The sequence below is a fragment of the Mchenga conophoros genome, linkage group LG3 (genome assembly GCF_057382185.1).
Source record: "Mchenga conophoros isolate Kocher_MC1m ecotype Shallow Benthic linkage group LG3, M_conophoros_male_GT1.1, whole genome shotgun sequence".
NCBI classification, from domain to species: domain Eukaryota; kingdom Metazoa; phylum Chordata; class Actinopteri; order Cichliformes; family Cichlidae; genus Mchenga; species Mchenga conophoros.
In genome coordinates, this window is record NC_140528.1 from 8446974 (window position 1) to 8591152 (window position 144179).

The 144179-nt window shown below is 42.1% G+C and overlaps 2 protein-coding genes, 7 long non-coding RNA genes and 1 pseudogene across 10 annotated transcripts; 4 read left to right on the forward strand and 6 right to left on the reverse strand.

Annotated features, from left to right (window-relative positions):
• Positions 1-7145: 7145 nt before the first annotated feature.
• LOC146577158 (uncharacterized) lies at positions 7146-15900 on the reverse strand. Of its 2 annotated transcripts, XM_085251888.1 has the most exons (4): positions 15813-15900; positions 13435-13540; positions 8600-9532; positions 7146-8274 (listed from the first exon to the last, which is right to left on the reverse strand). In XM_085251888.1, the coding sequence occupies exons 2-4, from the start codon at positions 13450-13452 to the stop codon at positions 7582-7584; spliced, it is 1644 nt and encodes a 547-aa protein (XP_085108014.1). In that variant the 5' UTR covers positions 13453-13540; positions 15813-15900; the 3' UTR covers positions 7146-7581. The 2 variants fall into 2 exon arrangements, with proteins under 2 accessions (XP_085108014.1, XP_085108005.1); XM_085251879.1 differs by lacking the exon at positions 15813-15900 and having other exon boundaries at positions 13435-13695.
• Positions 15901-44200: 28300 nt separating this feature from the next.
• LOC146577159 (uncharacterized) lies at positions 44201-61791 on the forward strand. The gene is made up of 4 exons (XR_014891366.1): positions 44201-44272; positions 51308-51413; positions 60491-60584; positions 60926-61791. It is a non-coding gene; the product is annotated as an uncharacterized LOC146577159 (long non-coding RNA).
• On the reverse strand, positions 47153-48352 carry LOC146577160 (uncharacterized). Its single transcript, XR_014891627.1, has 2 exons — positions 48041-48352; positions 47153-47642 (listed from the first exon to the last, which is right to left on the reverse strand). It is a non-coding gene; the product is annotated as an uncharacterized LOC146577160 (long non-coding RNA).
• On the forward strand, positions 54719-55267 carry LOC146577161 (uncharacterized). The gene is made up of 2 exons (XR_014891628.1): positions 54719-54838; positions 55164-55267. It is a non-coding gene; the product is annotated as an uncharacterized LOC146577161 (long non-coding RNA).
• Positions 61792-65900: 4109 nt separating the features above from the next.
• On the reverse strand, positions 65901-85608 carry LOC146577162 (protein NLRC3-like). Its single transcript, XM_085268142.1, has 9 exons — positions 85240-85608; positions 85054-85155; positions 82622-82700; positions 74850-75045; positions 70694-72488; positions 69597-69770; positions 69147-69320; positions 66802-66848; positions 65901-66653 (listed from the first exon to the last, which is right to left on the reverse strand). The coding sequence occupies exons 1-9, from the start codon at positions 85326-85328 to the stop codon at positions 66115-66117; spliced, it is 3195 nt and encodes a 1064-aa protein (XP_085124268.1). The 5' UTR covers positions 85329-85608; the 3' UTR covers positions 65901-66114.
• A 12115-nt stretch (positions 85609-97723) lies between these two features.
• Positions 97724-98571, reverse strand: LOC146577163 (uncharacterized). Its single transcript, XR_014891629.1, has 4 exons — positions 98482-98571; positions 98330-98390; positions 98106-98219; positions 97724-97845 (listed from the first exon to the last, which is right to left on the reverse strand). It is a non-coding gene; the product is annotated as an uncharacterized LOC146577163 (long non-coding RNA).
• An 8479-nt stretch (positions 98572-107050) lies between these two features.
• On the reverse strand, positions 107051-107551 carry LOC146577164 (uncharacterized). Its single transcript, XR_014889170.1, has 2 exons — positions 107480-107551; positions 107051-107154 (listed from the first exon to the last, which is right to left on the reverse strand). It is a non-coding gene; the product is annotated as an uncharacterized LOC146577164 (long non-coding RNA).
• A 756-nt stretch (positions 107552-108307) lies between these two features.
• Positions 108308-116678, reverse strand: LOC146577165 (uncharacterized). The gene is made up of 3 exons (XR_014889169.1): positions 116544-116678; positions 114478-114583; positions 108308-108664 (listed from the first exon to the last, which is right to left on the reverse strand). It is a non-coding gene; the product is annotated as an uncharacterized LOC146577165 (long non-coding RNA).
• LOC146577166 (uncharacterized) lies at positions 110009-113984 on the forward strand (annotated as a pseudogene).
• Positions 116679-128491: 11813 nt separating the features above from the next.
• LOC146577167 (uncharacterized) lies at positions 128492-132074 on the forward strand. Its single transcript, XR_014889172.1, has 8 exons — positions 128492-128627; positions 129343-129382; positions 129529-129575; positions 129888-129932; positions 130771-130800; positions 131254-131322; positions 131529-131603; positions 131999-132074. It is a non-coding gene; the product is annotated as an uncharacterized LOC146577167 (long non-coding RNA).
• The last annotated feature ends 12105 nt before the right edge of the window (positions 132075-144179 follow it).

A 144179-nucleotide genomic window follows, 5' to 3' on the forward strand; every position in this document is an offset into this window, starting at 1 on the left:
ATCAATTTTAAATCATGCTTTTTATTTGTTTTTGTTTCTAATGTCTCTGTAAAGCACTTTGAATCAGCTTGTTGTTGAATTGTGCTATACAAATAAACTTGCCTTGCCATCAGTAGGGCTCAAACCTCCTGCTGTTTCTACTGGACCATAAATTCTACTTTATGATCATCTTCAAAGATAAAAACGTGAGTTTATTTGTGAACTCTGTGAAATGTGTCTGATGTTTAGTTTGAACCAATCCTGTGTCAGCTGCAGCCACATCATTGCCACACATACAAATGGGTGCGTTCCTGTTTAGACCTGCTGGCTGTCAGTGGGCTTCATTCCATTTCAGACTGCCGGTGGTCGGCTGTGATCTAAACTCAACATGGCTCCTGTGTTAGAAGAGCCTCTGATTTTAAACTTTGCACATTTAATAGTTTCTTTCCAACACTGTGGAGCTACCAGCCCAGTATATGTAGCCACAGTAGATGGAGTTATCAAGCTGACTGACAAACATCAGGATTCATGTGATCCCTACATGTGGACCTTTCACAGATGGATCCAAGTGCAGATTCAACTCTGCATCACATTTGACTTCAGCTGTTACACACTTTCTAGCTGTGTCACTTCCTGCTTTTTGGATCAGATAGTTTATTCATGTCCACAAATGTTTGGCTGCATGTTTTTATCATCTATATTTCCAGTCTTCATACAGCCGATATTTCATGTGAACTCCAACCTGCCAGCTGCCATGTTTTCAGGGTTCATTCAGTGTTGAAATGTAGGACAAACAGCAGCACATGTTCTCTAAATGTTTGCAGTCATTTTAAATGAAGCTGATACTACATGAGACATTTTCCACATTTACTGTCTTTGAACAGAGAATAATAAAGCCATCAAACATATACAGGCTGTGCAAATACAAACTTCTGTGGTGCATTTGATGACCTGCAGAGGAGAACAAGTCGGGCTTTTCAGCCCTAACACAACCTCTTTGTTCTCAATACTACAAAACCTTCAAAGGCTGATATGCAAGTTTGCATGAATCACCAACACAGTTGTGTTTGTTTCTAGTATAATTATAAATAAACTGATCAAATATCTGCTGACTGATTAGATCCTGTATCTGTTACAGATGAACTGGATATCACAGCATGTTGTTAATCCGTCATATCAAACTAAACCGTGTTGCTGGTGTAAATATCCTCCAATAAAGTCAGATGAGGGCTGCTGTTGCCAGGTAACGATGATGTCACACTGGATCTTCTGATCTTTAGCATCGTAGCGCTTGGTGTCTGATGTTGGCTCATGTGTTGTTAAACACCAACATGACGTTCTACTAGTCAAGGCCTCACCTTAACCCACTGATGCTGATCACACAGACCCACTAATAGAATTGTTTTATCAGGGTTTGATGCAGCGTCAGCATTAATGTCACATTTAATCAGACCACATTTACATTACAAGCCCACTACAACCATATGGAACTCCAAAGTGTTCAAAATTAAATAAATAAATAAGTCATGATGAAATAAATAACTATGTGAATAAATAAGACACAGATATGTAAGGTGAGAATGATATTGTGAAATAATTGAACACATTTTGAAAAAAAAGCTCATTATTGTGAAATATATTGCATTCTGCTATATAAATTTACTTATTATTGTGAAATATTATTTCATGATCATTATTTTTCACAATAACAGAGATTATTCCTGAGGCATTTTATTTATTCCCAGCCGTTTTTAATCCAAAATGTCCTTTTTTTCAAAGTCAGTCTTTATTTCAAAATCCCGTTTTTCACAATGGCCTATTTATTTCATTATTATTACACATTATTTGACCACGAGCAATCTTTTCTGGTTTGACGCCGTCTTTGTAGCCAGAAACCAGCTCTCTCCTCGGCTTCCTCCACTACACGCTTCCCCCACGCCAGTCTCCTCCGTCACTATAAAGGGGAGAGTCATGAGCTCCATCACCCTCACCTGTGCCGTCCAACGTCCCGCCACCAGCCTCCACTGCAGCAGGCCAGAGACCACACCCCTGCCACAATAAGTAAAAGTATATCCTTGCTGTACCCTTAATGCTAAATGTGCTAAATTAACCGCTGCCTTTGCCCCTTTGGGATTATTCTTAGTAGTCAGGTTTATTACTCTGTATCACACATGAGTGCCCGAGGGAGGCGGGGCTGACTGGGGAGACACAGGAAACAGAGAGACAGGGCTGACTCGACATTAAACGATGAAACGTGGGACACGGGAACAGAAACTAAACACAGGCTGAAATGAACACTGAGGGAGGGAGAACTAAGATTACTGAGAGCCTGATAAATAAGAAGAACAAAAACCAAGAAAAACAAGAGTCAAAGAAAACCAAAAACACAAAGCATTGGGCCAGGACCCACTGCTGTGACATTTATATGTGATAAAAACATTAAAAACTGCTCAGATGTTGAAATCTTTCTACGTATACTTTAGGTTCAGCTCTCCAGCCTGGCATTTGGTTAAGCATGATTCAAACATTTGATTTTGTTTAACTGGTTTTAATTATAGTTACTTTTTGTGAACATTTGTTGCAGCATTTAAAAATACATCATTTATTTTCAAACTTTTATTTGATTTAGAGCATCATATTTGACCAACGTAAATGTTTTAATTTCATATAAAATAACTGAAGCAGTGAACTAAATATCTGAAATCTTTCCTTCCTTAAAAGTTATAATCCTACTTAAGTTATAGTGCAAACGCTTAAGCAACAAATATACTTGATGCTAATTAATTAATATTTCCCTTTGATGTTGCAACTATGCGGTCACTTCTGTCTTTGAACAAAATAATATTTTCCAGTTACAGAAATCATAAAGTCCAAACTAAAGTGCTACTGTTGCTATATGCATTTTATATAAATCATGGATGATGGTCCTGACATGAAGGAAGAGAAAGTTACAGGTTGCATCCTTTGACTTTGTCTCCGTGCCTTTGGGCGATTTTCAGAAGGACAGATGTTTCTGTTCAATTCTTAAATCAATTTTTTCAAACACAAACACTATTTTAAAGCTTCTAGAGAGTAAAATATTAATGATAATTATAATAACAATAATAAAAACAAAAGCTCTCAGATCCATCAAACCAAGCAGCAGAAAGAACAATAACTGAAGAGAAAACTTTAACCTTGTAGACTTCATTATGTTCCAGCTGCTCTACAGACGCTGTGACCTCAAACTTAAGCAGGTCGTAAAGTATGTGCAGCTCAATAACTTCATAATCAGACCCTGTGGTATTTAGGCAGCAGAACAACTAAGAATAACAACTACAAATAATGTTTTTAGGTTTCTGTTGTACTGCAAGGTTCTGTACAGGAGAACCAAACCAAGAGCAAATATTACATCTCATTTACACCTGAGCACGAAGAGCCATCAACATTTAGCAAATTGAATCATCTTTGTTTAGATGCAAGAAGAATCATATAGAAATGAAAAAGTAGAAATAGAAATCCAGAGCAAAGATATCCTCTAATTCAGCGTAGCACATGTGCAGCTGCTGCGATTCACGTAAGCTAGAGGTCTGCGCGGGAATGTTTTTTTAGTCCCGCTCCCGCCCGCTCCCGCAAGGTTTTGTACCGCACCCGACCGCTCCCGCTGTATATTCAGTCTTTGTTCACCTGCTGCCCGCTTAGAATAATTTTCTACCCGACCCGACCGTTCCCGCTAAATTTAGATCTGGTTTCCAAAATCTCACATTTAAATGGGGTACCACCAAAAAATAGAGATAACAGATAAAACTGCAGGTTGTGCAATGATTGTATTTATTTTTCTTAAACAAGATGCATTTATCTGTCAACATGCAACATTTATCTTTTAACATGGAAAACGTGTTGCAAAAATAAAATAAATAAAAACGAATACAGCATTGTGGCCTACTTGTTATTTTTATGTAAAATACAAACGTAACATTTTTCTGTCAACACAGTAGGGAAAGTGTCACGAAAAAAAAAAAAAGTCACTTAAAATTGTAAACAAAAGAACAAAATAGTTGGCCACTGCGAAATTAAATGGTTGTTTAAACTATCAGTTTAACGAAAAAATGTCCCAATGTCGAATTCAAGGTCTCTCCTACAAAAGAAAATATGCATATATAAATACAACAATAAACGACATCTCAAAATTATAAACTATTAATCAAATGAACGAAACTTACTTAAAAAATCCAAATTATTTTAAATTTCCATGCAGGAAAAGAATGTCACTGACTGATGAGGGTTTCAGTACTGAACGTCTCTCCTCCAAAATCCGACCACAAAGGCTGAATGCTCTCTCGGAAGGTGCACTCGTTGCCGGGATGCAGAGGACAAATCTTGCAAGGTTGCTCAGGGCAGGGAACTGGGAACTGTTGGAATTCCACCACTGCAAAATGTTTTGTTGACTTGATAATTCAAGTTTCATGGTCCTGTACTCCTGAATCTGAACATCTAGTGATTTTGATCCACATGATTCTTCCTCTTCCTCCCAATCTGAAAATTTATGAAGAACAGTAGGCCTTTTGGCAGGTGTTGATTCAACATCCTCATCATGTGCATGATCAAACTTTAAATCTTCGATCATCTCCTTGACTCCCTGTATCACATTCTGTCGCCCTCTTTCATCTAACATTCTCAGACCTCGCAGATTTGGTGTCAGAAAGGTTGCTATTTTATAAAGCATGTGAACAGAATGGGATGAAGTGCTGTCTGCTGACAGTAATTCTTTCAGCCGTGTTACACAGACGGTTGCAATTAATCAATTAATCGCACAGACCACGGAAGAACAAGTGAGGCACTGGGAGCTGTGTTATCAGTTTCCAAGTCGTCAGTTGCCTCTTTGAAGGGTTTTAGGAATGATACTAGTAACTTAAGAGTACTGATGCTAATGCGTCCGATCTTGTCATAATTATTGCTCTCAGTCAGCACAGATGCAATGTCTTCGTACTGTTCCAAGACAGAATTTAACATGTCAAAGTTAGAGTTCCATCGTGTCTCTATGGATTGTTTCAGTGACTTTTTAAGCTTGCCCTGCTGTCCTGAGTGTTTGAAATATGTAACCAACTTTTTAACATCAGTCAGAAGGCTAGCGATCTCTGGAGACTTTTCGATTATGGCAGTACCAAACGCACTGGAGAGAGTCACGTTTAGTATGTGCGCTGTGCAGTTTAGCCTCGTGTATTCTCGTAAGGCACTGATCATGTTGGCTCCACGATCTGTGACAAAAATAATCTTTTTGCCCATGTCTGTCGCATCAATGCCAAACACTCTGAGATTCTGCAGCAGGTGCCTTCGAATGTTTTCACCTGTCTTTGAGGTGCTTGGGTCAAAAGGGGCAGCAAAAAGCACTCTTGAATGTAGCTCAGATTGCTCATTAACGTAATGGATGGTTGCAGACAAAAAGGACGTTTTTCGATATGTTTCTGTCCATATGTCTGCTGTAACAGCGCATCCAAACTTCGATATTGTTGCAGTGATTTCCTCCACAACATGTTTACATAGACTCTGAGCCCTCATTTCAACATTTCTTGACACCGTTGTGGGGTGTGGTAGTATCTCACAGACATCGAATTTTCCTATTCTTGCTGCTGTGTCGACCAAATGTTGGGCCAGCTGTGTGAAGCCTTTTCCAGAGATGGTATCATACGGTCGAATGTCTTGGCAAACAAACTGAACACATTTGTCTCTGGTTTCTTTTTTAAACTTCTCTGGCACCAGCAAAGATTTAGTAAATGCCAGTTTTGTTTGCCCCTTTGTGATGGGACATGAGTGCCGCCTTAAACCTGAGGTTCCAGTCTTGTGACTGCAAAAGGGTAAAACTTTGAGGCATTTATCGCATTGTACAAAGGGTAATTTTTTTCCATTTGCGTCTATGACGCATGAAAAAGACTCCCATACATCAGACTTGCCTGATGTGGGTTTCCTTAAAGTAAACTGACCGTTGTCTAATCCCAGCTGAACGTCCTTCAAGGAAATTGCATCTTCAGTTTGCTCTGCCATGTTGGTAAAGCGCGCTCTGATGCAGGTGATGCGCGCACAGAGTCACAGACTGTGCAAGTAAAATGCACGTGCAAAAAGCACTGATCCATGCGCTCAGTGCGTGTAACAGGCGTGAGCACTGGCTGTACCAGTGCTCAATTAGAATGAGGAAATCACAGATATGCTGTTCCGAAAAAATGTCGGGCACGCTATATTTTCAGACCGCCCGCTCCCGTTCAAATTACACCAGAGTTACCGACCGCTACCGCATTTTATTTGGAAATTTATTCCCGCGCCGCAAGAAATCTGGTCGGGTCCCGTGGCTCCCGCGGGACAGCCGCGGGAATGCAGACCTCTAACGTAAGCATTCGGCTCGTCGCTGTTGCAGATTTTTCTCTCGCTGTTCTGGCTCACAGCGCTGCAAACACAAAAATAAATATCCCCAAAGGTGTGAAAGGGAGCTAATTAGTAAGAGTATTGTTACTCTCCGCAGGAGTAGTCCAGCAGTAGAAATCAGTCCAATAACAAGGTGTGTAACATCTAGCAGGGTGACAGAAAAACCCAGGGTAACTTCTAAGGACCTCAACGTCTCTCTCACATTGTGTTTTTTAAACATGCTTCCATTTGTCACTTCAGTCTTTACTCTGAAATACAGGAAGAGAAATCATGGCTGAAACAATTTCTCATGAAACCAGGGGTGTGGTCCAACAGTCAGTTTGGTGAGGAAGGTTCCTAACTGAGAGAAGTGACCCAGAAGTATCTGTGTAGCAGCCACAATGAATCCAGATCATGAGCTTTATTAACTGATCAAAGTCTCTTCTTTCATCTTCTGTATCATTCAGTTTGCATTGGTAATGCCCATTATTGTAATGCTTTTTTAAGACCAGCAAAACTTTATTTGACTTTGGGTTAGCTGGGATAAGTGATGGATGGAGGGAATTTTACTTCGGCCACAGAAATCCTAAACAGGAAGGAGGAGCAGAGTTACAGTGGATCACTATCCAGCAGGGAAACAAGGTTTATTTCAATTTCTTGGCCATGAGTGAGATTTACTGAGTGGGCAAATTAGGGAGACGACACCATCAGATCCCGAGCCCTCCATGTGTTAATCAAGAGACGGCTGCTGTGCTACATCCATAAATAATGAATAAATTAGGAGCTAAAGCTGAAAGGACAGTTTATTTGTACCATCTTCACGTGAACACATTCAAGAACATCACAGATGAAGAAACATTAAAAACTTCCACACTACATAAAGCAAGAAAAATAGTTTTTCTTTCAGGTGGTTTCAGAAAAACAGAAACATCAAACATCTCCAAGACTCTCTTTGAAAGAACTAAAAACCTTTGTTCTCATGGTCCAATCATGAGTGAACTCCCCGATGAAGCCTTGTGTGCTAAAACATGTCAGAGTTTTAAAGGTTAAACATGAGTTTCCAAAACGTTTTGCTGGAGAACAATGAACTATTGGACTGAGTTTCAATCATTTACAGACGAGCAAAACCAGGACAGAGAAAAAAGGACAAAACTGACTCAGTAAAACAACAGAAAAGAAGATCCCATGTAGATCTGTATTATGTAGAAGTTCAGCCCAGCAACCAGTTCAGTTCAACACAAGTTTAAATGATTCTATCTGAACTCTGTGGAGCCTGATCTCAAGCTTTTTGAGTCTGACACAGAAACCAGAGGATCTTTCTGTGTCTTCAGATTCACTGTGATCCAGTGATGGGAGTGATTTCAGCCCTGAGTGATCGCGCTGATGTTTGCACAGAGCAGACAATGAGGTGAATGTTTGGGCACATTGGTAACAGTGAAACAGTTTATTAGTAACGTGGGATAGTTTGTGTGCAGAGTATGAACTGAGATTCCTGAAGCTCTTGTCACACTGGTCACAGCTGTAGTTTCCTTCCATGTGTGCACGTTCATGCCTGTTACAAGTACTTGAATGTGAGAAGCTTCTGTCACAGTGTCTGCACTTGTGTGGTTTCTCTCCTGTGTGGACTCCTTTGTGTGATTTAAGCTGACCTGCAGTGGTGAAGGATGACCCACACTGATCACAGAGGTGCTTTTTAACCCCACTGTGAATCAGTTCATGTTGTTTTAAATCACTTGATGTGGTGAAGCTTCTCCCACATTCTTTGCAGTATTTCAGTTTGTCTCCAGTGTGTCTACGTTGATGTACTTTTAGGGTCTTTTGCTGACTGAAAGTTTTTCCACAGAGGTCACAATGAAAGTCTTTCCCACCACCACAGTGATGACAGGGTTGAGAACTGGATCCATCTGTGTTGCTCTGCTTCTAAACAAAGACACAAAGACAGTGTAAGTCAGTCCTTCAACATTTGTATCCTGAACGTCGCCTGAAATAAAGAGCATCTCTGCAGATGTCCAACTACATTTGACTGTTTCAGTTAACACACTCAGTTTACTGGGCTGCAATAACTACAATACTACCACCATAATACTACAGTAATACTAAAATCATAACTGAAAGGAAAATCTGAATAATCACTCAGAGCTGCTTTTCCATGCAGTAGAATTGCTAACATGCTAACACAGTTTAATGAGCAGAGTTGTTCCAAACAGTCAGGCTAAAATGACAAGATAACAATATAAATACATACCTCACAGTAGCTGCACTTGTAGAGTCTCTTTCTGGTGTGGATCTGTTTGTGTTCTCTCAGGTGATGTGGAGCTTTAAAAGTCTTCTCACACAGGTCACATTGATAAGGTCTCTCCTCAGTGTGGGTAAACATGTGTCGTTGTAACTGTGCGTCTGTTGTAAAGTATTTGCCACACTGTTCACAGCAGTACACATCATGTCTGGTGTGAATGCGTAGGTGTTCATTTCGGTGCCCTCTTTGGCTGAAAGTTTTTCCACAGATGTCACAGCTGTATGCCTTAATTCCAGAGTGGGTAACTAGATGCTTCTGTAAGTGGCTACTGTGAGTAAAAGCTCTGCCACACTGATCACAGCTGTACGCTTTAACTCCACTGTGGATGAGCTGGTGTTTTATTAGGGAACCCTTCAAGGAAAAAGACTTTCCACACAAGTCACAGCTCAACGGTCTCTCTCCAGTGTGGATGACCTGATGCCGTTTTAGTGAAGCTTTCAGAGTAAAACCCTTCCCACACAAGTCACAGCTGTATGGCTTAATTCCAGAGTGGGTAACTAGATGACTCTGTAAGCTGCTACTTTGAGTAAAAGCTCTGCCACACTGATCACAGCTGTACGCTTTAACTCCACTGTGGATGAGTTGGTGTTGTTTTAGGTAACCCTTCAAGGAAAAAGACTTTCCACACAAGTCACAGCTGAACGGTCTCTCTCCAGTGTGGATGACCTGATGCTGTTTTAGTGAAGCCCTCACAGTAAAACCCTTCCCACACAAGTCACAGCTGAACGGTCTCTCTCCAGTGTGGATGACCTGATGCCGTTTTAGTGAAGCCCTCACAGTAAAACCCTCCCCACACTCGTCACAGGTGTGTTTTTTCTCTCCCTTTCTTCTGTGAGGTTTGTCGGCCTCCTGAGAGCGCTGACTTCTGGCTCTATGTTGGTCCTGCAGTGACAGAGATACAAACAGAGGCAGTGAGTGAAATGCAGTCGTGGAACAAACTCAACCTTCAAACTCCATTAACACTAGTTTTAAACCTGAAGGTGGAGCGTGGCACCAAACACCTTAAAGGTCTCTTATCCCCACCTGCTGGTAGTTCTAACACATTACATCCAACCTGCTGTTAAAGATAATTCATGACTGTTCAAACACTAAACTCATGCACACACACACACACACACACACACACACACACTATTTTATAATTTAGATTATTTTGTTGTTTCCTATTACATATTTCTATAATTTGTATAGATTTATACATAATTATTCAGTGATAATAAATCCTATGTTTGTTTATTCTAAAGGAACCCCGTTAGCTTCCACAACAGATGTTGCTCGTCTTCCGTCAAATACTCACATAAAATATTACACAATGAAGTGGATTCAAGATATCCACATAATTTCACTCTTACATCCACAGTGAGGTTTCACAATTGTTCAAATATAAGCAATCAATAATAATAATAATAATATTTCTCTGTCAGCCTTCTCGGTTACGAATCGTCTTCTGCTCCTCTGTCATGCGGCGTCCCACAGGGCTCAATTTTAGGGCCACTGGGTTCTATACTTAGAAGGCATGGGATCTCATTTCATTGTTATGCCGATGACTGCCAACTTTATTTGACACTAAAACACATGGATGGCATCTCCATAAAACCTCTCTTGACTTGTCTAGATGACATTAAAGCTTGGTTGGCTCTAAACTTTTTAAATTTTAATGAAAAGAAAACAGAGCTGTTGGTGTTTGGACCCAGTGGTCCCTGTGAGTCCTCCCCTGTTGTTTTAGGATCCCTGGAAGTCTATTTTAAATCTGTGGTTACTGACCTTGGTTTTAAGTTGGACAGTGATTTTAAATTGGACAACCAAATCAGAGCAGTGGTGAAGTCCAGTTTTTATCATTTAAGGCGACTGGCAAGAGTAAAATCTTTTCTTTCGAGGCAGCACCTTGAAACAGTGATCCATGCTTTTATTTCTTCCCGCCTGGACGACTGTAACTCACTTTATGTGGGGGTCAGTGAGTCGTTGCTCTCACGTCTGCAGCTGGTTCAAAATGCGGCTGCACGACTCCTAACAGGGACTCAAAAAAGAGAGCATATAACCCCCGTGCTAGCCTCTCTGCACTGGCTGCCTGTGTCTTTTAGAGTTAATTTTAAAATTCTTATGTTTGTTTTTAAATGCCTTCACAGTCTTGCCCCGCCTTACCTCTCTGAGCTTCTTCATCTCCACACACCCTGTCGGTCTTACAGGTCAGCTGACCAGCTGCTCCTGGAGGTACCGAGATCCAGAAGGAAGCTCAGAGGGGCGGGGCCTTCTCTATTGTGGCTCCAAAGTTATGGAATGATTTGCCCATGCACGTTAGAGAGGCCCCTTCACTGTCCACTTTTAAAACCCACTTTTATTCCTTGGCTTTTAACCTCAGTGAGACTTAGTTTCTTTTTTAATTGAAGTAGTTATTTAATGATTTCACTCTTCTTTTATTTGTGTTTCATTTATATCTCATGTGATTTTATTTTACAGTTCCAATGTACAGCACTTTGTGTCAGCTGTGGTTGTTTTAAAGTGCTTTATAAATAAAGTTCATAATGTTGATGATAAATATCAATAACATTGAGGCACATTACACAAATTTCAAAAACAAATCATGTCTTACAATATTTACAACAACTAAAAGCTCTGTAAATCGGCTTTTAAGTGTTCATTGAAGTTTTGAATAATTCTCTAATTTTTTAAGGCAACTTATTCCACTTAAAAGTTGCTCTAAATGTAACAGTTTTACAAAACGTTACTTTTAACTCGAGCATTTACTAAATTGCAGCTTGTTGAAAACTGTGTAATATGATGATGTATTTCATCTGGATACTGCAGCTGAGCAGAATAAATGTGGTGTGTTTAACAGAATTGCTTTCTTTAGAACTACAAGTAAGCCATAGAATATTTTAGCCTGTACAGGAAGCCAAGAAAGGTTATTATGCATTTGATCAATATTAGTATAGTATGAACATCTTCACACTAATCTGGACGCCTTATTCTGGACTAACTGAAGTCTGTTAAGATCTGTCTTATTAGCTGCTGACCAAATGATTGAACAATACTCCAGATGAGACATTACTAGTGCATTAATGACATCTTTCATAATGAAGAAGTGATACACAAAGAGCATTTCATAGCCATAGCTATGCCTTGTCGGCAGAGTTATGTGACATTAGTGATGTTTGTACTTTCAGCGTTAACTTGGTTTTAAAGCCTTTAAAATATACGCCGTTCAATAGTCGACCTTAATCTGACAGAGAATGTGATGATTTTGTGGATAATTAAAGTCAGTCATATATCCACAAACACAACAAGCTGAAAGTCAGTGATGCTGCTCGGTTTGCAGTCCTGAACATCATGGCACAAGCAGGATTCAGTGCACTGTTAATGTTAATGTTAGCTGTGTTATATTGCTGCCTCTGTTCGGTGGTGTCGAGCCAAACGCACTTTAACGTGTGTTTGAACGAGCTGACGGTTCACTTGTTAAGCTGAAAGAAAGATGCTTTAATCACAGCAGTCACACATGTGTCCACTGCACCATCTGGAACTCTTCTTGTTTACACTCGTAATAACACAAACACTAAATCCTGCTTCTCTGGTGCTGTTGTGTAGCAGTGTGTACACCTGAGACTGTCACCTGTCTGTCTGTCCTGCATTCTCTCTCTGTTTCTTTCTCTCTGATTGTGGAATAAAAGTATGAACATGTGTTTATAAGTTACACTTGTGTTTGAATCCTGCAGCTTATCACACATTTGATTTCCATGTGTGACGACTGCAAGTGTCCAGAGTGAGGACAGACTGAGGGAGCCACTGCTGCACATCATCTGTGAGGCTTTGCACCCCTGATGATCCACCAGGACAAACTCAGCAGTGTGTGAGGAAGAGGAGGAGGAAGAGCCAGCAGCACAGAAATGAAGCCCAACAATCATGTTTCACAGTCCTGTGGTCTCAGCCTCAGATACTCATCAAATCACACAGAGCTCATGTAGAAACAAATGAACTAAATATGTTCTCCTTCATTTCTGTCAAACAAAGCTGTATGAAACGTTTCCAGCTGTTAGTATCATGGTTGCTAGGCAACCTGGGCAGCGCGACGGAGGCTAGACATCCCATTTCACGAGCCTACGAGCCTCGCACTTCGGCCTTAGCGGTCTTTGAGTACGCGGCCCTTGAGGACTTTAAAGCTGCAGAACCTGAATCGGGATACAGCCATGATGATCTCCAGCCTCGTGCTCGCCAACATTCTCACCTGAGTTAAGAAGACGATCACTGAAATGGTCTCAGCAGGTCCTTTGATGACAGCAATGAAATGCAGTGGTAAGGCTTTTTGGGGATTAAGTTCGTTTTCATGGCAAAGAAGGACGATGCAGTTCATCTGATCACTCCTCATAACATTCTGGAGTGCAGGCAAAATGCTATTATAAAAACTTAAGCAGCAACTTCTCCAGGTTCCAATATTTATGCAATTCTCAAACCTTTTGGCCACGACTGTATAACCTCTTCTGAAGTTTAGTGGATATTATACATGGTTATGCTCAGGATGTGTCGGCCAGTTTCCACTGGAAACGCCTTTTGGTTAAACTGTCAGCGAGGAATTTGCATTTGCACTGTTACATTTTTATATAACTTTAATGCACATAAACAACAGCTGCTTGTTTCAGTGAAAATACATTGATGGGTTTTTAATAAAGTTGTGCAGCTGTAAAGTATTTTGTCTGGTGTCAATTCTATCGTCAGCTACATCGTTATGGCAAATGTTCAAATGTATATGGTGATAAATATCTTTGGTCATATGGTCCTGCTCTGTCTGTCACCTTCTGTGTTGAGCTCATTGTTTCCTCTGTAGTGGCTGAGCTGAGTCCAAGTAGCTGAAAATGTTCCTCTGCTGCTCCGTCAGACTCTCCTCCTCCTGCTGATCAGCTGGGACACAAAACAGATCTTTGTTAGGCTCCACACTGCACTGAAGAGTCAAAGTGTCTCATATGTTCATCTGACAAGTAAAAGAACACATTTTTGTTTCCCGAGGTGGGCAACTTGTTGGAAACAAACACAAAAGGTTTGAGCACTGATACCTGCCATTGCTGCCATTGAAAGATGCAACGCCAGCAATGTGGATTGTCAAGACTCAAACCAATCATCAAGCAAAGACAACAGGGATCATTTGTTTCTCTTTATTTAGCATTCACAGCATTTGTAGTTGCCTTCTGTGCAGGGGAAGTCCACGCACACTGTGTGGTACCGCCATCCGCAGAAGGTGCATTCAACCTCTGTAGGAGAAACGAGATTGTCTGAGACTGAAATGATATTCACTAAAGAAGTGGTGATTTGTAAAACTTCACATTTTGATCCGGGACGTACTCTGCATGAAAACAAGCGCTCACTCTTCCTGCTCAACAAATGATAAGGGCGGAGCCTTATACCACGTGATACAGAAGCTGTGCCGTGTGATGCTAAAATTAGTAGGGAAAAAACAACGGAGAGCACGTCAGGGATGACGAGAAAGTGACAGGAGAAAATCCGTCCCGGTCAACCACCCAAACATCAATAACGGGAACCTTATACAGCGCTTCCCTATACACGTCGAACTCCCGCAGGCACAAAGACATCACGGAGGCTATCACTTATCACCTGACCAAAGATATGGCTCCATCAACACTGTGCAAAACGAGGGATTTAGGAAAACGATCAACACCCTAGACAAACGCTACACAGTGCCGTCCCGCAACTATTTTTCTATTGTTGCACTACCTGCTCTGTACACGCAGCGTCGAGCAACGGTGGAGACGGAATTTCAAGCAGGACAACATTTTGCTGCAACAACAAAACGTGAGACATTTGTTGTTTTATGTTTATTTATTGTTATGAGAGAATCATGATCTCAATTCTAAGCCAAAAAATCGTGATTCTCATTTTATGCAAAATCGTGCAGCCCTAACATTAACACAAAACTATTGTTTCACCAGAGAAACACACATGAAGAGAGAGAGACAATAACAGCTACCAAACAGTCGTCATAATTCGTCACACAATGAGAAAAGGACAAATCAACAAGTAACAATGACTAATTAATATTAAAATCTGTAACATAATGTATTGTTTGGAGTTTAGTCTGATTGGTTCAGGATGAGCTGCCATTATCCAATCACACGTCTGCTTACCTGCATCTTTTCTCTTTTTTCTAACCTGAGCACCTGATGGCTTTGAACTTTTGTTGTCCATCTTCCATTGGTTTGAATTTTGCGCTCCAGTACAAACACAAATCCCCCAACCCGAGGATCAGCACAATTAACCTAACAGACCTACACCTTAGTTCACAGATTCACTTTGTCTAAGGTTGATTTCTGGGATTTCACACAACCCAGGATTCAGATCGTGAATCCATGATGGGCTTGGATTTACATCATTATAAATGAAATGTGCTCTACTTGGAAGCAGCCGGCCCCGCCCCTTTTGATGGGTTGTGTGAGACTTTAAATCATCAAACTGTAAATTATAAATTAAATTGTTATTGATCCTTTACCCCGAGTCCTAAAGTGTAGATTTATTTTCTTACTCTTCTTATATTTATTGTTTGTTTACTTGCACCGCTGTAACTGCAGCCTCGTCGTCTCGTCTCTCTATATGCTGGACTGTCTGTAGCGGAGATGACAATAAAGTTTACTTTGACTTCAGCAGCGCGCAGGCGCACCGAGGGCTCTCGCGCTCACGTTATAGAATTTAGAAAAAACATCGGTGCAGATTATAAGTCTGTATCATAATATCTGTTTGTTGTGTTGTTTTTATTTTGTTTTGCGAGTTGGTTATTAGATGCCGCTCCAGCCAGCCAGAGACTCCCCGCCGCCCCGCCCTCTCCTCCCTGTGCCGCCAGCAGCAGGCGCACCTCGCAAACGGAGGGCGCCCTTACTCCCAGCAAATGGCTGATAGAAAACCGATCGGTGCCTACGAATTTCCCAATATGCGCTGGCATGACGTCGGGGAAGCATGGGTACGACCGATTATTTTATTTTTTTCTTGCCCGTGATGCCCCCCCCCACCACGATGCATTCTATTGGTTTGCACACTTACACACACCCAGCTGTGGTTTCCTGTTTTGCTGGACTCTGGAGAGCCCCGCCTTTAACGCTCTTCTCTCACAGAGAGCAACAGAAAACTTGGAAAAACTCCAGATTGACTGAACTCAGTTCAAAGTTACCTTGACACCTTTAGATGTGAGACGTAGTGATGGTCCGCTTGAAGCTGACGCTCCGGTGCGTGTGTCAGAAAGATCAACGCGCTGCTTCAGAAGCACCGTGTCGAGGCTTGATTCGTTTGGCCAGAGTCACGTGATCAGTGACGTCTGAAGCTTCGTTTAGAACGTACCTTTTTTTAAATCGAACTTTATTGAAACACAATGAGTATACAACATACAAACAGATGAAGTTTACAAAAGAACAGAACATGAACATACAGAACCAGGAGTAAAAAAAATTATGATATGAGTAGGCGAATAAAATCAACATATTGTAACGTGCAGTGGAGATGAAGCCAGCCGCGGAGGTGTGCAGGTGGATAGCGAATGAGCAACAGCTTCTGACTTTCCAAAAAGTACTCATTTATTTACAATATCAAAAATAAAAGTGCTACCTCTACCACACATTACTAAAGAGCACACTAGTCTGCGTACACACGGGAGCATCCATTACAGGAGGAGTGCGAAGAAGAACAAAAAGGGGGTGACACCAGTCGTGAGACAGGAGGCGCCGCCATGTGGTGATACACTGCATTACAATAGCAACTGTTACAATATAAATATTGTTCTGAGAGGCTTTTTGTTGGTTGAGTCTGAAATTGATTGTATGTACAATTCATATCCTTATAAAAAGGCAGAAATATGGTGTTTTATTAATAAACTTACATTTATGGATATAAAATAGCTAAAAGTATTAACAAATATTTTATAAAAAACATTTATCATTCTTCCTGGGGAACTTAAAGAAAAAGAATAAAACATTTTCCATCGTAAAGAAAACTCCCTTAAAATATGGACAATAACAAAACTGCTAAATTCTTCCAGAATCTCTGTGTAGAGGAACCAAAAGAGATGTGCCACAGTTTCTGGATGATCCCCACAGAAAGTTCAATTAGTATTTATGTCTCTTTTAAATGTTACCATATAGTGACTGGCTGGGTCACATTTATGAAGAATTTTATATGAGATTTCCTTCACCTTGTTCACAATTAGATATTTATGGGATCATCCAGACTGTCTTCCAGGTGATATCTGGAACATGTCGGTTCCAGTAAGATATTCTATATATGGGAGAGACATGATATCTTCTTGGAATAAACTACGTATTCTCTTATTGCTGTTACCAAGTTCCTGTGAAAAGCAGATTTTTCCCACTGCTGACTCAGCTGGATCAGGGAGAGTGACTGAGGCAGATATTGAGCTGTCAGTGTTTTTATATAACATTAAAGTCCCTGAGGGTATGGCACCAAGCACCATTGAGAATTCCCCAACACTGTTTGACAAGTTTGACGAGCATCTTGACTTTTGGTCTTTGGATATCAACAGTCCTGGGTATGTGACTTCTTGTTTAACAGAAATGTTACAGAGAGCATTTGCAGTGCAGCCTTTAATTGCTAGTAATTCACATTTTTTTAGATTTCGACATAAAGCAGATGCCTCAGAGAAATCACTAATAACACTAAGGGCTGGACGGATTTGATTTGCATTCTTCAAGAAGAGTGTGGTGTCATCAGCTAGCTGGCTGATGATGAGCTCCTTATCAGCTGTGCTGATTCCTTGTATAACAGGTCAAATCTCGGGGTGGAGTCTTAATCATTTTAATTGAGCTATTGCCATTCGTGTACAAGGTTTTGATAGCTTTACAGAAAAATGCCAAATTTTTCCAAAGAGTGGAAAATAAATTGATGTTCAATTGTATCAAAAGCCTTTTAAAAATCCAGGAAGAGAATGAAGCTATAGTCAGATACCAAATCAGAGTAATCAAGTAGATCTAAAACCAGTCTCATGTTCTTAGAAAGGTGTCTGTTTCTCATAAAGCCTGATTGTGTCTCATCGATAATTGTGTCCAAGAACTCTTTCATTCTGTTAGCAAGTACTAAAGCCATAATCTCATAGTCATCATTGAGCAGACAGATGGGTCTCCAATTATCAATAAGAAGTAAGTCTTTGTTTGGTTTTGGAATAAGTGTTATGAGACCCTGAGTAAGAGTAGGAGGGAGGATGTTATTCTCTACACTTCCTATGAAAAGCTGCAGTAAGAACGGAGCCAGGAGATTAGAAAATGATTCTTAAAACTCTGCAGTTAAACCATCTGTGCCGGGAGATTTGTTGGCCTTAAGTGCAGAAATAGGATTACAAACGTCCTCCACAGTCAGAGGGCTGTCACAGTGACTTCTATCTTCCACAACAATAGTTTTTAGGTTTTTAATATTATTGAGAAACAGCATTGAGACATATATATATATATATTCTACTTTTCTAAATGATTGACTATTTCAATGGAGAACCTAAATGACACGGACCCGTGTTTGTTATTACATATCTCTATTTTGAATGTGACAAGTCTATCATTGCCTGTTATTCATAGGTATTAACAGAGTTTTTGGCCTTTTTTCCTCTATAACAGTTAATTGACTCTTTACAGTGGCCTGCTATGGTTAATAATAACATGTTCAGTCATGAGTGAAATCAAAGCTTTTCTTCACTTTAGCATTTAACATTCCCAACAATATAATGTGATACCTTAATTAAAACACAGCTAATAAAACACAATTTTCTTAATGCAAACATCAGTGACTCAACATTAGCAACCAAAGGGTTCAGTCTGCAGCTCACACTCATGTGAAGCTACAGCCTCCCCCTTTAGTCTCTGTCATCCTTCTGCTCCTGCACAAACAAAGCAAGACAAAACCTCCACCCTTCTTCTACAGGCTGGGTGAATTGTTGTGGACATTCACTAATCCTAAAGTCGGCACCGTTTTTGTCTCAGTATCAAGTCAGTTAAACTTTTAGTCGTCAGTCCGTCACAGTCCAGTCACATGCATACATCCACACACATTCATACCAGATATTGCTGATAATGGAGTCTCACGCGCAGCCTATTCGAGCCTCCATCACCAGCAAGATGACGTCATCATTTTAAAGGAAAACAGCTCCTTGTTTTTGGACTGGATTGACTCGCTGCAATCCTTTTAGGCTCAGGACTTCTCATGTGATCAATGTCCCATATAAGTGAATTTCTCCCAAGCCCATTATAATCATGGAGAAAAACACTTTGCCACTGTTTCCAGTAAGAATATTTTATAGCGCTTTAAAGTTCAATCTCTCAGGTCTGGATTAAAGAGCTGATTTGTTAAATCAGGAACTCACAAAATACCAAAATATCACCACCGGTGGATCACACCTCTCAGATGATCTTATCTCAGTGCACTGTAACAAAAGCACAAACAAACGTAATCGAGAGCCTTTATAATTAAGTGCTTAAGCTACAGAGATCGAGAAGGCATTATGAAAGCCGCTAGGACAATAAAGGAATTGTCGTATAAGGACAACAAGATAGCCTTCCTGCCGGACCTACCTGCAGAGACATATAGACAACAGCGCCAGTATGATGGTGTGAGGAAGAAGCTGCGGGAGATTGGATTATGGAAACACAGGATCATTTACCCGGCGAGGTTGCTTTTGACCAACGAGGAACGTACGCAGGTATTCGATACTCCAGCGGACGTGGACGTCTACATTAAGAGCCTTGAACAAGCACAAAATGCTTGATAAGGCATATGATGGTAGATCAATAACTCTGCTCTAACTATATTTACGCACTCTAATGAAAAGAACAATTTACTATATTGCCAAAGGATTACTACATAATGCTGGGCTAGACATTGGCTATTTTGTTTTCTTAATAAGAGTTACTAGTAGTTTCACTTACTGTGTTAAATATGGGAGAGTTAAAACTTGATAAGGTGGATTTATTTCTATTGTTAATATGTATATATATATATTTTTCTTTTTTTTCTCTTCTTCTCTTTTTTTTTTCTTTTTTTTCTATTTTTAATGTAACAACTGTTGCTAAACGCGGGTAATTAGTTCCTCGGCCTAGAGTGGTCATGTTTCAAGAAGAGAACGGAAGTATTTTTGGGGTTAAGGGATACCTGTATGTTCGTATTCAGGCTGGGGTGTGGGAAGGGTTGCTCTCTCAAATTGATAAATGCTCAACATGGTATAATATCTTTCTTTTTTTTTTTCTGTGTATATATATATGTGTGTATTTAGTTAATAGTATAGGTTAATAGAAGTGAATATACATGACAGAAGTCTTGATTGACTGTGCTTCTTGGAATTGTAGAGGTTTGCGCACGTTAGTAAAAATAAAACAAGTCACTAGTAGGATTAAGAATTTAAAGGCCAAAATAGTGTTTCTACAAGAAACTCATATGCTAGATAGTGAGACAAATAGAATGAAACGTAGATGGCCAGGTCAAATATTTTCAGCGCCCTACTCCTCCAATTCCAGGGGCGTCATGATAATGATTCATAAATCTATACCTTTTCAAGTTGAGCACGTGCTTAAGGATAGTAATGGACGTTTTCTAATAATACAAGGAAATCTACTCTCCACTAGACTAAATTTAATTAATATTTATGGCCCAAATGAAGATAATCCAAACTTTTATAGCAATTTATTTCTTAAAATCTCAGACTTGCAAGGTAAATGTATAATTGCTGGGGACTTAAATTGTGCTCTGAATCCACAGAAGGATAAATCCTCAGGCATGAATAATACTCACAATAGAACACGAAAGGTGATCAAACAATTCATGAAGGAGTTAAATTTAAGTGATATATGGCGAGATCAAAATCCAACCAAGTTACAATATTCTTGCTGGTATTAGATTATTCTGTTATTATATGTTACCTTATATATGTAATCAAAGTAGTTGAATTAGAATACTGCTGTAGATCACATTATACCCTTTAATATAGAGTGTGTGAGCTGTATGTAGTGTAGTTCTCGTTATACTTTTGAGTTAACAGAACATATTCACATATTAGTTCATTAGATAAATGTGCATCACTCTGTATCCTTGATCTGCTGGGAATGTGTTACACTGTTTTCTTGACATGCTTAATTGTTGAATCATGAAGAGAAGGTTGTAAGCAGGAGACTCTGTCTAAAGACAGGGGAGATAGATAGACCACATTCCACACCCCCACCTTACAGAAAGCAGAGAAACAACTGCCGAGGTCATAACTTAGGCGCTGTAACAGAGAAAAAAATGTGATGTTTTGGCTTTTACGACTAGCTGGGGGCCACTAGAGACTATAAAAAGCTGAGCAACCCGTCACCATTTTGAGACATGTGCCTGACCCTCTGGTAGCATCTCTCCCGTCCGGACGTTGTAATGCTCTGACTGTTGAATTGTATGGAAATAAATGATTGTTGATTGAGCATTTATACACCGAGTATTGTCCCTCCTTCAGCCCAAAGATTCAAAGAATTGGGAGATTTCAACAACTTGGTGCCGTGTGACCCGGATCTTTGGTGTGCTGAGGAGGTGTAGATTTGGCCTTTGGTGAGATCGTGGGGCAAAGTGAACAGAAGGCCGGCCTAAAACAGAAAGGTAAGCACAGCCTGTTGTATTATAAATACCAAATGTGCATATTGGGCTTTCCAAATTAATCTGTTCGCTGAGTCACATGTATTTTCACAGTAAATTTGTCGGTGTCTGGTTTTTGGCGCAAGATACTAACAACATAAGTTGAGGCTGAATTCCAGTGTGTTAAATAAACTGCTTCTACCGAGATACTAATAACATACTACGTTGGACTAGTTGCAGTAAACTGCTTCTACCGAGATACTAATAACACTACGTTGGACTAGTTGCAGCCACTTTACCTTCCACATTTAATTTTGTCTAATACTGGCTTCTGTAGCAATAATACGTTAGAATTTCTTCTGAAGACGCGGCCATTAGTCCAGTACATTGAAGTCGAGGTTTGTTTATTTTGTTTATGGTGTCAGTGACGTCCTGGCTTTTGCCGGCTATGAAATAGAAGTGGATTTAAGGAAAAGCAGATGCTGGCTTCACGGTGCAGTTGAACGCTGGCAACGCGAGAGCGAAACACGTCCGTAGGTTTGGTTTATGATACGGCGTGTTCCGGTGGTGCGGCCGTGAAGTGCAGTAGTGGTTGGTGCTAGTTTTAGTACATTGGATAGAGGTTGGACGGTGGTTTGTGGCGTCAGTCGAGTTTTAAGGGCTGCGGTCATAATACAAAGTAAAATTTTAAGTACATAGCAATACCTGGTTTATGATGTCAGGTATAACTTCGGGGATGCAAGCATCACTTTTATGATGCGACTTTGCCCCGTTGTGGCGGTCATAAGCGCAGAGAAAGGGGTATTTTGGTCTATGGTGCAGTGTGCTTTAAGAAGATCTAATAGTTGAGCTCAGAGGTTTCTGTGCAAATTTCTGCTGATGAGAGGCGCTCTCTGTGTGTCACACTGATGGTGTAACGCGCTGTGTGTGTAAGGCGCGCTCTGGCCGTGGGTGAGGCGCGCTGAGTGTGCTTTTTGTGTGTGTGAAGTCTGAACACAGTGACAGTGACGGTTGATGTGTTTGATTAGGAGGACATTAGAGCAAATACACATTTTAGGATCAAAGGTTGATGCCTAGTGTACCTGTGGAACATTTTGCCCTAGGAGTGGCGACCCTCCTGTCCGTGGACGCGTGGCCAGGACCGGCGTCGTCCGGGTGCCGAGGTGGTGACTTGGGGAGGTGAGGGCCCCCGCATAGCTACGGAAATAACACTGGAACGGCCGTGTAATCACGGGTTCACATTTATTCCGGACTAGAACAAGACACATTTTGCGAACAAAGGTTGAGTCTAGATTAGTAAAGAAATATAAAAAGGTTGAATTCCTCGTTTCAGTGGTTGAAATTGTTGTGTGCCTGTCCCCTGACGAGTGTGAAATTAAAATAAAGAGGGAATTTGGAGCCACATAGAGATAGACGGGCATAATTGGGTGTATTACTCTGTGGTGTAATAAAAATAAAAAGGAGAGATAGTAAGAGGTGTGCAGTGGAGAATTATGGAGAAGTAGAGAGAGGAATGTGTTGGGAGACTGGCGTACAGTTTACGCTGTCAAGGTAGGCGTGTTGCCTGCTTATCTGTTTAACAGTGATGAAAATGAAATTAAATAAATCTCTTAGTGTGTTAATACAGGAAGCTGCGGACCCGGACCAACTGCCCCCACAAGCACAGCAGCCGAAGCAAAATTATAGGTAATGGGAACCACACCCAGCACGAATCAGCAGCTGTGAAAAAGACAGCAGCGAGGAGAGAATTAGAGGAGGAATTAAGAGAAGTTTTAACAAATAAAATTGGGGCCAACGGACTTGTGGAGGTTGGGAAGGCGTCCGGAGCATCACAACAAAAAGGTGAAACAAAAACACACACAAGCAGAGAAATCTGAGAGAAAGGCTCCTTTTAAGGTAACGCCTAGTTTGAGAAAAGATAAAATTAACCTGCTTTTATACAAATGCACATACACGCAATGAAGAAACAGCTTACACTCATGAACACGTGAAGATTTTCCAGCAAGGTTAAAGAAAAATTAACATACTTAAATGATGAAGTCTATACATTACTGACAAAGAAACCCTCTGGGTTGCAGGACAACAATTTAACTAAAAAAAAAAAAAGGAACACTGGTCTAACCAACCAGGCAAGACACAACAAATTTAGTGGTTAAAAGATTCAAATTGTGACATGTTTTCTGTTGATTGATTAATAAAAGTGATTACTGAATGAAAGAAAATTCCTTTTTTGGGCTTTTAAACATGATCTTAAGAATTTTAACATGTACCTGTGTTGTCCTGTCAACTTGGTGGGTTAGGAGTTGATTATATCGGGAGAGAAAAAACAAAAAAAGGGGGAGAGAAGGCTGACACAGGGCCTGGCCCCGTTGTCTCCCCTCTGAATAACACAGCCAACACAATATCATTTTCCTGTTCGTTTGTTTTTGTTTTTCGTTTGTTTTTGTTTTGTTTTGTTTTTGTTTTTTCTATACATATTTAATTACAGGCTGCTTTGCCGGCCCTGAAAGCCGAGGCTGACTGGACTCCTGCTCTCCCCCATACGTGACACTGACCAAATGCTGCAACAGCTGGACCCACAACAACGACCTGAGAATGTCAACAGACCTGCAGGAATGTGATCTCATGCAGCCGAGACGGAGAGCACTAAACCTAAGGCCCGTTTCACTACACGGGGGAAAATTCCCAGACTGCGTCAGCTGACAGAGCTGTGACGAGACGCCCGCCAAGTCCGAATGAAAAGTAAGGCCGAGCGAAAGAATGCTGACCTTGATAACTTTGCATTCACACTGTGCAGGACAGTGATGGACCAACACGGATGATCGGGTGGCGAAAAAGGGCGTGACCGAGACAAGAGGAGTAACTGAGGACAGAAGGCACCTCAGAATGGACAAAAACACAGAAGAAGATGCAGGTTTCACCTGCGGTGAACCTCGACACTGGAGAAAGGACTGCCCCAATTGGGGTCAGAACCAGGACGGACTGAATTTTGAGCAGCAGCAGCAGCAATGGTTGCAAACAAACTGAAAAGGAGGGGGGCAGGACCCCAGGGCATGCTTCAGGCCGTGGTTTACCCAGAACACCAGAACAGGAAAGTGATGAACACAAACACCCACACAAACACACACATCTACATGCACTGACTCAGAATGAAGAGAAACAAACACACACACACACACACACACACACACACACACGTCTCCAAACACACAGATTCAGAATGAAGTGAAATACACACATGAACACGTGCACTCGTTGAGTGAGAAATGACACACACACATACACACACACACACACACACATTGGAATGCTGATTCACTGAGAAGTGATGCACACATACACATGCACACGCTTGTGCAATGAAGAGTGATCCACACGCACACACACATACACGCTGATGCAATGAAGAATGCTTTGCTTATGCTGATATGCAAAATGCTGCACACAAACATCCCAATGCATAATTTTTATGAGGAGCCATTAAATACTTAGAATGTGTTATATGTCACCCAGAGGGCATTTATGTAGATTTTAGGAATAAGGTCTAAAACGGTTTGGTTATGAAAACAATGTCTGTGCGTGATGTCTGTTTATGGCTCAAGGCCTTGACTGAATTCTTTGCTGTGCTTCACACAGCCCTGATGAGGAACAGTGGCACAGAGTGAAATTGATGAATTAATAGTGTAAGTTTAGGTTGGAGTACGGCATTTTCTGTGATTGAGTTTTAATTCAAGGAGGAACAAAAGGTGTTACGGCACCTGAGGTTCTCATTCCCACACAATATTGTCCCGGCAGGAAGCAAAATGTTTCTGTGAATTTCTGGTTGATTGTTTGGTTTTGTTTAGCGCTAGCTTGATGTTATCAGTGAGCTTTGGCTTGTGTTCTTTCTCGTAAGCGAGAGAGGGATAGTTTTATGCTTGGACATGTCTGCAACGGGCCCTAGTTTGTGTTATTTTAGTAGTATTTTGTTGGTTATGTCTGTTTTCGTTTTTGTTACAGTGCACTGGAGAAAAAACATCTGAGAGGTGTGATCCACCGGTGGTGATATGTTGATATTTTGTGAGTTCATGATTTAACAATCAGCTCTTTAAACCAGGCCTGAAAGATTGAAATTTAAAGCGCTATGAAATATTCTTACAAAAACAGTTGCAAAGTGTGCTTCTCCATGATTGTAATTGGCTTGGGAGAAATTCACTTATAGGGAACACTGAGAAGTTCTGATTCTAAAAGGATTGCACCGAGTCAATCCGGCCCAAAAAACAACAAGGAATTGTTTTCCTTTAAAATGATGACGTCATCTTGCTGGTGATGGATGCTCGAATAGGTTGCGCGTGAGACTCCATTATCAGCAACATCTGGTATGAATGTGTATGGAGGTATGCATGTGAATGGACTGTGATGGACTGACGACTAAAAGTTTTGACTGACTTGATACTGAGACAATGACTGCACCAACTTTAGGATTAGTAAATGCCAATAAACAATTCATAAACAATTCACCCAGCCGACAAGAGAAGGGTGGATGCTTCGCTTTGTTTTGTTTTGTTTTTTCAGGAGCAGGAGGATAAGAGAGACTGGAGGAGGAGACTCTAGCTTCACATAAGTATGAACTGCAGACTTAACACTGTGGTTGCTGATTTTGAGTTACCGATGTTTGCATTAAGAAAACTGTGCTATATTAGCTGTGTTTTGAGTAAGGTATCATGTTATATTATTGGGAATGCCAAATGCTACAGTGGAGAAGACTTTTGATACCACTCATGACTGGAATATGTTATTATTAACCATAGCAGGCCACTGTAAAAAGTCAAGTAAATTTTATAGAGGAAAATCGCCAAAATTTAACAATACCTATGAATGACTGGCCACATTCAGAATAGAGATATGCAATAATAAACATTGGTCCACGTGATTTAGGTTCTCACTTGAAATAGTAAGTTATTAAATGTAGAATATAATCGACAGGGACATTTGATAGGATGTGGTACTGAAAAAGAACAAGAGCAAAGTAAATAAAGAAAATATTGTGTTTAGTTTGGATAAATTCAAATTAAAATGTACCATTACACTCAGAGGATCAATATGAAATAAAACATATGCAAAATTTGTATGAAGTACATGACTGATAACTGTTCTGTCCTGAGCGTTTGTTTCTAGAGCACCCACTTGACCACACCAACAGTTTCTCGCCACGGAGGAGGGGTACTTGCAAAAAGAATAAAATAAAAATCTGAGTTTAACAAAACATTTTAAATGTAAATATCAAGCTTACCTTTCTTTTTCCATGAAATGTGCTTGTGGGCACGCCAGCCATTTTGAAAAGGTGGGCAAAACAATTGGCAAGGCCACACCCCCACACGTGTGATATAATTTTAAAGGTACTGTTGCCCTCTCTAAGAAACATCAGGACTTAGAGGAGTGGCAAGTAGAGTATGCGAGCTACAAGCAAAATAAATAACTAAACTAGCAAACAATTGGTAAAAACTGATTAAAACTGATGAAAATTGCAAAACTATTACAACCCTGGTCCAGACTAAGATGGTGTTGGACATCTTCAGGGCAGAAAAGGGTTGGTGTGACCAAGGTGTGGTTTGGCTTGTTGTATGTACATTTCAAAATGTTACAGCTCTGGATGGACCAGTTACCAGGGCATGGAAGGATGACAGACTTTATTACATGAGGAGAAGGGACATTTTCGGGATCGAAGATCCTCAGGGATGACAAGGCTGGAGCAACGGTACTCGAGAGAAGAATTTCTGATACTTTCTGAGATATGATGTCACCAACCTTCTCTTTTAATTGTCTAGCTCCAATGAATTGACACATGGGAGTGTGTCAAAAAGGGGGAAGTTGAGTCCGAACATCAAACAATGGTTTTATGAACATCTTATGACGTTATTTCTGTGTTTAATAATTTAGCTATGGTAAAACTTAAGCTTATAATGTGTTAGACTTAGAAAGGGTTCACTAATTTTTGATTTCTTTTACACACACATAGATTATGATTAGAATAGGTCCTGAACATAATATTTTAAACCAAATTTGAATTATTAAAAGAACAATGGATAACAATATTAGATTATCAGGGCTAGGGAGAGAGGTGTTTTGGTTTTCTGTCTCTTGCAGAGAAAGGAAGAGACACCAGACGGGGACACGGAGATGTGAGGACCCTTCACAGCAGAGACAGATGTAGGGACAGCCGAGACAGCAACTGGGGTCAAGTGTCATGACGTTTGGGCTCCTGGAGAAGATGGATCCCACAAACACAGCAATAACCATGAAGGGGTTGGCGAAAACCAGGAACACCAGACCAACGAGGTTCGAGAGGCTCTTGGCAAAAAGGGGGACACGCCGGTGAACCCAAAACACACAGATCCTTGTTTGAAATCGGGGCAGAATAATCCCCAGAACTGTGCAATGACTAAAGGGTGGTCTAACCCCGGAGGTCGAAGAAAGAAGCTGAGAATCACCCAACTGGAAGACACTGGTAGCTGCAGCAATAAAAATAAAGGTTAAAAGCTCCTTAGACAGAGGTTCTAGTCTAAGTACATTTGAAAGGTATAAGGTGGCATTAAAATGGGAGTGGAAAACTGGAGCACCGAAATAAAGCTGTGGGAGAATTGGGGAGTGATGGGAGAGTCATCTGTAACTGCTGTTATGGTTGTAAATCTAACTTTGCTTGCATCTGAACTGCGTGAACACAGAGGTCATCCCACAGATGGTCAACCCGTTAAAGGGGACAGAGGGCCTCAGGATCAAGAAAACCTGGACCTTGCAAATGCTGGAGTGCATGTTGTAAGTGATCTCTTTCAGAGATCAAAAGGGGGAATTATTAGATTATTCTGTTATTATATGTTACCTTATATATGTAATCAAAGTAGTTGAATTAGAATACTGCTGTAGATCACATTATACCCTTTAATATAGAGTGTGTGAGCTGTATGTAGTGTAGTTCTCATTATACTTTTGAGTTAACAGAACATATTCACATATTAGTTCATTAGATAAATGTGCATCACTCTGTATCCTTGATCTGCTGGGAATGTGTTACACTGTTTTCTTGACATGCTTAATTGTTGAATCATGAAGAGAAGGTTGTAAATAGGAGACTCTGTGTCTAAAGACAGGGGAGATAGATAGACCACATTCCACACCCCCACCTTACAGAAAGCAGAGAAACAACTGCCGAGGTCATAACTTAGGCGCTGTAACAGAGAAAAAATGTGATGTTTTGGCTTTTACGACTAGCTGGGGGCCACTAGAGACTATAAAAAGCTGAGCAACCCGTCACCATTTTGAGACATGTGCCTGACCCTCTGGTAGCATCTCTCCCGTCCGGACGTTGTAATGCTCTGACTGTTGAATTGTATGGAAATAAATGATTGTTGATTGAGCATTGATACACCGAGTATTGTCCCTCCTTCAGCCCAAAGATTCAAAGAATTGGGAGATTTCAACACTGGTCAGGTACACATAAAGCGTACTCTAGAATAGATTACTTCTTGGTATCAAATGAGTTGGTTCATTTTATAAAAGATTGCCAGTATAAGGAAATAGTAATTTCGGACCATGCAGTCGTTACTTTGACTCTCATAGAACCAAAACTGATCAAGACTCGATTTGAATGGAGGTTTCAACTGAAGTGGATGCAGGATAAACAGTTTCTTGAGTTTTTAGGCAAGCAAATTAATGAATACTTTGAACATAACTCAGATCAAACATCGGCAAGTGTAAGATGGGAAGCCTTTAAAGCATACTTAAGAGGGCAAATTATAAGCTATACTAGTAATAAAACAAGAGAAAGAAATCAAAGGATAAAATATCTGGAAGTAAGAATAAAAAAGTTAGAAGAGATTAGCTTTCAATCAGGTCAAAACAATGAGTATATTGTAAAAGAATTATTACTATTGAGAACGCAATATAATGAAATGACAAGTGAAAAAGCAGCTGTTAATTTATTGAGATTAAAGCAACAATTCTATGACCAAGGTGAAAAACCCAGCAAACTCCTGGCATGGCGTATAAAAAAGATGGAATCTGAAAAGGCAATTACAAAATTAGAAAATTCAAATGGTAATACTATAGTAGACCCATTAGAGATAAATAATGCATTTAAAAGATTTTATGAAACGCTATATAACTCTGAACTCAATAATGTAACTAGAATGCAATCTTTATTTCTAGATAAACTTGAAATACCAAAAATTTCAGAAAAAGACAGTAAATGTTGATAGGCAAATTAGTATACATGAAATTATAGATGCAATAAACTCCTTAAATGCTGGCAAAACAGCTGGTCCAGATGGATTGCCAATTGACCTTTACAAATATTTTAAAGATAAATTAGCACAGCCCCTCTTAGATATGTATATAGAATGTTTTAATAATGGCAATCTTACTGACTCATTAAGGAAGTCCCTGATAATACTGCTTCCTAAACCTGGAAAACTAAATAATAAGTGTGAAAATATGCGTCCTATAAGCTTAATCAATACAGACACTAAAATTATTTGTAAAATTTTTGCTAAAAGATTAGAAAGTATTCTTCCAGTTATTATAGGGGATGATCAAAATGGATTTGTTAAACATAGACAGGGTTTTCATAATGTAAGACGAGTTTTAAACATTCTTCATAATCAAAGTGAGCAGGACGATACAGCCATTCTTTCGCTTGACGCGGAGAAGGCTTTTGATAGAATTGAGCGGTCATATCTTTTTGATGTCATTGTTAGATTTGGGTTTGGAAAGGTATTTCTGCAGTGGATCAAGCTATTACATTGTCACTCTGTGGCTCAGGTTAAGACAAATGAGATAATCTCTGAACAATTTGATATTAAAAGAGGGTGCCCGCAGGGTTCACCCTTATCTCCACTTTTATTCCTTTTAGCTATTGAACCTCTGGCAATAGCTGTTAGAAACAGCGGACAGATACAAGGTGTTAGGATTGGTAGAAAGGAACATAGAATTGCTTTATTTGCTGATGATATCATAATATTTTTAAAGCAATTAAAAATTCTGTGCCCGCTGTAAAGGATTTATTAGATCAGTTTGGGGTTTTCTCAGGGTATAAAGTTAATGTAACAAAATCATCATTAATGTTACTTAATCAAGGGTACAATCAAAACGTAAATCAGAATGTATCTGGCTTTACTGTTAACTCTGAATTCATCTATCTAGGTATTAAAATAGTTCCTTCATTAAAAGATGTGGTGGTACTTAACTATAATATAATACTACAGAAAATTTCCAAAGATTTGGAGCGTTGGATAAGTCTACCACTATCTATTATTGGAAGGATAAGTGTTCTTAAAATGAATGTATTACCTAGACTGTTGTATATGTTTCAAAATGTCCCACTGGCTCCTCCTGCTGGATTATTTACTAAATTAACATCACTAATCAGAGAGTTTATCTGGAACAAGAAGCAGCCTCGTATTCGTTTGTCTTTGTTGTACCTTCCCTTTGATACAGGGGGGTTGAAATGCCCCAACTTTTACTGGTACTATTTGGCTATTCAATTAAGGACAATAAGATTTTATTTTTCATCCCAAAATACCCCGTCATGGGTGGGGATGGAAGCAAATGCTCTTAAAATGCCATTAAATTTGTACTTATATTCTGCAAAATCCAAACAGTTAAAGAAAGAAACAAATAATCCTATAGTTCAAAACATGATTGAAGTCTGGTTTACAATAAAAGAAATGATGAATATTAAGAACAATCTCTCTCAGTTTAGCCCCATCTGGGGAAATGCCTTATTTGTACCAGGAAAGTTGGATGCAGGGTTTCAGGATTGGGCAGTAAAAGGTGTTAAGAAAGTGGGTGATCTCTTTTGTGATGGAGTAATGGTCTCATTTGAGGATTTAGTCTCAAAATTTCAAATCCCCCAAAAACACTTTTTTAAGTATTTACAAATTAGAAGCTTTATTTCATCTATGCAAAATAAATCCCTTAATTTTCCCCAGTTAAGTAAGCTAGAGGAGTTTATGGTGAAAAAAGGTGGTAATAAAGGCTTAATTTCAACATTTTATAATTGGATTGTTTCTGCCTCTTCAGAAACATCAGTTTCTAAGTTGGAAGCTTGGAGAAAGGACCTAAATATTAATATTTCTGAGGAGACATGGAAGTTAATTTGCTTAAAAGCTCAAAAACAATGGATTAACAGTAACTTAAAATTACTACAATACAATTGGATCATGCAAACATATGTAACACCGGTGAAACTGAATAAATATAATAATAGAATACCAGATACATGTTTTAAATGTGGAGAAGCCCGTGGAACATTTTTTCATTGTATATGGGAATGTAGAATTGTTTGTGCCTTTTGGCAGGAGGTGATGAACAAAATAAACCAAATTTTAAATAAAAAGATCACTTTGGATGTAGAAATGATGCTACTACAAGTGTATCCTAAAAATATTAAATTAACAACCTATCAAATTAAGTTTATGGATTATTGTACATTACAGGCAAAACGTATGATTGCAATAAATTGGAAAACATCAATTCCTCCTGCTATTGGCGCTTGGATAAACTCCTTGACACAGTGTATGGAAATGGAAAAGATTACGTACTTTCTGAAAAATAAGTTAATATATTTTGATGAAATTTGGAAGCCATTTAAAAAAATTTTAAAAGTAGTAAATATAGAACAACTTATGTAGGAGAGTGGAGTAGGAGGAAATTGTTTAGCATGTGCATGCTATTTTTTATTGTTTATTCCTATTGATTATATTTTCTTATTTCTTTTGTTTTTTTGTTTTTTTTTTTCTTGAATTATGTATAAATGCCACATATGGTACAATTGTATATATATTTCATGTGAGCTTGTTCTTTTTTTTCTTTGTTCGGAAGAGAGCAGAGTGGGAGGTGAGGGTGGGGGAAAAGGGTTTCTATTACAACAGCATATTATTGGAAACTACCTTTGTATGTTGTTGGAAAAGTAATAAAAATATTAAAAAAAAAACAAACAAAACAAACGTAATCAATAAAATACTAATAAAGTAACAAATACTGGGGCCCATTGCAAACATGTCCAAGCATAAAACCATCTTTCTCTCTCTTAGAGAAAGAAAACAATCCAAACCTCACTGATAAAATCAACCTAGTGTCAAGCAAAACACAAAAATCAACCAAAACTTCACCAGAAAGTTTTCCTCCCTCCCGGGACAATATTGTGCAGGAGTACAGGCACCGTAACTCCTTTTGCACTGACAAAAACATGTTGGATTTACTTGATTCAATAGTGGACACTGGTTGCACACAAAGGTTTTGCTTTGGCAGAAACTTAAACAACTGAGTTAAATCAACACAACCTTTTCATATTCAGTAAACCTGCATGTTGTGTTCATAAAACACGATTGAAACATGTTCAGATGGAGTAAGTTGAGCTCCTGGAACATTTTAATCCTTCAATTGAAATTGAATGGGTCTACAACAACTACCATCCTCCTATCTCTATCCTGGTTGCAGCAGGGCTGGGAAATAACCCTGAAGTGATAGGTTACCAGGCAGGGTACACCCTGGACAGCTCACCAGTCTATCAGATAGAAACACACAGCCGTTTACATTCATGGATAATTTAGCCCAGGACCTTCTTACTGTGGAGCAACAGCACTAACCAGCATGCCAACAATGGAGGAAATACAGGAAAGCTATGATTTCCTGTATTTGAGGCAGAATTATTTTGTTCTTTCCCTTGACAGGTTAATCCACAATAAATAGCAACAGCATGCATGTGGTGTGTGTGTCGTTGTCTGCCTCTTATAACTCCAGTGATTTTCCTGTAGTTTGAAATCTTATGCGGTGTTGACACAATAATTTGTTGTAAACCAGGAAATTCCCAACTGTGGTAGAAAGCACAGCTTAGCCTTAGCAAATGTTCAAAGAAAAGTCGTCACTTCCTGATTTCTGCTTCACTGATAAATATTGTCACACTGGGGTTTTTGCAAATGATATCAGTGAGCACTGTGTGGCAGCTGGAGTCAGACAACTGAAGCTCCCACAATCAAGACCACAAACAGCTTTCAAAGGAGATTTGAAGCTTTTCTGGCAGCAAGCTTCATGATTTATGGGACTGGAACTGGAACAGAAACTACCTGATCACCAATGGTGAGCTGGCATGGAATTATTTTTATGACATTTTATCAAAGTTATAAATAAGCGTGCCCATTAACACATAGTGAGTGAGCATGTTGTCTTCCCACGCAGTGAACAGCGGATGCTAATGTTTTTGTCACTTTTTACAGAGTCAAACTCAAAGTAAGGTCAGTGCTTCCACGCTTTAAACGCTGCACGCTCACACTCTCTCCACACTCGATAGATTATCCATTGTTCATCTGCACACAGCTGCGGTTTTAGTAACGCAGTAACGCAGCGTGCTTACGGGAAAGTAACAGTAATCTAATTACCTTTTTTGCAATAGTAATCCCTCACTTTACTCGTTTCTTGAAAAAAGTAATCGGATTACTGCCCATCTCTGGTTGGAGCTGTGCACTTGTGGGTTCCACCTTGTGTACACGTTTATCTTTGCTGTGTGTACTTGTACCTCTGAGTGGAAGCTGAACTCTTGAGTTCGAGTATCGAAGCATCAGCTGTGACGTTAAAGTCCAAACAGCTCGTTCATTTGACGTGCAAATGAACGAAGGTAACGCCGTTTTCATGTGGATGTGTCACTGAGACACTTTCCACATCCACAGCTCACAAAATGGGAAAACTATAGAAGTATAACAATGAAGAAGTTACTATGTTACGGGTCCCAAGGATGAAGACCTCGATGACAAATATGTTACCTGTAAAAGCAGGTGAAGAGCAGAGTAAGGAAGACACGATGCGTCTCTGCTTTCCTCCAGAACGTGTCTGAGTCTGATTTATTTCACACAAATAAATGCTATAAAACACTAAACATGAGCTTTCAATATACTGTTCAGCTGGTTCCTCATTCACATCAATTACATTTACTTATTTCACAACATCAGTGAAATATACTCTTTTTAACTGGTTCAGTTTCTCAAGTTCACACTTCTTTCCATAACAGCTACATCCTTTTATCATATCAATAAACACATCACATTGTCTTCTGCAGTGTCTTACTGGCTAAACAGTTCTATTCAATAACAGCATTGGTAAATACATTACATTTGTTCCCTCCAGTAATTTACTGGCAAAATCACTATTTAGTGCATCATGAAACACAGCTTGTTGAATCAACCCATGAATGCCTCTGTTAGCTACACAGAGTTGCTCAGAGTGCTTGTGTTACACTAGCTAATCTACTCAGTCACTTTAACAGAACTATTAACATTCACATCTCACAGAACTGATTTGATTGGAGCATTACAACACGTTTGCACAGAGCATAGGAGCGCACTGACTCTGCTTCACGAGCGCTCCACCTAACGAGCGGGCTCGCGGTGCGGTCGCGCGGGACACTCCTCTGGTTTTCTCCCGTGTTTACATATAAATAACTTTGGCGGACCGCCTTAACTCTCCCATTCACATTAACGTGGGTAACCATGGTGACAATAAACAACATTTTCGGTGCGAGCACCGTGTACCGACCTGTAAAAGCAGGTGAAGAGCAGAGTAAGGAAGACACGATGCGTCTCTGCTTTCCTCCAGAACGTGTCTGAGGAAGCAGCGGAAGGTGGGCTCCACTTACTGCTCCCCGAAACCCCGGAGCAAGCACCAAAGTTCCGCCCTCACTGCTTTCTAACATAAAATGAATCCCTGTTACATGGATTTTCTATCCTCTTAAAGAAACTGAAAATAAATACATATAGCAATGAAAAATGTCCCGTTACATGAGTGTTTTACACAAAATAATATTCATGTGGTCATTCCCTCACAGGGGTGCCACAACTACACTGCTGTTTTGACAGAGACACAGTGTGTTTATCTAACTTGGCTGAAGCCAAAGTTCTCCAGACAAATTCAGTCTGTTTCTGCCAAGTGTGAACTCACTGGATGAGCGCCAGATACACAGAATCAAAAAGGGATAAATTACTTTTCTTATGTCATGTTCCCGTCACAAACTGGCTCAAGGAGAGGGGAAGCAGGAGTCCACAGATGAAATGTTCCTATAAATAAAGTGGAATTTATTCAAACTTTACCAAAACTTCAACACATCAAATACAAGCAGTTCAGCAGGGAGTGGATGTGTGTTGCATGTGCCAAGTGGATGCAGAGAGAGGCCAGGGCCACGTTCAAACCTGAACACGCTGCACAGTGTTTTGTTCCATTTGTTAGGGATGAATGAAATGCTTCCTTGAAAGGATGTGTGCAGTCACCAGTGGGCGTGGAAGCATGTGCGCCCTCATTTGGTGGGTGTGCAAGAAAAGTCATCCTGTCACACAGCAATGCCTACATAAATCACACCATTCTGCTTAAAATAATAATGTTTAGTGAAGCAGGTGAAGCAAAGGGCTGCTTTTAATAGGCTGGGAGACCCAGGTGTGCTGCTTTAGCTGCTGAGCCTCTTATGACAGAACAGCGGAGAGTGGTAAGAAGGGAGGAGGGGGTCTGGCTGTGTTTGTGAACGATAGATGGTGTAACTCTGGGCATTTCTCTATCAAAGAGACGCTATGCTGTAAGGACATTGAGCTGCTAGCGGTTAGCATGAGACCGTACTATCTACCACGAGAGTTTACACACGTGATTATGATAGCTGTGTATGTCCCGCCCTCTGCTAACGCTGCAGCAGCCTGTGAGGTCCTGCACACTGTAACCAGCAGACTCCAAACACAGCACCCTCAGGCCCTTTTCCTGATCTCTGGGGACTTTAAAGATGATGTAACCATTTAATTATGGTTACATAATTAATTATGTAATTAATAATGCAAAATGCAAAACGCTCAGCTGTGTCTCCAATCAAAGCTCTGTAACTTCAGAGGTGATGTTCATATGTTGACTAATGGTTTTCTTTCATTTTTGATGTACTGCAGAATATTTGTATAAAATCCAGGCCAGGAAAATCTCCTTCATGTGTTTCTGTGTTTTGTCTTCAGCTACGTTGACACAAAGGCCTCTGCTGTGACGCTCACACCTTTGATAAAGTCTGGAGAGTGTCAGCTTCCTGTTTATAGATACAAAAATATGTAATGTTGTGAACTCTGGCCGCAGCGGCGCAAGAAAAAGGAGAATTACGGGAAGCACTCACAACAGGTAAAATCAAAATAACAAAGTAAAGTACGATAAAATAAAAAACAACAAAAGAACAACACAATATACTTCCCCGTACTGTTACTGCTAACCTCTGTTAACCTAGTAACTCTTACCTTCTAACTGACAGCTGGTCAATAAACGAGCTCCATAAACGCTCCATATTCACCTTTACATGGAATATAAAGGGAAAAGAAGAAACACAGTGCTGTGTCAGCGTTAGACATATAGATATATCCTTGCTTTTAATACATTTGAAGGTGGGTGGGAGAGGTGCTTCTCCGCGTAGTCTACGGTCTCTTTGGGATCGGTAAAGCTTTTCCTCACATCACCATGGGTCACTAACAGCTTTGCAGGGTATAGCAGTCTGTACCTGACGCCGGTCATCCCACGTAGTCTTCCTCTCATATTTGCAAATGCGGCTCTGCGTTTCCAACAGAGGGAGGGAAATCTGGGAGGATGTTTATTTTAAAAACCCTTATACATCAGGTTCTTGTTCTCTGCAGCTTTCAGCAGAATTTCCTCACCAATGTGGTAGTAGTGCAATCTCAAGATGATGGGCCGAGGAAGATGACTTTGTTTGGGACGCTGGCGATTCACTCTATGTGCTCGATCGATGAGTGGCTTCTCCTCGAGAGATAGCGCCTCCGCCAACAGGTGTGAACCAACTCAGTCATCTTGGGTCCCTCTGTGCCTTCTGGTATTCCTGCAGTTCTTAAATGATTCCTCCTGGAGTGCCTCAAGAGCTCCACATCTCTCATCTAACTTCTTTACCTCCGCAGACAAACGCTCCACAGTGGCCTGGAGAGTGGCGATGGTGTCAGAGTGGTTCGAGGCACAGTCCTGCAGTTCAGTCAAAGTGTTATCATGCCTGGCCACGTCGCTTTTTATGTCCGAAATTGAGGGCTGGATGCTCTGGTTCAAGGATGATATCTCGCCTCCTATGGTGGTAGAAATCTCTAATATGCAAGTGTCCAGTGCTAGTTAGTTAGTTCTAGTGGTTAGTGGGGCTTTATTTGATGATTCTAGTGTGTGTTACATTGTTGTCATATTGTTGAGTCGCAGAGCTGTACAGTGTTACAGTTTCTGTAGAGTCTGGTATAAGGAACTCAGATCCCTCTGTGAATAATGTTCACTGAAACTGATCTGTAGTTAATGAACTAGTCAGGATTTACACTAGAGAATGTTTCTGCCATTACATGGCCTGTATTTGTAGAGCGCTTTACTCGTCCCTAAGGACCCCAAAGTGCTTTTTTGCCCAAGGACACAACATGTCCAAGCCGGGGCTCGAACCGGCAACCTTCCGATTACAAGACGAGCTGCCAACTCTTGAGCCACGATCGGCCCACATATTGTTGTCTTTTGTTGCAGACACCAAGTGTTGAGATCCTGTCTCAACCTCCTACATTCTTCCAGCAGGTTACACATTATTTTTTGTATTTGGAATCAAATATATGTGTCAGTTGGGCCTAGTGCAGGGGTCAGCAACCTTTAACACCCAAAGAGCCTTTTGGACCCGGTTTCCACACAAAGGGTCAGGGTTCGGGAAAACACTGGGAGCCGCAAATACTTTGTGACATCTAAAATGAAGATAACACTGTGTATATTGTTTTTACCTTTATGCTTTGTGTGAACAACTACAGTGTGTTGCTTATGAAATCCATGAAGTGCTACAGAGAAAATTACATTTGATTTATGTAATGAACACATTTTGAGCTCTTAAAGAAATATAACAAAGGAAAGCTGAACTACAATGATCCATGTAGCAAACACAAACTGTTATATCGCCTTTGGGCTTTTGGAGCCTTGACCTGACTTTTAAAAAATAATTGGAAAAAAGGTCTATGCTGCTACAAAATGAAAAATAGATATTTGCAAAATTCTGCCTAAGTATGTATTTTATGCTGACATAATGTGGATCCGAAGATCCATAACTGGCCTACCTGGGGCTGAAAGTCTCCATAAATGCAGGCGTTTCGGCGGCTACACCGGCTTCCACGAGTGTGACGCTTATTTTGAGAAAATAATAGAATATAAATGTATTTTTATATTTCAATATCACAATAATCTTCCAATGTAGAACTACAAGTTAAAAAAGAAGTAACATAAATCAAATCCACTTCAGCTAAATACTTCTCATTTATTTCCATCTTACATGCTGTGACTGCAGCCATTCCCACATCTCTGTGAATGGGACTCATGGACATGGATCAGTGGTTGTTGATCAATGGTCCTGAGAATCTGCATAATTAAGATGAAGGAACGGAGCTCCCAGCCCATCGTTCCTGCAGCTGCTTTCAGTCTTTATGCAAATGTCCTGTTTGTAAGACTGAAACCTGCAGCTGAGACTGAAGACGTCACCTGATGATGACGACACGTTTCTCCCACAAAACGCTGCGTCCAGATGAACAGAAGCAACAGACTCACTTTCCTGGATGATTGAGATGCATCAAGACTTCATTGTGTGTTACTTCTCATTCAGCACAGACACATTATTCCTGTTAGGTCATGTCAGCTGTCACTCAGTACAAGCACAACTGTGAACAACACAAACTTCTCTTCAATGTGTCACAGAAACACTAAGTGTGAGAGCCTGTATGACACACAGGACAGACTGTAAGCTCTGCTGGCTGCACAGCACTTTGTAGCAGTTTTCCAACATGTCCTCCACCCGTGATGTCAGTGGTGGGACCCCAGTCACAGCACTCAGCACCACCTCCTTTAAATGGATTTGATAGCAGTTCCTCCCGTTACTCGGTGCAACGCTTCTTAAATGTGTTTTTGCAGGATAAAACACAGCAGGTGGTGTAGAGAGGACGTCAGCTGACGGAGCAGAGGGAGGCAGACTGTGGATAAATGACAGAGTGAGAGGAGAGCAACCATGACAGAAGCACAGGTGTGGCAGATAGAAGTGGCTTTATAGACACTTATTGTCAGTCCTCGTGCATGCTGTGGAAATAAGTGTCTGTGTCATGAGGTGACATGTGAGCTTATCTTTGGTCAATAAAGCTGAACGACCAGTTTTCACTTTGCTTGTTACGCTTGTTTAGTGACGTCTGGGTTTCTGTGGAGCCCGAATTTTGATGAGTTCTGGTGAAATCATCTGAGATCATCTGAGCATCGGTGAAGAGTCAGCAGAGAAAGTGTGGGACAGAAGTTTGCTTTGGACACATGGACTGAAATCAAAAAGGAACAAACAGGATTTCCAATGGACAGTATGGAGAAGTGAAAGTACACAAAGGCTGTGCTGGAACACGTGTGTTACACTTTTTGACAGCTGAGAACAAAACACAATATTTTGCATCATCTCTGCAGTGTCTCTTCTTTCCTCTGCTGTTGTGCTTTTAGCTCCAAACTGTTTCAAATGGTTTGTCAGCAAGCTGACCTCTGACCTCTGCAGTACTAACTCCTGACCCGTACAAAGAGCGGGCGTTTCTGACCTTTGACCTGCAGCTGTATGTCTCTCAGTCTCAGTTCTTCTCTCCGTCACTGATGGAGCAGGTGTAGTTGCTGCTGACAGTCAGTCGTTTGTTTTCTCAGAGTGAGGCTGAAGTCTGAACTGTTCAGAGCATCAGGTCTCATCAACGTGCGCTGCTGTAACGCCGCTTTGTCCTCTGAGATCACCAGGTATGAAACCTGAGTGCTGACAGAGCAGCATGTTCCCCCTCATTCACCTCCACCACCACAGCCAAGGCATGCTGGGAAACTGAGGACACACAGACGGAGAACTGAAGTGTCTGCTGTGTGTTCATCTCAGAGTCCTCACAGGTGACACATTAGCTCCAGAACACCAAGCCAGGTGTTTGAAGCCTGACAGGGATTCTTCCCATCCAGAGGGAGGATTTAGCTGCACAACAATGAACATTAGTGTGTAGTTTAGAAACACAGACTGTGCCTGCACTGCATCTAGTGAAGAAAAGTGTTACTGCGAGAGAACCAGGCTCCTTTAAAGCAGCTGATATTAAGGTTGAAAAATCAACAATAAGCTGATGTAATCAACGTTTCACAAAATGGTCAGCAGCTAAAATCTGGAGCCGTTCTTTGGTGGTAATTAACAGTTTGTTCTTGTTAGCTAATTATGTAATTAAAGGTAGCAGCAGAAGCCTTGTGTTGAAAGCCCATTCACTCACACATTCACACAGTATGTGTGTGTCTGTGTTACACTGTGGACATCCCTTCTGTTGGAGCGCCATCTTGTGGCAGGTTTAAGAAATGTTCTTCTTGTAAATCCAAACTGATGCACCTCCATAGCAGACTGTGGAGGCTTTCAGTGACATGAAGACTTGATTTATACTGTCATATTCTCCTGTTACACAAAGCACAGCACGCTGAACATGGATGAACTGAAACTCCCAGCATCTGACTGAGGAAAAGCACAAATCATTCTCACACTGACTCCTGCTTGATTTTAGATTTGCTTTCAAATCCTCACACTTTCATATGAAGCACTAAATGGGCTCCAGACTGTTTATCTCAGCTTCCTGTCAAACACACTGCTGCTCACACCGAGGCTCAGTTTACTCCTCCAGCCTGGCTTAACCTGCTGTCTGTTAAAAACAGTCCCACACTCCTCTGTTTAATCCTTCTGCTCAGACTCTTTGATTTTGTATTGTTTTTACCTGAACTTGTGTTTTTGACATGGTTCTGTCTGTGAAATAAAGCTCACACACACACTGCTACAGTCCTTCATACACTTAGAAACGAAGCTGCTCCTTTCCTCAGTGCTGACACATAAAGAAGAGTTGGTTTTATATCCAACACGTCTCTGTTCCAGAAAACAGCTTCAGCAGCCTCTGAGTCTGAACTTGGAGTTGGTTATAAGCCACAGGCCTGTGTGCACAGCAATGAGGAAATATAATGCAGTAAGTGAAACATGGATGTGTGGAACAGATTATCCCAAAGGTTGATTCTGTTCATCTGGACGTTCTCAGTGAAACATTTGGTCTCTCGGTCAGGTGACTCCTTTAGTCTCAGCTGACTGCAGCTTTCCAAACCTTTGTCACTGGATCACTCACTTCATCTCCAACGTGTCCCTGACACAGACAGCTGGAGCCGTTACAGCAAAATCATTGATCATCGTTTTTAGAACATTAGCTGGTGTTGGTGGGCAGGCTAGCAGTGCTAATTGTTAGCACTAGTTCTGCTGCTCTCCCTTTGTCTCTGTTATTGTTGGTCTTTAGTGAACAATAGAAAGTGTCTTCATGAGACTGTTGCCTAATGTTCAAATGTAGATAACACCACCTGCACCAACCTGTTACACAGCACAACCCTCTGGTGTAGCTTTGGCTGGAGCACATATTGGCAGCTCCAGTGACATCACCACTCCATGGTGACATCATCTCTACAGACTGTGGCTGTTACATATCCTCACCTGGTAATAATAAGACTGTCCTCAGCTGCACACAGCTCCAAGATGAACAAACTGAAGTAAATACAAATTAGAGTTACGATAGATTGAAATCTTGTAATCAGAGCTAATTCTTAGTGAAACTCTCACAACATCATATCATGATCCTGGGTTAGTGTCTCGGTCTCAGATCACAACATCAGCACAGGCTTGGCTTGGGTGAGGTATTGAGTGGTTCTTGTCCATGACAGCTGCAGGTACAGTGCCATCAGCCATGCTGCACCACATGTCTGCCCAGGAACATTAGTGTGGCTGAGTCTCATGTAAACATTGTGCTAAAGTGGTGGGAAAGTGGCTGCAAGCTGGCTGCACTGTGTCCAATACTCTCAGTATGATATCCACAAACCTCTGAGTGTCACAGAGTGGGCCTGTGCTCAGCTCACTGTGCCCCATTCAATTCTACTTGCATAGTTTTACAAGTAAAATTAAAAGTTGCTCAATGATAAGTTATTGTAGTAACAACTAAGTCCATGGTTATTATTTGTTAATAGTAGCTTAAAGCTTCTGCACCAATCATGGAGCAGCAGGTTTAGAGCATGTGGATCTACAAAAGTAAGTCCCAGTAAGATGGGCTGAGCCTTACATACTAGAAGAAACATGTCATTCCCAGCAGATGAAGCGCCCTTTAAAGCAGGATCTCACTTTAAACCTAAAGAACTTGCTATGAGCATGCAGTGCATTCATGGTTATTATTCATACGATTGTGGGGAGCTAATAAAGTGCAACTATCACATTACATTTTATTATTAAATTGTTGTTAACAATCCCTTCACTTCTGCTTATCTAATTCATGGTTGCAGGATGGCTGACAGCTTCCATTAGGCAGGAGGTAATGTCCATTCTGGCCACAGTGCAACCCACAATGTGTAACTGACACTATTATATTGCATTATGTCACATTGTTACATCTTTTTAATAAATGATGACAGTCAGCTGAATTTGCTGCCCCCTTGGTGGAGGACATCAGGATCAGCAGCTGCTGCTCCATCACAAACACCACAGAAGAAGAACAACACTGGATCAGATTATCTGGACGTGTTTGACAGGGACAGTGTTCATGTTCATGGACATCAGGACAAAAACAGACGATGGAAACCTGCCAGATTTGAGCTAAACTGCTCGTTTCCATGTGTAGTCCCTGGGAGGTCACATGACCAACAAAGACACACAAGCTGTGTCCCAAAACGTCGGCTGCATCCTCCGGAGGCCGCATTTGAAGGCCGATGACGTCACAGCCAGGCGACGAAGGCTGTCCCGATTCCTCGACTCCTTCAAATGCGTCCTTCATTCCCCCGAGTTTGAAGGATGGGTCGGGTGTGTCCTTCGTGGCCCACCATATCCCAGCCAAATTTCAGCTGCCAACAATGGCGGCCGCTACTAAGTTTTAAAATTTAACGAGGGAGTACTACTTACTTACAATGAATTCCTTACACTATATAATTTTCCCGTCAGTGTTGGGGAATTCTCAATGGTGCTTGGTGCCATACCCTCAGGGACTTTAATGTTATATAAAAACACTGACAGCTCAATATCTGCCTCAGTCACTCTCCCTGATCCAGCTGAGTCAGCAGTGGGAAAAATCTGCTTTTCACAGGAACTTGGTAACAGCAATAAGAGAATACGTAGTTTATTCCAAGAAGATATCATGTCTCTCCCATATATAGAATATCTTACTGGAACCGACATGTTCCAGATATCACCTGGAAGACAGTCTGGATGATCCCATAAATATCTAATTGTGAACAAGGTGAAGGAAATCTCATATAAAATTCTTCATAAATGTGACCCAGCCAGTCACTATATGGTAACATTTAAAAGAGACATAAATACTAATTGAACTTTCTGTGGGGATCATCCAGAAACTGTGGCACATCTCTTTTGGTTCCTCTACACAGAGATTCTGGAAGAATTTAGCAGTTTTGTTATTGTCCATATTTTAAGGGAGTTTTCTTTACGATGGAAAATGTTTTATTCTGTTTCTTTAAGTTCCCCAGGAAGAATGATAAATGTTTTTTATAAAAAATTGTTAATACTTTTAGCTATTTTATATCCATAAATGTAAGTTTATTAATAAAACACCATATTTCTGCCTTTTTATAAGGATATGAATTGTACATACAATCAATTTCAGACTCAACCAACAAAAAGCCTCTCAGAACAATATTTATATGTTGATTTTTTTCGCCTCCTCATATCATCATTTTTTTACTCCTGGTTCTGTATGTTCATGTTCTGTTCTTTTGTAAACTTCATCTGTTTGTATGTTGTATACTCATTGTGTTTCAATAAAGTTCGATTTAAAAAAAGGTACGTTCTAAACGAAGCTTCAGACGTCACTGATCACGTGACTCTGGCCAAACGAATCAAGCCTCGACACGGTGCTTCTGAAGCAGCGCGTTGATCTTTCTGACACACGCACCGGAGCGTCAGCTTCAAGCGGACCATCACTACGTCTCACATCTAAAGGTGTCAAGGTAACTTTGAACTGAGTTCAGTCAATCTGGAGTTTTTCCAAGTTTTCTGTTGCTCTCTGTGAGAGAAGAGCGTTAAAGGCGGGGCTCTCCAGAGTCCAGCAAAACAGGAAACCACAGCTGGGTGTGTGTAAGTGTGCAAACCAATAGAATGCATCGTGGTGGGGGGGGCATCACGGGCAAGAAAAAAATAAAATAATCGGTCGTACCCATGCTTCCCCGACGTCATGCCAGCGCATATTGGGAAATTCGTAGGCACCGATCGGTTTTCTATCAGCCATTTGCTGGGAGTAAGGGCGCCCTCCGTTTGCGAGGTGCGCCTGCTGCTGGCGGCACAGGGAGGAGAGGGCGGGGCGGCGGGGAGTCTCTGGCTGGCTGGAGCGGCATCTAATAACCAACTCGCAAAACAAAATAAAAACAACACAACAAACAGATATTATGATACAGACTTATAATCTGCACCGATGTTTTTTCTAAATTCAAAGTCAAAGTAAACTTTATTGTCATCTCCGCTACAGACAGTCCAGCATATAGAGAGACGAGACGACGAGGCTGCAGTTACAGCGGTGCAAGTAAACAAACAATAAATATAAGAAGAGTAAGAAAATAAATCTACACTTTAGGACTCGGGGTAAAGGATCAATAACAATTTAAATTTATAATTTACAGTTTGATGATTTAAAGTCTCACACAACCCGTCAAAAGGGGCGGGGCCGGCAGCTTCCAAGTAGAGCACATTTCATTTATAATGATGTAAATCCAAGCCCATCATGGATTCACGATCTGAATCCTGGGTTGTGTGAAATCCCAGAAATCAACCTTAGACAAAGTGAATCTGTGAACTAAGGTGTAGGTCTGTTAGGCAGGGCCGTGCAGAGAGGTTTAAAGGGGCGGGTGCTCAAAGTTAAAAAGGGGCAGAGGTGTGGACTCGAGTCACATGACTTGGACTCGAGTCAGACTCGAGTCATTAATTTTATGACTTTAGACTTGACTTGAAAAAATGTTCTAAGACTTGTGACTTGACTTGGACTTTTACACCAATGACTTGGGACTTGAATTGGACTTGAACCGGTTTACTTGAAAAGACTTGATATTTTACCCCAAATATAAAATTTAACATGCATATTATATAGAGATTGAAAATGTGACGTCATTCACGGGTAGAACCGCAAAGGATTCTGGGAACTCGTGGCAAGCGGTACTAGCGCACGCAGGCTTTCAATTGAAATCAGTTACACAGCGATAAAAAGAAACACAAAAATGTCAAGAAGCCGTTGTATTATTAACTGCAATAGCCGGTCGCATGACAGCCACGGGAAGCCGACGGGTAAAGAGATCGGTTGTTATCGGATTACGTCGTTGAAGAGAAATTGTTCATGTTTCCGAAGTAACAAAGACGCGACGGATGGCCTGGATTGCAGCCATTCAAAGATAAAATATAACGTCCCAGAACACTCCAGCTCACAGGTTAGTCTGCTCCAAGCATTTACACGAAGGTCAGTGTTTTTTAGTAGTTAATACGTCATTTTCATAACATAATTGGTGATATAGGTTACAAGCAAGAACAGAAATTGTCGCGCTATGCTCCTTTATTTATTGTGCATAAATAGTGAATTGTCCTGACACAATATTGCGTTTCGCTTCTGTTATTATGGTACATTGACAAAAACATATACTTTTATTCACAGGATAAAACAGGTTTTTTGTATCACTAATTGCCCAGTACGATTACAGCATACAATATTGTTGTCACTGCTACATTTCTGTGATGCTACCAGAAATTATTTCCACTACTAATTAATTACCGTTGAGCTCAAAGGTCCTATTAATAAACGGTTAAGGAATGTGTATTTATGACGACAATTTGTGAGACTGGTAAACTTATGATACGTACGATGGTCTTTCGTTCTACACGGTGCATTTCAAGGTCCTGCACCCATCCGTCGGTAAACTGTACCTGGGCTTGTTGCAGTGACCTGAAGTTACTAGACTTCATGAGTGTGTGCACTCACTCCAAGAACCGTATGATTATAAATATGCATATAAATATGCTACGATGAGATAGCTGACTTCATCTAACTAGCAAATGTTGTCCAGGCTACGTTGGCGATACAGTTTTTTTTAATGTGTATGATATTTTTGTCATGCGATTTTAAAGCTGGTCCTACAACCGCATCCAAGAATAACATGCAGCTTATCTCAGAACTGTCGGTGAAAATTATTCTTGGAGCTAGGTTTAATTGAGCTGCATTTTAAAGAGGTGCAATTTCACAATTTGTGTATATTTTCTAAGTTCACTATTTTGTCATGTGTTGAGAAAAACACAGATTTTAAAATTACATGGTCTAATATTTACATTTAGCATATAACTGCAACATTATTTTTTCGTTTGTTTTTTTTAAAGACTCGAAAGGACTTGAAATTCAAAGTTTCAGACTTGTGACTTGACTCGGACTTTTACACCAGTGACTTGAGACTCGACTCTGACTTGCCTGACATTACTTGAGACTTGACTTGAGACTTGAGGATAAAGACTTGAGACTTACTTGAGACTTGCAAAACAATGACTTGGTCCCACCTCTGAAAAGGGGCACATTGAACCAGGCTGAATAACAACAACACACTTTCATCAAGAATCTAATATGGGCAACAAGACAAAGCAAACGTAGCCGATGCTTTACCTGATGGGTACAATGTTGCTGTTGAGGGGTTGCTGTGTGTAACCTGGACGTGTGTCCCTCTATCTATAAAGAGATGATCTATACTGCTCGCCCAAGTGCAATGTCTACAATATCCGAATCTAGGTTTGGGAAGGAGATTGGCGGTAGCAACTCTGTAAGAGCAATGAGACTTCCAACCCACATAACACGCACGACCACAGGCTTGTGAAACAAAGTTTGCTTTATATATTTCCTTTTGGATCAGTTCCCTTTGCTCATCCTCAATGTAGGGATACCTCCAAATGCAGTAACCATCTCAAATGCATCACAAAAATAATTGAAACAATCAAAATAGATGTAAGACAAGAAACACAATATTTCAACACCCCAAAGAAAAGGAAAAAGAAAAGAAAATAGCATGTGAGTGTCCAGTTCCTTATGGTGTCAGTTTATTCAGTTACCCACTGTCTTGGGTTAAGAACTGAAAATGACCTGAATCTCAGGCGGAGAAAAAGTAGCAAAGAAAATGATAAGGTATCTCTCAGGTGGGCTTCCTTTTGTTTTTTCCCTACCGCCCTCCTGGTACGGCAGGCATCAACGTGTCGGCGTCCTGACACAGAGAAGGCCTCCACAGCAGCAACAGTGTCTTAGACCCACGATACCAGCTCCTCACTTGGCACCCATGGAACTGTACCTCAAAAAAAAAAACCAGTCTGCACACAAATACGCAGAATGTTAGATGTCCACATTCCTTAAATGTCCTTGTTCCTAATGTCCTTGGTTCTTTTGAAATATTAAAATAAATTTGCATCTTGTGACACATTAAAAGTAAATACACCGTATTACTGTGCATCACCCGCAGTTACAGTAACAGCACAGCTATTGCACGTGAACTGCGCATAAGCACTTAGCTGGCCGCGGCTGAACTAGCAGGCCCAAGAAAGTAAAAACATTAGACACTCATAATAAACAAAACTGTCACAACATTGCAATACTATGAAAACACATCTTAAACATCATTAAACACATTTACTACTATTCTGACTGGTTAGTTATTTTTTCCAGTGCATTGAACTGCAATAGCGGTGCTAAGTGAGCTAGGCTAACTCACCAGAATAGTTCAAAAAGTTCAAAGAAATACTCCGACTCCTTTCAGGTAGGTACCCGTCTGTGGTTCACCGCTAACGACAGCTCTCTCACAAATGTTAATTAAACCTCTTTCCTCTCTTTCAACTGGAAAAAACCGTGCTCCGCGGCAGCATGGAGTTTTTCCTTGCCGTCCTTTTTCCTCTACACCACACCTTCACGCGCACGGAGCTGCAGATGGTGCCTTCAGGGCAAGCCCGGAAATTAAACTATCAGACAAGGACTACGATGCATTCAAAGAACCCTGTACTTCTGATTGCTGTAAATCTTACCAGGGTTACATGTGGATAGTGCTGGAGGGCAGGGCTGTGTTGGTCTGAGACTGTAGACAGTAAAAAGTCCACAGGAGAGATGGTAGCTGATTAAACAAGTGTCGTGAGATAATAACTAAATGCAAAGATTGGTGACAGCGCTTGGAACCATAAGGCAACAAAAAACTGTGAGAAATAATTTAAGCTCTGCCTGTGAATCACTCTTTGCTTCTCTTCTTCCTTCCATTCCATCATTTCATATATCACTCTGCACTTGCTGTCTATGTGAGAACAAGGCACAACTTGCTATTGCAATAAACTATAATCTAATTATCCACACCTAACAACTCTTACACTTAATCTAAAATAAAATGATGACAGAAAAATGTTATAGCCCTGCCTTTAGTAGCCTCACACAGCTCCTGCTGTTTCCTCCTCATGTCCTTACCAGCCATGTCTGCACAATGTTATATCATGAGTAATATGTTTTTAAAAATCCATCTAAATAAAACACACACATGCACGCACACACAGTGACATTTTAGACCTTCTTCAGAATACTGTATATACTATGAGCATCATGGTGCTGATCCAGAATCCTTACATTATTATTCATTATTAGAGCTACTATAATAAAGCAATGAGGAGGGGGAAGTAATAAATATGAAATAATGTATTTATGATGATTCCATTTGTTTCACTATCCACTCTGTGCAGGGCAAAGCTTATTACATGTTTAAACTGTAGAGATACAATCATTTTACTGCTGTAAAATCCAACTTTTGTCTTATTTAAAATATAAATCTAATATAATCTGCTTCTTAATGTATGTTCTTTAAAATACAGCGTGTGTTTTTAATATATTATAATTATAATAATGCATAATTATGTGGACATGCATATTAGATCGTTTTTTAGTGAAATATAATCCCTCCAGAAAGGCAGGAAAAGCCCGGAAACTTACTTTAAAACTAAATATGTTCCCTAAAACAGTGACAGAGCTACAGACCCATGACAGCCTTACACAGGTAGCCAGCAGCTGTGACCAGCACTACCTGTGCAGTTAATAAAAGCACAGGTAATGTTTGTCGCGCTGTTGCACACACAGCACGCTCGTTTGTTTCAGTTCGTCAGTTGCAACAAGACAGCTTACCAACGTGTACGTAATAAGCTAATACTCCTGTGTGCTACACACTACAGTGTGCGCTGTACAGCTACTTACTGGTTGTGTCGCATCAGTCTGTGTCTCTGAGTTAACTTGTGTTTCTCCTACAGCTCCGGACCGCTAAAAATGCGCGTGCTCTTTGTGAGCTCGTTCCCGGCTCGTAACCAGCGCGTTCTGCCGTCAAGGGCGATCATTGGTTAAATGTGATCATGTGACTGATGCAAGCCAGATCCTTTTATTTAGCAAAACTATGATTAATAGTTAAATATTATTGTTGAGGGGCACAGACAGGACTCCGCACGCACACACACATAAAAAAATAATAATAATAATTAAAAAAAAAAAAGTTGCTTCAACAAAAGGGCACCTTGGGCACCCATCAGGAAAGGGGCGGGTGCTCAAGCCCCTCTAGCCCCCCCCTCTGCACGTGCCTGCTGTTAGGTTAATTGTGCTGATCCTCGGGTTGGGGGATTTGCGTTTGTACTGGAGCGCAAAATTCAAACCAATGGAAGTTGGATAACAAAAGTTCAAAGCCATCAGGTGCTCAGGTTAGAAAAAAGAGAAAAGATGCAGGTAAGCAGACGTGTGATTGGATAATGGCAGCTCATCCTGAACCAATCAGACTAAACTCCAAACAATACATTATGTTACAGATTTTAATATTAATTAGTCATTGTTACTTGTTGATTTGTCCTTTTCTCATTGTGTGACGAATTATGACGACTGTTTGGTAGCTGTTATTGTCTCTCTCTCTCTCTTCATGTGTGTTTCTCTGGTGAAACAATAGTTTTGTGTTAATGTCAGGGCTGCACGATTTTGCATAAAATGAGAATCACGATTTTTTGGCTTAGAATTGAGATCATGATTCTCTCATAACAATAAATAAACATAAAACAACAAATGTCTCACGTTTTGTTGTTGCAGCAAAATGTTGTCCTGCTTGAAATTCCGTCTCCACCGTTGCTCGACGCTGCGTGTACAGAGCAGGTAGTGCAACAATAGAAAAATAGTTGCGGGACGGCACTGTGTAGCGTTTGTCTAGGGTGTTGATCGTTTTCCTAAATCCCTCGTTTTGCACAGTGTTGATGGGAGCCATATCTTTGGTCAGGTGATAAGTGATAGCCTCCGTAATGTCTTTGTGCCTGCGGGAGTTCGACGTGTATAGGGAAGCGCTGTATAAGGTTCCCGTTATTGATGTTTGGGTGGTTGACCGGGACGGATTTTCTCCTGTCACTTTCTCGTCATCCCTGACGTGCTCTCCGTTGTTTTTTCCCTGCTAATTTTAGCATCACACGGCACAGCTTCTGTATCACGTGGTATAAGGCTCCGCCCTTGTCATTTGTTGAGCAGGAAGAGTGAGCGCTTGGTTTCATGCAGAGTACATCCCGGATCAAAATGTGAAGTTTTACAAATCACCACTTCTTTAGTTAATATCATTTCAGTCTCAGACAATCTCGTTTCTCTTACAGAGGTTGAATGCACCTTCTGCGGATGGCGGTACCACACAGTGTGCGTGGACTTCCCCTGCACAGAAGGCAACTACAAATGCTGTGAATGCTAAATAAACAGAAACAAATGATCCCTGTTGTCTTTGCTTGATGATTGGTTTGAGTCTTGACAATCCACATTGCTGGCGTTGCATCTTTCAATGCCAGCAATGGCAGGTATCAGTGCTCAAACCTTTTGTGTTTGTTTCCAACAAGTTGCCCACCTCAGGAAACAACAATGTGTTCTTTTACTTGTCAGATGAACATATGAGACACTTTGACTCTTCAGTGCAGTGTGGAGCCTAACAAAGATCTGTTTTGTGTCCCAGCTGATCAGCAGGAGGAGGAGAGTCTGACGGAGCAGCAGAGGAACATTTTCAGCTACTTGGACTCAGCTCAGCCACTACAGAGGAAACAATGAGCTCAACACAGAAGGTGACAGACAGAGCAGGACCATATGACCAAAGATATTTATCACCATATACATTTGAACATTTGCCATAACGATGTAGCTGACGATAGAATTGACACCAGACAAAATACTTTACAGCTGCACAACTTTATTAAAAACCCATCAATGTATTTTCACTGAAACAAGCAGCTGTTGTTTATGTGCATTAAAGTTATATAAAAATGTAACAGTGCAAATGCAAATTCCTCGCTGACAGTTTAACCAAAAGGCGTTTCCAGTGGAAACTGGCCGACACATCCTGAGCATAACCATGTATAATATCCACTAAACTTCAGAAGAGGTTATACAGTCGTGGCCAAAAGGTTTGAGAATTGCATAAATATTGGAACCTGGAGAAGTTGCTGCTTAAGTTTTTATAATAGCATTTTGCCTGCACTCCAGAATGTTATGAGGAGTGATCAGATGAACTGCATCGTCCTTCTTTGCCATGAAAACGAACTTAATCCCCAAAAAGCCTTACCACTGCATTTCATTGCTGTCATCAAAGGACCTGCTGAGACCATTTCAGTGATCGTCTTCTTAACTCAGGTGAGAATGTTGGCGAGCACGAGGCTGGAGATCATCATGGCTGTATCCCGATTCAGGTTCTGCAGCTTTAAAGTCCTCAAGGGCCGCGTACTCAAAGACCGCTAAGGCCGAAGTGCGAGGCTCGTAGGCTCGTGAAATGGGACGTCTAGCCTCCGTCGCGCTGCCCAGGTTGCCTAGCAACCATGATACTAACAGCTGGAAACGTTTCATACAGCTTTGTTTGACAGAAATGAAGGAGAACATATTTAGTTCATTTGTTTCTACATGAGCTCTGTGTGATTTGATGAGTATCTGAGGCTGAGACCACAGGACTGTGAAACATGATTGTTGGGCTTCATTTCTGTGCTGCTGGCTCTTCCTCCTCCTCTTCCTCACACACTGCTGAGTTTGTCCTGGTGGATCATCAGGGCTGCAAAGCCTCACAGATGATGTGCAGCAGTGGCTCCCTCAGTCTGTCCTCACTCTGGACACTTGCAGTCGTCACACATGGAAATCAAATGTGTGATAAGCTGCAGGATTCAAACACAAGTGTAACTTATAAACACATGTTCATACTTTTATTCCACAATCAGAGAGAAAGAAACAGAGAGAGAGTGCAGGACAGACAGACAGGTGACAGTCTCAGGTGTACACACTGCTACACAACAGCACCAGAGAAGCAGGATTTAGTGTTTGTGTTATTACGAGTGTAAACAAGAAGAGTCCCAGATGGTGCAGTGGACACATGTGTGACTGCTGTGATTAAAGCATCTTTCTTTCAGCTTAACGAGTGAACCGTCAGCTCGTTCAAACACACGTTAAAGTGCGTTTGGCTCGACACCACCGAACAGAGGCAGCAATATAACACAGCTAACATTAACAGTGCAGTGAATCCTGCTTGTGCCGTGATGTTCAGGACTGCAAACCGAGCAGCATCACTGACTTTCAGCTTGTTGTGTTTGTGGATATATGACTGACTTTAATTATCCACAAAATCATCACATTCTCTGTCAGATGAAGGTCGACTATTGAACGGCGTATATTTTAAAGGCTTTAAAACCAAGTTAACGCTGAAAGTACAAACATCACTAATGTCACATAACTCTGCCGACAAGGCATAGCTATGGCTATGAAATGCTCTTTGTGTATCACTTCTTCATTATGAAAGATGTCATTAATGCACTAGTAATGTCTCATCTGGAGTATTGTTCAATCATTTGGTCAGCAGCTAATAAGACAGATCTTAACAGACTTCAGTTAGTCCAGAATAAGGCGTCCAGATTAGTGTGAAGATGTTCATACTATACTAATATTGATAAAATGCATAATAACCTTTCTTGGCTTCCTGTACAGGCTAAAATATTCTATGGCTTACTTGTAGTTCTAAAGAAAGCAATTCTGTTAAACACACCACATTTATTCTGCTCAGCTGCAGTATCCAGATGAAATACATCATCATATTACACAGTTTTCAACAAGCTGCAATTTAGTAAATGCTCGAGTTAAAAGTAACGTTTTGTAAAACTGTTACATTTAGAGCAACTTTTAAGTGGAATAAGTTGCCTTAAAAAATTAGAGAATTATTCAAAACTTCAATGAACACTTAAAAGCCAATTTACAGAGCTTTTAGTTGTTGTAAATATTGTAAGACATGATTTGTTTTTGAAATTTGTGTAATGTGCCTCAATGTTATTGATATTATTATTATTATTATTGATTGCTTATATTTGAACAATTGTGAAACCTCACTGTGGATGTAAGAGTGAAATTATGTGGATATCTTGAATCCACTTTATTGTGTAATATTTTATGTGAGTATTTGACGGAAGACAAGCAACATCTGTTGTGGAAGCTAACGGGGTTCCTTTAGAATAAACAAACATAGGATTTATTATCACTGAATAATTCTGTATAAATCTATACAAATTATAGAAATATGTAATAGGAAACAACAAAATAATCTAAATTATAAAAGTGTGTGTGTGTGTGTGTGTGTGTGTGTGTGTGTGTGTGTGTGTGTGTGTGTGTGTGTGTGTGTGTGTGTGTACAATCAGGAGGGATGGGCATGATTTTAGTGTTTGAACAGTCATGAATTATCTTTAACAGCAGGTTGGATGTAATGTGTTAGAACTACCAGCAGGTGGGGATAAGAGACCTTTAAGGTGTTTGGTGCCACGCTCCACCTTCAGGTTTAAAACTAGTGTTAATGGAGTTTGAAGGTTGAGTTTGTTCCACGACTGCATTTCACTCACTGCCTCTGTTTGTATCTCTGTCACTGCAGGACCAACATGGAGCCAGAAGTCAGCGCTCTCAGGAGGCCGACAAACCTCACAGAAGAAAGGGAGAGAAAAAACACACCTGTGACGAGTGTGGGAAGGGTTTTACTGTGAGGGCTAATCTAAAACAGCATCAGGTCATCCACACTGGAGAGAGACCGTTCAGCTGTGACTTGTGTGGAAATTCTTTTTCCAGGAAGGATTCCCTAAAAACACACCAACTCACAGTTCACAGTGGAGTTAAAGCGTACAGCTGTGATCAGTGTGGCAGAGCTTTTACTCACAGTAGCAGCTTACAGAGTCATCTAGTTACCCACTCTGGAATTAAGCCATACAGCTGTGACATCTGTGGAAAAACTTTCAGCCAGAGAGGGAACCGAAATAAACACCTACGCATTCACACCAGACATGATGTGTACTGCTGTGAACAGTGTGGCAAATACTTTACAACAGACGCACACTTACAACAACACATGTTTACCCACACTGAGGAGAGACTTTATCAATGTGACCTGTGTGAGAAGACTTTTAAATCTCCACATTACCTGAGACGACACCAACAGATCCACACCAGAAAGAGACTCTACAAGTGCAGCTACTGTGAGGTATGTATTTATATTGTTATCTTGTCATTTTAGCCTGACTGTTTGGAACAACTCTGCTCATTAAACTGTGTTAGCATGTTAGCAATTCTACTGCATGGAAAAGCAGCTCTGAGTGATTATTCAGATTTTCCTTTCAGTTATGATTTTAGTATTACTGTAGTATTATGGTGGTAGTATTGTAGTTATTGCAGCCCAGTAAACTGAGTGTGTTAACTGAAACAGTCAAATGTAGTTGGACGTCTGCAGAGATGCTCTTTATTTCAGGCGACGTTCAGGATACAAATGTTGAAGGACTGACTTACACTGTCTTTGTGTCTTTGTTTAGAAGCAGAGCGACACAGATGGATCCAGTTCTCAACCCTGTCATCACTGTGGTGGTGGGAAAGACTTTCATTGTGACCTCTGTGGAAAAACTTTCAGTCAGCAAAATACCCTAAAAGTACATCAACGTAGACACACTGGAGACAAACTGAAATACTGCAAAGAATGTGGGAGAAGCTTCACCACATCACATCACTTAAAACGACATGAACTGATTCACAGTGGGGTTAAAAAGCACCTCTGTGATCAGTGTGGGTCATCCTTCACCACTGCAAGTCAGCTTAAATCACACAAACGAGTCCACACAGGAGAGAAACCACACAAGTGCAGACACTGTGAGAGAAGCTTCTCACAGTCAGGTCATCGTAACATTCATGAACGTGCACACATGGAAGGAAACTACAGCTGTGACCAGTGTGACAAGAGCTTCAGGAATCTCAGTTCATACTCTGCACACAAACGATCCCACGTTACTAATAAACTGTTTCACTGTTACCAATGTGCCCAAACATTCACCTCATTGTCTGCTCTGTGCAAACATCAGCGCGATCACTCAGGGCTGAAATCACTCCCATCACTGGATCACAGTGAACCTGAAGACACAGAAAGATCCTCTGGTTTCTGTGTCAGACTCAAAAAGCTTGAGATCAGGCTCCACAGAGTTCAGATAGAATCATTTAAACTTGTGTTGAACTGAACTGGTTGCTGGGATGAACTTCTACATAATACAGATCTACATGGGATCTTCTTTTCTGTTGTTTTACTGAGTCAGTTTTGTCCTTTTTTCTCTGTCCTGGTTTTGCTCGTCTGTAAATGATTGAAACTCAGTCAAATAGTTCATTGTTCTCCAGCAAAACGTTTTGGAAACTCATGTTTAACCTTTAAAACTCTGACATGTTTTAGCACACAAGGCTTCATCGGGGAGTTCACTCATGATTGGACCATGAGAACAAAGGTTTTTAGTTCTTTCAAAGAGAGTCTTGGAGATGTTTGATGTTTCTGTTTTTCTGAAACCACCTGAAAGAAAAACTATTTTTCTTGCTTTATGTAGTGTGGAAGTTTTTAATGTTTCTTCATCTGTGATGTTCTTGAATGTGTTCACGTGAAGATGGTACAAATAAACTGTCCTTTCAGCTTTAGCTCCTAATTTATTCATTATTTATGGATGTAGCACAGCAGCCGTCTCTTGATTAACACATGGAGGGCTCGGGATCTGATGGTGTCGTCTCCCTAATTTGCCCACTCAGTAAATCTCACTCATGGCCAAGAAATTGAAATAAACCTTGTTTCCCTGCTGGATAGTGATCCACTGTAACTCTGCTCCTCCTTCCTGTTTAGGATTTCTGTGGCTGAAGTAAAATTCCCTCCATCCATCACTTATCCCAGCTAACCCAAAGTGAAATAAAGTTTTGCTGGTCTTAAAAAAGCATTACAATAATGGGCATTACCAATGCAAACTGAATGATACAGAAGATGAAAGAAGAGACTTTGATCAGTTAATAAAGCTCATGATCTTGATTCATTGTGGCTGCTACACAGATACTTCTGGGTCACTTCTCTCAGTTAGGAACCTTCCTCACCAAACTGACTGTTGGACCACACCCCTGGTTTCATGAGAAATTGTTTCAGCCATGATTTCTCTTCCTGTATTTCAGAGTAAAGACTGAAGTGACAAATGGAAGCATGTTTAAAAAACACAATGTGAGAGAGACGTTGAGGTCCTTAGAAGTTACCCTGGGTTTTTCTGTCACCCTGCTAGATGTTACACACCTTGTTATTGGACTGATTTCTACTGCTGGACTACTCCTGCGGAGAGTAACAATACTCTTACTAATTAGCTCCCTTTCACACCTTTGGGGATATTTATTTCTGTGTTTGCAGCGCTGTGAGCCAGAACAGCGAGAGAAAAATCTGCAACAGCGACGAGCCGAATGCTTACGTGAATCGCAGCAGCTGCACATGTGCTACGCTGAATTAGAGGATATCTTTGCTCTGGATTTCTATTTCTACTTTTTCATTTCTATATGATTCTTCTTGCATCTAAACAAAGATGATTCAATTTGCTAAATGTTGATGGCTCTTTGTGCTCAGGTGTAAATGAGACGTAATATTTGCTCTTGGTTTGGTTCTCCTGTACAGAACCTTGCAGTACAACAGAAACCTAAAAACATTATTTGTAGTTGTTATTCTTAGTTGTTCTGCTGCCTAAATACCACAGGGTCTGATTATGAAGTTATTGAGCTGCACATACTTTACGACCTGCTTAAGTTCGAGGTCACAGCGTCTGTAGAGCAGCTGGAACATAATGAAGTCTACAAGGTTAAAGTTTTCTCTTCAGTTATTATTCTTTCTGCTGCTTGGTTTGATGGATCTGAGATCTTTTGTTTTTATTATTGTTATTATAATTATCATTAATATTTTACTCTCTAGAAGCTTTAAAATAGTGTTTGTGTTTGAAAACATTGATTTAAGAATTGAACAGAAACATCTGTCCTTCTGAAAATCGCCCAAAGGCACGGAGACAAAGTCAAAGGATGCAACCTGTAACTTTCTCTTCCTTCATGTCAGGACCATCATCCATGATTTATATAAAATGCATATAGCAACAGTAGCACTTTAGTTTGGACTTTATGATTTCTGTAACTGGAAAATATTATTTTGTTTAAAGACAGAAGTGACCGCATAGTTGCAACATCAAAGGGAAATATTAATTAATTAGCATCAAGTATATTTGTTGCTTAAGCGTTTGCACTATAACTTAAGTAGGATTATAACTTTTAAGGAAGGAAAGATTTCAGATATTTAGTTCACTGTTTCAGTTATTTTATATGAAATTAAAACATTTACGTTGGTCAAATATGATGCTCTAAATCAAATAAAAGTTTGAAAATAAATGATGTATTTTTAAATGCTGCAACAAATGTTCACAAAAAGTAACTATAATTAAAACCAGTTAAACAAAATCAAATGTTTGAATAATGCTTAACCAAATGCCAGGCTGGAGAGCTGAACCTAAAGTATACGTAGAAAGATTTCAACATGTGAGCAGTTTTTAATGTTTTTATCACATATAAATGTCACAGCAGTGGGTCCTGGCCCAATGCTTTGTGTTTTTGGTTTTCTTTGACTCTTGTTTTTCTTGGTTTTTGTTCTTCTTATTTATCAGTGTGGTGGGGCGTGGTCTGCGGTGCCATGCGGACGCACCTGCACGGCATCCGCAATCACGCCCGCCGTGTTAAAACACGGGGACTCAGGGGTTGGTGGTTGTGTGGTGTGACGTCTGAGGTGGCAGCGAGGCTGGACTAGCCAGCCCGCCAACCCCCGGCCTAGCGGGGCTGTCCCGCTCCTCTGCCTCCAACTCCGGCTGCCCTGGAGCAGGGACCTCTGTCTCCTCGCACAGCTGCTCCGCCACCGCCTCCGCCACTCCCGTTTGGAGCGGCTCCCCGCACTGCGCCTCCGCCCCCAGCAGGCACAGCCCCTCGTCCACCTCTTGGTGGAGCGACTCCTCTGCCTCCGGCAGGTATAGACCCTCGCCCGCCTCGTCCTCGGCCTCCGATTGGAGCGGCTCCTCCACCGCTCCCGGCAGGAGCAGCCCTTCACCCGGCTGCTCCTCCTTAGTTTCTGTTCCCGTGTCCCACGTTTCATCGTTTCATGTCGAGTCAGCCCTGTCTCTCTGTTTCCTGTGTCTCCCCAGTCAGCCCCGCCTCCCTCGGGCACTCATGTGTGATACAGAGTAATAAACCTGATTACATTTGCTACACTCTCTTTATTACCTGTTACTTTAAAATTCATACACTAATTATGTCTGCCCATCTCTCTAATGTGAAGGTCAAAGGTCAACATCCCAGTGACATAAGAATAATCCCAAAGGGGCAAAGGCAGCGGTTAATTTAGCACATTTAGCATCAAGGGTACAGCAAGGCTATACTTTTACTTATTGTGGCAGGGGTGTGGTCTCTGGCCTGCTGCAGTGGAGGCTGGTGGCGGGACGTTGGACGGCACAGGTGAGGGTGATGGAGCTCATGACTCTCCCCTTTATAGTGACGGAGGAGACTGGCGTGGGGGAAGCGTGTAGTGGAGGAAGCCGAGGAGAGAGCTGGTTTCTGGCTACAAAGACGGCGTCAAACCAGAAAAGATTGCCCGTGGTCAAATAATGTGTCAATCACCTGTGAATCAAACTGTGTGTGGCTCAGTTCATGTCACAGTGTTGTTTAGTATATCTTCACTTGTCTCACTCTCCTTCTGTTCTGTCCATCAGGACGATCCTCAGCGCTTACACAGATCCTCCATCGATGTTTTGGATCCAATCAGTGATCAGTTCTACGAGGAGGCCTGGATGTTCACCAGCGCTCGCTACACCTCCATCTACCAGAAGGTGAGTGTACTCCTTTGTACTCAGATTAACATTTTACTTCTTAAAATACATTTTCATATATGAGCTTTCTATTATTTCATGGGCCATTTAATCAATATTAAAATTACAAGCATATCAACAAAGGTGAAGCTGGTTTTTTCCACTTGCTGTCACACAGTCATGGAGGAATACAATAAATACATAATCAGTCATAGATCCTGAACAATGACATTAAAAGAAAGTCTGTGGCTCTAAAAACTAAACAGTATAAAGACATGCTCCAAGCTGCTGTTTCTCTCCTACTCCTCTAGGTTTTCCACTGTCGGCCATCCAGCGATGCTGGAGGGCTACCTGGCCAATGCTGGCCTACACAAAGAGGTCCCGGCTCGGAGGAGCTGAAGAAGATCCTTGCCTTCCTCGTCAGTTTCCTCTTCAGTTCCTATCCCAACAAAACCTTCTTGCACCTATTAGCTCCAAAGAGGCTATGGTGCCCGTGGAGGTCTGGACCTGAGGCCTGTGCTCATCACGTGGATAGAAAACACTCTGACACCATTCTGGAGGTCTGATGGGACTCTGACCAAAACACAGATGAAATAAAACTTGTGGCTGGAGCTTTTAAAATTACTTTTTCACCTCATAGATTAATGCTCATGATTGCATGTTAGCAAGACAGCATCTCCCCAAGGTGAAACTCTCAGGAGACATTTACTCTTAAACTGTAATCTGGTTGAGACTACTTGAGGAGATCTTAGTAGCGAGTATGTGGATTTAGTCTCTTCACCAACAGCAGACAGACCCATGCCAAGAAAGCAGACATGTTCTCAAAGAAAGCCGAGAGCAGAGATTGGAAAAAGCTAAAAAGCTGCAGCTTCAGACGACTATCTGCCTGTAAGGCTGAAAAAGTCCAGTTACGCTCTATTTTGGAAAAGCTCCCAGTTTTGGTAACCTGGACTTTTATTTCCCCTCTTCTGCTACAGATGTTGACTGTGACCTCAGAGGCCAACTGGACCACACAGCTGCAGCAGGAGTGAGGGAGAGGAGTCTTCATCCAGCTTCAAAGAAAACATCCAGGTAAAGTGACGTGGATCAGCGGATAAAGCCGTCTCCACTTTAAAGGAGATCCTCTGAGAGAGAGACTCTCTGAGCCATTTTAGCCTCAAATTATAGGACTTTATAGTACAGCAACACTTTTAAAGGACAAAAATAACATAAACTGTGACTGTAATACAAACAAAGTATTGCATGTGTTTTTAAAAGTGTTCCTCCGATGGGCAGGATATCACTATTAGACTGTCCCACCAGCCAACTTCAACAAGAGACCACAGCAGCATTGAGTGATCAGCACAGATGTTCCTCTAACACTCAGCATCTGATCCCTGTTGGTCTGTGTGCTTCTGCTTTTGCTCAGTTAGAAACCCTGCAGCAACCCGACCCAAAACTGTGTCTTCTTGTTGGCCTCAACGTTGAAGTGTCAAACGTCCAACATCTGGAAAGGAAACCACGCCAGTGTACTGTGATGTTTCACCAACATGTGGCAGACGCTGGTCCTGCCTTTCATGCTGACATCAGCAGAGAGCCCCGCCTACCTCAAAGCCTCCCCTGTCATGTATTGATCAGGATGATTATGAAGATGAGCGAGTGCAAATAAGACTGTAAAAGTCCACGAGCAGAATGTTTGGATGCTTTCTGATGATTCATGAATATCATGAGAGTGTTTGTGTGTTTTGTCTTTTCTTTGCTGACGTTTGTTACTAACAAAGACAATTTACGCTCTGTGTGTGTTTTCATCCTTACCAGCCGCACTCTAACTGCAATGAAGGAAACAAACTGTAGAAATGGTCGACTCAGTGACTTCATAAAATATTGAAGTGGTTCAGGTAGAGCCAGTTTTTAAATGACCATGAACACTGAGCGTATTGTATCTGTACAGCATGTTTTTCTATTAGACAGATTTGTAACAGAGGCCTTGCTCTCAGTAAGTTTGAAATCCTTTTCTGATTTCTTTTGTAATCTCTGATCTTTGTGTATCCTGCTCAGTTTGCATGCTGCCTGTAGGAGTTTCTGTCTTTGTATTTGAAGAGAATTCATTGAATATACTCAGCTGCTTCCCTTTGGTGCCTCACACATCACTGAAGTTTTTCAGTGTCCAGTTATTTGTTTTTAATAGCTGTTTGAATTCTCTGTATGTTTGACCCTGTAGACTGTTTAATGGACTGCTCGTCTTCCTGTTTGTAACCACTGCCTGTTTAGGACTAAAGATTTGGATTTTTGACTTTAACACAGCCTCTGCGTGTCGTCCCTTTGTGTCCTCGTCCTCTGTGGATGTGTCACAGATGTTTCCATGATAATAACACAGCTTTCCCACAGTGGCTTGCAGCAGCATTTATTCACAGCACATTTGAGAAAGGTTCAGATTAACTCGATGAGTTTATATTCAGAATGATTCTGACAGTGGGCCACTGTGAATTGTGATCTTTCATCAGGTCAATGTTTAAGTTCAGTATTTCAAAGCAGGAGCTATGAACAGTCATCGTGTTGGCATTAGAATTATTATTATTAATCATTATTAATAATGTCGTTACTCATGTATAACTTTGATTAGCATACATGAATTTTATCAATAGTAAAAATAATGAATAATTCATGTATAACTTTTATTGTGTTTTGTATATTAATTATATTTAAATAGAGATGTTGACCCTGTCTCTACAGTAGCATCAGTGTAACATACATTATTGGTCCAAGCTGTCATAAATGGGGAGCCTGATCCTTTATTATGAAAACATGACGAGTATTTTTCTTGTCAGTTGGGAAGAAGTTGGTCTTTTTTTCCTTCTTTTTGCTCAGTTTGTCTTTTCTTTGGTAATTGAAACTCTGATCAAACCTACTCATGTTCACAGCATGTAAAAGCAGCTGACAGTCCGTGGCATTGTTGTTTGTAGAGGTGCAGTGTAGTGGGAGCATAAATCAAAAGAAAACAGTAACATTTATGTAATAAAACATCTGAATGAAAATGAACAGGCCCTTTATGAACTTCAAAGGGATCTGAAAACAACACTTTTTAAAAGAGTATCTTGGGGTGTAGGTGGTCAAAATAGAAAACTGAGCTGAGACTCTAAGTTCAATCCATCCATTGGTTTTTACTTAGGAGGAAGAAATGTCAGGCTGGTGCAGGCTGGTTAGGTGCATGTGGTTATCTTTACCTAAATGAGTTCACTTTGTGGCTGCCAGGTTGGGCAGAAGTACCTGTCCCCTGTTAGGCTTAGCAAGGTTCTCCAGGAGTTTCTCCATGGGTAGAGCTTCTAGCTCCTGCAGCACATCTGTGGCCGTGCAGGCTGCCACTTTCTTGGTTGCTCTTTTTACCCCACTGGTGGATGAGCTGCAATGGTCTCCATTTGTCCCATATGTGTTTACTTCTTCTTCTTCTTTTGCATATTAAACACATTATTCTGTTTCTATGTATTTGCTATGATTTGCTATTTGTTAAGTAACATTGCTTCACTCACTATGCCGGGTTTGTGTGTGGAAGCATTCAGTTGCTGGCAAATCAAACATTCTGCAAATGAAGCTGAATACTCAGTTACATGTTTCTTTACATTTTATTATGTTACAGATTAAGTCATTTGTTCTTACTTTGTTTGTCTTTTCAGTCTTCATGAGGGTCAGGTGTGGGGAAACGCCCGCCCGGCATTTCCTCATTTTAAAGTCCTGCTGATGTCACACATGACATCAGCAGGTCAAACCAAGTGGAGGGGTTTGTTTGTCCATAGAGATGCTTCCTTTTGTTTGTTTTAAGGTTTAAATGGATTTGTTGAATGTGTTTCTTTTCATCAATACTGCCATTTAGTTGTGTAAATGTGCATGTTAGAAGTGTGAAGAGGTTTTGTGTTTAGAAATGTATAGAAACCAATCATTTACTGACAGCATGTCTGATGGAAATAAGTTCAGATTATGTATGAAGTCTAACTGCACACAGTAACTGTGTTACAATAAGGACTTAACAGCGCCCTCTGCTGGAGTGTTTCAGTACTGCGTTAACTAGAATACACCACCTCCTCCTCACACCACCTGCTACAGCTCTACTCTTCTATGACTACAGTCATCCACAGCACTGATGTGAGGTCACATGGTTCATATGTAAGGAGCACAGCTGACCTCAGGTCAGTTTAATGACTGTGAGCAGCAGCTGTGTTATTGTCACTGTGACAGGGAGACACTCTCAGACACAGCGCTCATGTCAGCTTGTTCTCATGCAGGAGGATCAGGAGCTCCATGTTTGTCTTTCTGTTTGAATCATGATGTGTTTGTGCCATCAGAGTCTGTCATGAGTACTCAGGGTTTCACAGCAGCTCTTCTGGATGCTGACGAGGACTCCAACCTCATGTTTCACCTCTCTGAGCTTCTGATGTCTGTGAACACTCGTGTTTCTTCTCTGGGCTCATCTGGACAAAAACACCTTTCTGTGTTTGGCTGCAGCCTCATTCTGACTGACAGGAAGTGTGTTATCCATGAGCTGCACTTCTGTGAGGAAGTTTCCTGCTGTGTTTCCTGTCTGTGGACAAACACGAGTGTTCCAGCTGAGGACTTGGTTCCTTCCACCTGTCCATACAGGACATCACGCTGTCTGCAGCTCTGTAAATGCAGCTCCAGGTCCTTCCACGTGCTGCTCTGTATTTGTGCAGTTTGTAGTGTGTCCTGGGAAACGTAGCACACATGGTGTTCTTCTGCTGTTTCCTCCTTTCACTGAGTGTGAAACACTGACGCTGTGCTGTTGTTCACAGAGGGGAGCTGATTCTAGCTGCAGCTGGACTCTGTCATCTAACTGAATGTGTTGGTGCTGATCACGGGGCTCTGAGGGGGGAGCAGCAGGAGGACTCTGGATGCTGACGTCAGTGTATCTGTGGAAGCTCCCACAGCGTGTCTGTCATTCAATATTGTGCTGTATATTGTATCTATGCAAAGATGAACAGACTGTGTGTTCACTGGTCTCTGTGCTGCAGCTCTGATGTCATCATCACTCCCTCCTCCACCCTCAGCAGTCCCAGCATGCTGCTGTGGTGCACCCCACCCTCACTCTACACCTGAGCCACAGACCACACCCTCCACCTCAATATACACCACAGTTTTCTCTGCTGTGGAAATGAGATCAGGAGGAAATCATCATTATTATTATTTAATAAACGCTCACATTAATGTGGGCTTATTTGTTTCATATTAGAAACATTAGTTGAGTGTTTTTAGTATAAAATGGTCAAAGTCCCTCTTTTTGCTCCTCCCCTCACCTGTGGATGGACGGTGCTGTTACCGTGGTGACAGCTTGGATGTGTTTCAGTCCTGCCTGGTTATCACTGCAGGAATCTTTCACATTTATTACAGGTAATAACTCTGATTTTTCTGTGTATTATGAACCAAATGTATCCTGATACTCACAGAGATGGATGAGCAGAGGTTTTTTTTGCAATTTATGTAGTTACTATGGACTTAATGCATACATATTATTAAAATTAGGGCTATAACAGTTGTATTGATGTATAGCAACTTGAAATGCTCCCACAAATGGCTCCACAGCATGTAAAAATATAACAAAAGCTCTGGCGGACTTGGTTCTGTGGTCAGTCTTAAAGGGTGAAGTTAAACTCTGTAATCTTCACTGTGTCACAGAGTTCAGTGAGTCCCGTTATTCACAGTATCAATCAGATCATCAGAGAACAGCTGATCAGCAATCAGTGGTGCCAACAGCGCCTCCTGTGGTGAGAGGATGCAATAATGCAATGTAGCATTTTTCCACTCAACACTTGCAGTCATGGAAACTGTCTGTTGGATCTGTGTGACGTTGCTTTCTTGGTTAGAGTTCCTCACAAATGTCCAGATGATTCTTCTAATGAGGCGTCGACCATGTTTGCAGCTCTTTGGAAGAAAACGTCGCCCTTTGCCATCCTTACTTTTCTTTGACTTCTTCAAATGCAGCTGAACTCCAGCTGGTATTTTCTTGGACTTTGCAGCTGTTTCTGGTCATCAGTTCATTCCTGCAAACCTCTGAAGCTGAACAACAATGATGCTGCATTGCTGGCTGATCCCAAAAGGTTGATTCTGTTCATCTGGACGTTTTCAGAAACGTTTGCTCACTGATCAGGTGACTTCTTCAGTCTCAGCTGACTGCAGCTTTACAAGCTTACAAACAGCACATTTGCACAATGACTGAAAGCAGCAGCACCTGATATATATGATACTAATATAATACATATACATATATAATCCATACTAATGATGAAGGAACTGAGCTCACAGTCCATTGTTCATTCAGTGAACTACTCAGTTTATTTTGGGCCTCAGAAATGCTCACTCTGTTTGTACATCACTGTCAGCAATAGACTCATTCTGCTGTGTGGACAGGAACACATGTGACATCACTTCCTGTTTGTTTGTGACTGAAGAGGAAGAAGTTTACAAGGAATCATTTAGAAGAGTTTCAAACATCAACTGATTGAATCCATGAATCTGAAAACGTGTTTGTGAGTGAAAGAGACAGACATGTACAGACTGAACTATCTGTTCAACAGTCAGAGTGTTTCTGTAACAGGAGACACTCTTTACACTCCACTCAGCACAGGGACACTGAGGAACCACGAGACAAGGAACCGAGTCTAAACCCAGGATAAAGAGTTTGAGTGAATGTGGTGTTGAAGGTGTGGAGGTGGATCAGAGTGTCAGAGGAGACTCTGTAGAAGGACAGAGTGCCAGCAGGACAGTCCACATACACTGCTGCTCTGTTAGAGACAGAGGAGGATGAGGAGGAGAAGGATGTTTGTATTTTATTGTGCCAGACAGACTGAGGACCATCATCAGAGCAGTACAGACTCCAGGACTGATCATTGTATCCAAACCAACAGTCAGCACTGCCTCCTTTCCTTCTGATGCTTCTGTAACTCACTGATATACAAACGTCTCCTCTCCACTCGACCTCCCAGTAACAGCGACCAGTCAGACCATTTCTACACAGCAGCTGATAAAAACCATCAAATCTGTCTGGATGATCAGGATATGACTGAACCTCCTTCACACATGTCACCTTCCTGTTGTTGTCAGACAGTTGGAGCTTTGTGTTCACTGTGTTTGTGTCGATTGTGAGTTGACAGGAATCTGATGGAGAGAACAAACACAATCCAGCTGCAGTTATTGATCCATCATCTGTTCATTGATTGACACTTTGATGTTGACTCCTGACATGATGAAGATGGTTGAATGTGTGCTGCTTTGTTTTCATGAATCCCATTAAAAACACACTTACACTTCCTCAGACCTGGTCTCAACCATCGGACTCCAGCAGGCTCCACCCTGAAAGGAGGAGGGGGGTCAGAGCAGCACAGTCAGCATGCACACATGGACATTACATGGCTCTCACACACACACTGTTACACACTGATAAAGGAACAGTCCAACATTTTCACAAACACACTTCAATCCATACGTGGATCAAACTGCTGATGATTGGACTGATCCTAGATCAGTACATCACTGTACTGAATGAAATACAAACCGTGACCTTCATTATCTTTATATTCCTCTCCTGTTTAGGTGGAAAGGACACCTCCCTGCCTTTGCTGCCAGCTGGTTTTCTCCTCTTGGAAACACATTTACCATGGCTGACACTTTATTCGGTACACAGTGCCCACTGTCTCAGGTACAGTTCACCCGTGACCTAATAAAGTGGCGGTCATTTGTTATGAGCCATCTCCCTTCAGCTTTTTTAGCCGACCTGTTTACCTCCAACTTTGTATCAGCAGCAGCGAGCCACACACATCACATGAACTTGTGCATTAAAACAAGTTAGTGGATTATCCACCAATAAATGAGGAGATGTTGGACGTCTTAACAGATGACAGATTAGGCCTGGGTCTGTGGTACTGTTAGCAAACACAGAATATTAACCAGGAACAGCTCCTTCATTTCCATCATTTAAGTTGGCTGATACAAACCACACCTCATCTCCTAATGCACTGAGCTTTCCTCATCTCTGACTGTAACTGACTGCTGGGTCCATGGTGTTCCTCCCCCTGCTGAGAAGGTGCAAACAGCTGCCTTCTTTCAGTCACATACATCAGTCTGTCCACTGACAGTCTTTCCATGACTTTCCCTGGATGAGATGTTAGAGCTGTAGGCCTATAACCTGTGGTCTTAGTGGGGTCTTTCCCTGCTTTCACAGTTCTTTCCAGCTTCCTGATATATTCTATTATAGAAGAGCAGCAGAGCCTCCTCTAACTGCTTCATCATGATGTAACACACCTGATCCTTCCCAGGTGAAGTCATTTTTATGCACTTAAGAGCTGCTTTGAATTCAAACATTACAAACTGAACATTAGAACTATCCTCTTCTCCAGGATTTTCCTGATTTAACATTTCAATATGATTCATTTTTGTTCTCTACACCTGCCGTCATCACTTCAATTATTCCCACTGTGGATTTGATCATATTGTTTGCCCAGCATCTCTACATTTTCCCATCCATACTACCTGGAGCTCATTAACACTATTAATACTGGAAACTGCTGTTGAAGCCTGATGGTGACACTTTCTGGTGAAGAAGTGAATTGCAGTAACAGGACTGGCTGGCTTATGATACACTGGACATTTCCAGCGCTTTGTTTTCTCTGCTCACAGACAACACAGATACACGCATGTATATTCAGCCCACGTCCAGCTCTGCATGCACTCCTTCTGCTCCATTTCTATAGAGAATAAACAACGTAACACAATCAGTCTCCATTGTTTTCAACTCAACCAGTTGCATTTAATGAAGGAGTTTGAATTTACTTTACAACAGCTGCTGTTGTTTCCTGTCTGCATTCATGTTCTTTACTGTACTCCACACATTCTGAACTGGTGTAGTTCTTCCTAAAGTACTGCAGTATTCCTGCCAGTACATCCTTTTAGTTTTCCTAACTGTTTCCTCTGATGCTCGTTGCTATTCTTTCCTCAATGCAAATTCATGCTAAGCTCCTTCATATCCATCCGTTTCTAAACCTGTAATAATTGTTTTAATGTGTCTTTGGCCTAATTATGAGTCTGTCCACATGTTTGTAGTTTCCCACTTGCTTTGGTTTCTTAGCTCTGATTCTCTGAAATCATTTACTGGCATCTCTCCCTCTCACTCCCACTATCCCCAGAACACCAGAGTATTCATCTCCTTGTTTATCATATGGCCTCTTTACATTTTCTCCAATCATCCCTGTTTCTAGAGTCTCGCCCCATCTGCAGGCAGTCCAAGAGAAACTGCCTCTGCCATTTTCTTCTTCTTAATCTTTGATTTTTCTCTTCACTTTCTCCATTGGGTCTTCTTAGACGCACTTTCCAGAAAGCAGCAACATTATTTGTGCCTCATTTGTCAAATTGTGCATCTTACTTCAGCTTAATGTGTTTCCTGTTTTGTTTTTACACAGGTCATGTAAAAGAAATCCTACCAGAGACTCGACAAAGCTGAACTGAAAGACAGCACGGGCAATAAATCAGAGCACCACAAAACTTAAGCACACATATATAAGGTGATTTAACAAATCATGTCTGTTGTAAATGAGTAAGCCATTTATCGACCTGACTCAGGTTTTAAATCATCATCAGAAAAGACTGAATCCTGACCTGAGAATCCCAAGCGTACACTTTGGACTCTCCACTGCAGAAAACAGAAGCTTCAGTCCTGAATCCTGCAGGTTGTTGTTACCCAGATCCAGCTCTGTCAGACGGGAGGACTGGGAGCTCAGGACTGAGGACAGAGCTTCACAGCTTCTGTCTGACAGGTTACAGACACTCAGTCTGAAGAAAGGATGACAAGAAGACATGAAACACTTGTGTTCAAGTATATTCATGGTGCCATGAGGAGCTACTACATTTACAATATTTCAACACTGTTTCAGGACATGCTGGAATCCTTATGCCTCATGTTACAAAAGACAAATGTGGCAGTTTACTGTGACTTGCATGGATTCATTAAAAAAAAAAATACACTGGCTCAATGTTAATTTTTTCCAAATGAAATTGATTAAATGATGTTAATTGATGAAAAGAAAAATCGATATTGCTTGATCTGACCTCAGCGTTTCCAGTTTGCAGTATTGACTCTTTATCCCAGCAGACAGAAGGTTCAGTCCTGAATCCTGCAGGTTGTTGTTACCCAGGTCCAGCTCTGTCAGATGGGAGGACTGGGAGCTCAGGACTGAGGACAGAGCTTCACAGCTTCTGTCTGACAGGTTACAACCACTCAGTCTGAAATCAAGCGGGAAGGGAGAGAAGATCAACCAAACAAATCAGAGCTTTATTGCTTTTTTGTTGTTTTTAAGCAGAAATCAGTGAGGTGCTGGTAGATTCTGTTCTTTTGGTTTCTTACCCAATAGCACACACATACACTAATATTTGTGACTTTTGTAATAGTAGCATTTACAATGCAAAGCAACAGCGATCACAGATTGAAGGGGCCTGAATAAAACTACAATGCAGTGATTTTTAAGATGACCTGTTCTTCCAATTTCCAACAACAGATTTCTCCAACCTTACAGTTAAAAATAATTCTTTATCTCATACTGAATCTTGGTGCACCTCCCCCAGTTTATTAAAATGAAGAGGTACTGAAGTTGCTGTAAGTGATGTGTGATGCCACTGATTTCCTTTCTGATCCAATACAAAGTAAAATTCAGGCTGGTATCTGCGATACTGATGAAAACTATTCCTTCAGAATCAATACAAGACATCATAAGAAAATATGATGTTTTGTATAACATAAAAAGCCTGAATTTTAAAATATTCAGTTAATAATCAAAAACAGATGTGACTGAAAATAATAAAACTGAGAAACATTTTATGGCCATTGCTACGGGCCATTCGATCCTTTTACAACCACTGCAAGAGCTTGGTTGGCATAGCCGGCAATACGTTTGATAGCAATAAGTCCGGTGGGTGATGGGCTCCACCAGGGCTGCCCATTGTCACCGATTCTGTTCATAAATTTTATTTTTAAAGGCTGTATCAAAAGTATTCAAGTTACAATATTGTGGTCAAAAGTTCTCCTTTTTTCTTTTATACTATACAACTAGGCTGGCTCATGGTTTTAGGACATGGATCTGTCATGGAAGAAATCTATGACCACTTTTAATCAACATTTTAAAAATAAACATGATCACAGATTTACTCACAGGGCTTTGTTGGAGGCTTTGAGCACTGGCAGCAGCCTCAGAAGAGCCTCCTCTGAAGCAGAGTATTTCTTCAGGTCAAACACATCCAGATCTTCTTCTGATGACAGTAAGATGAAGACCAGAGCTGACCACTGAGCAGGAGACAGTTTATCTGTGGCGAGACGTCCTGATCTCAGGGACTGTTGGATCTCCTCCACTAGAGAACGGTCATTCAGTTCATTCAGACAGTGGAACAGATTGATGCTTTTCTCTGCAGACAGATTCTTACTGAGCTTCTCCTTGATGTACTGAACTGTTTCCTGATTGGTCTGCCAGCTACTTCCTGTTTGTGTCAGCAGACCTCGTAGGAGAGTCTGATTGGTCTGCAGTGAAAGACCCAGGAGGAAGCGGAGGAACAAGTCCAGGTGTGCATTTGGACTCTGTAAGGCCTTGTTCACAGCACTCTGGTGAAAAGATTCTTTTTGGTTTAAAAAGCTAAAACTCTTGGAGGTTATTTGTTTCTGTTCAAGCAGATTTTTTCCAGAGTTGCTGAAGGTCAGATGGACATGAAGAGCAGCCAGAAACTCCTGAACAGTCAGATGGATGAAGCAGAACACCTTGTCCTGGTACAGTCCTCTCTCCTCTTTAAAGATCTGTGTGAACACTCCTGAGTACACTGAGGCTGCTCTGATATCGATGCCACACTCTGTCAGGTCTGATTCATAGAAGATCAGGTTTCCTTTCTGCAGCTGATCAAAAGCCAGTTTTCCCAGAGACTCCATCATCTTCCTGCTCTCTGGACTCCAGTGTGGATCTGTCTCAGCTCCTCCATCATACTTGACCTTCTTCACTTTGGCCTGAACCACCAGGAAATGGATGTACATCTCAGTCAGGGTCTTGGGCAGCTGTCCTCCCTCTCTGGTTTCCAGCACATCCTCCAGAACTGTAGCAGTGATCCAGCAGAAGACTGGGATGTGACACATGATGTGGAGGCTTCGTGATGTCTTGATGTGGGAGATGATCCTGCTGGCCTGCTCCTCATCTCTGAATCTCTTCCTGAAGTACTCCTCCTTCTGTGGGTCAATGAACCCTCTGACCTCTGTCACCATGCAGACACAGTCAGGAGGGATCTGATTGGCTGCTGCAGGTCGTGTGGTTATCCAGAGGCGAGCAGAGGGAAGCAGTTTCCCCCTGATGAGGTTTATCAGCAGCACATCCACTGAGGTGGACTTTCTAGGGTCAGTTAGGATTGTAGTTTTGTGGAAGTCCAGAGGAGGTCGACACTCATCCAGACCATCAAAGATGAACACAACCTGGAAGTCTTCAAAGCTGCAGATTCCTGCTTCTTTGGTTTCAGTAAAGAAGTGATGAACAAGTCCCACCAAGCTGAACTTTTCCTCTTTCAGCACATTCAGCTCTCTGAAAGTGAATGGAAATATGAACTGGATGTCCTGGTTGGCTTTGTCTTCAGCCCAGTCCAGGCTGTATTTCTGTGTTAAGACTGTTTTCCCAATGCCAGCCACTCCCTTTGTCAGCACTGTTCTGATTGGTTCATCTCTTCCAGGTGAGGCTTTAAAGATGTCTTCTTGTCTGATGGTTGTTTCTGGTCTGTCTGGTTTCCTGGATGCTGTTTCAATCTGTCTGACCTCATGTTCATCATTGACCTCTGCAGTCCCTCCCTCTGTGATGTAGAGCTCTGTGTAGATCTGATTCAGGAGGGTTGGGTTTCCTGCTTTAGCGATGCCCTCAAACACACACTGGAACTTCTTCTTCAGGGTGGATTTAAGGTTACGGTGACATACCGTAGGAAAATGTTCTGGAAAAAGAATGCAAAACATTACGTCTCATTTCTTTAAAGCATGGATATTTGGCTACATGTTGGTCAATCTCTTAAGACAATAACAAATGTTCTAGTCATCCATCCATCCATTTATATTTTTCCGCTTATCCAGGGCCGGTCAAGGAGGCAGCAGCCTAGGCAGATTAGCCCAGACAACCCTCTTCATGACCACTTCCTCCAGCTTGTCTGGGGGAACATCAAGGTGTTCCCAGGCAAGCCAAGAGATATAATGTTTCCATTGTGTCCTGGGTCTGCCTAAAATGCCAGTGGCAGCCACGTACCAGTTGTTGGGAATTATTATTGCCAGTGGTTTACTTATTTTCACCATAAGCGTTGTGATATGGTAATGGTTACGTTTTGGCGAAATATGTTTTACATATTAACCTAATAACCGCTGCGGTGTAAATGTGGGCTAAGCTAGCTGTCTCAGTTGTGGTTTTTCTTTTCGTTCGAACAGCTTGAAGTGGGATTTGAGCATTAAACACAGTTATCGCTAAGCTCCGAGGTAAGTTTTTTTTTTTTTATTGTGTTTTAATAATGTTGTAGTCAGTGCAGCAGCTGTAGTGGAAGATGAGCTTGTGGTTGGCGACATTCCCAAGTGGGCTGATGCATTTGTCTTGTTGTTCCGATTGTTTTATGTCTTACATCTGGACTATCCAAAAAGCCTGGTTAACACATTCATCCAGAAATTCATGATGGGCCTTGAGGATGGTAAACAGTTGAAACCATGTCTTCTTCGCCTCAAAAACAATCTTTTACTGCCAGAGTAGCACGTACAGGTGCTGGCACTATACTGCTGGCAAAATTCAAACTGTTCCACTGAAGTTGATGGCTCGCATGACTAGTTGCACTAAACTGTAGTAAAGTTTCATACAAAGATCTGTAGGTTTAGGACATCTGCTGCTATCTGTTCCCCACAGCCTGAGACAGACTGAGACAAACATGCCTCTAGATAGCTTTTTTTATATGGTGGGTGTTCTATTTAACTTAGTCTTATAATGAAAACGTGGAAGAAAATGCTCATACATATTTTTTGTTTTAAATGTTTCTATTTTTAAAAGTTTTAAAAGGGAACAACTGGAGAAAAAAGATTATTTGTTATAAAAAAAACTATTTATGTTGAAGTTTAAGGGAAAAGCTAAAGAGTAGACTGAGACTATTTATTTGGTTTAAATGTTTATAAAAATGTTTTTTATTAAATTATAACAGCATCAGGTTGATACTTTTTTTTTATGTTGTTTCCAGAATTATTTTTAAAAGAGAGCCAAAGAAAAGGCTGAAGCACTATATTGTTTAACATTTTCACTGTACACGTTGTACAATAAGCACTAAAAACATGTCCAAATGCAGAAGTATGTAAAGTTTTGTAGAAATAAACTTGCAATTGCAAATCTGTCTCAGCTTTCTTTCTTTACAGAAAGACCCTGTCTATGAAGGGTTAGACTTAGCATGCGCTTTAATAGGTAATTAGAGTTTATATAAGTTATAATATTTAAGTTAGTAAAGTAATGAAATAAAGTTCAAATAAAGTAAAATATACAAGTTTAGTGAAATTAAACTTTGTAAGTTACTTAAATACTAAGTTACAGGTTGGAGGTAGTTCAATTCCTTGATCTTATTCAGGTCATATTTTTTAACTTACTTAAAAACTACAAGTTCACTGTAAGTTAACTTTAAAACTATTATATAATCAGTTTCCTCATAAATGTTGAGTTCACTGGACTTATTCGGGTTTCCAGTGTACCCAACAAGGAGTCGTTTATCTCTCTTAGGGACCTCGCCCCCGGAGACAGGCGAGTCATCCCCTCATCCACAGCCTCTGCTTCTTCTACAGGAGGAGGAAGCCAATGGGATTAAGGAAGTCCTCAAAGTATTCCTTCCACCGCCCGACAATATTCTCTGTCGACGTCAGCAGTGCTCCACCCGCACTATACACAGTGCAAGTAGAGCACCAGTCTGCCTCAGACTGCAGCTGAAGCTCTGCCAGAGGTGTATGTTCAAGGTCTTGCAGACCAGGGCCTCTGTGAGGCGTTCACACGCACGTTTAGTTGTGCCAGGTCTGTCCAGCATCCTGCGGCGTCCTGGTGCCACATGCACTTATGGACCCTTATGTTCAAACATGCTGTTCATTAAGGACAAACTGTGATTTGCACAGAAGTCCAAAAACAAAACACCACTCGGATTCAGATCCAGGAGGCCGTTCCTCCCAATCACGCCCCTCCAGGACTCACTGTCATTGCCCACATGAGCTTTGAAGTCTCTCGGTAGGACAGCAGTGGTTGTTTAATGACTGTTGTAGTCATCAATCAGCTTAAACGCTTACAGAAATGCTCTTACTGCAATAGAGACGCTCAGCCAGCTTCTCCTGCTTCAGTCTCCTCAGGAAGTTCACTGTGATTGTCACAAGTGCCTTTCTGCTCCTCTCCTCCTCATCCTCCCTCTGACTCTCTAAGCATTCTGGGTAATCTGGACTCAGAACCTTCTGGATCTTCTTCAGCTCGTTCAAAAAAGTGATGATGTTGTCCTCCAGCAGCTGGAACAGAATAATTATGAATGAGCCAATCAGAGTGAAATCATGTAATCATGAAAACATGTAAACACAAAGTGTGGATCCTTAACCTGATGTTTCCACCTCTGATGAAGTCTCAGCTTTGTTTTTATACCACAGTAGTTTACACGGAGTTTGTAGTGGCAGAGAAAGACTCAAATCATTTGGAATTAAATGTTTTTACTTTACAAGGTTTAGAGGTTCTATCAACAGTGAAATCCAAGATAAATAATCATGATTATAATATTTCTGACTGAGTCAAAACTGAATTTGTGAATCAGAACTGAATCATTGTAAGAATCAGCAAAGTACACCAAGTCTGTACTTGTGTTTAAGGAAAACTACTACTATTAAAAACTACTCCAGTAAAAGTTGAAGTACTCATTTAACTTAAAAGTGATAGTAAAAAAGAAAGCAGGTCTTTGGAGGACGTTTCTACTTTTAAGAAGTAGAAAGTTCAGATATTTGTTTAAAAATGTACGAAGTAAAAAATAGTTACTACTCAAGTAAACTACAGATACCTGAAAACAGTTATTAGGTTATGTAATGATGTTCTGTCCTCACTAAGTGTTGTCCTCGTGAACGTAGACTCAGCTATACAGACAGAACAGTGAAAAGATGCACCATCACATCAAGCTTTGAAGGAATCTCGGCAGCCTATTTCTTCGCCACCAGTAACCAGTAAGTAGAAGAAAAACATCAAAGAGGCTACGTTCGCTTCTTCTGTATCTTTTTACGGGATTTGAAGACGATGTCCAGCTCAAACCCTATTGATGCCGATATTCAGAGCCTGGAGGTTAGGTCAGAGTGTGCTGCCTCAGCTGCATTTTCCAAGCAAAGTTCAAATAAATCTTCAGCTAGTGCCGCTGCTGCTAAAGCTCGTGCCAAGGCGGAAGCTGCACGCACGCGAGCAGCCTATGCAAAACGTCAAATAGACATGCAAGTGGAGAAAGCACGCATAGAGGCTACATTGAATGCACTAAAAGAAGAGTGTGAAGCTGAGGCTGCCTCAGCAGAGGCTCAAGTGTTTGAGGCTGCTGCAGATTTAGACACGTGACCTTGGGAGTAAAGCCAGTCATGCTCAAGCAATGAAGCAGTCATTACAGCGAACTGGTGAGTTCATCCAAGCACATTTCTCTTCAGGGCAGAGTTATGCTTTAGCTCAAAATGAGAAAGAAACAGAGGCTGCTGCTTCTGTACCACAACACAGACACCTCCCAGATACCGAAGTTCATCGCGTCAGACGTGACACACAACAGCCGTATCCTTCTGCTTGCTCGGCTGAAGGCCTGCACCCAGGCAACCAGAGAAAGAATCGCCCTGACCCTCTGTCTTTTAACACAGATAGAGATGTCCCCTCCATGCACACACATCGCTGCACAGACTCAACAAACCAACTTCCACCCGGCTCACCACTGGAGGCTCAAGGTGTATCTGAGTTAGCTGTATATCTGGCGCGTCGAGACCTTGTCACCGCTGGACTAAAAGTGTTTGATAACCAGCCTGCTAGTTATCTGTCATGGAAATCTAGCTTTGTTAACGCTGTGGAGGGACTTAGCCTCAAACCTAGTGAAGAACTGGACCTGCTCATTAAGTGGCTTGGTGGGGAGTCGCTACACCACGCCAAGAGAATAAGGGCAGTTTATGTCAACAATCCATTCATGGGTTTGAACATGCTTTGGCGAAGGCTGGACAAGTGCTATGGCTCTCCAGAGGCCATTGAAGCTTCTCTCTTCGATAGATTGAACCACTTCCCAAAGATTTCAAATAGAGATCACCAGAAGCTTCAAGAACTCGGAGACCTGCTCCTAGAGATCGAAGCTGCTAAGCAAGAGGGATATTTGCCAGGGCTCAGCTTCCTAGACACTGCAAGGGGAATAAACCCTATAGCGGAGAAACTGCCCCACAACGTCCAAGAACAGTGGATAACTCAGGGGTCTCGCTATAAGAGGGAGCACCAAGTTCCATATCCCCCTTTCTCATTTTTTGTGGACTTTGTGTATAACCATGCAGAGATGAGAAATGATCCTAGCTTTGCTTTTGCTAACTTTAGTTCAGCTGCATTCAAAGGTGACGGATCCTTCTCCAAACAATGGAAATCCAAACCTCCTTTATCCGTAAGTAAAACTGAGGTAGGAAACCCCCCCACCTCTCAGTCCTCCAAAGGACTCACCATTGATCTGGACAGAGAGTGTCCTCTCCACAAGAAACCTCACTCCCTCAGGAAATGCCGAGGCTTTCGAGAAAGATCACTTGCAGAGCGAAGACGCTTCCTGGTGGAGCACTCCATATGTTTTAAATGTTGTGCTTCAGCAACTCATCAAGCTAAAGAGTGTAAAGCTGACACCCACTGCTCTGAGTGTGACAGCGACCGGCACATCGCAGCACTCCATCCTGGACCGGCACCTTGGGCTCCAAGTTCCAGACCACCCTCTGCAGAGCATGGTGGGGAGGCTATCGGGTGTGTCACTGACATAGCAGCCTCTTCATGCACAGCCGTGTGTGGTGAGGGTCTTAAAGGTAAATCATGTTCCAAAATCTGTCTGGTCAGTGTGTATCCGAAGGGTCGCCCAGACCAAAAGGTGAGGGCATACGTGATGCTAGATGACCAAAGCAATGTGTCGCTAGCCAGATCAGCATTCTTTGACATGTTTGACATCCAGGGTGAGGCTTCCCCCTATACCCTCAAAACATGCTCAGGAATCACAGAGACTGCTGGAAGAAGGGCCTCTGGATTTATGGTGGAGTCAGCTGATGGACAGTTGCACTTATCATTGCCGACTCTTATTGAGTGCAACCTGATTCCCAATAATAGGGACGAAATCCCTACTCCAGAAGCTGCCCAAAGCCACAAGCATCTCAAGTCTATTGCTGAAAGGATCCCTCCTCTTGATGCGTCAGCTGAGATACTTTTGTTACTTGGGAGGGACATCATCCGAGTTCACAAAGTGCGCAGTCAGCGTAACGGCCGTCACAACGAACCTTATGCCCAACAAGTGGACCTGGGTTGGGTAATAGTCGGTGACGTCTGTCTCGGTGGGGCTCACCGGCCGACTGTCAACACATTCAAGACCAATGTCCTTGAGAATGGGCGACCAAGCTACTTCAAGCCTTGTGAGAACAGGATCATCTGCAAAGAAAAGTTCATAGAGGAACAGCTAATATCCTCCGACACACTGACTTCCAGTCAGCCAAGCTTAGGTGAGCTGGTCTTCAGCCATTCAAAAGAGGATGATTAGCTGGCACCCTCCATCGAAGATGAAATCTTCCTCCACATCATGAACAAGGAGTTCAAGAAAGATGACTCCAACAGCTGGGTGGCTCCCCTGCCATTTCGTAGTCCAAGACCACGTTTACCGAATAATCGAGAGCAAGCCCTCAGCCGACTGATGTCACTTCGCCGTACCTTGAATAGGAAACCGGAGATGAAACATCATTTCATAGATTTCATGGAGGATATTTTCAAAAATGGACACGCTGAGCCAGCTCCTCCACTAGAGCCTGACAGAGAGTATTGGTATTTACCTTCCTTTGGTGTCTATCACACCCAGAAACTGGGAAAAATAAGGATCGTCTTTGATTCAAGCGCACAGTTCAAAGGCATCTCATTGAATAATGTGCTCTTACAAGGCCCGGACCTCAACAACACCCTAATTGGGGTTCTCATGCGTTTCAGAACGGACCCAGTTGCTGTGATGACAGACATTCAACAGATGTTCCACAGTTTCCTAGTGAGGGAGGATCATCGGGACCACCTCCGATTCTTGTGGTTTCGTAACCACCAACTTGATGACAAAGTGCTGGAGTACCGCATGAGGGTTCATGTGTTTGGTAACTGTCCCTCGCCAGCTGTGGCCATTTATGGCCTGAAGAGGACGGCTATGGAGGGTGAAGAGGACTATGGACCCGAAGTGAGGAGCTTTGTGCACAGACATTTCTATGTTGATGATGGCCTGAAATCTTTCCTCAGTGCAGAAGATGCCATCAAAGTGCTGAAAGGTGCACAAGACATGCTAGCGCAATCCAACCTCAGACTACACAAGATTGTGTCTAACAGTGTTGAGGTCATGAGGGCATTTCCAGCTGAAGATCTAGCTAGCAACCTGCAAGACCTGGACGTGGGTCAGGACTCCCCTCCCATGCAGCGCAGCCTGGGTCTTGGTTGGGACCTTGCTACAGATACTCTAACTTTCCATGTGGACAGCGCAGAAAAACCCTTTACACGTCGGGGTGTGTTGTATACTATCAACAGCTTATTTGACCCGTTGGGGTTCGCTGCTCCCTTCAGTGTTCAGGGCCGCCTTATTTTGAGAGAACTCACCACTGAGACTTGTGACTGGGATGCACCACTGCCCCGAGAAAAGCTTGAACAGTGGCAGAGGTGGTGTACATCTCTTCAAGACCTAAGAGAGTTGAAGATCCCAAGGGCCTACACAACGGTCCCACTCTCCACAGCTCAGAGCAAGGAGATCTGTATCTTTTGTGATGCATCTACCAAAGCTATTGCTGCTGTTGCTTATCTGAGAGTCACAGATGCTGCAGGACATAGCGAAGTTGGATTCCTGTTTGGGAAAACAAAGTTGGCACCTAAGCCTGACATCACCATCCCAAGGCTTGAGCTCTGTGCAGCCGTTCTTGCAGTGGAACTAGCAGAGGTTATGTCTGCAGAGTTGGACATTCAGGTAGACGACATCAAGCTTTTCTCAGACAGTAAAGTAGTACTTGGGTATATATTTAATGACTCTAGACGGTTCTACGTCTATGTTCATAACAGGGTACAAAGGATAAGACGTTCAACCAACAAAAGCCAATGGAACTATGTTCCTTCTGATGTCAACCCAGCTGACCATGCAACTAGAGCGATTCCAGCTAACCAGCTTGCAGCTTCCTCCTGGTTGTCTGGACCAGCCTTTCTTGTAGACAAGCAACATTGTCACTTAAAACAGGAAGCTTTCAGCCTAGTTGAACCCGCAACAGATGTGGAACTACGTCCAGAAGTAGTGACTTGTGCCACAAATTTGTCATTTCAGTTGGGCAGTAAACGCTTTGAGCGGTTTTCAAGTTGGAGGTCACTCACCAGAGCTATTGCCAGGCTCTGCCACATTGCTTATTCCTTTACAAGGGCAGCAAAAGAAGGTCCTTGCCACAGTTGGCACAACTGCAAGCTGCTTTTCAGTCCAGACCAGCTGCATCATGCAAGGATCAGAATTTTGCTTGCTGTCCAAAGGCAGGTCTATTCAGAAGAAATACACTGCTTACAAAAGGAAGGTCAGGTCCCTAAACAGTGTTCTCTCAGCAAGCTTTGTCCTTTCATTGATTCTGAAGGTCTTCTCCGCGTCGGAGGACGACTGAAAAAGTCACAGCTCACAGCAGAAGAGGGTCAGCCAGTTATCATGCCTGGTAAACATCATGTTACCTCCTTGCTTATCAGACACTGCCATGAGCAAGTCAGCCATCAAGGACGACACTTGACGGAAGGCGCTTTGAGGAGTGCTGGTTTCTGGATTGTTGGAGGAAGACGGTCTGTCAGCAGTTTGGTCTACAACTGTGTGACATGTCGAAGATTGCGTGGGAGAGAGGAGGAGGAGATAATGGCAGACCTGCCTGCTGATCGCTTGAGTACAGATCCTCCGTTCACCTTTGTTGGATTGGATGTGTTCGGACCATGGTGTGTCACCTCAAGGAGGACACGTGGAGGGCTAGCCAACAGTAAGCGTTGGGCAATCATCTTCACATGTATGAGCGTGCGTGCCATACACATCGAGGTCATCGAATCAATGGATTCATCCAGTTTCATTAACGCTCTAAGACGCTTCTTTGCAGTTAGAGGGCCTGTCAAACAGCTAAGGTCAGACTGTGGTACTAATTTTGTTGGAGCCTGTCGAGAGCTTGGGATCACTCCCAAAGGCTGTAACAACAAGGAAGTGTCCAACTACCTGTCTGATCAGGGCTGTGTATGGCTGTTTAACCCTCCCCACTCTTCACACATGGGGGGAAGCTGGGAGAGGATGATCGGTGTCACACGTCGGATCCTTGACGCAATGTTCCTCAAGCTTGGGTCTGTTCAGCTCACACATGAGGTCCTGACAACATTTATGGCAGAGGTAACTGCAATTGTCAATTCCAGACCACTTACTTCAGTGTCCACAGATCCAGACGAATCTCTCATCCTCACTCCTGCTATGCTGCTAACTCAGAAGATTGCTGTACTCCCTGTTCCTCCTGGTAACTTTGATGATAGTAATATCTTCAGACGTCAGTGGCATCAGGTTCAAAGCATGGCCAACACATTCTGGGAGAGGTGGAAAAGGGAGTACCTCAGTAGTCTACAAGGTCGAAAGAAATGGAGAACGGAGAGACCTAATCTCATGGACGGAGACGTTGTTCTAATGAAAGACGATTCACTGAAGAGACATGACTGGCCCACAGGACTGATCACAAGGACTTTTCCAAGTGACGATGGAAAGGTCAGGAAGGTCGAGGTGAAAGTTTTCAGAGACAGTGTTCCAAAACTTTACTTAAGGCCAGTGTCTGAGGTTATACTCCTGTTGCAGAGAAACTCTGTCAGGTGATGTGCAGTTTGACATCCTAGGGATGTCAGGTGGGGAGTGTGCTGGCATTAGGCATTTTCTGTTCTGCAGCAGTTTGCCCTCTAGTGGTTGTTTTTGTGTATTTTTTTTTTTTACTCTGTAAGATCTAGCCAGAGGCAGTTTCACCTCCGTTAATCTGTTGCCATCCATGCCTTCACAAGTTGATAAACGGCATCATCTGTGAGTAATATTGTTTGTTATCACTGAGACAACTTGTGTGCATTATTATAGGGCAGGGATAGCTCAGTAGGTAGAGTGGTTGCCCCATGATCGGAAGGTCGGGGGTTCGATTCCCCTTAACAGCTACCCTGAGGTACCCCTGAGCAAGGTACCGTCCCTACACACTGCTCCCCGGGCGCCCAATGGCTGCCCACTGCTTCACTGAGTGAATGGGTTAAATGCAGAGAGCAATTTCCCCACGGGGCTCAATAAAGTACAATAATGTACACACTTACTTTCTTTCTTGTTGTGAAGGCGTGATATAGTTTGTAGTTAGAATTTAATTTGAATGCGTGTATAACCTAAGCTAGTAAGGTTAAGCTAGCTCATATGCCATGTGGTTTCTTTAACGTTTTGATCATGAGTGTGATTTCATTTGATGTTTTATTCGGGCACTCACTAAGCAGATAAATATTGTGTTCATATTTTTGAATATGTGTTTGTTATACTGTATGTTGATGCAACATTTTTATTGGTTTATTTCTGGTTTTGTCAACAGTTTCACACTTTTTCCTTATTAAATCATCCAACTCAACACATTGGCCTGTTCCCTGGATTTTGATTAGGAGAGTGTTTAGCTGTCTGTATAGCTGAGTCTACGTTCACGAGGACAACGCTTAGTGAGGACAGAACAAATGAAGTATTTGTACTTTGTTCTCAGCCCTACAGACAATCCACTGGTCTCCAAAGAGCAGCATGGAGATGACTGTGAACAGAACAGATGTAACAGTAGTTGTTGTACATGTACAGACCATAAATATGGAGTCCAGCTGTGTTTGATGCTGCTGGGCAGACTGACCACTGGTAACCTCTGAGTTCTGCTGGTCCACTCTGTGGAGGAACCATGAAGGATCAGATCAAAACAGGATAAAGTTCCAGGAGTTTCTGCTCAAATAACTTCATCTGAATCAAGTCTGTCAAGTTTTAGACTCTCAGATTGTGAAGATATATTTTCTGTTTTCTATGAACTTTCTTTCATCAGTGATGGAAGTGATGATGTTGCAGAAGCTCAGAGGAAACTTTGAGAAAACTGTGATGAACCATCAACTAATGCTCTCAGGAGGCCAAAGGTCACTGAATGTAACTGTGCAGCAGATTCATCGAGTGTTTGAAACCTGACCACTTCCATATGTTTTCATTCTAACACAAGAAGTCCTTTTCTCATGGCTTTGATTTGAGTTTTCATTTGAGTTTTCTGAGTCTCGTATTTGGAGTCGAGTCTAATCAATGATCTGACAGAAGAACATTAAAAAGGATTTACCAGTGCTGTCAAAATTAACATGTAGGGTTAGGATTAGGGGTTCATCTGTTATCATGTGTTACATCATGTGTAAGTCGGGGGGGGGGGGGGGGGTCCTATTCCTCTGTGGGGCAAACTGCATATGGCCAACAAAGCATTCATTCAATTCAATTCAATTCAATTCAATCATGATTAACATGATAAAAACCTTTAACACGACACATCTGGAGAGCAGAACGACTCAAAATCCCTGAAATGTTTCTATCAACGCACTTCGAGCAGTTTGTCCGAGTAGAGTTACCTTTGCACACGTGCAGATGTGCAGCACATCTGTTAGTGACGGGCAGCTGAACCAATCAGCTCAATATAGAAGATGACAAACACACACTGACCTCTCGATAGAAAGTTTGAGCATTAAAAAAATAACAAGACGGACCAGCCGACCAACATGAAGGATTCTGCACATCGTGACAGAAGGAATTTTCTTTTCACCGAAGCACTTCCAGCTTAAAATATCACAACGATGCAAAGCACTGATGACACAACTGCCAAGTGGACAAACTGCAGACCTGTTAGTGTTGTTAATAACATAGTTTTGGTTCCTCGTGTCAAAGACTTGAAGAAGAGTGACAGAGAGTGTTAGACTGCTGCAGGATCAGTGCCACCTCCACAGACCTGTGAAGAAAATGATTGTTTGACAGATGGGCTCAGATTCAGGATCAGCTGAGGAGTTTGTGGCTGACAGAATCCTGCAGGTACAGAGCAGAGCCCATCATTAGCATGCAGGACTGTCCCTGGGGGGGTCGGCTCATTCAGGAGGTTAATCAATGTTTACATGTTCAATAAACATGTTAAGTGTGTAAATTTGCCCTTTTCTCTCGAGTCTGTTTGCTCATGAAATGAACTTTGATTCGTTTACATTAAAAATGATGTTTAATGGTGATTAATCCAAATTAATCCACAGTAACCCTGTGATGAGTCTGATTAAACATTTTCATTAACAGCAGTAATATAGATTATATATTATTATATATTAGTGCACACTTAGCTTTTAGTATATATGTTTGTTACAAAGTTGTATTTACAGCAGAGAAGCTGAGTTAAAGACTGAAAACTATTCAAAGTCTCTTTGAATTGAAGCGTTTAACATTCTTTGTGTTTATTCTGCATTGACTTCATTATATGGTGTAAACGTCTGTTACAGGCTTAAATATAAAGTTGGAAAAATGTAACTGCAGCTATTGATCAAGTAATTGTGATTAATCAGGATTAATGACAGAAGATTGTGTCATTAATTAGTCATGTTTTAATCTACTGACAGCACTAGTGTTCACTCTGGTGCCTCCAACTGTTTTACGCCCTTTCAACACCTTCGTGGTCAAAAGTGTACACGCACAAAATCTACAATAAAACCCTCACGCAGCAATAGGACAGACACACAATCCATTTATCTCTGTGTCTCAAACACACACACGTGTATTCAAAGCCTCGATTTGTTCATATTTCATCTGTTGTGTTTTTATCTTCAGCGTTTTCAGTGTTGCTGCATTTACACCAAAAATGTTTCCATTGATGAATCAGATTGATTTGAATGTGTTTCATCCATACAAATCCCTCCCTGGTGGTCACATGACTCTATAACATAACAGGAGTCATGTGACAAGAGTTTCATGCTGTAAAATGTCAAAATGGTTGAATGTGGTGGAGTAAAAATGTGAGATATCAGCTACTTTTCTTCAATATGAAATGTTTGCAGGGCCTGACAGGAAGTGGACGGACGCTCTGATCACTTCCTGTTTGCTGAAGTGGGTTTTCAGTTGTTTAGAAACCAAAGGCTTGTTTTAAAAGACAGTTTAAATGGGACTGAGGGAACGACGTGTTTGTAGTTTATATCCAACAACATCAAGCAGTTTAATCAAAGAGTTCATGTTGCTAACAGCTCACCTCTCTGCAGCAGACACAGGCTGGACTTTAAAATCAATGATGCGACCAGCAGACCGGTCACTCTGTAAGGACACAGAGCTGGGTGGAGGTCCAGGCTGGTTCCTGTGAATAATGATGGAGCAGTGATGTGAGTGCTGAGCTGTGACATGGAGAAGAGTCATGGACAGTTAGAGATGGTCATCTCACCTCTGAGCTTTGGTCTGGCTCTCATGTTCCCCACACAGAGTGCTTTTAGAGGGAGGGACTCCCTCCTCTCTGTCCTCACACTGATCCATGCTGCTCAATTCACATCAGCTCACACACACTTTCTACCTGCAGAGGAAACACAAATCATTCATGTGCACATCAACTGAAATCCTCCTTTCATCATGTGTGCTGTCCAAATATCAGCTGCTTCTTTCCTGCTTCATCTCAGTGTCAGCTGGATGCAGTCAGACAGCAGTGTGAGGCAGAGGAAGCTGCCATCAGCTGCTCTGCTATCAGTCCACTAGATGGAGCCTGAAGCACACACGATGCATTCACTGACACACACTGATTCACTATTAATAAGAAAAATTAGAAGTGACAGTTTGTTTCTGTACTTGTGTTGATGTTGTGTTGCCGTTGTGGAATGTTTCCTCTGTCAGTGCGCCCCAGGGCAGCTGTGGCTACACTGTAGCTGCCATCACCAGTGTGTGAATGTGTGGATGACTGGATGTGTAAAGTGCTTTGGGGTCCTTTGGGACTAGTAAAGCACTGTACAAATACAGGCCATTTACCATTATCTAATTAAGTCAGTCTAAATATCAAACCCAAAAACCTTTGTATTGTTGTCATAATTACTTCCTGTTGAAGCAGATCCAATATTTGTAATGAAGGATTTTTAAACAGATAACGTCAGCATGTTTAATTCAGTTCTACACTACATTCAATTCAATTCAATTTTATTTATATAGCGCCAAATTACAACAAAAGTCACCTCAAGGCGCTTCATGCAGGTGGATGCATATCCACCTGCACTGTAATTATAAACACCCCTGACCTCCAACAGCTGTTGACACAGTAACTGGTTATGGTCAAACAGATGTGTCCACCTCGCAGCAGTTACTGTGGAACAGCAGCTGAGCTCATTCTGCAGTCAGTGTGTCAGTGAGAGCAGCAGCTCCTCTCCACCTCCTCCACAGACTGATGGAGGCAGGAAAATCAGTGTACTCAGTTCTGTGAAATACTGTAAATGCAGTTTCTTTTACTGTTTATGTACAAACTGAACTTTGAGTCTCACTTCAGATTGGATTTAAGTGTGTGTGTCACACCTTTATGTGTTACTCCAAAAAAAAAAAAAAAAGCCGTCTGACTGCTCAGACTGAGTCAGGGTAAAGTTCACATGCTGATTTGCTCTGTTCGGGTTCTTCTTCTTGCTTTTCTTAAAAGTAATGCAGTACATTACTTAGTTACTCACTAGATTAAGTAGTGTGTTGCTATATTCTGTTCCTCAGACCAAGAGTCTATGAACCAACTGTTCTTAGACATTTTTAGATCTGGGCTCTAAAAATCTGCTTATTGGCTCTCAGCTATAGTTAAGCAAGATGTCTTTGGTGAATTGAGGCTGTTTTATACAAGCTAAAGACACTGACTTATTCTTCACTCAGATATGCTGTGACATTCAAATGTTACAATGTTTTTATACATACATTTATACACTACAGGAATGATTTTATATGATTCAAAGTTCAAAACAATCCTTTCTATCCTCTCTTTCACTTAGCCCAGTTCATCCTGTCTGGAAGCCTTTTGAAGCCTCCTTTAAGTCCGGCCTTTCCACTGAATCTGCTGATGGAGACACCATCTCCTCCACCTGCAGCTGTGGAGGTTCAGAGAAATAAATCTAACCTAGAGGTATATCTCTATATCTACAAAAGAAAGAAAGAAAAGTGAATCAAACAGATTTTCTCTTTTGTTATTGGAAACATTGGAAACAATATCAGAGTCTACAAGAGAACAAAGATCCCCGCAGGATGTCTCTGTTTGGGAAATACTCCAGTCATCCCCCTGAACCTGGTTAGTGACCTGAATCAGTGCTTTTTCCATGAATCCTACCGATGCTACCATGAAAACATGCTCAGCTTGTGTTTGAAGATGACTCACATGCTGACATTAGATACAGAAGAACTGAGAACATAAAGGGAGCCGCTTATTGAGGGAAACCCAAAAAAGCAGAACACAAGCAGCTCTGTCCTCTGTCTCACATGTTCATGAGGAGAGAAAAAGCCCCTAAAGTTCCTAAAGACAAACTGTTATAGGAGGAAACAAAGCAAACTTACAGCCGTCCTGGAAGGAGGCAGGACTCCACCTGAAGCTTAGCACAGGGGGGGAGGAGGCAGATTTTCAGAAGAGTTTCTGACTGTTTAACTTCGTGATGTCAGATTTAATCTCGTCTCATTTGTTACGTTCCCCTGAGGGGTCTAGGCGGTGAGGGGGAAGTAACAAAAAGTGTCCGGGTCAGAAAAAGGAGACAAGAAGGCAAAGGGGTTAAATTAAAGAGTTTTATTAAACTAGCTCAGCTAAGAGACGGACAAGCCGCTATCACCATTTAAGAAAACAAACAAAACTCAGGCGTTGGTCAATAAAGTAAAATGTAAACCAAAAAGAAAGCGAGCAGCTCACTAGCTGTAACCACTCACATGGCACTCTGGCCCAGAGCTCACCTTTCCCTGGGATTAAATACTTTTGATTACTGACGAGAGTCAGCTGTGTAAAAGGGAGAGCTGGCACCTCAGGCAGAAGCCATTGAAGGACACTCCCACACAGGCACCTTCAGGAGGAGGCCCTGCTAGGGCCGTAACACATTTCTGTTTGTCCACTGAGCAGGTTCAGCTTTTATTAAAATAAATATGTTTGTGTCTTTCTCTAAATTCTTAATTATCAGTAATGTTCCCTGAGAAATCAACATTTCTTGGTTCTGATACAAGAATGTCGTTTTCATGGCCGCCATTCACGTGACCCAAAGTGTTTCTAATCTCTGGAGAACCGAGGTTTTACTGGTGCTCCTGAATGCAGCATAAGAAGGAATTTTCCACTAAGTTTCATGTGACATGAACACAGACGGATGACGTGTCTGTGTCAGTCTTTTTCTTTTGAAACAAACTTTATTGAGACCTATGAACAGTCCAACACCTATGAATGAAATTTAGAGGATTCAAAGAAATATTGATAAAAGTTCTCGGAGCTGCTGTGCAAATATTTTTAACTCACTATGGAAACTCCTGGTTTCACACTTTAAGCTTTTTTGCTCAAGCAGTTGTACAGAAATAATATTAAACTATAACAGTACTGATATACAGTGATCCCCTCAAAAATAAACAGAGATATAAAACTTCTGTCCATTCTGCCATTAAAACGGTAAAATAGATCCACTGATCTGATTTTTTTACTGTTTATGAAGAATAAGCAAATATATTATAAGATGATGAGAGGTGAGAAAAAAAAATGCTCAGAATCACTCGTTTGTATTCAAATGTCAAAGTTCGTGTTCATCTGTTCCTCTCCTACACGTCACTATAAAGTTTAATCTTCTAAAAGTCAAAGTTTGAGTTCATATTCACTGCAGTTTAGTACAATATCTACATGTTAACGTTTGTTTGTGCTAAACTGTTCATTTGTTCTGTTTCATAATAAAATATAGATATAAACATCTGTAACATCTGCACTTTAATATCTGGTATTTTGTACAGACAGAAGACAAAAGGTTTACTTTAGTATTAAAATATGAGTCCCGTACAAATCAAATATGTATATATAAAACTTTAAACTGATTTCTTTCAAACTTTTTTCCTCACCAGGAAAAAAGAAAAACTTTTTTCACGCCAAAGCTCAACATCTGACTTACTATTAATATAAAAACCGTGACTGAAGCATCTTTAAATGTTCCGATTTATTAACAGTGTTTTAAACTTAATACAGTAACTTTTGTTCAGTCTGAGAAATGTAAAACATGTTTTATCCTCCATCTTTGTTTCAGTGTGAACAGTCTGAGCGGACAGTTCGTGATATTTTTAACAGAGGCCGACCTGCTGAATCAAATTTGTTTTAAAGAACAAAGTCCTCTGCTGTCCCTCCACCTGCTGCCTCTGAACACAAAGGGTGGGAACTTTAAATTAACACTGTGGCAGATATGTAACCATCTTTAAATGATCTCACTGACTTACAGACAAACGAAGGAAGACGTCTGTGGTGGCTGAAACCTCTACCCAAAACATATCCACAGACAGCAAGGTTGTTGTAGTTTTGTAATTTTTAATTAGTTTTTATTTCCATTTCTTTTTCACTTTGTGTTTTTAATTCTGTTTAGTTTCAGTTAGTTTCCACGGTGAGTTTGCTTGTTTCAGTTTATATTTGATTTTTTATTTATTATATATTTACGGGGTCAGAGGCTGGACTGACGTAGATTAATGTAGATTTTATGATAAAAACGGAACTTTTTGAAAGCAGTGACTCAGTCTTTTTTTTTAGCCAAACTAACAACACTAACAGGCCATTTCCTGTAAAATGTTAATCAGTTTTCCAAAATCATTTCATTGATCATTCTCAATAATTTAGTTTTAGTTTGTGTTTTTATTTCTACTTTAACTTTTTTCAGATCTAGCTGTAGTTCTAAGTTGAGTTTCAGTTTTGTGTGTTTTGTAACACTTCTTCCTGTTGGAGAGGAGCCAACAGTTTGTGACGCAGTATTTTTAAGACCGACATGTTGAACCTGTATCTAACACACATCTATACAAAGTATTCATTTACAAAGTGCGCTCTCTGTCTCCTGCTGTGCGTGTAAATAAAAACATCCGGAGCTCAGCGGCTCTCCGGTTGAGCTCTGGGGCCCGTTCTTCGTACGTCGCTCACTACATCCAAGATCAACTGACACATCCAAGACCAAATCATCGCGCTAACCGTGAGCTCGCTAATCCGGTTCCCCGAACACACCTGCCGTTGACGATTAGTACAGCTGGACGCAGTAATGTGACATCACTGGGTGTCGTAAAAGGGGCTACGCATCGATAGTAGAAACATTGATCGGCAACCCGCTGATTGGTCGGCGAAAATGTCGAAGGGGCGCAGTCGGTATTTTCCGGCAGCAGAGCAAGAACTCATGAGTGAGGGATTTCAGGAGTTTCAGAGTTTAATTAAAACGCAAGGGAACACTGCAAAGGCTGCAAAAGCAAGGAGAGAGGGCTGGCAGAAAGTTGCTGACAAATTAAACTCGTAAGTAATTTAATAATAATAATAATAATGGATTGGGTTTATATAGCGCTTTCCAAGGCACCCAAAGCGCTTTACGATACCACTATTCATTCACTCCCACATTCACACACTGGTGGAGGCAGCTACGGTTGTAGCCAGGCTGCCATATCGCGCCATCGGCCCCTCTGGCCAACACCAGTAGGCGGTAGATCTATCATATGACACTATATTGTCCAATATCATATGGCATTATATTATATTATAATATGTTATATTATATCCCCTTACACATTAGTGCCACAACAGGACCCACTAGAACATGGGAACAAGTAAAAGTGAAATATAAGAATATTCTACAGAATGGTAATATTTATCTCTTATATTGCTTGTCGTCTCTTGGAAAGAGACCCTGAAATACTCTGTTAGTTTGTTCATAACAGCAACCAAGAAAAGGGCAGAGCAAAAAAAGACAGGTGGTGGTCCTGCACCCCCTCGTCAACAAGTTGGTTAAGTGAATAATACACTCACGGGAATATCGATATCTCTCTATGAGCACACTGTCGCGCTGAGCTAAAGGATCCTGTCTGTCCCGCAATATACGCTGAATTCTGAGGACTCTCCTTATCAATCTCGCACCTTCCGCAATGGGCTGCTCGCGTAAACGGACAGGACATGGCTGCGACAGGCTTCCCAAATCCACCTTCGCTTTTATAGCCGTGGTCTCCCATCTTGATTACACAAAGTAATTTACAATTACTACTCTGAAATATGAATTACATCTGTAATAATCACATACATGTAATAGAATGTTAATAGTACATTTCCCTTTTTTAGGAAATGACCTGTATGTATCTGTGTGACATCAATAAAAGGATCAAGTGCTGCATTATCTTTAGTTACATTGATGTTATTTATTTATGGTGAAACAGTGGAAAAATATCGCTGTTGCTTTCGTATAAATGAAGCGGACATACCTGAGTGGCCGCGATCTAATCCTGTTTACATAAAGTAAACCTGCTCCCGAGCAGGTTTAGGCTTACGGCTCTGTTGCTATGGCAGCAAGTCCCGGATGAGCTTCGGGGAACCGAACGATCCAAGATCACACGAAATCGTCAACAATCTAATCCAGCTAACTTACTTAGCGAGGTACGAAGAACGGGCCGCAGGCCACATTCAGTGTGTTTAGTCTGATTCCCGGACTCTGATCACACAAGGCCAGAAAATGGCGGAGACACTCGGCCTTGTTGGAAAACATTACACACTGACTTTAATGGAGAGACCGGAAATACAAACACACACAGTTTGTTGTGTGAAGAAATCAAACACGAGCTGAACAAACAGTAAAGTTCCTAAAGACAAACTGTTAAAGGAGGAAACAAAGCAAACTTACAGTTTCTTCACACACCAACAACAAGCTCCACTCCACACCTGGACACTAAACACGGACACACAGGTGAGCTGCTTCCTGGAAGGAGGCGGGACTCCACCTGAAACTCAGCACAGGTGGGAGGGGCTCAGCTCTGTGTGTGCTGATGTGTTAACTTTAAAAATATGCCGTCTGACTGCTCAGACTGAGTCAGAGTAAAGTTCACATGCTGACGTGTGGAGACATGAAACCTTGTTGTAGCTGCAGGTGTGAACACACTGATCCCAGATCAGCTCTGCTGTATTTGTAACATGAACATTTCTGCTGCAAAGCTTCAAATGTTCAGCATGTTTCTCTGTTTCCAGTCTATAGATCCAGTCACACTTTCTACCTTCACCTGTGCAGTAAAGACTGAGAGCAGAGCTGAAACCAAGCGTCCAATCAGGGAGCAGCATCAACACCTGAGCTTCATTCAGACTCTGTTATTGAAGATGTTGTTGGTACAAAGTTCATCTGCTGCTCACATGAATCCATGAAAGATTTATTTCACTGAATGTTTCTTCAAAGCTCATTTCAACCTGTTGAAGTCATGAATGAAAGTGCAGACTGAGAGTGGATCACATGATGTTTGAGGTGTGTCATGTGACATGTTCAGTATTGTCACACATGTCTAGATTGTCCCTGATATCATAACTGCTCAAACACTGATGATTATATTTGAAGAATTATTCCTGATGGCAGCAAAGTTTGAATGGAGCTCTCTGTCTGTGCTGATTTGTCGCCCTCTGGAGGTCAAAGCACAAACTGCATGATGTCACTGTAACCACCACAGAGACAGGAAGTGTTTTTATGACTGAAACACTGAAATGATGCTAACTGTTGTGAATTTTAGCACTACGGTTAGCATTTACAGGATATTGTTTTGTAGTGATATTATACAGGAAAACTGTTACTCAATAAGGCCCATTTACTAGTTGTCTTTTTCTTTCTCTGTAACCTTTTTTTTGGCCTGCTGGTCTGGAAAATCCAACAGTTCATCTATATGTAAACAAGGCACTTAAAACTGGGAAAGTGCATTCCTTGAGTGCATTCCTCAGTGCAGTCTGCTAAAAGATCACACATCATTAATTATGTGCCTTTAGGTATATATGGTTAAACATTTCCTAATGCAAATAACTACATGCAGTATTCTACCATTTGCAAACTTATATCACTAAAGGATTCTAAATGTCTAGTGTTTAATGGACCTGTATGATAATATTAGACTGAAGATTCTGTAACTTAACAAAGCTCTTTAGGTTAACCGTTATTTTCTCTTGCCTTGACAACTCAAGATTTATGGTGTGAAAGTGGATGCTGGAGTAGGAGGGAAAACACCAACAAATCACTCTTTTACCTTGCTCAAAATGTTTATGTGAAGACCATCTGGTTTTTGTGTTAGAACTCAGGATGTAGGAGATCTCGGTAAAGATTTATTGTTTTTGTGAGCGCTTTTTTTATTGCCCTTGCTGAACAAAGGATTTTTAACTGTCAGGACACCACCCCACCCAGTGGGCAGGGTCTGAAACTGAAACTTGTTGTCTGCCTATAAAACTGTTGCACAAAAGAATAAACTTTGAGTCAGTTTGGAATGACACCTAGAACAGTCTCCGCGTCTTCTTGTTTTTCCAAACTGCTCCCGGTACTCCGGCCGGTACCGTGATTAACCGTTGATCATGCATGAGAATATTTTAATTTTGTTATATGTTAAAGGATGAACTCTGCTTATTGGTGCCCATGCCTTAGGAGGAAACTCTATCTACGGACGGAGATTTCCTTCACTAACGGCTGTCGTTAGGCTCACTGACAGCAGTGCTGATGTGTTCATGTCAAACACTGGCTCAGGTCAGACTCCTTCATCCTTCTCCAGCGTGAGGCTGCCCTCAGACCCACAGGAGCTCTGACCTTTGACCTCCTGACCCTAACCATTTTAGTCTTGTTGCATCTTTAAATGCAAATCCATCCAAACTGTAGCCGAGCAAAAGAAGCTGGAAGCTGTTCTATGAATGATGTTGTTGAAGGAGCTTGGAAAGAAAAGCGTCTGGACTTCTTTAAGTTGCTTGAAGAGGGACATGGACGTCTTAACGCCCACTCACATCCTGGGACATTTGATCACAGGAAATCACATGATGGGGTGGGGCTAGATCTCACAATGGGTTCACCCAAAACCTTGGCTGATTGAGACCCACACCCGTTCTCACACCTTGGCTCGTGTGATTAGGTAGAGGATCAACAGGGGCTCCATGTCCCTGAATTTAAACTGAATCTAAACACACCGTGCACAATGCCAAGTTAGATAATGGTTAAAAGAACAAGATAAGAATAAATAAAAAGATAAAATAAGGATAAGAAATAACTTAAAAAAATAAAATAAAAAGATAAATAACTGCAAATAAGTACAAATAAGTAACTGAAGACACGTGTGGTCTGCAGATGTCGATGTACATGGATGTACATGGAGTTTAATGTGCAAAATGAACTTAGTGTGCAAAGTGACCTGATGTGCAAACTGCAGTTTGAGGTCGGTCAGCTGTTCAGGAGTCTGATAGCAGTGGGGAAGATGGAGTTGTTGAGTCTGGATGTTCTAGATTTCACACTTCTGAACCTTCGTCTCGAGGGCAGAGGTGTGTCTCTCCTCTGGACTCTGTGATGGTAGCTGCTCTGCAGAGAGGGCAGCGGGGTCCTGATGATCTTCTCCACAGTTGTTATCACTCTCTGCAGGCGTTTGCGGTTTGCAGTAGTGCTGCCGTACCATGCAGTGATGCAGCTGTCAGGCTGCTCTCCACAGTGCAGCTGTAGAACCTGCTGAGGATCTTGGCCAACATACCAAATTTCCTCAGCCTCCTCAGGAAATAAAGCAGCTGCTGAGCCTTCTTGACCAGCTGTGTGAGTTTGAGTCCCTCACTGACTCAAACTCCTTCAGTGACACTTGCAGCCTTGCAGATTAGTTTGCTGATCCTGATGCATCTCTGGAGCTGATGCTGTCCCCCAGCAGACAACAACAACATAGATGCTCTCACTAGTCCACTTTACCCTCTAATCACATCTCTGACATCTGCAGGTTGCTCCATAGAGACTCTTGTGCAATGCCAGGTGTTTGTGTTTGTCTGTAGGTACACATTAGATATGACCATAGACGCACACACACAAGTGAACACAGCAGCACAGATGGTTTCCACCTGCTTCCCTCTTTCTTCACACAACTGTGAGGATGATGAAGAGGTTTCAGGACGAGGTGGTCAGCAAGCACAGGATAAAGCAGGGCCATGAAACTCTCTGGTGCAGCAGATGTTTAATCAGACTCAGCTTTAGGCTTCTTTTCCCACCTGGCAGCAAAGTAACAGCTTCACTAATGTGAACAGTCACAATGTTAAACGTTTCTATATTTTCATATATTTTTATCTGTTGATGCTGCAGAATAAAGTCTGTTAACAGAGTGCAGGATGTGTAGAGCAGGTCCAGCTCTCCCTTTACTGTGTCCACTTTCATCAGCCCCTGTGAAGTGACACAGAGTGCATGTGTGTCTGTCAGCTGTTGTTTGTTGTGAAGGATGGAACAAATGAACACACACTTTTAGAGAAATCTGAAAAAGCAACACGTGCTTGGGCTCCTTCTGTGCTCGTCTTCATTAATGCTGATCTTTCTTTCCTGTTTGTTCTTTGGCACAAGCTTCAGTCTTTTCTCCCAGGGCTCCTTCACACTTAGAAACACACCTACATTCATTTATACACAAACATCATGAAACAAAGGCTTTGTAAAAGAGGACATGAGATCCTCTCTGAACAGCACATTCATATCAAACACAGGACTGAACAGGATATACTGAGTCTGTGCTGTTTTCATTGTTACTTGCTGAGTATTTTTCCAGTGTTTGAAATGTGACTCAAGTCTGATTCTTCTACTGTGTGTGAACTCTAAGCAGCTGCATTAAACAGCTGCTTTTAAAACCAGGCTCAATCCTATGACTCTGTGAATGTAAACTTTTGTCACCTGCATGAATAACAATCCTTGATCTAGTCAGGACTGCAGTGCTCCTGTGATCCCAGCTTATAGATGGAGGCTAGCATGAGAGGCTCAGCAGCTAAAGCAGCACACCTGGGTCTCCCAGCCTATTAAAAGCAGCCCTTTGCTTCACCTGCTTCACTAAACATTATTATTATTATTTAAGCAGAGTGGTGTGATTGATGTAGGCATTGCTGTGTGACAGGAGGACTTTTCTTGAAACAGCTCGTGTGACGTGAGCTGACGTAAAAACAGTGATGTTAGCTTGATTCTCTTGGCTAAAACTATTTTAAAAAGAGGGTCAATCATGCAAATCTGCCAATAGAAGCCAAAGTTACAGCCCCTCAGAGTTTAAAGAGAAAAGGCCCGTTTCCAACACTCGGTTGTGCAAAGGGAAACAGGCCCACAGTGCCTGAGTGTGTGGGTAATTCTTCAAATAATATTCAAAAGCAAACATTTTTAAGCATGTAAATAAAATTCAATCATTTCTGCTCTTCAATACCTAAGAAATGAAAACTGGCAGATGGTCCCAAAATGTGAAACGCCTGGCTATCTGTGCATTTAGTGCTGCAAGTTTTCACTGTTTACCTTCAGAAGCATAAATCTCTGCACAGATAATGTTCATATGTGGATTCCTGGTTTTCTGCAGTTAATTGTGACCCAAAGCGTATTTTTAAAGTGGTTCCAGGCAATAAAGCCTAAAAATAAATACATCTACTTCCTTTTTCTGTGTTCCAGCCTCAGTGACTCTGACACAGTGCTGTAATATTTACACCTCTGATGAAAACAGAGTTTGTAGTTGCAGAGAAATACTCGACTCATTTTGGGCATTTACGAGCAGGAGCCTCAGAAAGCCCCTCGCTGCTTCACTGGTTAAGAAGCAAAGCAAACATTAGTTCACAGTGATGTTAATTAAGGCCCAAAGTTTAGGAACGAACGTCAGCACTTCACTAATGAATGTAATGCTGATTCATGTGCTTGTTTTGTAATGTGCATGTTGTGCGTTGCTATTTCCCATATTCTTTGGCACTGATAGATGAAGAGTCTCAGGCAGGACCGAGGCTGCCAGCTGCTGACAGTGAGCAGGGAGAGAGCAGCAGAAGCTGGGCAAGAGCAGGGCACCTTCAGCCCCCTTCATCAGTCAGAAATCATTTGGGTGTCTGTGTGAAATGTCTGGTTTTTAAAATCTTTTTGTAGACATATTTATTAAATGTTTAACAATTATATAGAAGAAAGACAATGTAAAGAACAAAACATGACAAAACAAAAATGAGTTGAAGTTATGAACTGTTTCTGAGAGACAAATAACACCAGGATCCTTTTTGTGTAGCTGACAGCTGGTAACTGTGCAGGGGCGGGTCTAGCAAAGTGTTGCCAGGGGGGCAGGTAGGGCATTAACAGGGAGAGGGGGGCACAAAGACATACTTTTCTTTCTTGTTCTCATTTAAAATGTCTCACTTTTAATAAATAATTATCTGAATCTTACAACAAACGTTTCCATCTGATGTAAAATGTATAGAAATCCATTATTGTACATAGTCATTTTTTAGGGTCCCATCATAATTTCTTCAGAAGTAAGTACTGCATATGATGCCAGTGTTTCCCACATTTTCTAGATTCTGCACCAGTACTGTGTGTAAAATGCATCAAAAAGTCCGTTTGATTCTTTCTCACCTGTCTTTCTGTCTCCTTTCACTTTTTAAAGGTTGCCATGTTAGAAAACATATTTTGCCCTGCCGTGCTGTTTATTGATGTGGCAAATGAAAGGTTTATGAAAATATATCTAAATCTGTCATCAGTAATCAGCAATGATCATGTCTCACCTCTAGTCTCTGTCTTAATGTCAGGTTTCCACCGTGTGTTGTAGATGTTCAGGAGGTTAACTCGACCAACAGTCTACTTCCTGTTTAGAATACCAGGACAGGGAGGATGGTGCAGGTTTAAGTTTATTAGACTGATGCATGTATACCAACAAGACAGCGTCCATCACTGTGACAACAGCGTTTGTTTTCATTCAAAGGCTTCATGGTTTTTCCTTTAATACCTGGGGGGCCGGTCTCCAGTCAAAATGCCCGGGACCATTTTTTGTCCCAGTCCAGCCCTGGTGTCAGATCTGCATGCAGTGTCAATGAGACGATCAACAACAGATCAGACAAAACACTCAGGCGGACACTCCTCTGTAGAAGGAAACATGGAAAGTGTGAGGTAATCAGTGCACAACATCACTTTGTATTTCAGGCTGTTTTTATATAGAACTTCAGCACCAATGTAAAAGTTCTGGTTTTAGGAAGATGAAGAACATTTTCAGGAAGGATGCCGTCTGCAAGCAGAGCTGCTTGAACCTCAGCGCTGAGGTCCAGACTACTTCCTGTGAAGCCACGTGATGTAAATCTGCTGCTGTAACTTCACAGTTTACTGAAGCTAAATGCAACGTTACCATATAATCTGTTTTCAACAAAGGTTTCACTCCGTCCGGTGTTGATGGAATGATTCAGGCCGTACTCGTCAGGCTTCCCGTCGACCACACGCATTTCAGTCACAAACCCCGTGACTGACAACAAGGGAAACAGCAGAAGAAAAGATGTGAAAAATACTGGATGATGATGATGGAGGATTAACCGCGGTGGCTAAACTGTTTCCTGTCTTTGTGGGCGTACTCACAGGGAAGTTTCCAGGCACGTCAGTCTTGGTGGCTAAAGTCTCCATTTTCCAACATGTATCGCTACAGGTGCAAAGACACAACATTAATCATCAGTGTAAATATTTTAATGCTGTCCAAACGGTGTTTGCTTTGTCTGTCCTCTCGCACTCACAGAGGAAACGAGGACGCCACCTTCAACCCATCTTCAGTTGGCTCAACCATGGCCGGACTTCCTGTTGGCTTTGTGACAGCAAACCACTTGAAATGAGAGCAAACTGCAGTCAAGCACCACTTACAGCAACCTGTGGACACGCAAATGGAAAGCACTGAGAATCATACAGAAGCATAAGAGCTGTTTATTGTAACACGTGTGTGTGTGTGTGTGTGTGTGTGTGTGTGTGTGTGTGTGTGCACATTAATAATACACTGATGTATGTTAGTTTGATTTATGCTATATCTGAGAAAACAACTGCAGAATTTTACATCAAAGTTTCCAAAGCTGATGTTTTGTTGTTCACTCTGTTTTATATTCATATAGTTTGTTGTTTTTAAATCAGTGGACAAAATAAATATTATCACACAAAATCCAGGGTGAAACATAACCAAATAACCTAAATGGTGAAGTCATTATAGAAGTACATGTTGCAAAGGTCAGCCTCCTGTATAGACTGCTAAACTGTCTGGGGGGGCCCTGCCTGTCCTCGTTGGATAAGCTCCACCCCTTTTCCATAAGACGGAGACATTTGTATGAAAATAGATGGGCAGTAAAATAAAAAATAAAAAATATTATGGATGACTCTGTAAATCAAAGTCCGCCTGAGGCAGAAGCAGAAACCATGAGGAGCACAGCACCACTCCCAGAAGGGCACGAAGTGAAGCCATAGCTGCTGAAGAGTGAAGACGTGATGATGGAGGAGATCACAGATGAAGATCTGCTGCCTGCTGACTCTTTATATAGAAGAGTGAGACTATCTCCCCACCAACAGCTGCACTTATACAAACCCCAGGTGCTGGGATGGCTTTGAACATGTGACATTTTCTGCAAACACATGGACAGTTTCATAACCACAAAGATTATTCCTGCAGCGGCAGAATCGTATCCACTGTGTGAGAGGTGAACGTCAGACAGTTCTTAGAAAATGTAGTTTCTCTTTAAGCTTTTAACGTCTCTTTTACCCCCATTTGTCTAAAACTACTTGACAGCCCTTCATGTCAGAGGTTTATTACCTGTGCAGGATGGAGCACATGGTCTCAGTCAGGCTGGACACGATCACTCCTACAGGAAGTAAATGTGATTTTATTTCACCTGTGAAATGATGAAAAACAGCAGAACAGCTCACGCTAACAAACGGGTGTTGAAATGTTTCATTTTCTGCTGTTTCACAGGTCAAAAAGGGCGTCGAAGCAAACTGAAGCTGAGCTGCTGCTGCTGTTGTAGTGCAGCATCTGCTGTGTGCTTCATCAGAGAACCTTCTGTACACAGCAGACAGAGGCTGCTGCCACTGAAGTCCATCTGCTAGAGAGCTTTAAACACTGGTTATTGAAGTGGCTTTGATGATACTGATACACAGTCTTTGCTGCCGTCACAGGACAGGGATCCACCAGGGAGTAGTTGTCAGGATAAAGAGCCTTCGCTTCTCTAAATATAAACTGGATACTTGTAGGAAACTTTGGGAAGCAGCATTTTTCCTCATATCGTCTAAACTGAAGTTAGCTCAGGTGCTTCTTCCATACTTGCTCTGCAGAAAGCCAAAGAGTTTGGAGCTCTGCAAACATTTGCAGCACAGCTGGATGTTTGTAACTTTGGTCACCTCTGTATCATCCCTCAGATTCTTTCTGCACAACTTTGAAACCATGACAGCACGAGTGATGCTGAGGAGACGTCCAGTTTAAACAGACCTTTATTCCTGGAACACAAACACATGAAGTGATGCTGCTAAAGAAGAACATTTAATCGCACTAATGAATCAAGCATCTGTTTGTCTGTCAGTCTGTCAACAGTTCCTCTGATCGACTTCAGACTTGGTGGGTATTTTGTTTTTGCAGCGGTCAAAGTCGATCAGCGTGTTGCTTTGTCTGCTGTAAATCTGCCTGTACAAAGGGAAACATGCATGTTTTACATGCAAACTCACAACATGGCTGCATTTTTGTGATTATGTGTATTTTATATTGATTTATTCTATTATGTTTTGTATATGAATCTTTACAAGTGTGTCGATACAAAGGCTTGATTAAAACAAAGGTCTCAGCTGTGCTGTTAGGGATGCTCTCATATTTGTTTCAAATGTAATAAATCAAAGGATTTCAGGCTTTTCATCCTTTTTATTTGTTTGGTTCTAACAGCAGCTGGATAAAAACATGCAGGTGATGAATATAATTGTGTGATATTATGAGCATTGTGAATAAAGAAAGAGCAGAGATAGTAAAAAGGAAACAGGTGATGGACGTGAGATTTTCAGAACAAAAGCTCCTCAGTGAGACGATCACCTGGACACAAGGTCAGGCAGCTGGGACTCATCTAGAGAGCAAAATGGAAAAGTGATCTGTGCAGAACATCACTGTTGATTGCAGTTATTTACATCAGACTTCTTCTCTGAGATAAGAGCACCATTTGTGGGAAAGATGACAGTATTTCCAGGCTGGATGCTGTTTGCAGGGAGAACTGAATGAAAGTCTCCTGCACCTCAGCGCTGAGGTCCACACCTGTGAACACAGATGAGGTCAATCTGCTGCAGCACGTAGAGCTTTACTGATCAGCAGGTTCAAAGGATTCAGCAGAGCGTAGAGTCAGAGCTAAATGCCACATCACCATAGAGTTTGTTAACAACAGCTTTCTTTGCCCTTTGTCTCGATGGACTGAATCAGGGATACTCGTCATACTTCACCTCAACCACGTCACTGAGAGACCCCAGCCTGACACAGCAGCAGAGATGATGAAAGCAGAAACAGCAAACAGATGCTTCAGTTGTGTTTCTCTCTGTGTGTGCGCTCACGCCCACTTGTGTGTGTGAACTTTCCACGTACCTCAGCTTGTTTCTCCAACATGAGCCATCAGGGCTGAAAAACATCACTAACACATGAATTCTTTCTCTTTTTGTTATCACCTGTGATCATGTGTCTCATGTTTCTGTCATTCACCAGTTCTTGTATAGTTACGTGTAACTAGACTTCTGTGGGACGTAAATGATTGTTTTGTATGCAGATCTGTACAAAGGATGGAAACACTTGATTACAAAGGAGATCTCAGCTGTGTTGTTATGGATGGACTTCAACGTATTTGTTAAAAAAGAGAATAAAGCAAAGTGTTTTAGCTGTTTGGGAGTTTTTGTTTGATTCGATTCAGTTTTATTTCTATGGAGTCAAATAATAAGAAAGGCTCTAGAACAGCCCTGAGTTTGTCCAGGTGACACTCCTCTGAAGAACAAAGACAAAGAGGAAGAAGGGGATTCGTTTTCAAGTCTTGTTTCTTTCAAAATAAAAGCTGAAATGTTTTGGAAGCATGATAATATTTTCAGCCAGGATGCCGTCTCCAAGGAGACCTGCACCTCAGCGCTGAGCTCCACATCACGCCCTGTGAAAGCACAGATATAAATCTGCTGCAGTGAGAAGAACTTTACCCAACACAAGTGTAGAAGTAGACATTTGACTTTACCTACAACCTGTTAACAACAAAGCTTTCATTGCCTCTGCTGTTGATGTCATGTAGGACTAATCATACTTCACATCAGCCATGCACACGTCAGAGGATCTCCAGGCTTTCAGTCGTCGTCTGTTAGTCGTAACGTATCTCCTGTTAAAGAGTTAAATGTGCGTTCTCCATCTCTGTCCTCTCACAGCTCGCCGTATACCAACTCCAGCTGTGGTAACCGTGGCTGTGCCCATCAACACGCTGAAGCTGAGACGCCACCCGTCAAAATAAAAGTCTTAGTTCTGATATTTTGTAATGAGTTTGTAGATTTCCCACAGCTGATCGTAACAGCAGGCTGCCGGTTTGGAGAAGCCAGTTCAGGAATACTGGAACAGAAGCTAAACAAAGTCCTGCTGTGAACAGCAGCAATATGGATTTTACACATCCATCCATCTTTTCAGCTCAGGGTCGTGTGTGTGTTTGCACCATGTTTACAGAAACTGGAACGTGACTCCACTTGTGGACAAAATGAGCGTCGCCAAGAGTTTGAAGGCGTTTTGGAGACTAAACATGGTGTTTTAGTGTCAGGGGTACGATTAGGTTGTTAGGTTGTTAACCTCTGCTGCCACGCTGACGGCGTATGCGGCCAAACGGAAGAAGACAGTCTATATTCTTAGCAGCATGCACAGCGTGGTTCAGACTGATAACACTACCAAAAGGAAGCCAAACACTGTCACCCTTTACAACAAAACAAAGTGTGGCGTGGATGTGATGGACCAGATGGTTCGGGAGTACACTGTCCGCAGAGGAACACGGCGCTGGCCAGTTGCCGTGTTTTATAACATGATTGACATGGCAGCACTGAATGCACATGTGCTGTATCAAGCATGCACCGGGACGAAGGAAAGACGGGTGGACTTCCTGGTGGAGCTTGCAAGAGAGTTGGCTCACTCTCATGTAGCTGCGAAGAAGGCAAGAAAAGAACAGTTGCTTTGGACACAACCCTCCACACCGAGCCCTGGAAAAAGAGCCACGTGTCAAGTCAAACACAAATGCAAGAAAAATCAGGCCACTGTGCGATGTGTTCACTGCAACAGATACACATGTGGTAAATGCAGACTACAGATACCATGGCAGTGCCAGGATTGTGAGTGATTGCTGAAAATGTTGAAATGTACTCACTCACTTTTTATTATTATTTGTAAATATGTGTACAAATGGTTGGTTTTTTGTACTGTTTTCATCAATAAATCTCAGCAACAAAGGACATACACCCATGTGTGTTGATTTCTCCCTAAGATGGCAAACTGAAACACTCCAAGTTGGTGACTTTTGGAGATTTATTTCCCTGGATGATTGAGAATGCATCAAGATGAAGCACAAAAGCAAGTTCACAGCTTTTAGCAGCTCCCCCACCCCCTCAATCACACACCCCCACTCCCCTCCCTCCAGAATTCCCAGGTAACAACCTAATATACATATGAATGACTAGCCAATTTAGCTTCCACTTGGCTGAAGCTAAAGCTTAGCTAAAAGCCATTTGGCTGCTCTCCGGGTTTTAAAGGTAGAAAGGTAGAAGCCTGGGACTCCTAGTGTTAAGAGTGATGGTGATGCATGGAAAAAACCACCTGGTCTCCTTACATACACCTCCCTCAGCCACTCTTTCATCATTTCCTCATCCATCCAGCCCTTTTCATTTGCCTTAATGATGATTCCTGCTGGAAACTTCTCTTTAGGCAAAGTCTTTCGCTTAAAAATCACCATAGGCGGCAGTTTCTGTCCATTAGCATGGCAGCAAAGCACAACAGTAAAAGAAGACTTTTCATACCCCGTTGTGCGTATCGCTACCGTGCTGGTCCCCTTCTTCTCCACAGTGTGACTCACCGGGATGTCAAAAGTGAGCGGGACCTCGTCCATGTTTGTGATGTGGCTGGGCTGGATGTGTTTGTCGGCGATGTGTTTGCTGCAGTAGGAGCGGAAGATGGCCAGCTTTTCCTTATAATCCGCTGGAAGTTGCTGCGCTACCGTAGTCCTGGTCCGGATGGAAAAATGGCACCGTTTCATAAAACGAAAGCACCAAGACGGGCCTCCTTGGAAATGTTCAATGTTCATCTCTTCAGCTAGTGAAACTGCTTTTAGCCGAATGGTGACCGTCGAAACGCTTCTCCCGCTCGTTCTTTGCTCGATGATCCACCGCTCGAGTCTTTCCTCCAACTCGGGCCACCTCGCCTTATGTCCGCGGAAACTCAGCTGCGTTTTCTTGACCTGCCGGAGCTTGTTTTCTAGCTTCCTCCATTTGCAAACCATCGATTCGTTAATCTTAAATTCTCTCGCTGCTGCTCGATTTCCATGTTCCTCCGCGTAGCTGATGGCCTTCAGTTTAAACTGTGCTTCGTAAGCGTGTCTCTTTGCCATTTTCAGGGTTGTTAAAACAACGATGTCCTGCATAACGCAGATACCTGTTCTTTTATACAGGTATGTGCGATAAAGTCAACGCACACACTTCACTCTTTAGCGTTCTCATGGTGTTCTCTACTACGTCCTCATTACAACACACAGGGCGCACTGCGCTATAGGGCGCGCCGTACTTTTTGAAGAAAATCTAAGACTTTTAAGTGCGCCTTATGGTCGTGAAAATACGGTATACATTTACATACAGTGACTTGTCTTTGTAACCAAAGGGGGTTGCAAGGGGAGGTGTCTTGTAAACTATTGTTTGATGTTTGTCAATAAAAGGCAGCGAGAGGAGGCCATCATCGGGGTCATTGTCGTGCTAGACACAGATGAGAGGCCTCCCTTGCGCAAGTAATCGATCGATCGACTGTCTTGTTTTCTTCATGATGAATAAGTCTCTAGAATTAGCGGGGCTTGTGGAAACAAAGACCCAACAGAAAACTTTAACCTTGTAGACTTCATTATGTTCCAGCTGCTCTACAGACGCTGTGACCTCGAACTTAAGCAGGTCGTAAAGTATGTGCAGCTCAATAACTTCATAATCAGACCCTGTGGTATTTAGGCAGCAGAACAACTAAGAATAACAACTACAAAGAATGTTTTTAGGTTTCTGTTGTACTGCAAGGTTCTGTACAGGAGAACCAAACCAAGAGCAAATATTACGTCTCATTTACACCTGAGCACGAAGAGCCATCAACATTTAGCAAATTGAATCATCTTTGTTTAGATGCAAGAAGAATCATATAGAAATGAAAAAGTAGAAATAGAAATCCAGAGCAAAGATATCCTCTAATTCAGCGTAGCACATGTGCAGCTGCTGCGATTCACGTAAGCATTCGGCTCGTCGCTGTTGCAGATTTTTCTCTCGCTGTTCTGGCTCACAGCGCTGCAAACACAAAAATAAATATCCCCAAAGGTGTGAAAGGGAGCTAATTAGTAAGAGTATTGTTACTCTCCGCAGGAGTAGTCCAGCAGTAGAAATCAGTCCAATAACAAGGTGTGTAACATCTAGCAGGGTGACAGAAAAACCCAGGGTAACTTCTAAGGACCTCAACGTCTCTCTCACATTGTGTTTTTTAAACATGCTTCCATTTGTCACTTCAGTCTTTACTCTGAAATACAGGAAGAGAAATCATGGCTGAAACAATTTCTCATGAAACCAGGGGTGTGGTCCAACAGTCAGTTTGGTGAGGAAGGTTCCTAACTGAGAGAAGTGACCCAGAAGTATCTGTGTAGCAGCCACAATGAATCCAGATCATGAGCTTTATTAACTGATCAAAGTCTCTTCTTTCATCTTCTGTATCATTTAGTTTGCATTGGTAATGCCCATTATTGTAATGCTTTTTTAAGATGAGCAAAACTTTATTTCACTTTGGGTTAGCTGGGATAAGTGATGGATGGAGGGAATTTTACTTCAGCCACAGAAATCCTAAACAGGAAGGAGGAGCAGAGTTACAGTGGATCACTATCCAGCAGGGAAACAAGGTTTATTTCAATTTCTTGGCCATGAGTGAGATTTACTGAGTGGGCAAATTAGGGAGACGACACCATCAGATTCCGAGCCCTCCATGTGTTAATCAAGAGACGGCTGCTGTGCTACATCCATAAATAATGAATAAATTAGGAGCTAAAGATGAAAGGACAGTTTATTTGTACCATCTTCACGTGAACACATTCAAGAACATCACAGATGAAGAAACATTAAAAACTTCCACACTACATAAAGCAAGAAAAATAGTTTTTCTTTCAGGTGGTTTCAGAAAAACAGAAACATCAAACATCTCCAAGACTCTCTTTGAAAGAACTAAAAACCTTTGTTCTCATGGTCCAATCATGAGTGAACTCCCCGATGAAGCCTTGTGTGCTAAAACATGTCAGAGTTTTAAAGGTTAAACATGAGTTTCCAAAACGTTTTGCTGGAGAACAATGAACTATTTGACTGAGTTTCAATCATTTACAGACGAGCAAAACCAGGACAGAGAAAAAAGGACAAAACTGACTCAGTAAAACAACAGAAAAGAAGATCCCATGTAGATCTGTATTATGTAGAAGTTCAGCCCAGCAACCAGTTCAGTTCAACACAAGTTTAAATGATTCTATCTGAACTCTGTGGAGCCTGATCTCAAGCTTTTTGAGTCTGACACAGAAACCAGAGGATCTTTCTGTGTCTTCAGATTCACTGTGATCCAGTGATGGGAGTGATTTCAGCCCTGAGTGATCGCGCTGATGTTTGCACAGAGCAGACAATGAGGTGAATGTTTGGGCACATTGGTAACAGTGAAACAGTTTATTAGTAACGTGGGATCGTTTGTGTGCAGAGTATGAACTGAGATTCCTGAAGCTCTTGTCACACTGGTCACAGCTGTAGTTTCCTTCCATGTGTGCACGTTCATGAATGTTACGACTATGAGACTGTGAGAAGCTTCTCTCACAGTGTCTGCACTTGTGTGGTTTCTCTCCTGTGTGGACTCCTTTGTGTGTTTTAAGCTGACCTGCAGTGGTGAAGGATGACCCACACTGATCACAGAGGTGCTTTTTAACCCCACTGTGAATCAGTTCATGTTGTTTTAACTCACTTGGTGTGGTGAAGCTTCTCCCACATTCTTTGCAGTATTTCAGTTTGTCTCCAGTGTGTCTACGTTGATGTACTTTTAGGGTCTTTTGCTGACTGAAAGTTTTTCCACAGAGGTCACAATGAAAGTCTTTCCCACCACCACAGTGATGACAGGGTTGAGAACTGGATCCATCTGTGTCGCTCTGCTTCTAAACAAAGACACAAAGACAGTGTAAGTCAGTCCTTCAACATTTGTATCCTGAACGTCGCCTGAAATAAAGAGCATCTCTGCAGACGTCCAACTACATTTGACTGTTTCAGTTAACACACTCAGTTTACTGGGCTGCAATAACTACAATACTACCACCATAATACTACAGTAATACTAAAATCATAACTGAAAGGAAAATCTGAATAATCACTCAGAGCTGCTTTTCCATGCAGTAGAATTGCTAACATGCTAACACAGTTTAATGAGCAGAGTTGTTCCAAACAGTCAGGCTAAAATGACAAGATAACAATATAAATACATACCTCACAGTAGCTGCACTTGTAGAGTCTCTTTCTGGTGTGGATCTGTTGGTGTCGTCTCAGGTGATGTGGAGATTTAAAAGTCTTCTCAAACAGGTCACATTGATAAGGTCTCTCCTCAGTGTGGGTAAACATGTGTTGTTGTAAGTGTGCGTCTGTTGTAAACTCTTTGCCACACTGTTCACAGCAGTACACATCATGTCTGGTGTGAATGCGTAGGTGTGTATTTCGGCTCCCTCTCTGGCTGAAAGTTTTTCCACAGATGTCACAGCTGTATGCCTTAATTCCAGAGTGGGTAACTAGATGACTCTGTAAGCTGCTACTGCGAGTAAAAGCTCTGCCACACTGATCACAGCTGTACGCTTTAACTCCACTGTGGATGAGCTGGTGTCTTTTTAGGGAATCCTTCAAGGAAAAAGACTTTCCACACAAGTCACAGCTGAACGGTCTCTCTCCAGTGTGGATGACCTGATGATGTTTTAGTGAAGCCTTCAGAGTAAACTCCATCCCACACTCATCACAGCTGTATGCCTTAATTCCAGAGTGGGTAACTAGATGACTCTGTAAGCCGCTACTGTGAGTAAAAGCTCTGCCACACTGATCACAGCTGTATGCCTTAATTCCAGAGTGGGTAACTAGATGACTCTGTAAGTGGCTACTGCGAGTAAAAGCTCTGCCACACTGATCACAGCTGTACGCTTTAACTCCACTGTGGATGAGTTGGTGTCTTTTTAGGGAACCCTTCAAGGAAAAAGAATTTCCACACAAGTCACAGCTGAACGGTCTCTCTCCAGTGTGGATGACCTGATGCTGTTTTAGTGAAGCCTTCCCAGTAAAACCCTTCCCACACTCGTCACAGCTGTATGGCTTAATTCCAGAGTGGGTAACTAGATGACTCTGTAAGCTGCTACTTTGAGTAAAAGCTCTGCCACACTGATCACAGCTGTACGCTTTAACTCCACTGTGGATGATTTGGTGTTGTTTTAGGCAACGCATCAAGGAAAAAGACTTTCCACACAAGTCACAGCTGAACGGTCTCTCTCCAGTGTGGATGACCTGATGCTGTTTTAGTTTAGCCCTCACAGTAAAACCCTTCCCACACTCGTCACAGGGGTGTTTTTTCTCTCCCTTTCTTCTGTGAGGTTTGTCGGCCTCCTGAGAGCGCTGACTTCTGGCTCCATGTTGGTCCTGCAGTGACAGAGATACAAACAGAGGCAGTGAGTGAAATGCAGTCGTGGAACAAACTCAACCTTCAAACTCCATTAACACTAGTTTTAAACCTGAAGGTGGAGCGTGGCACCAAACACCTTAAAGGTCTCTTATCCCCACCTGCTGGTAGTTCTAACACATTACATCCAACCTGCTGTTAAAGATAATTCATGACTGTTCAAACACTAAAATCATGCCCACACACACACACACACACACACACACACACTTTTATAATTTAGATTATTTTGTTGTTTCCTATTACATATTTCTATAATTTGTATAGATTTATACAGAATTATTCAGTGATAATAAATCCTATGTTTGTTTATTCTAAAGGAACCCCGTTAGCTTCCACAACAGATGTTGCTCGTCTTCCGTCAAATACTCACATAAAATATTACACAATAAAGTGGATTCAAGATATCCACATAATTTCACTCTTACATCCACAGTGAGGTTTCACAATTGTTAAAATATAAGCAATCAATAATAATAATAATAATAATATCAATAACATTGAGGCACATTACACAAGTTTCAAAAACAAATCATGTCTTACAATATTTACAACAACTAAAAGCTCTGTAAATCGGCTTTTAAGTGTTCATTGAAGTTTTGAATAATTCTCTAATTTTTTAAGGCAACTTATTCCACTTAAAAGTTGCTCTAAATGTAACAGTTTTACAAAACGTTACTTTTAACTCGAGCATTTACTAAATTGCAGCTTGTTGAAAACTGTGTAATATGATGATGTATTTCATCTGGATACTGCAGCTGAGCAGAATAAATGTCAGGGTCCTGGGACTGGGCGACCCAGGATCCCTGAGCAGTCATGTATTATATTATTATTATTATTATTGTTGTGTATTTTGGTGTTGCTCCCCCTTCCCTGTGCTTGTGTATATGTGTGTGTGGGTGGCTGAGCACTTGTTTATAGGCGGCGTCAGGCCTGGAGGGTGTGGCCCTGCAAGGGGACTGGCCACACCCGAAGCCACACACCTGCTGCTGATCAGGCCTCGTCGGGGGAGCTACTTAGGAGAGAGTTGGAGCTCCCACCGACGCGGGATCATTTCCTTGAGACTCCACGAGGAGCGTGGAAGGCACGAAGAGCAGCGAGCACCGGGGGGTGCTGACACGGGAGCGGAGAGCACAGAGACACGAACTATTCACGCAGAGACACGACACGGGAGTCTGGGAGAACACGGGGATTTATTGTTGTTTTTGTTCCACTCTGTAAATAAACACACTGTTTATACATAGAGCACCGCGCCTGGGTCCTCCTTTCCCCACATCCCCACGGTCTGCCAGCGAGACCGTGACAGAATGATCCCTCCTCTAATGGACCCAGCGGTCTCCGAGGAGAGGCTCAGGAGGGAAGTTATGGACGAAGTGTACCACCTATGTGAGGTGTGGTGGGAGAAGCCAGCGGAAGGTTTGCGTCGCGCCGTGGAGAGGCGGCTGCAGGAGATGCTTTTTAAATTCCCCTGGCTGGTGGACTCCCTTAATGCAGTGGTCCTGGACTTCCTACTTTCCACCCTCCACCTCCACTCTCCTCCTCAGGCTGCCCACCAGCTCGGACAGCTGGTGGATTCACTGCCTGAGACGCCGGCCCCGACGCCGACACGGAAACGACGTTCGCGCCGCCAGCGTTCCTCACCGCAGCTAGATCCACAGACATCTCAACAGCCGGCTGTGGTGAGTCATATGGACAATTCAGCCGGTAGCCAAAGCGCGGCCCAGCTGGTCGCTGTACCTGCTGAATCATCCCCCGCGACATCTACCTCACCGCTTACAGTTTCATCCTGTTCACCATCCACATCACCCGCTCAGCCATCTTCTCCACCAGCAGCAGCCTCCATTCCACTGCCCACTCCAGCGGCCTTGTCCGGAGAGAGCGACCTCACACGCGTCCAACGCCTGATGGACTGGGTAACTCACACCACCAACACAAGGGCAAGAGTGGTGGGATTAAACGCCATCGAGGCAATCCTGGAGGGAGACCCCTACCTCGGCCAGCTCAAGGGAGTTTCCGCCTGCCTTTGCACCCTGCATAAAGCCCGGGGGGTAGTGCAAGCTCGGGAAACCTCAGACTTCGTCCAGCTGCAGCAGGAGCTCAGCGAGCCGGAGGAGCTCAGCGAGCCGGAGGAGCCCGCATCGCCAGCTGTGGAGCTCAGCATGCCCGAGCAGGAGCTCAGCGAGCCGGAGGAGCCCGCACCGCCAGCTGAGGAGCTCAGCGAGCCGGAGGAGCCCGCACCGCCAGCTGAGGAGCTCAGCGAGTCGGAGGAGCTCAGCATGCCCGAGCGGGAGCTCAGCGAGCCGGAGGAGCTCAGCATGCCTGAGCGGGAGCTCAGCGAGCCGGAGGAGCCCGCACCGCCAGCTGAGGAGCTCAGCGAGCCGGAGGAGCTCGGCATGCCCAAGCAGGAGCTCAGTGAGCCGGAGGAGCCCGCATCGCCAGCTGTGGAGCTCAGCATGCCCGAGCAGGAGCTCGGCAAGCCGGAGGAGCCCGCTCTGCCAGCTGAGGAGCTCAGCGAGCCGGAGGAGGAGCTCTCGCTGCCGGCCGAGGAGGAGCTCTCGCTGCCGGCCGAGGAGGGTCTCGGCCGGAGGTCAGCGGACCGGAGGGACCTCCACGTCTAGCGCGGCCTCCTCGCCGTCCACGTCCGGTGCGTCCACGTCAGCGATCGGCGCGTTATGGACCTGTTGCCACGCCTCGCTGTTGCTCACCGGAGCAGCGACGTTGCAATCGGACCCGTGGCAGGCCGCCGGAGGGGCAGCGCCGCCGCCACCGGACCCGTGGCAGGCCACCGGAACCGTTCCACCGCCACCGGACCCGTGGCAGGCCGCCGGAGGAGCAGCGCCGCCGCCACCGGACCCGTGGCAGGCCACCAGAACCGTTCTGCCGCCACCGGACCCGTGGCTGGCCGCCGGAGGAGCAGCACCGCCGCCACCGGACCCGTGGCAGGCCACCGGAACCGTTCCACCGCCACCGGACCCGTGGCAGGCCGCCGGAGGAGCGGCGCCGCCGCCACCGGACCCGTGGCAGGCCACCAGAACCGTTCCGCCGCCACCGGACCCGTGGCAGGCCACCAGAACCATTCTGCCGCCACCGGACCCGTGGCTGGCCGCCGGAGGAGCAGCGCCGCCGCCACCGGACCCGTGGCAGGCCCCCTGAACTGTTTTGCTGCTGCCGCCGGACCCGGGGCCGTCCGCCGGAGCTGCTACGTCGCCGCCGTTGGGCTCGAGGTAGGCCCCCTGAACTCTCTTGTTGTGTTGATGGGCCGCCTGTGACTGTTTGTGGCGTCTTTTCGTTTTCTTTTTGCACCGCTGCGGGATGCGCGGCCTGACTCTGAGACTGTGGACTGGGTCGGTTTGTGGTTTTGTTGTTTTTGCTTGTTTTGGTTTGACATTAGTGATGTTTGTACTTTCAGCGTTAACTTGGTTTTAAAGCCTTTAAAATATACGCCGTTCAATAGTCGACCTTAATCTCACAGAGAATGTGATGATTTTGTGGATAATTAAAGTCAGTCATATATCCACAAACACAACAAGCTGAAAGTCAGTGATGCTGCTCGGTTTGCAGTCCTGAACATCACGGCACAAGCAGGATCCACTGCACTGTTAATGTTAGCTGTGTTATATTGCTGCCTCTGTTCGGTGGTGTCGAGCCAAACGCACTTTAACGTGTGTTTGAACGAGCTGACGGTTCACTCGTTAAGCTGAAAGAAAGATGCTTTAATCACAGCAGTCACACATGTGTCCACTGCACCATCTGGAACTCTTCTTGTTTACACTCGTAATAACACAAACACTAAATCCTGCTTCTCTGGTGCTGTTGTGTAGCAGTGTGTACACCTGAGACTGTCACCTGTCTGTCTGTCCTGCACTCTCTCTCTGTTTCTTTCTCTCTGATTGTGGAATAAAAGTATGAACATGTGTTTATAAGTTACACTTGTGTTTGAATCCTGCAGCTTATCACACATTTGATTTCCATGTGTGACGACTGCAAGTGTCCAGAGTGAGGACAGACTGAGGGACCCACTGCTGCACATCATCTGTGAGGCTTTGCAGCCCTGATGATCCACCAGGACAAACTCAGCAGTGTGTGAGGAAGAGGAGGAGGAAGAGCCAGCAGCAGCTGACAGATGGAGAGAATAGACAGACTGTTCCCTGTTTGTGAAGGACTGCTAGGAAAGTTTAACATAACTGTCTGTGCTGAATCAGTCTTATTAGGTAATGTTCAAATAATGTGATCATCCCAGTGTTTTCAGTGTGGGAGAAAGTACTCAGGGCCTTCAAGTTACACACTATGAAAGGCAGCAACAAGTTTAATGTTCAGAAACCTAAAGTCTGTATCAGCAGCAGAATGGAGCTAAAAATAAATGTTGGTTTCAGTTCTATGAAGCTTTGAGTATTTTGGATCAGTAGCTGCTGTGTTTGTTGCATCATATTGCTGTAACTGTTTATATGCTTTATATATTCTGAGCTAAGTTGATCTATAGTGTTACATCATATTCTATAAGGATGTTATGTGTTTGTAGACTTTCTGCCCAGTTTGACCCATTTAGCAGAAGTCAGCCTGTTTAAGGCTCTGATATCTATTCTGTGTGACTTACAGCAGTTATGACATGGTCTGATTTTCTCACCCAATAAAGGAATATTTCATATATCAGTCTACTCTTCATTCTATCAGACACAGTTATCACAGCTCCTACATTTGCTTTTACACATATATGTAAGCATTGAGCCAAATTTAGTAATGCCAACAATATAATAACTATAATATTGGCCATATTATATTTACATTACCACAGTGAGATGACTTTAGTCTCATGAACAACATCAGCTAATTGTTATTTACAGCTAATCTTAAACGACTGTTCAGCACAGAAATGAAGCCCAACAATCATGTTTCACAGTCCTGTGGTCTCAGCCTCAGATACTCATCAAATCACACAGAGCTCATGTAGAAACAAATGAACTAAATATGTTCTCCTTCATTTCTGTCAAACAAAGCTGTATGAAACGTTTCCAGCTGTTAGTATCATGGTTGCTAGGCAACCTGGGCAGCGCGACGGAGGTTAGACGCCCCATTTCACGAGCCTACGAGCCTCGCACTTCGGCCTTAGCGGTCTTTGAGTACGCGGCCCTTGAGGACTTTAAAGCTGCAGAACCTGAATCGGGATACAGCCATGATGATCTCCAGCCTCGTGCTCGCCAACATTCTCACCCGAGTTAAGAAGACGATCACTGAAATGGTCTCAGCAGGTCCTTTGATGACAGCAATGAAATGCAGCGGTAAGGCTTTTTCGGGATTAAGTTCGTTTTCATGGCAAAGAAGGACGATGCAGTTCATCTGATCACTCCTCATAACATTCTGGAGTGCAGGCAAAATGCTATTATAAAAACTTAAGCAGCAACTTCTCCAGGTTCCAATATTTATGCAATTCTCAAACCTTTTGGCCACGACTGTATAACCTCTTCTGAAGTTTAGTGGATATTATACATGGTTATGCTCAGGATGTGTCGGCCAGTTTCCACTGGAAACGCCTTTTGGTTAAACTGTCAGCGAGCAATTTGCATTTGCACTGTTACATTTTTATATAACTTTAATGCACATAAACAACAGCTGCTTGTTTCAGTGAAAATACATTGATGGGTTTTTAATAAAGTTGTGCAGCTGTAAAGTATTTTGTCTGGTGTCAATTCTATCGTCAGCTACATCGTTATGGCAAATGTTCAAATGTATATGGTGATAAATATCTTTGGTCATATGGTCCTGCTCTGTCTGTCACCTTCTGTGTTGAGCTCATTGTTTCCTCTGTAGTGGCTGAGCTGAGTCCAAGTAGCTGAAAATGTTCCTCTGCTGCTCCGTCAGACTCTCCTCCTCCTGCTGATCAGCTGGGACACAAAACAGATCTTTGTTAGGCTCCACACTGCACTGAAGAGTCAAAGTGTCTCATATGTTCATCTGACAAGTAAAAGAACACATTTTTGTTTCCCGAGGTGGGCAACTTGTTGGAAACAAACACAAAAGGTTTGAGCACTGATACCTGCCATTGCTGCCATTGAAAGATGCAACGCCAGCAATGTGGATTGTCAAGACTCAAACCAATCATCAAGCAAAGACAACAGGGATCATTTGTTTCTGTTTATTTAGCATTCACAGCATTTGTAGTTGCCTTCTGTGCAGGGGAAGTCCACGCACACTGTGTGGTACCGCCATCCGCAGAAGGTGCATTCAACCTCTGTAAGAGAAACGAGATTGTCTGAGACTGAAATGATATTCACTAAAGAAGTGGTGATTTGTAAAACTTCAAGTGTATGATAAGGTGAAAACAAATACACAACTGCATGTCATGTAGTTGAAGGTTTTTTTTCTTTTGGAAGACCGGAAAACACTGAAAGTTACAAATTAGTCCTTTATTTATCCAGGTAAAAAAAAATCTCATTGAGATTAAAAATCTCATTTCCAAGAGAGACCTGGCGTCATGGCAACACAAGTCACATACCACACAGGTATATAACATTTAAAACAAACACAATATCCCAACATGTGTAACAAATGTATTGTGCTTGAAACAAATTCAGAATAGGTGATAAAGCAGCTGCACATGTGTGTCACGAGTAAATCTGGCTGTATAACAAACAGAAACAAGTGATGCTGCTGTCTTTGCTCAATGGTTGGTTTGAGTCTTGACAATCCACATTGCTGCCATCTTTCAATATGTTGAATGCACCAGTGTAAGTGCAGCCACTCAGACTCAATGTGTTCATAGAAACAGGTGCAGATGTGTCACGAGTTCATCCAGCAGTAGCTATGGCACTTGGCCACAGGGGGCAGCAGTGGACTGACCTGCATTCGAGACTGCTCCAGCTGCTCTGTGACAGTCAGTAGATCTGCTACAAATTGCAGATCATATGCAAGTTTTGGAAATGACATTATAAATATTCCTAACTTAGCCACGGCAGCATTGTTGATGTATTACCTATATACTACAAATTATTCCACCTGCTGAAAAGTGGATCTAATGTGGGCGGACTCACACTTAGCAAATAAACCTGTGATGTGAGAATGTAATCAAACTGTTGATCAGAGGCAAAGTAATTTAAAGTTTATGATGCTATCGTCTAATGTTAGCTGACATGATGTTAGCTTGTAAACTTATGTTGTTGTCTGGGTCTCATGTCTGATCTGATGATAATAACTGTGACAACACAGAGATTAAATAAAGGACGTTGGTGGGACTTCTTATGTTAGAACTATAACTTCAGTTAAGGAGTGAGACGTAAGGTGACAAGGAGAATGAAGAGAATGAGAAAGAAGTAACTGGGAAGAGAAAATGAAAACAAAAATTTGAAATGATCAAATTTGTGTTAACAGATGATGGTGATTTTAGAAATTCAAGTAATTTAAAGGTTTTATCCTATTTGTTGTTGTTTTTTTCATATTCTTCTATTTGCAAGAGGTTATTAATAAAACAGGTTCTCTTTCTGGTTTCTCTTTTTGGACGCACTCTCTACAGCTTATCACATCCAAAATGGCGGATGTCAAGTACAAAACCTCGACAGAAACAATCAGCAAGAATTTTAGCATCAGTCCAAAATAAAACTGTCCAACTACAGAGTTTTAAAATCCAACTAAACTATGAGCAGAGATCTTTTACAAATAGGCTATTGATGAGATGACAGTGGTAACAAAAACGTACACATCCGCGCACACAGACAAAATGGCGGGAGAGCGTTTAACGGTCGACCTCATGAGTCCGTTACCGTGAACTATGGAGCGGCAGATTTGTGCTGGAACTGAGCTGCACACACCTGATGTTAGCCAGGAAACATTACACACTGCTAACGTTACCTTCACACGGAGCTCCACACGGAGACGATCAGCGTCAGGCACAAACACCAAGTTCAGAAAAGAGGAACTTTGAGCAGGAAGGAAAGAGTCAGAGCGGCGTTTGAGGACACGTTTACAACCACGAACATCAGAATCTGTCTGTGCTGCATTCAAGTGCAACTTGGAAACTCACTAATCTCTGTCATGTTGTCCAAAGATGATTTATTTCTGCTGGTTTTCCTGTTTGAAACACAAACATGTGTCAGCACTTTGTTGTTCTTCACCCTGCAGCATTTGAATATTTCAGGAGTAAACTGATCATAAATTCATGAAGTCATGAATGAAAGTGCAGACTGAGAGTGGATCACATGATGTTTGAGGTGTGTCATGTGACATGTTCAGTATTGTCACACATGTCTAGATTGTCCCTGATATCATAACTGCTCAAACACTGATGATTATATTTGAAGAATTATTCCTGATGGCAGCAAAGTTTGAATGGAGCTCTCTGTCTGTGCTGATTTGTCGCCCTCTGGAGGTCAAAGCACAAACTGCATGATGTCACTGTAACCACCACGGTGACAGGAAGTGTTTTTAAATGATGAAATATGTCAGTGATGCTGATAGTGTGTTCATCACAGACGTTCAGGCTTCGTGTTGACATGAATCAAAGTTAATGTCATTATGGACCAAGGACAGTACTCTGGGTCTCCTGCAGAACAACTCGAGCTGTGATACCTGAATGAAGAGCCTCTGCTGCTTTAAAGAAGGAGGCTCGAGGCAGAGGTGAGGTGCAGACCAACCAGCTTTTATTCAGCAACTTTAACAGAAGGATCAGAAAAATAAAACTATACAGCACAGTGATGCTGACTGAAGCCACAGCATTAAACTAAACAAGCATCTGATCATCTTTAACAACATCTAATAAATAATGACAACTATTTACTCCTGTATTTCCTACAATAAAGCCTGTTCAGATATTTGTTGCTGATGGAAATGTAAAAGGCTCCCAGGAACCAAAGGACAAAAACAGAGGCAACAGTCACAGCTGCAAAGGATCCCCTAACACATAAACTGGTTCGAAGATATTTTCTAGCTCTGCAGAGGAGCTTGATTGCACGGACAGTAAAAAGTGGATTCAATAACAGCAGCGAGCGCTGAGTGATATAACGGTGCTGCGAGCAGCAGTGCAAAGGCTCACACAGAGACAGCAGCTACACTGTGTGTGGATGTGATCCACAGTCACAGCTGTGGGTTTCAGTCAGTGTGTCTCTGACTTCATGGTCACATTTCAAAGCTTATTGCAGCCAGAAGATGTTCAAGTAAAAGATTTATTGCTGTACTCGTCTACCAGGATAACAGGAGGTTCATAAAGCTGTGTAATACTTCAGCTTTACATCATGGAGTAGTAGTTGTGTCCCTTTGTGTTTATTAGTGTGTTCACACGTCTACTTTAACTTCACTCTGTAATGAAAGGATTCAAATCACTGATAAATACATACATGCTGACTCTGAGTCTCAGTGAAGGAGGAAAGGATGGATGAAGGCAGCCTAGTGTGGGTCATGTGTGTCCAGCAGTCATCCAGGGCCTGGATCCATCTGTAACAGGAAGACAAAGTCCAGCCTGTAATCATCCTATCAGGCACAGCGTTTCCATCCAGCATCCTGACGACGCTAACAACCCGTCAAACGTCTCCTCTGGTCCACAGAAGTCACACTTCCTGTGTCATGTTTACCTTTTTAAGTGTGCTATTCAAGCCTGTGTGACCAACTCTGACTCTCCAGATTCCATCCTGGTCTCTGCTGCAGCTTCTTCTACACGACTGTTTTCTGTATAATAATATCTGCCTTTCCCGTCTCTGTCCCAGTGTGCCTGCCACTCGTCCTTCATCTTTACCTTCATTATACTCTTCACCTCACTTTCACTCTATTTTATAGTCAAACCTGCACGACTTCTTCTTGCTGCACCTTTTTAAACTTATCGTCCTGTTCATTGCATCAACACCGATATTCACAGGGAGCCATAAGAAATCCACTTCTATCCCTCTGTGTTTGATTCTATACAGTAAATGAAGTATATCAAAAACAATATGTTGCCTAGAGTCTGAAGACATATCACCTGTGCTCACTAGCACGCTGCTAGAGTCCCAGCAAACCACATACCTGCATATTAGTGCGTCCTCCACCCAGTTCAAGCCAGTAACATCACTACCAGCTCCCAGTATAAACTGCCACATCATCTGTAATTCTTTTACTCATCACCAAACTTATTTGTGGGAGAACAAATGCAGCAACCGTTCTTTTATCTGACAGTGTTGACGCATCAGTAAATATCCTCACATGACCTGAGGACTTTCCCACTATATGAACCTGCTTTTAGTCGCCCCTCCTCCCTCGCCACAAGCTGCCTTTACAACATAACTTATAAAAAACAACTTTATTGACAATCAGCAATAACAATTACAGACAGTCTAGAAGAAGAATCACATGATCAAGGAGCAGAAGTTTATGGTTTTAATAGCTTTTACATTTTGGGAAAGTTTTAAAAACATTGTTTGGTTTTCTTTCTAAAGCGTTGAAAGGACGGCTTTGCATCAGAACAGTAAGATCAGCAAATGAATCCATTAAAGTTCTTTTGCCTTGTTTGCAAAAGAAGCCAAACAACATTTGTGTTACAAAGAGAGACTTCAGAACAGATCAAAGATCACAAACATCAGGCACTGATGGAAACAGCCAAAGACAGAAACAGAGGCACCAGCAGGTGAAGGAGGCCTGTTGTAGAAATGACTCTGAGTGCTCAGGTAGAAACGCATGAAGAACCAGTGCGTCTAATATTTGGAGACCAATCTGTGTTTGAGCGTCCTGGATGAAACACAGATCATGTTGCAGAGCGAGGACGTCGTCTTTCCTCCCGAGTGTGTAACTACAGGACGTGTGCAGCAGGTTTAATCGTCCTCCTGACAGTTACTGATGAACGAGTCCTTCAGGGAGGCTCCAGGATCACTGTGGCTTTTACCAGCTGCTGCTAAACTGAGAGGTGTTGCTGCTTCATGTGTGAAGATGTTTGCATGGCTTTAACAGTGCAGACGTTCCTCATGTGCACCCATTTCATATGTTTTATTGTGATGTTTAGTAACATCTGCTTCCCTCCTTCAGGCAGACGATAAAGTGAGCTCAGCCTTAAACATGTGGAGAGAACGTTTGACCGACAGTCCTGGGACGACTGCAGAACAATGGTTTGTTTTTAATGATAAAGTTTCATAATGGAAATAAATGCTGAGCCTGTTTCATGATGTTGGCCCTGCAGCATCAGGCAGGATTAATACTGTAACAAACGTGTGTCACAGTTATAATGACTTTAAATGAAGACTTGGGTTGGATGGAGATGTCAGCTGGATTTGTGCTGACTGTCACTTTAAATGTTTTCAGTTCAGCTTCTAAATCTACTTTTGTATAATGTTTGCTGAGTTTTGCACTTCATGACGCTTTTAAGAAGAGCCAATAAATCCTGACTTTACACAAAAATAAAGGTTTAATGTGTTTAGTGTGACAGTGGAGGAGAGCGCACATAATAAGAGTCATTAACAGAATGGTGACAATTATAATCTGTCTCATTTTAGGAGCAGCTCACAGGCACAACAGACTACAGAGCAATCAAAGCACCAGTTAAACGTCCATGTGACCGGCTTACAGCCAATGAACAATCAGTCCCCACTGTCCCCACCAACATCACTGTACTGGAAAGACTGTGCTGCCATGGTCAGAGATGAACTGGTGCTAAAATGTAAGGCAGCTGATGTGTGTGGCCTTAGCAGCACAAATGCATCACGGCTGCAACGCTGCAGTGTGTTTAAACATTTGAACATTTCTGTGGCTTCAAACCAGCAGCTGCTCTGTACTCAGTCGTGTTTGTGTGTCTGTCAAAGTGATTGTTGTCTTTAAAAAGCCTTTTGTGTTGAGTTTTGTGAGCAGTGCCGAGCTTCTCTGTAGTCTAAGCCGAGTCGATATATTTGATTCCATGTTTGGTGTGATTTTCAAAGTCAGCAGCAGCAAACCCATACGGTAAAAAAATACATTTTTCCTGGCCAAAATATATTTCAAATATATGGTAAATATATTTTGTATTTGTGATGCTCCAAAAAAATATATTTTTGAAATTGAAAATATATTTCTTTCAAACCAAAATACATTTCAAAACATATTTTAGGGTGAAGAAAATACATTTCCAACCTTACAGTAGAATGTATATCAAAGTATCCTTTATTTAAAATATATTTAGTGCAATAATGATGATAATGATAACAATACTAAAAGTAACATGTTTTATGCACATCTGCAAAAAACAGTTGGATTCAAACAAAACAGAGTCAAAGGTCTATCACGAATTAGGTTGTTTATTCATTTGCTTACAGTATTTCACATTACACAATATCTCACTATAATGTAGCGTTCATTGACTTTGAAATTATCTGTCAGTGATACAGTAAACAAGATACAACAACTGCTATGTACACTTTAGTTTTTGACAATATATACAATTTAGTACTTAAAGGAACACACTCCACTGTTTTGGAAATAGGCTCATTCTCCATCTCCCTCAGAGTTAAAAATGCAGCGTCTTCTTTCTAGATCCGTACGTTAATAGGGCTCTGGAGCGTGATCTTACGGGATGGGGCGTAGCCAGGATTTTTGGTCAAGGCGCCATATTAGCAGGCCAAACAAATGCTTGCTGTGTGGTCGGTTGTAATGTTAGATTGCACTACCGACAAAGGAATAAGCTTGAAAACAGGCTCTCTTTTCATTGTTTCCTCACCTGGAAACATCATGAGGGAGCTTATGTGTTGGATGTTACCAAAAGAAGGCGTCTAGCCTGGATAGCAGCTGCAAGACGAGCTGATATTCAGTTCTCTACCAGCCACAGATATCTGTTGGTGTGCTCCAGTATTTTCATTCAGGTAAGTTCTAAATAAGTTCATATTATTCTTTATAGCCTGTTAATTTTATTTTCAATGCGCTCTGAGATCATAGCACAAACTTAGAACAAACATGTAGAACTACCTTCTATTTATAGAGTTGCTAATTATTTGGCATTATTGCAACAAACCAGCCTATGAAATGAATGAAACAAATCCTGACTGGGTTCCAACACTACACATGGGGCACTACGAAATCCCTGCTTCAAACTACATGCTACATACCACCATGCCAATCAGATTACTTCTTCCATGTGAGGGTAAAAAGGTGACCTTCCTGGATAAGATGGCTGTCAGGGTTCCTGGGTCGTTGACCCAGTGATTTCAGTTTGTTCATGTTCAGTTTGGTTCGCCACATTAATGTTCTCACTTCCTGTTTTTTCCCGTGTCAGCTTGTCTCCCGTGTTATTAGTCAGATTATGTTCAGCCCTGTACTCACCTGTTTCCAATCATTGTCATCATTCACCTGTGTATTTAAGTTCCTCGGTTTCACCAGTTCTCTGTCGTGTCATTGATGTTGATGTTCATGTGATGTTCTGTTGTCGTTTCCGCCTGCGTTCAGCCAGCCAGCCATTCAGCCTTCCAGTCAGTTGTCCAGCCAGCCAGCCATTTTCTCCCTTTGTTCTGTTCATCCACTCCTCATAATAAATCTGCACCTACCTGCGAGTTCTGCGTTTGGGTTCCTTCTTCCTCGCCTCCACACGACGCCTGACAGAATGACACGACCCGTGCCACGAAGACACGATTGGAACCCAGCAGACTCGGACCTCTACGAGCGGCAGGAGGCAGCGCTTTCCCGTTGGGCAAAGGAGCTCAGGGGAAAACAGCGGCTCTTCGCGGAGCGAGAGCACGTCTTCGAGGGCACTCGCTTGGCTCTGGGCGGGCCTCGGAGACGCCGCGTTCCCCCACCTGCTGCCTCACCTGTACCGGAGCATTTGCCGTGGAGAGTGGACGTTCCACGCCGCGCTTCGGCCACTCCCTCTCTCGCCACTCCGCTCCTCGCTCCCATACCCGCCGCCTCATCCGCCGGACCTCCACCATCGCCGCGGCACAACGGCTACGCCTCCCACCTCAGCTCGACGGAGGCTACCGCGCCAGAGGCTCAGCTGTTTATCCCGGCCGCTTCCTCTTCCCGGAGAAAGCGGCGCACACGCCGCCATAAAATGGACTATTTTCAGCAATTCCCGGTGGTGAGTTCCAGCGACTGTTTTCCACCCTCGTTTGACTCTCCACTTCAACCCAATAATAAACCCGTCTTTGATTCATGGGACGTTTCCCTCCTAGAGGAGGAAGTGGACTGGGAAGAGTTTTTCTGCTCTGCTCCTCCAAAGACTGTAGATAGTGGTGGCAGGAAAACCCGAACATTCTCCCATACACCTGCCAGTAACACACACACCGTCACTATTTCCACACCCATTATTGAGCCATTGCCCACCAGCATGGGGGCCCAGTCTACGCCCACACCAGTGCCAGCTCCCAGGAGGAGGGCAGCTGCGACCCGGTCTAACTCCACACCCGCTTCTGTTTCTCAGGTGGGGGTGACTGGTGTCCAGCCGCCTTCCGTGCCCGTCCCAGCGCCCAGGCTGAGGGCAGCCAGAACCCAGCCTGACCTCCCTAGAGACTTGGAAGAGCTAACCGGTTCACCTGCTACGTCACCACTTCATCCACCTCCTGACCCAGCCTTTCACGCCCTCGCACTATCCCTAGTTAGGTTAGCTGAACTGTCCCCTGCCCAGGCACCAGCCTTACTAGCCCAAGCCGTAATTTTATCTCCGTCACTAGCTCAATCTGTAGCTCAGCCAGCAGCCTCACCTACCCCTGTTCATCCCTTAGCATCTCCACTCCAGTCAGTTCCCTCACCTGCTGTTCAGCTTTCCCTCCAGTCAGTTCCCTCACCTGCTGTTCAGCTTTCCCTCCAGTCAGTTCACTCTCCTGCTGTCCAGTCTCCTCCTGTCCTCCAGTCACCTCCTGTAGCTCAGTCTCCTCCTGTCCTCCAGTCACCTCCTGTAGCTCGGTCCCCTGTCCAGTCTGCTCCTGTTTCCCAGTCACCTGTCCACCATCCCGTCCAGTTCCCGGACCTGCAGCCACAGCACCCAGAGCCAGCTGTGAGCCGTCCTGCTTCTCAGCCAGGGGTCTCCGCACCCGCTGGCCCGGCCGCTCCTCAGCCAGGGGTTTCCGCACCCGCTGGCCCGGCCGCTCCTCAGCCAGGGGCCTCCGCGCCTACTGGCCCTGCCTGTCTCCGGCCAGAGGCCTCCGCGCCTGCATCGCCTGGTCAGGCCTCTGCCTCAGCTGCACCCACGCCCGGCCCGGCCTCTGCCTCAGCTGCACCCACGCCCGGCCCGGCCTCAGCCTCAGAGCCTTCGTCTGCTGCAGCCTCAGAGCCTTCGTCTGCTGCAGCCTCAGAGCCTTCAGCCTCGCCTGGCCCAGCCTCGTTTGGGTCTGGAGCTAAACGGCCATTTTCTAGACCGCTGGCTAGGCCACTGGCCGGGCGCCATCGCCGTCGTGGGCGGCCCACAGACCCTCTTCGCCTGAGTGGCCGCCGTCGCCTTCCGCACGGCCGGCCCCCGGACCGCCTTCGCCTGAGTGGCCGCCGTCGCCTTCCGCACGGCCGGCCCCCAGACCGCCTTCGCCTGAGTGGCCGCCGTCGCCTTCCGCACGGCCGGCCCCCCGAACTGTGTCCACGTCGCCGCCGTTGCCTTCCACGCGGTCGGCCCCCGGACCAGTGCTGTCGCCGTTGCCGTCCGCACGGTCGGCCCCCTGAACTGTCTCGTCTCGGCCACGGGCCGCGGGGACGCCCACCTGAACTGTCTCGTCTCGGCCACGGGCCACGGGGGCGCCCACCTGAACTGTCTTGGTGTGGACTCCGTCCCTCCGTCCTGGGCCCCCTCCGCCCACCCTGTTCTGGTTTTTTTTCTTTCTCTTTTTGCCGTCGGGTGCCGGCCTTTGGAGGGGGGGGTACTGTCAGGGTTCCTGGGTCGTTGACCCAGTGATTTCAGTTTGTTCATGTTCAGTTTGGTTCGCCACATTAATGTTCTCACTTCCTGTTTTTTCCCGTGTCAGCTTGTCTCCCGTGTCATTAGTCAGATTATGTTCAGCCCTGTACTCACCTGTTTCCAATCATTGTCATCATTCACCTGTGTATTTAAGTTCCTCGGTTTCACCAGTTCTCTGTCGTGTCATTGATGTTGATGTTCATGTGATGTTCTGTTGTCGTTTCCGCCTGCGTTCAGCCAGCCAGCCATTCAGCCTTCCAGTCAGTTGTCCAGCCAGCCAGCCATTTTCTCCCTTTGTTCTGTTCATCCACTCCTCATAATAAATCTGCACCTACCTGCGAGTCCTGCGTTTGGGTTCCTTCTTCCTCGCCTCCACACGACGCCTGACAATGGCAAAGGTTTGCTGCGTTTTGGTGAACATGTGCCCCAGTGTGGTAGTAAAACCAGGGAAAAATGCTCTTGTTAAATACTCTTAAGTCTTGTGCTGTTTATGTAGTGATAAGTTTTCTTTTTTTTTTTTTTTTTTTTTTTTCCTTTTTTCTCTTCTTTTTTTTTTTCTCCTTCTCTTTTTACAGTTGCAGAAACATATAGGTGATTGCTGTAACGTATGTTTTAATTTTGAAATTAAAGCAGCCTTTTTTCCGTTAAAAGGTTCTTTGTGAGGATCAATCCAGACATGGGAACAAAATGCCCTGCAAAACTTGGTACAAGCCGCAAGACAGGTCGTGTCGTAAAGAGGAAGGTTACAAGAATCAGCCCTCGGATCACCACCTTCCTCCAGCGGCTCTCTGAGTTTGAATGGAGGACTTCCAACTAGGTAAGAACAGAGATGATAATATCTTTTACATAGCTGATAATTATATACATACTGTACACACATCCATACAACAGTATGAATGATCTCAGACAGATGTGAACAAGTGAATAACCTGAGCAAACATGAATATTGATGATGTGTCTTTGACAGGTGGTGATAAAGACTACGCTGAACCCGACCATCCTGGTAACGGAAATCTAAATCCCATGTCACATTCTATTTCCTGGGACCCACTGATAATTATTACATTTTGTAAATGATTTTTGTTTTACAATTGTAATAGTTTATTTAATGTTCATGCTGGTGGGTTTGTCCTGTTTTTAGTGGAATGAAAAACTGTTTTCCTTAAAAAAATCAGACAGAAAGGTGAAGGACTGTGTAGTTTTCATGTACGCTTCTATTTATTTTGGTTATTGGCATTGTTTTTATTCAGTTTAAAAATGTTTTTCTTGTTAAAAAAAAAAATCAACAATAAATGTTGGTTTAATTCACTATTCTGAGACTACTTTATTTTTTTTATTTTTTTTTGTCCCGTTTGGATCTATAGCCATCAGAATTGTTGTCTTGAGGCCAAGAAAGATGGCAAGCGGATTTATTTTACCAAGTGGATCATCATGGCCTTGCCATATTGGTCCATTTGATTGACCTTTATTATAATTATGAATTTATTTTATTTTCAGTTGCAAACGGGACAGACATGACTGTGGGACAGGACAGGGGGAAAGAATGAAAGAAAGAGAGGGAGAGAAAGAAAGAAAACCAAAGGGGGGAAGAGACGGTGAGAAGGGGGGGAAGAGAGAAAAAACAAACAAACAACAAAAAAAAAACTCCTGGGTCACCTGTATGGAGAAAAACAAACAAACAGAGGAGACAGCAAACAACAAAGAGCAACATAATAATAGAAAAAAAAGCACCATCACAATAAACTAGCTAGCCATAGATATCAATAGTTACTAAATAATAAACGATATTGTGCAGCACGCAGGATAGACAGCGCACAGTGTGCTTTGAGGCAGCAGCCAAGAAAGCTGTAGTCCGCGTCTGTGAATACCCATGTGTACACCTGTGTGCATACCTGTGTGGATCAGCATGCTTGCATTCCAAAGGTTTCTCCATGTGATAAGTGATAAGTTTTCAAAAGAGACAGTAAATTACAGAATGCTAGCAGTGGGTGATATTATACAAATGCTGTCATGATTTTATGTGAACATTTTGTCATTTGTAAACTATACATAACATTTTTTCTACATTGTAACTGATGTGATGTTCGACAAAGTGCTTTTAATTCAAAATAGGCAAACATTTCTTTGTTTCTTTATTCAACTTTTGAACAGTGGTATTTAGTAAGTACATATTCAGTAAATGCAAAGTATTTACATGGCCCCCTAAATTAAAACATTATGGGTTATTCAGAACAGAACTATGCTTGGAAAAATATTGTCCCATCAGTTGATCCAACTCCTCCACAGTAGCAGGTGGAACTTTTCTTTTTTGAGGATGGCTTCTTTTACCTGTCACTACAGATGGTCTGTCTATGTTTTGATCAAGAACCTTTTTTTTTGGACTGCTGAAGAGGAGAAGTCTATCTTATGGCCAACCTCTGGCTGTATCTTGGTCATATTACCCAGCAAAACCCAGTATGCAGGTTCATCTGTAACAGTCCTTGTGCCACAGATCCTCACTGTTGCTTCTACATTAAACAGAAGAGCAGTGACATGGCTGCAAGGCTCCACGACTCTAGCCATACAGCTGCAGTGGGCGGCTTCAACCTTCCCTGTGATGCTCACAATGACCTGTGGCTGCAATGCTGCAATTCAGTCTTTAAGAGTGCAGGACCTGAAACACACACAAAGTTCATTTAAAGACAAGAACTTTAATAAGCCAAGGCCGACACAAATGTGTTTATCTACTTTCAAATCCATTTATCATAAATGTAACAAATAAAGTGTTTTTATGTATCCATCTATAGAACGCTGCATGTTATATTCTAAATCTGCATGTTTCTTTTTAGAAACCTATCAGCAAAAAATGAACCTAAAGTATGTAATGCAAGGATGTAATCACTTTCAAGAGGGAGAAAACATAAAGTTCGACTTTAAGTGACAACTATGGACACCTAATATGACAAGGAGATTCTGCAGGTCATTAATCAATGTATAAAACTAAAACAGAATGTATTTTTAGTGACACAGGACACAAACAAGGAAGCAAGATGTGTAATTAGGATTATTTATAATAAATATGAATTAATTAGGGCAATTTCTTTAACCATAAAGAATAACTAAATCCTTCAGGACAATGTCACATCAATGCACTGAACTCACTATGTTATCCCTCTAACAGAGCCTCTACATGTTCTCACTGTAATTTCCCCCTCACGAATGAATTTTTACTAGCACTAATTTGAATGTTGGGGGGAATCAAACGCATTTTACTCGCAGTACTCAAGCTGACTTACCTTTGCTTGAATGACGGCGTACTCACAACGTGGAGGCTTAAAAATAGCCAAATCTTGTACCCAGTCCTTGGTGAATTGGATGTGCGCCTCCAGAGATTTATAATTGCGAAATTGGTGCGCCGTGTATGCTCTGACTCCACAGACAAGGTATGAGAGTAGATCATGCTAAGTCAATAGCGGTTTGGTCTTCAGGGTTTCTACTCCACGGCTATATTTCATACGGGTCCACATTTCAACAATCAAGTACCGTCTCTTTGCATCTGGACAGAATCTGTCTCTATACCGTCATTTTCTTTTGAGCTACGTTTCAGAATGGTTCGTAGCAATCTTGTTTTGATTCGTGACCTGCCAAGATGGTGCTGCGCTCCCACAATGCATTGCGACATTACGTCAACTCCAAAGCCCTTTGCGTGCAGGAGTGTATGCGCATGCGCATTGCCACGGTGGTTTAAAAAATAAAGATATAATGAAAAGTAATTAATAAAAATTAAATATTTAAACATTCCCACAAATGTGCAATGAACGTGCAAAAACTCTCTTTAGTAGTTGTTGCTGTTTCTTTCTTTCTTTCTTTCTTCTTTTTTTTTTTTTTTTGAAAAATAACGACGTCTCTGAGGCGCGAAATCTGACAGCGAGAGGAACGGCCGGATACAGGAGACGGGAAGAAACAAGCCGATTATGTTCGCGTTAATTAAGTGGTTGGAAGATGTAAAATTCTCAATTCTGCCAACTGAACATATACGAGATTTTAATGAGGATGAATAATTAGCCGGCATGGAGGAAACGGACCTTTATTTCGTGGAGTGGCGACAAGAAGCCAAGGCGGGTGGCCAGTCTAAGAAGCCTCCATCATCAAGCTAGCAGGTGCCTTTTCCCATATAATATTACTTTATTCTCGTGTATTTGGAACGGAAGCGTAGAGCTGCCACCCAGGCAAAAGAGAAATATAAGTATATCACGTTATAACGTGAAAAGTTTATCGTTCTAACAATATACTATCATGTTTGAACAACATGTTTGAACAACATTGTACGAAAAATGTACATAATTATCACGTCCGTACAATATTGTGCGAACGTGACAATTATGTATATTATAATAACGTGATATTATATTATACCAGTGGTTCTTAACCTGGGTTCGATCGAACCCTAGGGGTTCGGTGAGTTGGTCTCAGGGGTTCGGCAGAGCCTCCGCTGTGACGTGCACGGCTCATTTTGTGCACCAGTAAAAAACATATCTACGTCTAATTTGAAAAAAAAAACACACTTTATTTTTCACTAAAGAGGGGTTCAATGAATGCGCATATGAAACTGGTGGGGTTCGGTACCTCCAACAAGGTTAAGAACCACTGTATTATACAAACATGAAAAGCATAATGTTAGAACAATAAACATTTCACGTCATAACGTGAAGCTCTATTTTTCTTTTGCCTGGGTGGCAGCTCCACGCTTCCATAATTTGGTAATCAAAATATGTAACTTAATTAATTATATTGTGACGTACTTTTGCCTTTTCTTATTATTCTGCCTTCTCAATAACTATCAAAGCCTATTCACATTTAATTTGGCTTTCACAGAAATCCTACCTCTCCTTCTGGCTACAGAGTACTTACCAAGGTTAGAAACAAAGAACAGTTATGCTTTATTAATGTTCGCTAATTACAATGTTCCACATTTCCTTGCTTTTTAAGTCATTTTTAGGCTTTTTAGAGTTTTTGTTTTTTATTTTTTTTAGCAGTAATGTTTCTGCCTATTTATTTCAGCCCATGAAATCGAATGCAGATCTTCCTAATGTGAGATTTACATAAATGTAAGTAATTTTGTTTGTCATTGTCATTAATGTTGTTGCTGTTGTTGTTTTTGTGCAGTTTGCAATCATATAAACCTAGCAAGCATCAGTCAGCACAGTGACTAACCTAAACAGATTCTTGCTTTATTCACATATATTATATGTAATTATATATACCTGCACATTGTACCTAGGGTTGCAGCCACTTGGCCCCACCCCATTGTTGTGACAGCCCTGATTGTACTTATACACTGCATCTGAACAGGGAACAGTCTGCCACATTAATGTATTTTTAAGTGACTTGTTTGTAATACATGAATTTGTTTCTTACAGATGTCAAAGTCTCAACCTCATGCTGCCCTCCCCCATCCTCCTAAAGTAAGTATTTGTTGTTGTAGTTTTTTATGCGGTGTCTGTGTCACATGCTAATCATAATTATTGAAATAACTGTTTTCTAACAGGTTTTCCAAAACACTAGTTATGTTTGTTGTCATTCAGACCAATACTACTGCTTAGACATTGTTTAGTGGTCATGCATGTTTGACAAGCTCGTTATGATACCAAAACAGTAGGCCTATCACAATAATCGATATATCGACTTAACACACAGTACATGTACATGACCTCAATAATTGTTGATGATGTAATTTATGTGCCATTATATTTACAAAAATAAAATATAATGATAACAAAACAATAACATTAAATAACATTGTTTTCTATTTGTTAGAAAACTTACTATTTATTCAAGTTTTTAAGGTATCTAATATTTTGATTCCTAATTTCAATGATCTAAATGCTTTAAGAATTAGATGTTGGTTTGTCAATCGAAAGTGTGTAGATCTTGCATTATTATGGTGTTATATTATGATTATACATTCAAAGACATAAAATGGTCTTAAAATGACAATGACATAACTTGTCGCAATTGTTTATGGGGCAATATACCGACCAACAAAAAGTCGCTATCGTAACAGGCCTTCAAAACAGACGGTTTTATGATTGATAAATTAAAAAAATAAATACATTTAATTTCTCTGAGATTCTCTAATATTCAGTTACAGTTCACAACACAGCTACCCGTACATGCAGTATTATACTGTAAATATAAATCTCTGCATTTAGCATCCCACTAGAAGCGTCACAGTTACTGCCTCTTTTTTTTTTTTTACAAATACCTGTACTATCACTAACACATTTACTGTTTTACTTTTAGCCTGTGGATACAAATGCAGATTTCCTTAATGTAAGTTGTGCATTTTAATTACATCATGTTATTTTTATTATTATTTATTTATTTATTTTATTTTACATTCAAATATTTCAAGCTTCTTGGTTAAAGAAGCTTGATTGCTAGTAGGTAAAGAATAGTTCACCTATAATTCATATTCCCAATTAATTTCTCACCTCTGATTGAATGCCTTTGTTTGTTTTCCTATAACAAAACATTTTTGCTGGATATATATGGTGAATTTATATGCATAGATACAGTCGTAGTGCTTGACACATGCAAACAGCAGTAGATGTACTAAAAAGGAAATAATTACAATCATGATGTTGATTGCTGATGTCAGTATATATATTTTAGAGGAATGTTTTGTTTTTCACCCAAAATAACTATATTGCTTCAGAAGAGATTTATTACCCTACCGGACTCTTATATATTGTTCTGTTTTTTGTTTGTTTTTGTTATTTTCAGGTTCAATGGTGCGTGTTCTTCTAATGGCCGCCTTCCCACTGGAGGTTTTGATCCACAGCAATTTAAAAGGTAATCAGCTTTGAAAGTCAGTTCAAATGGTTAGCTAATAGTACTTTAAAAAGCCTACAACTCTGTCACCAGTTTCTTTACCAAAAATTACCCATAAAAGTATCGCTCAATAGCATATATTGTAGTTCAAATGTTTAGTTGTACAAATATCAAATTTTTGGAAATCTAAAACTAGTCAAACACTCAAATGTTCATGCTTTTTATAGGAGGACAGAGCAAAACGGACATCGGCGCAGAGTGAAGAACTGCCCTTGATAAGGACACTATGACAGCCATATATAGTAAGTGAAGACTTTCTGTGTATCTAAAATTGCATACAGCACAAGTAACTTACTTTGCAACCATTAAAATAGGTTGTAAAGTAAGTTACCAATACAAATAGGTGATGATGCATTGTAGTGGTTGGTCTCAGACAAAGAAGGTCAACAGATTTATGAATGCTGGAAGGTAAGGAGAGACGACCAAAAGGGGTGTTAGCATTACTGTAATGTGAACTGGATAGACTTCCCATCTAGGAAAAAAAAGAGGTAAAATTATGCGTAAAATATATCTGTATTAATATCTGTATCTATATAAACAGAAATATCTGTTTGCTAAATGAAGCCAGCTAACATAAATCACATTTTTATTTTAACTCTGATAAAAGTAATAGAACTGTGACTTTTGTTTGTTACAGTGGCGGTAAGGAAGGGGTTTCCCAGCGTGTCCAGAAGGGCTTTGAGGATTGCCGTGAAAGCTGGGGGAACTGAGACTGTGTGTATATATATATATATATATATATATATATATATATATATATACACACATATATGTATATGTGTGTGTGTTTCTTTTAGAATGTTTAAGTATGTAATGAGAATAAACTTATAAAATGAATATTCCTTGCTTGATTGATATGCTATATGTATGTTTTAAACATCAAATAAAGATTTCTTTCAGATGTTAAATGTGAATGTGTTTTCTTAGAAATATATGAAGGGTTAAATTTATATTTTTTGAATGATTTTAAATACATTTAAATTGTATTTTGAAATATATTTTATTAATATATTTCAAAATATACAAAAAATGGCCAAAAAATATATGTGCTAAAATACATTTTAAATATATAAATATATTTTAAAATGTATTTTAAAATATATTTTTTTACCGTATGGGCAAAGCTACACCAGAGGGTTGTGCTGTGTAACAGGTTGGTGCAGGTGGTGTTATCTACATTTGAACATTAGGCAACAGTCTCATGAAGACACTTTCTATTGTTCACTAAAGACCAACAATAACAGAGACAAAGGGAGAGCAGCAGAACTAGTGCTAACAATTAGCACTGCTAGCCTGCCCACCAACACCAGCTAATGTTCTAAAAACGATGATCAATGATTTTGCTGTAACGGCTCCAGCTGTCTGTGTCAGGGACACGTTGGAGATGAAGTGAGTGATCCAGTGACAAAGGTTTGGAAAGCTGCAGTCAGCTGAGACTAAAGGAGTCACCTGACCGAGAGACCAAATGTTTCACTGAGAACGTCCAGATGAACAGAATCAACCTTTGGGATAATCTGTTCCACACATCCATGTTTCACTTACTGCATTATATTTCCTCATTGCTGTGCACACAGGCCTGTGGCTTATAACCAACTCCAAGTTCAGACTCAGAGGCTGCTGAAGCTGTTTTCTGGAACAGAGACGTGTTGGATATAAAAGCAACTCTTCTTTATGTGTCAGCACTGAGGAAAGGAGCAGCTTCGTTTCTAAGTGTATGAAGGACTGTAGCAGTGTGTGTGTGAGCTTTATTTCACAGACAGAACCATGTCAAAAACACAACTTCAGGTAAAAACAATACAAAATCAAAGAGTCTGATCAGAAGGATTAAACAGAGGAGTGTGGGACTGTTTTTAACAGACAGCAGGTTAAGCCAGGCTGGAGGAGTAAACTGAGCCTCGGTGTGAGCAGCAGTGTGTTTGACAGGAAGCTGAGATAAACAGTCTGGAGCCCATTTAGTGCTTCATATGAAAGTGTGAGGATTTGAAAGCAAATCTAAAATCAAGCAGGAGTCAGTGTGAGAATGATTTGTGCTTTTCCTCAGTCAGATGCTGGGAGTTTCAGTTCATCCATGTTCAGCGTGCTGTGCTTTGTGTAACAGGAGAATATGACAGTATAAATCAAGTCTTCATGTCACTGAAAGCCTCCACAGTCTGCTATGGAGGTGCATCAGTTTGGATTTACAAGAAGAACATTTCTTAAACCTGCCACAAGATGGCGCTCCAACAGAAGGGATGTCCACAGTGTAACACAGACACACACATACTGTGTGAATGTGTGAGTGAATGGGCTTTCAACACAAGGCTTCTGCTGCTACCTTTAATGACATAATTAGCTAACAAGAACAAACTGTTAATTACCACCAAAGAACGGCTCCAGATTTTAGCTGCTGACCATTTTGTGAAACGTTGATTACATCAGCTTATTGTTGATTTTTCAACCTTAATATCAGCTGCTTTAAAGGAGCCTCGTTCTCTCGCAGTAACACTTTTCTTCACTAGATGCAGTGCAGGCACAGTCTGTGTTTCTAAACTACACACTAATGTTCATTGTTGTGCAGCTAAATCCTCCCTCTGGATGGGAAGAATCCCTGTCAGGCTTCAAACACCTGGCTTGGTGTTCTGGAGCTAATGTGTCACCTGTGAGGACTCTGAGATGAACACACAGCAGACACTTCAGTTCTCCGTCTGTGTGTCCTCAGTTTCCCAGCATGCCTTGGCTGTGGTGGTGGAGGTGAATGAGGGGGAACATGCTGCTCTGTCAGCACTCAGGTTTCATACCTGGTGATCTCAGAGGACAAAGCGGCGTTACAGCAGCGCACGTTGATGAGACCTGATGCTCTGAACAGTTCAGACTTCAGCCTCACTCTGAGAAAACAAACGACTGACTGTCAGCAGCAACTACACCTGCTCCATCAGTGACGGAGAGAAGAACTGAGACTGAGAGACATACAGCTGCAGGTCAAAGGTCAGAAACGCCCGCTCTTTGTACGGGTCAGGAGTTAGTACTGCAGAGGTCAGAGGTCAGCTTGCTGACAAACCATTTGAAACAGTTTGGAGCTAAAAGCACAACAGCAGAGGAAAGAAGAGACACTGCAGAGATGATGCAAAATATTGTGTTTTGTTCTCAGCTGTCAAAAAGTGTAACACACGTGTTCCAGCACAGCCTTTGTGTACTTTCACTTCTCCATACTGTCCATTGGAAATCCTGTTTGTTACTTTTTGATTTCAGTCCATGTGTCCAAAGCAAACTTCTGTCCCACACTTTCTCTGCTGACTCTTCACCGATGCTCAGATGATCTCAGATGATTTCACCAGAACTCATCAAAATTCGGGCTCCACAGAAACCCAGACGTCACTAAACAAGCGTAACAAGCAAAGTGAAAACTGGTCGTTCAGCTTTATTGACCAAAGATAAGCTCACATGTCACCTCATGACACAGACACTTATTTCCACAGCATGCACGAGGACTGACAATAAGTGTCTATAAAGCCACTTCTATCTGCCACACCTGTGCTTCTGTCATGGTTGCTCTCCTCTCACTCTGTCATTTATCCACAGTCTGCCTCCCTCTGCTCCGTCAGCTGACGTCCTCTCTACACCACCTGCTGTGTTTTATCCTGCAAAAACACATTTAAGAAGCGTTGCACCGAGTAACGGGAGGAACTGCTATAAAATCCATTTAAAGGAGGTGGTGCTGAGTGCTGTGACTGGGGTCCCACCACTGACATCACGGGTGGAGGACATGTTGGAAAACTGCTACAAAGTGCTGTGCAGCCAGCAGAGCTTACAGTCTGTCCTGTGTGTCATACAGGCTCTCACACTTAGTGTTTCTGTGACACATTGAAGAGAAGTTTGTGTTGTTCACAGTTGTGCTTGTACTGAGTGACAGCTGACATGACCTAACAGGAATAATGTGTCTGTGCTGAATGAAAAGTAACACACAATGAAGTCTTGATGCATCTCAATCATCCAGGAAAGTGAGTCTGTTGCTTCTGTTCATCTGGACGCAGCGTTTTGTGGGAGAAACGTGTCGTCATCATCAGGTGACGTCTTCAGTCTCAGCTGCAGGTTTCAGTCTTACAAACAGGACATTTGCATAAAGACTGAAAGCAGCTGCAGGAACGATGGGCTGGGAGCTCCGTTCCTTCATCTTAATTATGCAGATTCTCAGGACCATTGATCAACAACCACTGATCCATGTCCATGAGTCCCATTCACAGAGATGTGGGAATGGCTGCAGTCACAGCATGTAAGATGGAAATAAATGAGAAGTATTTAGCTGAAGTGGATTTGATTTATGTTACTTCTTTTTTAACTTGTAGTTCTACATTGGAAGATTATTGTGATATTGAAATATAAAAATACATTTATATTCTATTATTTTCTCAAAATAAGCGTCACACTCGTGGAAGCCGGTGTAGCCGCCGAAACGCCTGCATTTATGGAGACTTTCAGCCCCAGGTAGGCCAGTTATGGATCTTGGGATCCACATTATGTCAGCAGCTGTTCTCCACCGTGAACTGTGTTCAAACAAACACGCTCACGCCTCACAGACGACAGCTTACAGTCCTGTAGAGATAAAGTGACTTCGTACAGCCCCGTCTTCAGTCTTGTGGAGATGAACTCGACGCTTTGGTGGATGTTACTAGCTCCTGTGCAGTATTTTGTAAAGACATGATTATACCCCGTAAGCGCGTTAAAATTTACGCTAACAATAAGCCATGGGTCACTAAAAGTGTCAAATCCTGTTTAAGGAAAAAGAGACAGGCCTTTAAAGAGGGGCTGTTACCGATTTTCAGACAGCTACCAAGGAAATGAAAATCGAGATCTTGAAAGCAAAACAGACAAAAACCTTCTTGAAAGCAAATTTGCTGCAAAAACTTTTGGGTCTGCCTGGACTTGTATGAAAACCATAGCAGGGTTTCAAAACCCCCAGAGCAGCAGTCAGGTCATTTTAGATGTTTTAATTCAGACAGAGATTTTCAAATGCTTTAAACATGTTTTATGCTCGTTTTAGTTCTTCTGATTTCAGCGAGGATATTTGGGAACTGAAACAGAAACTGAGAGATACTCAGCACTTTATCATTGAACTCAGCGATGTTAAAAAGGCCTTTCATACAGTCAATGTGAACAAGAGCCAGGTCCTGATAATATTAGTGGCCGCCTAATTAAATCTTGTGCTGATGAACTCAGGCCTATATTTCAGGTTATTTTTAACAAATCCTTGCAAACACAACATGTGCCCTCTCTTTGCAAAGAAGCAGTCGTGGTTCCTGTCCCTAAATCTAAACGACTTCAGGCCTGTTGCCTCACTTCAGTTGTCATGAAAGTCTTTGAAAAAATCCTCAGAAATGTGATTATGAAGAGACTGAAGGTCAGCTGGATCCAATGCAGTTTGCATACAGGCCCAACAGAGGAGTGGAGGACGCACTTTTGACTTTACTAAATCTGATTCTTAAACATGTAGAGAGTAAAGGGACTTTTGCAAGACTTCTTTTCATTGATTTTTCTTCGGCTTTTAATACAACACAGCCCCATATTTTAATTAAAAGACTTTTAGAAGAGTTTGAAATCAGGAAAAACCTGCTGGGCTGGATTTTAGATTTTCTAACTGACAGGTCACAAAGAGTGAGAATAAATGGGGTTCTGTCTGACCCAGTGTTCTCCTCCACAGGTTCTCCTCAAGGCTGCGTCCTATCGCCCTTATTATTCACTCTCTATACAAACATGTGTCAGGGCAGACATGAAAACAGGGTCATTATTAAATATGCAGATGACTCTGTTATTGTCAGCTTACTGAAAGAGGGTGAAACTAACCACGGCCCAGTCACTGAGGACTTTGTTCAGTGGTGGGAGGAGTCTTATCTCCAGCTGAACATATCTAAAACAAAAGACATGGTTGTTGATTTTAGGAAACAACAAAATGGGCACGGAGTCACTTTAATTAAAGGTCAGAAAATAGAGCAAGTACAATCATATAAATATCTTGGGACCATAATCAATGAAAAACTGAACTTTGATCAAAATTGCAAATCAGTTTGTAAAAAGGGTCACCAGCACCTTTATTGCCTTAGGAAACTTGTTCATTTCCACATTGACCAAAAAATGTTAACTTTGTTTTATCGTTCTTTTATTGAGTCTGTTTTATCCTTTTGTTTGGTGGCATGGTTCGGTCAGACCTCTGTCACAGAGAAAAACTCTCTGAATCAGATAGTGAGATGGTCCAGTCGTCTGATAGGTGAGCCACAGTCTTGTTTAGCCTCCCTGTACTCTGAGCAGGTACAGAGGATGGCTTTATCAATCCTTAAAAATGGTTCCCATCCTCTAAGGGGTGAATTTCAGCTTCTTCCCTCAGGACGGAGGTTTCTATTTCCGAGATGCAGGACAAAGCGTTATAAAAATAGCTTTGTCCCCGTTGCTGTCACTGAATTAAATAAGAACTGTTTTCGATTCGAAATATTAAAGTATGTGTCACAGTGAGTTTTATATATTTACTAGGTATGTGTGTTTTTAAAGGGATGTCAAATGCTGTCATTTTTCTGTAAAGCAAATTTACCTTGCCTTTGGGTATAAATAAAGTTACCTTACCTGCAGACGCTGTGCGCAGAGGTTCAGGAGCAGAAGTCCCGTTGTAAACATATCACGGCAGACCCGACGATGTTTGCATGAACGCGCTTTTTTTAAAAGTCAGGTCAAGGCTCCAAAAGCCCAAAGGCGATATAACAGTTTGTGTTTGCTACATGGATCATTGTAGTTCAGCTTTCCTTTGTTATATTTCTTTAAGAGCTCAAAATGTGTTCATTACATAAATCAAATGTAATTTTCTCTGTAGCACTTCATGGATTTCATAAGCAACACACTGTAGTTGTTCACACAAAGCATAAAGGTAAAAACAATATACACAGTGTTATCTTCATTTTAGATGTCACAAAGTATTTGCGGCTCCCAGTGTTTTCCCGAACCCTGACCCTTTGCGTGGAAACCGGGTCCAAAAGGCTCTTTGGGTGTTAAAGGTTGCTGACCCCTGCACTAGGCCCAACTGACACATATATTTGATTCCAAGTACAAAAAATAATGTGTAACCTGCTGGAAGAATGTAGGAGGTTGAGACAGGATCTCAACACTTGGTGTCTGCAACAAAAGACAACAATATGTGGGCCGATCGTGGCTCAAGAGTTGGCAGCTCGGCTTGTAATCGGAAGGTTGCCGGTTCGAGCCCCGGCTCGGACAGTCTCGGTCGTTGTGTCCTTGGGCAAAAAAGCACTTTGGGGTCCTTAGGGACGAGTAAAGCGCTCTACAAATACAGGCCATGTAATGGCAGAAACATTCTCTAGTGTAAATCCTGACTAGTTCATTAACTACAGATCAGTTTCAGTGAACATTATTCACAGAGGGATCTGAGTTCCTTATACCAGACTCTACAGAAACTGTAACACTGTGCAGCTCTGCGACTCAACAATATGACAACAATGTAACACACACTAGAATCATCAAATAAAGCCCCACTAACCACTAGAACTAGAACTAACTAACTAGCACTGGACACTTGCATATTAGAGATTTCTACCACCATAGGAGGCGAGATATCATCCTTGAACCAGAGCATCCAGCCCTCAATTTCGGACATAAAAAGCGACGTGGCCAGGCATGATAACACTTTGACTGAACTGCAGGACTGTGCCTCGAACCACTCTGACACCATCGCTACTCTCCAGGCCACTGTGGAGCGTTTGTCTACGGAGGTAAAGAAGTTAGATGAGAGATGTGGAGCTCTTGAGGCACTCCAGGAGGAATCATTTAAGAACTGCAGGAACACCAGAAGGCACAGAGGGACCCAAGATGACTGAGTTGGTTCACACCTGTTGGCGGAGGCGCTATCTCTCGAGGAGAAGCCACTCATCGATCGAGCACATAGAGTGAATCGCCAGCGTCCCAAACAAAGTCATCTTCCTCGGCCCATCATCTTGAGATTGCACTACTACCACATTGGTGAGGAAATTCTGCTGAAAGCTGCAGAGAACAAGAACCTGATGTATAAGGGTTTTTAAAATAAACATCCTCCCAGATTTCCCTCCCTCTGTTGGAAACGCAGAGCCGCATTTGCAAATATGAGAGGAAGACTACGTGGGATGACCGGCGTCAGGTACAGACTGCTATACCCTGCAAAGCTGTTAGTGACTGTTGAAATCTCCCAATTCTTTGAATCTTTGGGCTGAAGGAGGGACAATACTCGGTGTATAAATGCTCAATCAACAATCATTTAGTTCCATACAATTCAACAGTTATGAGCATAAGGACCATCATGATGGGGAGAGCTGCCTGCAGAGGGTCACAGCAAGTCTCAAAATAGTGACGGGTTACACAGCTTTTTATACTCTCTAGTGGCCCCCACCTGGTCGTAAAAGACCAAACATCACATTCTTTCTCTGTTACAGCGCCTAATTTATGACCTCGGCTCTCTGTCTTTCTGCTCTTCACCAAAGGAATGTGGTCTGTTTCTTCTATTATCTGGACAAGGTCCTCTGCACACAACATTCTCTTCATGATTCAGCAGTAAAACATGTCAAGAAAAAGAAGCTTCTTCTTTTGTCCCTCTGTGGGGGGTCACTCCCACTAGGTTTATATCTGGGACTCTCCACCATTTGACCTTAGAACTGAAGAAGCTTCTCGGATGAGAGGTGAAACGTCTTCAAGTAACTTAAAGAAGTCCAGACGCTTTTCTATGCAAGCTCCTTTGACTACGATGACCTGGATGACTGAGAACCTTCACAGACATATCTCCGCTACAGACAGTCCAGCATATCCGGTTGTTCAGTCTGACGTCACTAGCCGTGTCTGGGCCTAAACTCCGCTGCAGGTCCATATATCAAACGATCACTATGGCATTACTGAGAGTTGAAAAACTGTCTAAAGTCTTTCATCTTTAATAAAATGATCAGCGTTCTGCTCTACCAGGTGTAACAATTGAGTTTAACATCCAGGCATCCATGAAAACGGAATTTATGACATTTAACGGAGTTAGAAGTTAGCAGGGAGTTAGCTCGCTAGCTTCTATCGAAATACAATATAGCATGTCCTGACTGCGGGGTTTTGGAAACAAATTAAAACGTACAGCTCTGCTATCACTTCCAGCATAAATGAAGACAGAAAACTAAACAGCAGTGACGTTTGTAGGGTTACTGAAGTTGGGCTAGCTGGTATATAATGATGTGCTACGTGACCGCTAGCGACACTGCTATGTTAGCATAATATAAACAAGATAACTTTTTTTTCCACTCGATAAAAGTTAACGTGAGTGTTCTCGGTGGTCAGGAACAAATGTAATCGCATGGCAGGATGCTGTAAAAGGACCAAACTTCAGCCAGGAGAACAACTGAGATAATCCATCCACAATACGAGGTTAGTCATTCATATACTGCTGCATGGGCTGGGCTGTAGTTACATCCTAAGGTTTTAAAAACTGAGCTTAAATAAATGATTAGCGGTAATAAAAGCCGAGGGAGGTCAACAGGGATCACTGACTGTTTTAGGAGCTTTTTGAGATCAAATAGAAGAAAATACATAACATTAAACATGTTAACAACACAAAGCCATATTAAACGCAGACTACTTTAGGCCCGGAAGTAGGATTCGTCTTGTCATCACTGAACAACCGGATAGAGAGACGAGACGACGAGGCTGCAGTTACAGCGGTGCAAGTAAACAAACAATAAATATAAGAAGAGTAAGAAAATAAATCTACACTTTAGGACTCGGGGTAAAGGATCAATAACAATTTAATTTATAATTTACAGTTTGATGATTTAAAGTCTCACACAACCCGTCAAAAGGGGCGGGGCCGGCTGCTTCCAAGTAGAGCACATTTCATTTATAATGATGTAAATCCAAGCCCATCATGGATTCACGATCTGAATCCTGGGTTGTGTGAAATCCCAGAAATCAACCTTAGACAAAGTGAATCTGTGAACTAAGGTGTAGGTCTGTTAGGTTAATTGTGCTGATCCTCGGGTTGGGGGATTTGTGTTTGTACTGGAGCGCAAAATTCAAACCAATGGAAGATGGACAACAAAAGTTCAAAGCCATCAGGTGCTCAGGTTAGAAAAAAGAGAAAAGATGCAGGTAAGCAGACGTGTGATTGGATAATGGCAGCTCATCCTGAACCAATCAGACTAAACTCCAAACAATACATTATGTTACAGATTTTAATATTAATTAGTCATTGTTACTTGTTGATTTGTCCTTTTCTCATTGTGTGACGAATTATGACGACTGTTTGGTAGCTGTTATTGTCTCTCTCTCTCTCTTCATGTGTGTTTCTCTGGTGAAACAATAGTTTTGTGTTAATGTTAGGGCTGCACGATTTTGCATAAAATGAGAATCACGATTTTTTGGCTTAGAATTGAGATCATGATTCTCTCATAACAATAAATAAACATAAAACAACAAATGTCTCACGTTTTGTTGTTGCAGCAAAATGTTGTCCTGCTTGAAATTCCGTCTCCACCGTTGCTCGACGCTGCGTGTACAGAGCAGGTAGTGCAACAATAGAAAAATAGTTGCGGGACGGCACTGCGTAGCGTTTGTCTAGGGTGTTGATCGTTTTCCTAAATCCCTCGTTTTGCACAGTGTTGATGGAGCCATATCTTTGGTCAGGTGATAAGTGATAGCCTCCGTAATGTCTTTGTGCCTGCGGGAGTTCGACGTGTATAGGGAAGCGCTGTATAAGGTTCCCGTTATTGATGTTTGGGTGGTTGACCGGGACGGATTTTCTCCTGTCACTTTCTCGTCATCCCTGACGTGCTCTCCGTTGTTGTTTCCCTGCTAATTTTAGCATCACACGGCACAGCTTCTGTATCACGTGGTATAAGGCTCCGCCCTTGTCATTTATTGAGCAGGAAGAGTGAGCGCTTGTTTTCATGCAGAGTACGTCCCGGATCAAAATGCGGTACATTTGATCCCTGTTGTCTTTGCTTGATGATTGGTTTGAGTCTTGACAATCCACATTGCTGGCGTTGCATCTTTCAATGCCAGCAATGGCAGGTATCAGTGCTCAAAGCTTTTGTGTTTGTTTCCAACAAGTTGCCCACCTCGGGAAACAAAAATGTGTTCTTTTACTTGTCAGATGAACATATGAGACACTTTGACTCTTCAGTGCAGTGTGGAGCCTAACAAAGATCTGTTTTGTGTCCCAGCTGATCAGCAGGAGGAGGAGAGTCTGACGGAGCAGCAGAGGAACATTTTCAGCTACTTGGACTCAGCTCAGCCACTACAGAGGAAACAATGAGCTCAACACAGAAGGTGACAGACAGAGCAGGACCATATGACCAAAGATATTTATCACCATATACATTTGAACATTTGCCATAACGATGTAGCTGACGATAGAATTGACACCAGACAAAATACTTTACAGCTGCACAACTTTATTAAAAACCCATCAATGTATTTTCACTGAAACAAGCAGCTGTTGTTTATGTGCATTAAAGTTATATAAAAATGTAACAGTGCAAATGCAAATTCCTCGCTGACAGTTTAACCAAAAGGCGTTTCCAGTGGAAACTGGCCGACACATCCTGAGCATAACCATGTATAATATCCACTAAACTTCAGAAGAGGTTATACAGTCGTGGCCAAAAGGTTTGAGAATTGCATAAATATTGGAACCTGGAGAAGTTGCTGCTTAAGTTTTTATAATAGCATTTTGCCTGCACTCCAGAATGTTATGAGGAGTGATCAGATGAACTGCATCGTCCTTCTTTGCCATGAAAACGAACTTAATCCCCAAAAAGCCTTACCGCTGCATTTCATTGCTGTCATCAAAGGACCTGCTGAGACCATTTCAGTGATCGTCTTCTTAACTCAGGTGAGAATGTTGGCGAGCACGAGGCTGGAGATCATCATGGCTGTATCCCGATTCAGGTTCTGCAGCTTTAAAGTCCTCAAGGGCCGCGTACTCAAAGACCGCTAAGGCCGAAGTGCGAGGCTCGTAGGCTCATGAAATGGGACGTCTAGCCTCCGTCGCGCTGCCCAGGTTGCCTAGCAACCATGATACTAACAGCTGGAAACGTTTCATACAGCTTTGTTTGACAGAAATGAAGGAGAACATATGTAGTTCATTTGTTTCTACATGAGCTCTGTGTGATTTGATGAGTATCTGAGGCTGAGACCACAGGACTGTGAAACATGATTGTTGGGCTTCATTTCTGTGCTGAACAGTCGTTTAAGATTAGCTGTAAATAACAATTAGCTGATGTTGTTCATGAGACTAAAGTCAGTGTAAATATGATATGGCCAATATTATAGTTATCATATTAATCACTTCACTCACAGACAAGTATCTGTGACAGTGTGTATACAGATGTATCATATCTATGTATCATGTCTCAGTTATGTGTGCCTTTACTGTATTTAACACACACATAAGGCGCACTGGATCATAGGGCGCATACAAGTACCGTATGCGTATTTAAAAATAAAGCAGGAGCAAACCTGAGTTCGGTACTCACATTTTTATTACCAGTAATCGTCATCATCAACAACACACAAGCATACAAGTGTGTGTATTTAAAAATAAAGCAGGAGCAAAACAAAGTTTGGTACTCACATTTTTATCATCAATCAAACCCATCGAAGTCCTCATCCTCTGTGTCTGAATTGAACAGCTGCGCTAAATCTCCATCAAACATGCCAGGTTCACTTTCTTCACTGTCAGAGTCACTTTCCGTGCCGTGCGGCTCCTCGGAAACGATGCCGGCTTTTGCGAAAGCTCGAACAACAGTGCCAGCAGACATGTTAGCCCAAGCATCTACAATCCATTG

What these genes read in the sequence shown, in the direction of transcription:
- LOC146577162 (XM_085268142.1), bottom strand. Translation starts at nt 85,328, where the DNA reads ATGGATCAGTGTGAGGACAGAGAGGAGGGAGTCCCTCCCTCTAAAAGC. An exon ending in AGCTGGACTCCATATTTATG is followed by an intron (nt 75,046 to 82,621) that starts GTCTGTACATGT and finishes ATTCTGTTCCAG; the next exon opens with CTGCTGGAGGACAACATCAT. An exon ending in TGCAAACTGGAAACGCTGAG is followed by an intron (nt 69,321 to 69,596) that starts GTCAGATCAAGC and finishes TCCTTTCTTCAG; the next exon opens with ACTGAGTGTCTGTAACCTGT.
- LOC146577158 (XM_085251888.1), bottom strand. An exon ending in ACAAGTGCAGCTACTGTGAG is followed by an intron (nt 8,275 to 8,599) that starts GTATGTATTTAT and finishes GTCTTTGTTTAG; the next exon opens with AAGCAGAGCAACACAGATGG.